The sequence below is a fragment of the Pteronotus mesoamericanus genome, unplaced genomic scaffold, assembly GCF_021234165.1.
Source record: "Pteronotus mesoamericanus isolate MK-2021 breed Mesoamerican mustached bat unplaced genomic scaffold, CSHL_Meso_final scaffold_533, whole genome shotgun sequence".
Classification (NCBI taxonomy): domain Eukaryota; kingdom Metazoa; phylum Chordata; class Mammalia; order Chiroptera; family Mormoopidae; genus Pteronotus; species Pteronotus mesoamericanus.
This window is the reverse complement of record NW_026555320.1, coordinates 9,111,531-9,250,937: the sequence shown is the minus strand read 5'-3', so window position 1 is coordinate 9,250,937 and position 139,407 is coordinate 9,111,531. Positions and strand designations below refer to the sequence as shown.

Here is a 139,407-nt window from a genome sequence, read left to right as displayed (position 1 = left end):
CTGTGTGACCGTTACTCTGGTCCCAGAGAGGCAGGGTCCCGCCCCCCCCCACCCCCGTCCGCTTTGTCGTTCCTGGGCCCCAGGATAGTCCGTCTTCCGCTGCCCTGCCCACCGAGAGCAGCGAGCCCGCACGGCCAGGTGCCGGCAGGCTGAAACGCGAGGCCAAGCGCCCCGGTCGGAGGGCGCACCCGCGGCCTGTGTGCCGGCTGCGGGCCCAGCTGAAGGCCGGCCCGAGGGGCGGGGGGTCGGGGCGCTGCTCCTCTTTCCAAAGTACGATGGTTGCACAGGACACGAGGGAAAGTCGGTGTGAGGACCTGTTTTTGATTTTATCGGGGAAGAAAGTTAACGTGGCTGAAGGCCGCAGTCACGGCACAGCTCCCTCCAGGGCCCCAGCGGCGGCCGCCCCACCCGGGAGGCCGGCGCCGGAGGAAGGGCTCCTGTTCTGCCTGCAAGTGGGGTTCTTTCCCTGCGAGGAGATTCTAAGCAAGAGGTGAGGTGTTTCTGGTGGGATTGCTTGGCAAATAGGAGCCCTCATGTGCCAGCTTGTCCTGAGCAGCTCCTCCCGGGGCTCGGGGGCTCCCCGGCTTCAGCAAGGAGGCCGGGGCGGGGGGCGCAGCAGCCGGGGGCCGTCCTCCCGCGTCACGCGGCCCCGTGTCCCACGTCTCCCATGGGACGCTCGCCCGCCCCGGTCCCCGGGGCTCAGCTCAGCCTCGCGGCTGCAGCGCCCACACCAGACGGGAGCCCCGGTGCGGCAGGCACTGCGCCCACGCCGCGGCCTCGGAGCAGGGCGGCCTGGCCTCCCCCGACACGCCAGTCCTGCCGCGTTCGGGCCGCCTGTGGCCCTGACCTCAGAGGGGCTCCCGCGTGGGGAGGTCAGAGGCGAGGTGGCCCAGAGGGAGAGACGGGGACCACGGCCTGAGCGCTGGATCCCTGCGGCTGTTGAGATTTTCAGTGGAGATGAATAAACCAGGCGCCTGGCTCCGGGGCCCCACCCAGCCCCAGGCCCTGCGGCCCAGGGAGCTCCTCCACGCGCCCTGAGGAAGCGTCTCAGTGGCCTCGCCCCTGTGTGAGGGAAGTTCTCCTCGAGAACCGAGACCCGCCTGCCGCCGCCTCGCAGGGTGCCGCTCCAGGACCGCATCTGAGCTCAGAACTCGGTGACCCGCACAGCCCTGCCTTCTCCCCAGGCAGACCCCGCCCACGGACGGCCCCTCCTTGCTGAGGCCGCCCCTGGGTCTGCTCCTTTCCCCCTGGGCCCGCTGACCACTCTCCCAGCAACTCCGAGTCGCCCAGCGCATGCCACCCGCTGTCCCGGCTTGTGCTCTCGGAGCAGGGCCGTGTCCCAGGCTGCTGACCACGTCCCTCCCCGGACCCCAGGACACAGGCTCGCATCGGCCCCTCAGGACCAGCGCCGGACTCTCCTGCGATGTCTCAGATTGCAGCCCTCAGCTCGTCACTTTATTTGAAAGTCCTTTATTTCTCCCTGCATGTCCTAAAACACTGAGGCTGCCCCAGCGAAAGCCCGCGGCCTGGGCACAGGCGGCATCTCTGCGGTGGGACCCACCAGCCTCTTTGGACTCAGAGCACAGCAAGAGAACCAGACGCGCTTGGACGGTTCTCCGGGTCCCGTTTTCCAACTCCACTCCCCTGGCTCCCTAGGGTGCCCCCCCCCCCCGCGCCTAATATGCCTTCACGGAGCCTGGACCACACGCTTTATTGTCTCAGAGTGAATACTGTTATGAACGTGCCTTCCGCTGGCTTTTCCTAGATAACTTGAGGGCACGTCTTCTTTGCAAGCAATAAAAATAGCCTGTCCTGGGATGTTATCGAGATGAAAGTAATTACAAAGTCCGAACAGCCTGGGAGGACCCGCGTCCCTTATTATTGTTTAATTCTTTGAACGAGGTGGACCTCGCCTTCTGGAACCTCAGTCTCAGGCCCCATTTCAGAGACCACGAGGAATCACGTTTGTTTGTTTTAGCAGCTCCCCGCCGCCCCCCCCCCCGCCCCCCGGGCTGCGTCCGCCCCGAGGGCAGTCCTTGTGCGGGAGGCCGGAGGGAGGCCAGCGGAGGAGGGCCGTGCGGAGGGTCCCTGCACCCGGCCCGGGGCGCGGGGTCCGCGCGGGTTCACACACATCCGCGCAGACCGGCATGGGGGCCGGCGTGGGGGGCGCCGTGGGGGGCGGGGCGGGGGCGTTCCTTTGCCTTCTGAGCTGCTGTGGGTCCCCTCTCCCCACCCCACCCCCCGACATGCCTTTTTGTGTGAAAACAAGGAAGCTTCCTGCGCAGCGTAGACCCGATGGGTTGGAGGGGGGCCCGCGGCCGAGCACTCGGGGGCGGCAGCCCGTCGGCATGTGTGCGGGTGCGAGGGCCTTTGGGGCGAGAAACCGGGGCATCTTTGTGCAGAAATGAGCAACGGCCACTTCTGGGCCCAAGCGCTAGCTCATTTTCACAGCTGTCTGTACTAATGAGAATATTTCCTTTTTCTTCAAAAAAAAGTTCTTGAGATTTTGGCACACATGGAACGAAAATATAGTGGATGGTTGTCTTTTTTTGATGGTGATATCGTGGAAACTTCTCTTTTTCTCTTTTATGTTTTTCTATAATTAATGCAGGTAGCCTTTAAACTAAAATATATACACTTAAACTAAATATGGTTGCTCTGCACCTTTAGTTATAGTCTGAAATAAGTAGGATGATAAACAGTTACATTTAAAAAACGCTTGTAGGTGAAAAGGGGCATTTGCCGGTTCTCTCTGTCCCACCCGCCAGCCGACGCCAGCGCGCGAGAGGACCCCCACGCCGCACGGTGAGCAGGGCGCGGGCCTCGCTGTGGGATAGGGCGCAGGACACCCTGCGGCGGGTTCCCAGGGGTGCGTGGGCCCGGCTTCCGCTTGGCCTGCCCGGGAGGCAACTGTCTCCTTTACAGGTTCTCTTTATTCCCTGTGCTCCCGGCTGCGCTGTGCGCGGATGTTTTCAGAGCTGGACAGAGCGGTGCACGGACAGGCACACACATGCATGCACACACCCACATACACACATGCGCACACATGCCAGAATGAAGAAATAAAACCAGGTATAAAATACGGATCATACTCTCCAGACTGTGAGGCTGAGAGAAGACGAGGACTCGTACCCAGCCGTCTAGCTCTGCCGTGTTAGAGTAATTTACCTGGGCGTTTCACGGCACGCTTTGCATTGCTACGGCTCCCTATGGGTGCGGGCGATGATTTGCTTGGTCATCGAGTCCCAGGCGCAGGCCTTCTGTGACCCAGTGAGGACGGTGCTGTTGCATCCAGCTTGGCCACGCTCGCATCGCTCTCATTTCTTCTTTCTAATTTAAATTCTCCTGCCGGTTTATGTTCACCTGAGACCATTTCTAAGTCATCTGTTTATGCAAGTGTTTTCTTCTTCCTTCCCTGCAGTTAGTGCTGCGGGCAGAGTTTCAGAACCGCGGCCGGACCCTCCTGGGTTGAAGGGCGTGGACACTGCGCTGTCCCCATTTCCACACTCCGGGGCCTCCAGAACGTCCCCAACGCCTTGTTCCGTGGGCATCACAGCAGTTCCAGTTTCTTAGGCTGAACACACGAGCGCTCCTTGCAGCGTCCTCAGCAGCGACTGTAACCAGCCTCCGTCCTGGGTGCCCAGCGGCGACCGGGAGGTCACGGGAAAACTCGGTGGGACCTTCAGAAGCAGCTTGGACCTTTGGGAGCGACGGCCCCGAACTTCGCTGGGCGTCGGCTCCGCGGAGGATGCAGGGGGGTGTGCGCCCTCCCTACGGCTCGCAGGTGGCAAACTTGGCTGATTTCCAGGAGCCCACGCCGGCTGTAACTCAGCTTCGGAATCCCGTCTCGGGAGCATGGTCTTGGCCAGGGGCCAGCCCATTTGGAGACTCGAGGGTTCCCACAGCGGCAGGCTGGGTGCTCCTGGGATCTAGGGGACAGGACAAGCAAGGTGCTGGCCCTCCTGCCAGCCCAGGACGGTCCCCACCTCGAGGAGGGGTCTGGCCCAGGACGCCGGCTGGCTCAGGGCCGGGGCCCCTGCTCCCAAGAGCGCGCCAAACATGCCCTCACCCGGCGGGGAGCCCTGCGCGTGGGAGCCTCGCCCAGGAAGGGCGGATGCAAGGTCCCGCCTCCACCTGGGACTCACTCGCCCGCCAATCAAACGCTTACGGACCCTGCGCTGCCGGAGCCCCGCGGCCGCGCTGGGAGGCGGGGCGGCGCGACGCTGCGAGGCCACTGGCGGGACCGGGAGTCGGTCGCAGGGACGGCGCACGGGAAGCGGGGTTCCCGCCAGCACCGAGTTCAGCTGCTCCTGACACTTCAGTCGAAGGCGGATTTGACGGAAACAGCCGATTTCATAGAAAAAGAAACCCAAGCGCGGGCAGCCCCAGCCAGACAAGGCGGGCCCTGCCGTGACGAGGCCCCGGACGCCTTCCCGCTGCCCGCTCTGCCTGCCCGACCCGCGGCCTCAGCCCCGTCCACCAGGTGTCGGCTGCCCCGAGGCGGAAATCCTGACTCCCAAACGGCCAGTTCTCAGCCTCCCTTTTACATGGAAATGGTCCGGAAACGCTCTTCCCCCCCCCGCCCCCCAGCTCCTGAACTGTCGCGGACACAGCCGCAAGGGGCAACAAGCCGTCTCCCTCAAAATGGCGGGGAGACGCCGTTCCCGGGATCCCACCAGCGCTGGGAAACCGCGTGCAGGGCGCACAGACCCTGCGGCTCCTCGCGACCCCGCCGCGGCCGCGGTGTGGGCACCGCAGCGAGGAGGGCCCGGGGCTCACAGACAGCACGTCCCCCCGCGCCCGCTGAGTCCTGCAGGAAAGAGAAACACAGCGAACCAAACACAGCTGCCGTGCGGCTCCCCGGCAGCAGGCAGAGAGGCGGACGGACAGACGGACAGACCACAGCCCCCGCAGCGACAGACAGGCAGGCGGACAGATGGACAGACCGCAGCCTCTGTCGTGGACGAAGGCATGGTGCCGGCAGCCCTCGGGGATTCCTGGGGTACATGCCCCTCCCCCGCGGGGCCATCGGGGAGGTACCGCGTCTGGGCTCCAACGTCGGGAAAGGTATTGATTGGTCCTTATTAACTGCCCACGCGCTTCTGGCAATGGACAAAAGATCCAGTTCCACTCTCAAAAGGAGTTCCATCCCAAGAGCATAAATACCAAGTGACAGTCCCAAGACGGCCCTTAGCAGCCACATCGGAGGAGGGCCCTGACGCTTCCGCAGGCCAGCAGCTGCCGGCCCGTCCCCTCCCGACTCGCGGTCCGGCGGCTGCCCGGGCGGCTCCCCGAGGACACTGGGCACAAAAGCGCTGAGATGTCCCCTGCGCGTCCCCTTCATTCTGTAAGACTCAGCAGCAAGCGGTAGTTGGCTTCTGTCCCACCAGGTAGGGGCCATCTTCCTCGGCAGCTGATCGGGGACAACGTGCCATTGTGGGTCCCAGACGACGCACCCTGGCGGCCCCCAGCAGCCCCTCCCGGCAGGACGCTGCACCCAAGACCCGGCAGCGGGACTGCGGTCTCCCTCGGAGGCTGCCTCTCCAGGCAGGACCGCGCTCCCCCCGTTCTAAGTTCTCCCCAAGTTGGCCGTTGCCGCTCGGGCGCAGATGGTGATGACTTTATCGTTCATTCCAGGAGCCAGTGGCCAAACATGACAACACGCCCAGCGCCCCGAAACACGCGGGGGCGAGCTCCCTTGGCGTCTCAGGAGGGGTCCCTGTGGAATGATGCTGGCCTTTAACTGGGAGAGCTGATCGGCCCGTTCGGCCCCCAGCCGGCGCTGGAGGCGGAGCTGGCGCGCGGCCCTCGAGATGCCCCGCAGGAGCCTGGAGCCAGAGGCCCCGTCCTGAGCCTCGGCCCCGCCCACCGTCGTGTGCGGGAGGGTCAGGCGCGGGTCTGGCCCTGGCGGTGGGGCCGGCCTTCTCCCTCTCCCGCCGCCGGTCTGCTCAGAGGCATGTCGGGCGGGAGCAAAGTCGTTATGCGCCTCAGGAGCCCTGTGGCTCACCGCTGCCCCCGCTCTGCAGGCAGCTCCCGCCCCCCACGGCAGAGCCCGAAACACCAGCTCCTGACGTCCCCTCGTCGGGGGGCCGGGGGGCGTGACCCACGCACGGCTGGGGGCTCGCAGGGGCACCCGCAGGGCAGGGGCAGGATGTGAACTCGGAGTGGCCGTGGCCCTGCGCCCTGCAGGTGGGTCAGGCAACCCTGCCTGGGGCGGGGGGCAGTGGGGGGGTGCCCGGCCGAGCCAGCCTGGGGGCCCAGCCCCGCGATGCCCTCTCTGTGACAGGAGAAGATCCGCCCAGGGGACGAGCCCCTTTCAGGGCCACTTCCTTCCTTGCAAAGGAAGACCCTGGGCTTCTGGTTCTAGGGCGTGTCTGCCCGTTTTACAAAAGTGTCGGCACAACGTTACGAATGAGGGGAGTCTGCTGGAAGATTTTTTTAAAATTTTGACCCTTCCCACTCCAGACCCCAGATTTGCAAAGACCGTTGGAGGGAACTGAACTTCCCAGTTCACTGCCGGAGCTCGGAGGTCCTGCCTCTCACCGGCCGATTGCTCCTCTAGAAGCCGAGCCGGCAGGCGTGGCAAGGGAAGAAGCCCCCGGAGTGGCAGGGGCCCGGGCCCGCAGTGGCCTGACCCCGGCGGCCCTCCGGTGCGATTGGTTTCAGCGCTGGGGACCGTTGGAGCTGGATTTATGTCACCAGGTCCTGTCTGAGCCCCGCACCACAGCTGTGGAGGCTCACGGCAAATATCACTATGACAACCGTTTATGTGGCTAAAATGGAAAAGCGAGGTTTGATGGGAGAAAACATGCACCTGTAACTAAAATATATGGCGGGTTTGATGTTTGTGTTCGTGGGGCTCGTCAGAACCCGTCCCCCTGCCCGCCGCCCGGGTGTGTGTGTGAATAAAAAGGGGCTTTGATGAAGCCATGAATAATAAGCGAAGCTTCGAGACACAGCCACCGAGCCCCCAAATATTCTGATTTACATCCGCGAGCAGCACACGTGTCCTCGCCAGCCGTCCTTCACAGGCAACGCACTCCGGCCCCCCTTCCCAGGCCCTGCCAAAGCCTCCTCTCTCAGCAAAGTATTCCCAGTGTCTCGGGGCTGCTTCCTAAAAATAAGGGCGGAGCAAGTCACGAGCTCTTTCAACATGTGTGGGCCACGCCTGCGCAGACAGACCCCAAACTGCCCCGGGAGCAGGGGCCGGGAGCCCCAGCCCCAGCTGCGCACTCTGGCGCCCCGCGAAGGCGTCCCCACAAAGGCCTGTGGGCCCCTGGCTTCTCTGTCCCTGCTTTGGCCGGAGTGTCAAGTGCCTGAGTCTTTGGGGGAGGGCGAGGGGGGAGATCCTGCCATGCGCTGGCGGTTGCAATAACAATGCTGTTTTTAAATAACAGTTTGCCCAACTTTTACTGTCAGCCGAGCGATCCGAACCTTGTTGAGCGAAGCCCCCAGACAACACCCCAGCTTCACAAGCCTCGGTGTTTAGCCAGCTCCCCCCGAGGTAGCTTGGTGCCCCAGCGTCCTGGCTGGCGGCCCTACGGGGAGGGGTCCCGCGTGCCCCCGCCTGTGCGCCCGCTCGGGAGCGCACGTCCCGCTGTGTCCTGGCAGCTGCTGTCGCAGCCAAGAGCAGGGCCCCCACGGACCTCGTCATCACAGTGCCCCGGAGCCGCGACGGCCGGCCGGGCATCGTCCCCCACGACCAGGCGCTGCGCTCACGCCGAGGCCTGGGGAACGCCCGGCCTGACCCATCCTGCGCTCAGTTCCGAGGGCGGAGCCTGGCGCGGGGTCTGGGCAGGAGGTAGAAACCATCCCAGGGAGTTTCCGTAGCCGAGGGAATTTAATAACAGCGTGTCCTGGAGGGATGAGACCGGTAACTGCAGGTGCGGGAGACGCTGCGGAGCCATCTGGCCCGGGCGGGAGCAGGTTCGCTGCCGGGCAGGCAACAGGCCGGGGCAGGGGCGGGGGGGGCGTGCACAGGGCGTCCGAGGACGGTCCCCACGGGGCTGCCCCTGAGCTGCCGCTGGGGACCGGCCAGTGAGACCCCAGCCACCGGGAGCCGGAGCCGCTGGGGGGCACCTGCGTGACCTGCCCCCGCGTGCCCCGCAGGCTGCACGTCAACGGTGCGTGGTCGTTTGTGCGGAAAATAACACAAGTGTTAATAATAATAATAATGGAAGAATAAGCTCTGTCCCGCGTAGCCACGACTGTTCGCCTACCTTCGCCCCACTGTTTCTGTGGGGTTCAGGCCCCAGATGCCTCCCGCCATCCAGTCACGAGGGAAAACACATCGACTCAGGTCTTTTTATACAACAGCCGAGTGGTTCCCTTCAACAGTGCCAAGGTCCCAGAGACAAGACAGGATGGAGGACCCGCCCTGGTCGGAGGGGACCGAGGAGGCATAGCCACCCCCGCAGCCGGGGCGCCCAGGGGACCTGGGCAGAAACCACCAGGAACCTCTAACAGCTGGTGCCTCGGTTTCTCACCGAGTCCGCATTGTTTCTAATCGGGCTGCGGTTGCATACGATGTTATATTGGCGCCAGAGGAGTAAAAGATGTAGGAAACTTCTTTATTATTTTTGCACTTTTTCAGTAAATCTAAAGTAAGTTCAAAGCAAGTGCTGTTTTCAAGCCCCAGATTGACGTGCCCAGGGCGCCAGCCCCTGGGATCTCTAGCCACGCATCGCGATGCCCGACGGCGCACAGGTGGCTCCAGAGGGCGAGGGCGGGCAGCTGGCAGTGGGGACCCGCCCGACGGGAGGCCCCTGGGAAGACGGTGCCCAGGGGAGGAGCTTCACAAGAGGCACAGTGACAGACGGGCGAGGGGCCGTCGAAGGCCAGCGTCGGCTGCCTGCTCCTGCGGCCGGGCCGGCCGCGTGGACGCTGTGGAACAAGGAGCCGCCTTCCACGCCCTGCCCTCGGAACCTGCTGGCAGGACCCGCCCGCAGCCACCCCGCCCCCGCCCCACAGCCCCGTCCACCCGTCCTCGGGGTCTGCGGCTCTGGGTCGACGTCCGACCCTCCGCCACGCTCCCAGCCAGGGCTTCCCTCAGCACCCGTGCGGCGATTGCTCTTGTTGTAAGACGGCCGAAGCCGCCGGACATCAGTGGCCGCCAAGCCCCTGCCCTGAACCCGGGGACCTCCAGGCCTCCAGATGGCTGAGGGCCCCCTTCCAACCCAGGGGGCCGGCTGGTTGGGCGAGTCTCAGGCTGAGTTCCTCGTGTGCAGGCGCTTGTGGGCAGCAGGTCCCCGGAGAGGCAAACGAGCTGGGCCCACACCGGCCAAGGCCCCCTTCCCTGGCGCTTTGCGTGGAAGACTCTCCCTGAGGTCACACGCCTCTGTCACGGACAGCCCCTGGCACCCCTGCCCCAGGGGTTGCTGCTGAGACCAAAACGAGAGGCACGAGGAAGGAGGCGAGGCCCCTCCCTGCAGACGTGGCAGCCAAGCGACGTGGCTGCCGAGGGTCCCGGAGCTGCACACGCTGCCCCCCGTCCTCCTCAGGCCTCGGTCTCTCTTTAGAAAATGGTGACAATAAAGACACCCTCGAAGACTCCTGGGAGGAGTAACGTGAACTAATACGTAAGATTCCAGTGCCTGTGTGCAGTAAGCACTCAGTGAAATTTAGGCTATGGTTAGGCTGTATTTATTTTTTATTCCGTTTGGGGATAATCCTGACAAAAACCTTGGCACACAATGAACTGCTCTGCCCCCTACAGACGTCTAGAACAACAGCATCGGACCAAGCAGAGGCGGCGGATGCCGGTTCCCAGGCTGGGAAGGCTCCAGCGGCCCTAAGGCCCCGGCGCGGAGGTGGGGGGTGGTTCTGGGGCTGTGAGCTGGCGTGGGCGACGGGGCCCACTGGACGCCTGGGAGCCTGTCCTCTGATGCTCCGTGGGAGGTGGTGGTTTCCCCACTGGAGACGCGGGCGCTGGGTCATCTTCGGCTCTCGCCAAGGTCCACGCACCCTTCCCCTACCCGGCTGGCTGTCGGTCGCACCTCCGCCTGCTGGTAGGAGCCGCCTGCCTCCACCGCCTCCCCGGCAGCCGCACGCTCCCCCGACACAAGTGTGCCCCCTTCGACAAGGAGCCGCCAACGCAGAGGCAGGCCTTGCCCGCCCGGCTCCCTCCCGCAAAACCCAACAGCGAAGGCAGTGAACGTCTCGGGGGTCCAGGCCTGATTTTCAACACCGTGGCTGCCGGCGGCACTACGGGCATCGGGAGCAGCCTGGAGCCGGCACGGCGGGAAATGCAGACCGCGCCTGCCGCCCGCAGTGCTTCGTGCGCGGGAAGGAGGGCGAACAGCACATTGATGCACGAAATAACCCATCGTGACAGCTTTCAAAACAAACATCTGGCATAAAATTTGACCCCCACGGCCTTCCTGGCAGACATTTCCCGCAACCGTTGCCGTGTGAATGTCGCAAAGGATGTGTCACCTTAAGTCAGAACCAGGCCCAGCTCAGCCAGGAAGAGGGCAAAGCCCAGCCAAGCAGGTGCCCATAAAATTGTCTGAGTGTCCGGATTTTGATAACTTTATGCATCTAGAAAGAGAGGGAAGTGACAAATGGGTACAATTAAGACTCTCTACACGCCTCTTATTAAAGACCATGTGTCATGCAACGCTATGGATTTCTGCCCCAGCCAATCACGGATTTAATCAGAACATTGAACACTTGGTCTTGATGGTGCTTTGGAGAATTCAACTATTGATTAAGACACGGTTATGCGTCCTTTCACAACAATCCATTTTAAGAGACTTTGATTTTTTTCAAAGAGAAACAACAACAAAAAAAGGGTGTTTACTTGCGGCCTCAGCGTCCTGATGAGACCCACGCGCTCGGAGCCACAGCTCTCATCCAGGCCACCGAGGCGGACGTGTGGCCGAGAAGAGTGAGTCACAGCGGCCAGGACATGGGTGACAGACACTCCTGTGTGACCAGATAGCAACGCGATTTACTCAGCTGACTCTACATGTTGGAAAGGAAACTGTCCGTGTAGACTTGCCACTGAAGGTAAACACTCGGATTTACTCAAAAATAAAAATAACAACGGCGGCGACGGCTCATTGGGCGCCAACAGGGGCAGACGCCGTGACCATTGATGTGCAGGCACTGCGGTCGATGGGGCCATTGCCGCTTCCCCCGCCTCCCGCGTGACAGAGCACGTACACAGCTCTGCTGCGGGACGCAGGCGTGGCGGGTGCCTGGCTGGGCCAGCGGGACGCGGTCACAGAGGCAGGCCGGGACGCCTGGGCCAACTGCACCCACGCACAGGCCCATGAGCGGGAAAGAAAGCGTCCCCTTCTGCACGGCGCCGAGCGTGGGTTTTTTCCCACGTGGCATCGCTGTGTCTTTAACCGATTCAGGGCCCTCGTGGGCCACGGCCACAGGAGTAAAGCGCCAGGCGGGCCCTGAACGACGACATTGATCAGCTCGCGGCTCCGGGGGGGGGGCGCACCCCACGGGGGCAGGGTTGGTCCCCCGGGGGTGGCGGGGCCCCTCCGTCCTCTCTCCCTGGCTGGAGTCTCTTCAGCCTCCCTCCCCGCGGGCATGTTCCCACGCCCAAACGTCCCCTTCTCATGAGGGTTCCGTCACGTGTGGCCCACCCGAGCCATCCCACTTAGACGTGTTGTGTCTGTAGAGACCCCAGCTCAGAGGCTCGGGGGTTAGGACTTCAGCATACTTCCCACAGCGACAGTGTCACCTCGCGCACGCAGGCACTGTTATTAACATTCAGGTTACAGAGAAGGGGTGTTTCAGAAGAAGCAACTTTCCAAGATGACAGAGCAGACACGGAATGAGCTGAGTTGAACTTAAACTTCTAAGCGTTCGCTCTTAGCTCTTGTCGTTCATTACATACCCGCCACTCTGCACAAAATGCCCAGAGCGAATTTCTCAAAGCTGGTACGTTTATCGGTCACTGTAACGCAAACACACATACACACGGCTACCTATGTGGTTTCCCATTCCATTACTGTATCAGAAATACAGGGACTCTCACAAAAGCCCTAACGTTTAAGAGCTGCTATAACGTCCGCCCCTCCATGTGCTCAGTACTTCTGAGCACCAACTGCAAGCCCGGCTCCCAGGGTCCAACGGTGAGCGCAACGCCGGTTCCCGCCCACACGCAGCTCGCAGTCAAACGACAGGGGCGTCACCCCCCGCAGGCCTCCCTCCGCACTCACAGCTGCCCTGGGTGCGGGGCCTGGCAGGGGTCGCGAAGTGTCGGTCAACAAGCATGACCGCGTGGGAGGCGCCAAGAGCAGCCAAGAAAACAAGCCACGACCCGAGGTCTCCAGCACGAGGAGGACCCCCGAGGGCGAGGCCTGGGAGGAGAACATTCTGGAGAAAAGAGCTCTGCGGGGGCGCGGCGGCCGGGGAGCCCGGCGAGGACGGCGCTGCGGACGGACGGCGACCACGTCAGCGGCCCTCGGGGGAGGCCCCTCGGCGGCCTCCGTTTCGGGGAAGCTGGGCCTGGACCCTCGGGCCGCCAGCGGGCGAGCGGAGGCCCCGCCCCGGACACCTGCGCCCAGGGGCCGGGTCTGAGCGGAAGGAAGTGCGGCCCTGGTTTCGCGGAACCGCGCCCCCTCCCCCCGCCCCCCGCGAACGCCGCCGCTGCCGGTTTCAGAAACGCCGCCCCGGACTCTGCACGCGTCTCGTAACTACCGAGGTATTGGGCGGTGCTTACGTGCCTTATTTTATGGTTTCCTTGTAGAAAATGCATGTTATTGAACCTTACGAAATAGCCACTTTTATAAGCTGAAAACGAGCATCAGCCATTCGTGTTTTAATTCCCGCACTAACGCAGGTGAAACGTTCATCAAAGGAACAGACGTGGCACCGCCCGCAGACGAAGACGCAGGGTGTCCCCTCGCCCCGGACCTGCGACGTCCGCCAGCGACCACGCGTGTCCGGGGCGCGGAGGGCGCCGGGGATGGGCGTCCCCCCGCCCGGAGCGGACAGAAGGGGGCGGGCCTTTCCTCTGACACGGGCCCCTGCAGACGCGCCCGGCGCCCCGAAAGCCCAGGCCCGGCGGCGGCGACGCGCGGGCCGGCAGGTCGTTAGGCGCGGTCCCTGGCGGCGCTCCCACGAGTCGGCGCTGAGACCCGAGGGCCGCGTGAGCCCTGCTGCCTCGCGCCCCGCCTGCTTCGCGGAAAAAAGTCCCACAGCGAGTCGCCTGACATCCACCGTCCCAGAGCCCGTGGCGCCTGTGCGGGGCCGGCCCTGGCTTGGCCTCTCCACGCCACAAGCCGCAGGCCCCTGGGCCCCTGCAGCCGGGCGGGCTTGCGAGCCGAAGGCGCCGGAGGCTGGTTTCCACCCCGTGGGCGCCCGGGCGGCCTCTCTCTGCGCCACTGTCCCCAAGGCCCTGGGATCCGATACCATCGGCTGCGAGGGAGGAAGTCTGTGGGGAAACTGGCCGGCTAGTGCGGAACGCGGTGTCCTAAGCCTAAGGGAAAGGACTGTCATTAAAGACCCGACAATTCTTCCGGGAAATGTTTCCCGAACCATCCTGCCAAACAAAGCCGCTTTAAACAAACCCTGGCGGCTCGGAACCGTCTGCGCCCAAGACTTCCTTTCTCTTCCGAGTCTGTTCTGCTTTTTGGTTATTTGGTCATTAGGAAAATCAGAAGTGTCTTGGAACCAAGAAATCCAATTTAAGTAAGCTCATTCCTCATTTATAAATATGAGCAAATGACATTTAAAACAGACACACCAACAGGGACAGGTCTAAGTGTGAAATTGGTGTTCAGCGTGAAGGATTAGCATACAGATGGGGAGGCGCTGTTTGTGGACCGACTAACAGGCCCAGCGCGCTCCGCGCAATCTGTGCGGAGGCTGACCGCCGCCGCGCCATTTGTAAGTGAGAGGCAATGCAATTCTCCGACGCTCCCGTGTAATAAAACCGCTAGTTAGTGTCATGATGTGATGGCGGCAATTGCAAAGGAATGGAAAAGACAGAAATCAAAACGGAAGACCCACAGCGAATGGAGCAATAAAACTGGGTTTTCAAGTATTAGTGGAGAAGAGGAGCGACTGCTGAGGAGCGAGGACACGGCGGCGTGAATCCCTCACGCTGCAGGAGCCCGCGGGCGGACAAACTCAGAGCCGACCCGCTGGCCATGGGAACGCGGGGGTGGGACCTGTCCCAAGGGGGCCTGCAGGACAGAGAACAAGGGTGAGTAATGTGCGCTTTCCTCAAAAATGCCAACAAGACATGCAAAGAAACAGAGTCACGGTTCTGTGAGTGTGGCGATTAAGCCGGTGCTGGACCTTTCCACCCCCACTGTTCTCATTCCCAGCAAATGCCCTTGCTCCTAAGTTGCACGAGAGAGAGGGTCCTCTCGGGGCACCGTCCCCGGGAGACCTCGGCCAGGCCTGCCCAGTGACGGGAGCAAACTGTCTTCCCCGAGGTCAGCTCCAGCCACCCCCTCCCACAGGCTGTTTGCACGGAGACCCGGCCCTGCCCCCCCGGCGGCTGGGGGGGGGGCTTATTTCCACATCCCTTGATCCTGGGCAAGCCCAGGAACGCCGCGACCAGAGCCACACAGCGGAAGTGACACTGTGCCTGTTACGCTTGTAGCCCTTAAATGGTTCGGTGACCCCCGTCCCTGCCCTTGAAGGTCAACTGCCATGAAGAAGTGCGGGCACAGGCCGAAGACAAGCAGACGCGCGCCCGTCAGGCCGCTGAGCGGGGTCGCAGCTCCGGCTGTGAGGTCTGCAGGTGCGGAAGGGGCGGCACACGCCGCCGGCTGGAGCGGGAGGTGGGGGCGGGCGGTCACAGCGTCAGGGTCCGCTGGGCGTCGCCTGGCCGGTGCGCATAGCTCAGCAAAGGCTTTCGGTCTTTCCCTCTCCCCCTCAGTGGGGCACAATGTTGACTGAGCAAGTGTTTTACATTTTTAGAAGTCAAGACTGGGGAGGTCAAGGGACTTGTCCAAAAGCACACGATGATGGCAGCTAGAAAGCCGGATCCCAGGTGTTGACAGTCCCCTGCTCTGTCCCAAGAATTCAAGAGTCACCGCTGCGCTGGGAGCAAACACCAGCAGCCCCTCGCGTGGCTGGGGGTCGGTTGGTGCTGACCGACGGAGAGGCGCTAGACACACTGGACTCCGGCCGCCGGGACCCAGGCCCAGACCCGCCCCTCCCAGGGCGACGCTGCGGAGCCCTCGTCTCCCAGCCTCGGCTTCTCACCTGGAGAGTCCGCCGGCCGCACCAGGATCAGCGACCGGACAGAGAGGTTCTGAGAAGTTGGTTTCTACGTTTTTCTTCTCCTGGAAGAGAGACAGTCTCTTCTTAAACTGCTTCGGGGACTTTTTGCAGGGGACAGAGCAGAGGCAGAGGCTGCGGCCACCACTTCCCTTTGTTTGGCAGAAGCCCAGCTCCACGGAAGCCACAGTGAGCAGAGGAACCGGGCACAGGAGAGAAGGGAGGGCCCCCCAGACTGGAGGGGCGGGGACAGGGTCTGTGGGTGTTAGGAACAGTCACCTTCTGCATCCCGGACAGTAGACCCTGCCCCCGGCCGTCCTGGGGTTGCCATCGGCGTTTCGCTAACTACTAACAAGGAAAGGGGGGCGAAGGCGGTTGGACCTGGAGCTTAGGGACCCGGGCAGCAGGGGCTGGCAGCTTCGCGCCGCCACGGGGACCCCCACTCCTCCTCCCCTCCGGTGCCAGACTGTGGGGGCGGCACAGGGGCAGGGGCGGGACCACGGGGGCCTGTCGGTCTAGCCGGGGCGGCATCAAAGCCTGAGAGAGTGTGGGCAGTGGTTTGTTCTTTTTGAAAAGCCCCGGGTCCACCCTAAACCCAAGCTCATATAACCCCAGGGGGACGATGAAGCGCTTGCTCGTTCTCTCTCGCCCTCGCCCGCACCCGCGCGCCCCCTCCCTGTGGCCCGTGGCCGTGTCGACTCTGACCAGGCCCCAGGCGGAGCCTAAAGACCTCAGCACAGCGACGGGTTCGAACACAAGCGAAACCAGCCGGAGGCTGGACCGGACGGGCCCAGGGTCTCTGGATAGGCACTCCATTTGGGCCCTGATTTTCCACGGGGGGACGGCCAGAGACGGGGCCTCGGAACCCCGGGGGCAGCTCCTATTGAGTCCATCCAGCCACACCACACTCCCACGCGCGTCCCCGGGACGGTCTCCTGCCGGTCCCGCGAAGGAGCCTGGCTTCCACCGACAGCACCCGGGGGTGGCCGACCTCAGAAGGGACGGCTGCGCAGAGGGCGGTCTGGTGGCTTGGCCACCCCTCCAGTGGCAGGGACGTGGGGAGCCCCCACAGCCCAGGGTTCTGGCACCGACCCTGGGACAGAGGAGGGTGTCGCGTGGACCAACGCGATGCCCCGTCACCCACAGGCTCTGCGGTCTGTGCCGTCGGGCGCACGGGACACGACCCCAAGAGTCGCCAGGAGCCCAGCTCACAGCTGCCGCGTGTGACTCACTAAGTCCCTGACGATGAGTGTTCTTGTGCGTGAAGCGGGCGGCTTCCTGCTGAGCCCCAGGAGAAAGAGCCCCCTTGCAGTAGGGGCCACAGTAGAGAAAAGAAAAGGCAATGTGTTCGGCTCGCTGAGGGGACGGTGGGCCCTGCCCCCCTTCTCCTGCTCGCTCTGGGGCACCTGCTCTTCCACCACAATGACAAAGCCAGCCCCTCGGTGGCGGAGGCGCCACGAACGCACGTCACCACGGAGTCGACTCCTGCTCCAGTGCAGCAGAGCTGAGTGGCGCCGGCCTCGCTGCCTGACGTTTCTTCGGACCACGATCAGCACGGGCCACCGCACACCCGGTTGCAGCCCAGTGTTGAGGGGGGAGAGCAGGGGCGACCCTGCCTCATCAGGACCCCCGGAGAGTTTTTATTAGCAGCTCCCTCGCATCTAACCAGCTCCTACAGCAACATAAAGAAAACCTGCGTCGGAAACGCGACGGCCTGGGGGATGTCTTCCCTCTCGGAGCATTGTCACGGCCCCTCCTGTGGCCGTGGCGGGGGCGGGGGGCAGCAGGCTCGTTAGCCGCGCCCCACACTGTCCCCGCAGTCGTGCTGCCGCTGAGCACCAGGGCCCGGGGACCGTGCTGGGGAGAAGACCCCCGCGCGTCCCTGCTGCGGTCTGTGCTGTCAGGAAGGGCTGAGGGAGGGCGCTTGGCGACTTGGCCTGCCAGGTCCCCGCGTCTTGTTCCGTCTCGAATGGCTGGATTCGGTTTTAATTGGTCGCCAGAGAGGCTCGCCGATCAGGGCCCAGAAAGGCACACATGTTGGCCTGCGCCTTGATTCTAAGGTCGCACAGTCTGGATGTTAAAGCAACATGTTGTCCTTGGGAAAATCGGGAGGATGCGTGTGTTTAAAAGGCTATAAATGTGACCCACAGCCTCTGTGTCAGCCTGTGTTTTCTAAAGGTGGCCGTGCACACACACCACCACACACAGAGAGATGCACAAGACATATGCACATATAACACAGACATATACATGGCACAGACACACAGCGCACACAACACAGACACACAGCCACACACTGTGACACAGGCCTCGGCACCGGCCGAGCGAGTCCGTTTTCTCGCTCCAGGCGAGAAGCCTGCTGGGTGTCTGACGCCTGTTCGTCCCTGAGGGCTCTGGGAACAGCCGCTCCGTCGTTTCCAAGGACGGACCATCAACGGCGACGTGGCTTCCTCGCCCCACTCCCACCCCCGCCTCTGCTCTGGGAGCCCTGAGCGGACGGGGAGGAGGCCCCCCGCCTGGGGAGAGGCCACAGCCAGAGCCGCGCGGAGACAGAGGCACCTGCGAGTGTGGCAGGGCAGCCCCCAGCGGCCGGTGACCGCCCCCCCCAGCTCAGGAGCCGGCCCCGCGCGGCCCTTCCGATGACCGCAGCCCGGTGTCCTCCCCACCGACACCACACAGGACAGAGACGAGCTGTCCCCGTGGAAGCCGCCGGGCCGCACTCTCGTGGGTGAGGTGAATGGCTGTGTCTCCGCGCCCGAGGCTGGGGGCGGCTGTCCCAGAGCGGGGCAGCCTCCCGCGCGGCAGAGAAGCCGGGTGCCGCGTCAGCTTAGGTCACCGCCGGGTGGCAAACGCACTGCTTGCCTGTCTCACGCAGGGAAGAAACTTCTTCAGCCGTGACTGGCTTCCTGATGTGTCCGCATGTGCCGTCGAACCGACCTCCCGCCGCCAGATGGGGTGCAGCCACGGGCCAGACCCGGGAGCCCCCACGCGGCCCCGAACGCGGGCGCCGACGTTCTCTCCCCCCGGCTTCGCGGGGGCGGGCGCTGCCTCCAGGGCTCAGGAACAGTGGGGTCGCCTCACGCGGTGCAGGTGCGGGTGTCCAGCGAGCGGCAGCCCAGGCCGCTGTGGGCAGTGGCTGTGGGGGCTTGCGCGCACCCCGAGGGCACGGGCTCAGGGCCAGAGGCTGCCGGGGACAGCGCGGAGGCCGCCTGGCCTCCCTCCCTGCCCACGTCGTTGTCCCTGCAGGGGCCGCACTGAGGTCACCCAGCCCCTGCTCAGCGGGGGTCGCGCCCGCCGCCGCCTCCCCTGCGAGCCTGTTGGAAGTGCGGGCGCTCAGCCCGGCCCGGAGCCCGGGGGTCGGCGTTCACGCTTTCGAAGGTCTGGGGAACTCGCTTGTGCCTCAGTCTGAGACGCGCTGTCCTACACGTGCGTGCCCTCTGCTCGCAGTCCATGTGGCCCTGGGGCCGGCCCTCGGGGACCCGGGCGTGTGGCTTGGGCCTGCCCCGTGGGGGTGAGACGGGCTTTGCCGGAGTCTTCGGTGCCGCTTCAGCAGCCATCTCATGGTTGAGAGGACAAACTGTCAAGGGGTGAAGACATGTGCAGAGGAGAGAGGAGACTCACCCTGCGGGGAGGCAGCCGGCGTTCCTTCCCGGGAGGTGACTAAGCGGCAGGGCGGGGCTGCGGGGACACCTTGGCGGAGGCGCGGGAGGCCAGCATGTCCCGGCATCGGCGAGGGCACGGCGGCAGAGGCAGGGGCCGGCTCTGGTTCGGTCTCTGTCACCGCCACCCCCGTGCGTAACGGCCCGCGCTGGGGTCAGAAGGCACTCGCCTGTTGTCTCCCGTTTCAAGGGAAGGCCCTGCCCCTTCACGCGCAGGCTGAGCTTGCCACCCCCCCACCCCCGCTTCCCCGCGACCCAGCGCTAAGGCAACGCCATCTGAACATTTCCCCTCACCCACGGTCTGCGCCGTCAACTCAAGCAGTGCTTTCAAGTCACTGTAATTGTGCGCAAAACATGTGGTTTTGAGTCCCCACAGCTCCTATAAGCATTTAGATGTCTGAGTTTTGAAGAAAAATAGAGAAAGTATCTGGTGAACAGAATGGCTGGAAATTCTACTTAAAAATCTATTATTTCAATGACAAGTGATCACGTGGATATACGTATGCATTTTAGGTTTTTATTTACTGCAACAAAGTCTTTAGTTAATGTTGTTATAATGCAATAGATTAAAAGCAAAAATTAGTGCACTGAGGTGGAAAAACAAAGAAAAACCTTGAAAATCAAATTGTATCCGAAATTAAACAAATATGCCTACTCTTATGCCTGATACTGAAGAAGGAAAATTTCTATATATTGATGAATAATTAAACTTCTCAAAATCAAGCCAGTGGGGGAAAAGGCTGCTTTAAGAACAGTCCAGAGACGTAGAGGCATAAATCATGATTTATCACCCATCCCAACTTTGACCTCATAGAAAGCACGAAAGATCAAAGGTGCTGCTTCATTATGTATTTATTGCTCTGCCAAACCATTATTCATTGTCTTCCTTTTGAAAGATACATATGGAGGATGTTAAAATTCTCAGAGACAGAGCCGTTGCAGGGAATCGTTTATGCACAGAGTTTACCCTGAAATCTGCAGCTAATAGCACAGCACGCGGGACTTGTAGTTCGCCCGCCTCCTTCCACATTTACAGCATCGCCGCGTTACGGCCAGAAGACGTGGGCTGCGTGTGTCCCGGGAAGCCCCCCGGCCGCTGTGGAGGTCGGCGCCCGGAGCTGCTCCCTCCCCGCCACACGCTCGGGTGCAGAGGACCTCAGCTCAGGCAGCAGCCGCCTCCCCTGGGGACGCCCCATCTGGGGGTCACCCGCGGGGGGCAGGCTGGAGGTCATCCGCGACGGTGGCAGCAGGAACATTCTCACAACCGGGGGCCTCCTGGGCTTCCTGCCTGATCCGTGCCCTGGGCACCAGCACCCAGCGACCTCACTGAGCCCCCGAACCCGCCCCCCAGGTACCTTGCTGAGCACGAGACCCATGTCCCTCTGAGCAGGGTCTGCACCGGGCCGAGTCCTCGAGGGGCCCAGGGAAGAAGACAGGAGGGGCTGGGACATAGTGAACAACCACCACGCGCCACCTCCTGACTGGTTCCCACGGGACCGCGGGGGAAACCAGAACCGTAAGTGGTGAGGCGCTGGGCCCGGGGGAGCTGGAAGCACCGACGACGCCCGAGGCCACACAGAGCAGCCGCAGCTGCTGCCAGAGGCTCCGGGTGGGAGGGAGGACAGCCTGGCCCGCCCGGCGCAGGCGCCCCCACAGAGCGGCTCCCAGGCACCGCACCCTGCAGGCCTGCCTCCTCAGCCCCTGGGGCACCTCCGGGACTCACCACGTGTCATCCTTCACCAGGACAAGGCACTTCCAGCCCCACCTCCGACAACCGCACGAAAACGGTGGAACGTTTTCTCGGAGCCCCTGCAGGGGCCCCCGGCCCCACGGGTCCCAAAGGCTCCCCGTGGCTCACCTTTCACTCAGCGCCTCGCCTCCCACTGAAGGCCGGGGGCCACCTCACGGGACCCATCGCTTCTGCTGTAAAAATCAAGCCTCTGAGAAGCAAGTACCGGCAAGATAAGGATGAAAGAAGTTTTCTTTCTCCAGTCCAGGGATACGTTTCAAAGAGGGTGCGTTACATGGAAATGGAATGAGGGGTCCCTCAGCCACATCTAATACGGATTTTTTTCTCCAGGGGAATTTCTGATAAGAGGGCCCTGAAAAGGACATCTGCTAATGGGATCAGCTGGTCACCAGCGTGGCTCTGGGGCCTGGAAGGAAACGCCTGGGGCGGAACAACCGCAGCAGCAGCAGCAGTGGGAGGCACCGGGCCCCCAGCGGGCCCCCAGCGAGCGCTAGGCTGCCTCCCCACCGCCTCCGGTGCAGGAGACGCCGGGGCAGCAGCCCGCCCCGCCCTAAGGAGCCCGAACGAGAGGGACGGGAAGCGCTGGCACCGGCCGCACACCTCCTCTCCGCTCCCCGGCCCAGGGCGATCCGGGGGTGGCGGCCCCCCTGGGGGCTCCCTGGGGCCGCACCAGCCCCTGCTCCTCGGGTGCGGCCGGGCCTGCGTCGCAGGCAGACCCGGGCGTCCTCCACCAAGAACCCGGATCCCGGCCCAGACTGGCTCCAGGGGAGAGAACTGGTGAGGGAAGAGGCGTGAAACGGATTGGAAATACCCCGAACCACAGCCACCCCTTCAGTGAGGCCCCCGGGGCAGGGGTCCCCGGGTCCCGGAGGAGAGGCAGGGTGCTGTGCAGGGGGGTTAGAACAGCGGCGGCGCGGCCGGCCCCTGCGTGGGCAGCACCCCGAGCCGGCACCGCCCAGGAGCGCTGGCCGAACAGTCCGTCCTCGGACTCGGGAAGGGCTGCTCCCGCGGTCCGAGCACCGGACGGTCGCGACGGCGGTGCGTGTTCTCCCCCTAGGGAGCACTGCGTCTCGTGAGCGTCTGTGTGGGAGTCGCCGGGCTGCGCCGGGCCCTGTGGGTTTGTGCGCCAGTCCCCAGAGCTTTGCGCCCTGGGCGCGCGGTTCCCGCCGCGACACCTGCGCTGGGGCAGGAGGCTGAGACCGAGAAACAGGGCCGGGGTGACTCCGCTTGCGTCATTTGGTGCGACCATGGAGGGGGGGTGTTTAAATGTTTTCAGCTGCAAAGACACTGGGAAGCCACACAAGCTCCCCCCAGAAAACGCAGGCACAGGCCGTGTGGGCCGCGAGCCCTCGGCTGGGGGTGCCACGGGGTCTTCACGGGTGCCTGTCACTTTGGCCTCATGTTTAAGACCTTTCCCGAACACTTGCACTTCTGCCACTTTATGTGAAAGAAACACGTACAAGTTCCATAGAAAAACACTTTTCAACCAACCATGAGCAAACACAGACTCGCAGGACTGGGCCTGACCGTCCACTGGACCTGAAAGTGCTGGGCTTCGGGGGGTAGTGGACCGGTTCGCAGACGCCATGGAAGCGAAAACTGCCTATGACTGCAAAATACGATGAAAAACGGATTCTCTCCCCTTTGTCCAAAAAACCCCCATTAATACAGTTTAAAGTTTCAATTCATTACTTTTTTCCTTTCTGACACAGTAGTATCTCTGTTCTTTTTGTATCCTAAGCGCGTGTCTTTGGACAGTTCCCATCCATCCTGACGGGGCGGCGGTGGGGAGGCCCCCGGGGCTGCTCGCTTCCGGAGGGGCAGCCGGTCGGCCTGGCTTGCCCGGCTTCGCACCGACGCCCGGCGGGGCGGCCGGTCTGCACACGCACCCGCTGCCTGTGCGGGGCGGGGGGTGGCGGCGACCTCGCTGCGTCCAGGCACCTCCCGCCCGTGGCGGGAGGGGGGCGCCTCTTGCTGTGTGTCCCCGTCCGCTCCGCTGCACAGGGTGAGGGGTCCTCGGCGGGAGGCGTGGTGCGTGGGGGCTCGGCGGATGGGTCTGGCCTGCGTGTGCTCGTTTCCTCTCACGACCGGGGCTGATGCTAACTGTCCGCGGCGGGGGGGGGGGGGGGTGGGGCGGGGGGGCTGCGGCCACAGGAGGTCGGGAGGGGGGGCCCTTCCGTCGATGCCACCGGCAGCCTCCTAACAGCCTGAGCGGGACCTTGGGTTCTTGGTTATTTTTTTTCTCCTGAAACTAAATGACTAAAAGCACACCCGGGTCTGACGGTTCCGAGGGCTCCGTAATGGGGCGTCTTCCGGGACCTCCGCCTCCCTCCAGCGTGGACGTCCCACGCGGCAGCCGAGTCTCCTCCTTCCGTGCCCTGAAGACCTGCCCCCTCCAGGTGAACGGGGCCGGGCCTCCAGGGGCCCCGTCCTCGGGCTGACAGGTGTCTCACCGCCGCCCCGTCTCGCCCGCGTCCTGACCGGCCACTCAGGCGACAAGCAGCCTTTCACTGTTCAAGTCGCCAAACGGGCCCCAGGCAGCACAGCCTGCAGGGCGTCTCGGGCGGACGGTCCCGGGCAGGGTCGGGTTCGGAGCAGCTCTGGGGAGCCGAGCCGGTGACTGCCTTTCCCTGGCACCGACCCTCCGGGCCGGACAGACGCCAGCGCTGCGGGGTCGCTCCTCGGGCAGACGCCTCGATGCCGTCTCAGGACGTTCCCCACTTTCTGGGGGACCGTTTCGCTCGGCGTCGGCATCCGAGAACCCAGGGCTGGAGCCCCGGCCCTGCCCGTCAAGACAGAGGCCTTCCCCCTGTGGGCCTCCCTCATCAGATCGCTGGGCCCGCGAGCACCCGGCACCTGAGGGCTCGGCAGCAGGGGGGTCTCAGCGACGGTGTGGCCAGCAGACGGAGAGGAGACAAGCAGGCTGCGCGAGGTGAGATCGGGCGTGGGGCAGGGGGTGTCGAATAAACGTCATTTGACTCAAGGAGGACGTGTGCTCGCTGTTGGCACAGCGAGTATCGAATTCCAGCTGTCGCAGCGGAGGACTGACCCCTGGGAGGGCTTGTTGCCACCCGGACAAGAGACAGCTGAGGAGAGAAGTGGGGGCCGGGGCGGGGGGGGGGGAGCAGGCAGAGAGGGAGGGAGGCTGCTTCCGCCCTGCGGACGGGCCGGAAGCGACGCTGCTGCCGGCGGCCGGGGAGGCGCCTCGGGAAGGGCCCGGGCGTGGCCACGTGGACCGGGCGTTTCTAACAGACCCCTGAGAGCACACTGTACAATGTAAACTCTTTCAGCCGAATCTGGATTGGAAAGGTTCTACGTCAACCATGAGAAAATATCAACCCAGTGACATCGGTGGGGTAGAACGGGACTATTTTCATTTTCCTCTTTGTATGTTTTGAATATTTTAAGAATTGGAAAGATGTTCTATTGGAATCACTGTTGAGCCTCCGTTTGTGAGCTGATAAGCAAAATCTGAGACTTACGTAGGACTGAGCGGTCCTCCCGGGCTACATATTTCAATGGAAAAAGTGGGACCGTTTTATGGAGCCTGGAACTTAAGTGAAGAAGAAAATGTTTCAGTTTTGTAACTACTTCATTTGAAAACAAATACAATAAACCTACTGTGGAAGAACCTAGGAAGCCGGCAAAGACGGACAGAGTGTAGCCCAAAGAATTTAAATGCTACATCCAATCACGGGGTAAACCCCAGGGCCTTCCGCCTGAGGAGCTCGGTGTCTCCGCACCCGCCCAGCGAGCCACCGTCTCCCTGCTGCCGGGACGCACACTTCGCCTCGGTCACGGCCGAGAAGCCAGGGAGCGCAGCTCTGCGGGGACCGGCCCGCCCGGCGGGGGCTGCCCTTCGCCGCGTTCGCTTTTTCTTCACTGAATTATCAAGTGAAAATCCAATTGTCCCTAAAGGCACGCGGTGTGTTTCCCACCCCCATATATGAGAAAGGCTTTATTATCCATTTGTAGTAATTAAGACACTGATGTTATATGGGCCCATAAAAATCCTTCATTAAGCCAGTAAAGAGCTTTTCATCAAAATCACTGTGGCTAAGTATTTATTTAAAAATAAAAACGACATTAAAATGAAGAACTCCCCTGACCAGGAAGAGAACAAGGAAAAGCTTTGAGAGATCTCAGAAAGCGGCGGCGGGCGCCGGGGGCAGGTCTCCTCGCAGAACTGCTCTCTGACCGGGCACAGGTGCCCAACTGGCCACCAATCCTGGCGGGACTTAAAGAAGTGAAGAAATGAAGCTAGGGAGATAACTCAGCAAAATGCTAACAGTTTGATAATATTTAAGCATTTGCATTTAGGCGTTGCTGTGTTTGAATGGTTTCCTAATTGTCTGAGATTCACAAAAGGTGCCCACGCGCGCAGCCGGGCTGGTGGCTGCCGAGGCCGCGCCGCATCGCCGGGACGGTGCGTCGCTCTGGGTGGGACTGAGGGGCCGCGCTTTGCAGAGCGGGTCTGCCCAGCGCCAACTGCACAGCCCGCCGGCTGCCCCACGCCCCCAGCTGGGAGGGAGGGGGCCACCCGCAGCCCCCACGGAGGGAACACCCTCAGGTGCTGCGGTCACACCAGCAGGGTCGGCCGCCGCCTGCCGAGGCGCGAGCGTTTCTTGGAGGGCCTTTCTCCCCTTCGGGGTCTGGGGAAAGGGCCGTGAGGAAGGCAGGGGACGGCCGTGAGCCGAGCCCGCTGCCCCAGGGCAGCGTCCTGTGTCTCCGTCTCGAGCCCGCGCAAGGACCCGGGTCCACTGCCGCTTTCCACGGCGACCGGACGGTGCTTCTCGCCGGAGCCTGAGGCCCAGGGTCCCACGCGTCCTCTGGAAACACTTTGCTAGTCTCCCTAGAATTGTTTGAAATCTTTAAAAACATCGGAAGGACCACGTGCTGCCTCAGGGCTTCCTACACTATCGTGTTCACGAGCAATCGGCGTGGCCGCGACGGACGCAGGGCAACGCGAGAAATGACGGTTGTAGACTTTAGATGAAGACGACGCTGGTGCCCAATAAAGGCCCACACAGGCCGCGGGGCGCCCTGGGAGCGGAGCCTCCCGTCCGGGCAGAGCCGGACTCGGGGCCGGGAGGCACCACGCACGCGCCTGTGAGCCCCAGTTTCGTGTCAGCTGAACAAAGGCACGCTTAACGTCCCATAACTGCTCACTTGAATTTCATCAGTGGTCTAGTTTTATTTGTATGTGGTTGGTAAGTTTGCATCGACTCAATGGTCAGCTGTGAGCAGACGTGCGCGTTCACGCCCAGAGCGGGACTCTCGGTGGTGCTCTTGCCGTCGCGGCCCCCAGCGTGAGGCTGTTCTGGGCATTGCAGGGGGGGGCGGGCGGAGCGGCGTCTCTGGACTCTGCCCGCCAGATGCCAATAGTACCCCCAATTTCTGGCAGCCAAAAATGCCTCCAGACCGTCCCGAACGTCCCCTGCAGGACACAGAGGTCCCCAGCTGAGAGCTGCTGGCCTGGAGGACCGGCTGGGTGCAGGCAGCACAGAGAGGACACGGCAGTGGTGGGGACTCCTGGGGCAGCTCCGCGTGGAGGCTGCTGATGAAGGCGGGGAGGGGGCGGGCGCGGCGGTGGTCGCAGGTCGGGGGGCGCTCACGCGCTCTGCAGGCCCCACCGTTGCCGCAGCATCTCGCCGGCCTCGCGTTATCACACGTCTGTCTGCTGCTCTACTCGTCCGTCCCTCTTATTTATATTTTTGTATTTCAGAGTAAATTGCAGACCCACATATACTTCTCCTAAATATTTCCATATGCACAGCATGCAAACTGCGTTTGAGCACGTGGAAAGCTTTCACACAGCAGAACAGACCACACACGTCATGCTAGATGGAGGAAGGGGGGCAGAGGAGGGAAGGGGGTGTGGGGGGACTTCAAAAGGCCTAATTAGATCCTGTTCGCCACCTTGGACCAGGCCTCACCGAGGAAGAGCAGGGAAGCGCCCACGCTCACAGCCAAACACCAGTGCATTTGTCATGGGTCCAAACTGCAGCTTAAAGAAATCAAAGTGAAGGCAGGACCCGACACACGTGTTGCTGTGCGTGGCTTCGAAGGGGGGCCGGGAGGGCGGCCGCTGGCTCTGAGCCTGGAGCTCCCGGGAGGGTAGCGCCAGCCGGGCACCCTTTCAAGTCTCTGAGAGTCTGTTGCTGTTTCCCTACAAATATTTGTATGTTGATATCATTGAACGTTCTCAGTTTTTTCACGGGTTGTTTTAGCTACACAAGCGCCTTTCCCCGGGCAGCCCAAGAGGGCTTTCATGGAGCTCACAGTGGGTCAGCTGTGCCGCCTGACCCGAGAGGCCGCCCCACTCATTTTCAAGGCAGCCCCAGGCTTAAGGTGTCCGACCGGCAGGTGGCCCCGCAGGACCGCAGCGCCTGCCAGCCGCCTTCCTTGGGACAGGTGGGCCCTGCCTGGTGTGCGGGAAGCAGCGCACTTTTCTCCTAAACCAGACGGCACGGGTGATCCTGCTTTGAGGACGGCATCCGCGTCACACGCAAGAGCCCGAGGCACTGACCCGCCCTGGGACTCGGCCCGATCCGCGTCCCCACCGGAACCACAGCGGCCAGGCTCTGTCCTCCCCAGGGACCGTGAGGCTCACACGGGCATCCGCAGAGCTCTCGCTCCGTGACCGTGGGGACATCTGAAGTCCCGACGCTTACGGCGGCCCCAAAATTCTGGAATGAATGACTGTGGAGTCCAGTGAAAAAGCCATTAGCACATCTGACACAAAGATCAGAAGTCGCTGGGTTTAGTCACGCCCCCACCTGCCGGGGCTGTCCCGCCCCCAACGGCAGACCATGGAGGGTGCGTTTCTGGGAAGCGACGCACGACCGCGGGCGTCTGCGCGTCGTGCGTGGTTAGGAAAACAGAATCAAAGCGGGAAGGCAGTGTCTGTGTCTTTCTGAGCATATCCACTCAGACTGTTGTGCCCATGTTTTCCTACTTAAAATGCGACGCAGGCAGACACGGCTCGCCTCCTCGCACAGCCACCTCACGGTCACATCTAAAACACAGAACAGCCATCACCGAGAACCGTCAGAAATCGAGCTGAATGCAAGTCTGACAACCACGGAATTAAAGAAACCACCTCGGCCTAGGCTGGTAGGAGGGGTGCAGCCGCGGAACGGCTGGCCCCTCACACTCGTGCAGGGCATAAAAATTTGGGAGGGACATCCCAGGAGCGAGCAGTGAGCAGTGAGCAGTCCCAGCCCCGCACCAGGCCCCAGCCCGGGGTTCCGGGGCCAGGAAGACAAGTCCCCACAGCTTCTGGCTGCAAAAGCCAGCGGGGACTGCGTCAGTGGAGGAGGCTGCGGGAGCCCCAGGCAGTTCCTCTTGGGGAACCTGCTCACGGACTCACCTACTCAGACGCGCTCCCTCTGAGCTCCAGCACCGGGGTGGCAGCTCGTACGGCACCCGTGGTAAACAGGGAGAGACTGGAGTGTCTGGCATCGGGGCGAGCAGAGGCCATTGTCCCTTTGCTGGGCCTTCCCCCGCAGCGCCGGGAGGCTGGTGCCGTATCTGAGACTCCATCAGCCTGGCCAACACTGTGTGACCCGCCGTGGAGACCCCCAGAGGCCCCGTCCCACCCAACTCACTCGCCCACCCAGGCTTCTCTTCCTTAAGAAAGGCTGGCCTCGGCTCCCAAATCCTTTCAAACAAGCAGCAGCTGGCCTCCCAGAGCCCCAGGCCCCGCACGAGCAGCAGCAGCCTGGATTCGCAGCTTGGCTTCACCTGGGAACCCCCAAGCCCAGCACAAGCAGCAGCCACCTCAGGGTGCTTTACAGCTCAGGCGGGGTGCCCCGGGCAGAACACAGGCGGGGGCTGACCCTGGCCTGCACCCCCCGGAAACCCCAGGGCCAGCGCACCCAGTGGGCAGCCACGGACCACGTCGGAGCACCGCCACCTGCCCCTGCACAGCGGGTCCTCCGCGGAGGGCGCGGGGTGGTGGTCAGTGGTCACAGCCGGTCCGTGCAGCTGACTGGCCTGAGCAAATCCCTCCCACTGACCTGCCAACAGCAACCAAGGCTCAACTGCAAGAGAGGGGTGTACTCAGCCCACATGAAGGGCCACCCTTAAGTCCCCAGCTTCGGTGATAGGGAAGGCTGTGCCACTGGACCCTACAGGACACCTACTAGGTTAGGCCACACGACCAAGACACAGAGTCAAAGCAGCTCTACCTCATACACAGAAACACACACAGGGAGGCTGCCAAAATGAGGAGACAAAGAAACATGGCCCCAATGAAAGAACAGATCAAAACCCCAGAACAAGAGCTAAATGAAATGGAGATAAGCAATCCATCAGATGCAGAGTTCAAAACACTGGTTATAAGGATGCTCAAGGAATTAAGTGAGGACCTCAGTAGCATCAAAAGATCTAATCACAAACAAAGGCTACGCTAACTGAAATAAAGAACAATTTACAGGGAAACAACAGTCGAGTGGATGAAGCCAAGAATCCAATCAATGATTTGGAACAAAAGGAAGCAAAAAACCACCAGTCAGGACAACAAGAAGAAAAAAGAATCTAAAATAATGAGGAGAGTGTAAGCAGCCGCTGAGGTAACTTCAAGAGATCCAACATTCACCTCATAGGGGGGCCAGAAGGGGAAGAGAAAGTACAGGAAATTGGAAATCTATTTGAAAAATAATGAAAGAAAACTTCCCTAATTTGGTGAAGGAAATAGACATGCAAGTCCAGGGAGCACAGAGAGTCCCAAACAAGATGGATTCAAAGAGGTCCACACCAAGACACATCAGAATTAAAATGCCAAAGGTTAAAGACAAAGAGAGAATCTTAAAAGCAGTGAGAGAAAAAAAGACAGTTACCTACAAAGGAATTCCCATAAGACTGTCAGCTGATTCCTCAAAAGAAACTTTGCAGGCCAGCAGGAATTGGCAAGAAATATTCAAAGTCAAGAAAAGCAGGGACCTACAGCCAAGACTGCTCCATCCAGCAAAGCTCTCATTTCACATCAAATGTCAGATAAAGTGCTTCCCAGACAAGAAAACACTAAAGGAGTTCATCATCAGCAAACCATTATTATATGAAATGTAAAGGCACTTATTTAGAAAAAGAAGATCAAAACTGTGAACAATAAAGTGGCAATAAATACAAATCTATCAACAATTGAATCTAAAACAGAAACTAAGGAAACAAGAAGAACAGAGACAGAATCCTGGATACGGAGAGTGATTTGAGAGCTGCCAGACGGGAGCGGGAGGGGGGACGCGTGAGGAGGTGGGGTGAGGGGCACAAATAGGCCGTCGCAGAGCAGCCACGGGGGTGGGGAGCGCAGCACGGGAAACGGAGCGGCCAACTACCTCACATGCACGGCCCGTGGCCATGGACAACGGCGGGGGTTGCCGGAGGGAGTGCGGGGTGCTGGGTGGCGGGGGCCACGGGGGAAGAATTGGGACAACTCTAATAGCATAAGCAATAAAACGTAATTTAAGAAAATAGAATTCAAGAGTAAGTTAAAAGCTAAAGCCACTAACACGTTAAATGACTTTCATGGCGAGGAATGAATGACATCACATTTATCTGTTGAGAACATCAATGGAAAACTAATTTGAGGAAGAAAAGACTAATTAATAAGAGCAAAAATGACTGCTTAACTTCCTTTGATCTCAGAAGTTATTAAACAGTAAAACAACCTCTCCAGTTTACTGGGCACATAAACGCAGGCGGGAAGCCCCCACCCCCAGCGTCCCGAGCAGCGCGGCGCTCTGCGGGCTTTGCCCAGCGCAGGGCAACCCTCGGGTCCCCCTCGTGGGCCCCCGAGACCGTGCTGTCCCCGGGCTCGTCCCGCGCCGCCCAGGAGCGGAGCATGTCCGCAGTGGCCACAGCCCTGACCTCGCGCTCCTTCCATCGGGTGGGAAGGCTGGAGAGACCCGCCTGGAGACCAAAGCAGCCAGCTGGGAAGGGGGCTGCAGGGCAGGGGGCGGGGAGACGCCACGAGGGGGGAGGCGCAGGGGGAGGGACGCGTCCAGGGCCTCCTGGAGCCTGAGGAGGCGCGCGGGTCCAGCGCAGGCGGAGCCTCAGGGGCGGCAGCTGTTCTCTGCCTGGAAAGCAGGTCCCACGGCCCCGCTGCTTGGAGTTCGCTCGCGCGAGACCGGGTGCAGCCTCGGCACCAGAATCTCCAAACTTCCATCCCCAAAGGACAGGTCATCACAAATCACAAAATTGCTTTGTAAACAGAAAGGCACGGACAGAACCTGCTAGGAGTTCTGCTGTGTCTCGGCCGTTTTCCCCAGGACTCGGAGAAGTGCTGGGTGCTCGGTCGGCGCCAAGTTAAGGCGGTAAAAGCACACTCTCTACACGTGAACTTAAAAACCACATAAAGGAACTAATGATTTTATATGCTTTAGCTACATATATTTCTGGGGCTGCTAGATTTCATTGGTTTCTAAAAGAAAAGAAAACACACGAGATATTTAACTGAACTGAAATTGTTGTTTACGGGAGCGGGACGTGGAGCGGCTTCCGTGCGCTCTCAGGCCTGATGGCCCAGAGGCCCGAGTGGAGGACGCAGGAGCCGGGCTCTGCAGCGGCAGGCCCCCGGCCGCGCTTGCACGGGGCGGTCACGCCGCAGAGAGCCCCCAACTCCCCGCCCGCACTCGCCACAGTCACACGGAGACGACTTTACCCAAAACCTGGAACAAATGTGCCTTCACCTGCAGCCCGAACCACAGCCTTGAAAAGGTCCTTTCTAAGAACTCTTGGGTTGGCCAAAAAGTCTGTTATTTTTTCCCCATACTCTAAAAGGCGTATTTTTCATTTTTGCCAATAACTGTATTGATTTGGACATTGTGAGTGTGTCGGCCGCCTCCCACTGTTGGCTCCTAGTGGGCAGAGGCCAGGGCGCTGCTAAACCTCTCCCCACGCATAAGGCAGCCCCAGGACAAACAATTATTTGGCCAAAATGCCAACAGTACCAGGAAACTTCGCAAACCACTTCTGGCACATTGATCACTCGCTGCCCCTTCTCCACGCGTGGCACAGATCTTTTTTGCATTTGAGTTGCGTTTTTTCCTTTCTTGACATAATAAAGCACAATACGCCAAAAGATGTCGTGTATTTTCTTCCACTTTCAATATCAAAATGGCTGCACAGAAATTCACCGATTTTGACAAGTTTTTTAAAAAATGCACACTGATAGGACGGCTGTCACAACACAATTGTTTCTAAGGAAGTTAAAGACAGCTAAGTGCTACCAGAGCCACAGACGGAGAAAAACGTGCTGCGCTTTTGGGCCAACCCGAGACAGGTCCCCTGGTCTTGTAGAGGGAGCAGCTCAGCCCACAAGCAAATCCAAAAATACCCGAGGGGCGGAGGAGCAATGAAAGTCACACAGGAGTGGTCATTGTCCCTTTCTAAATTCTGCTCCAGAAAAGAAGACAGTCACAGAGTAAGAACCTACGGGAAACAGCGTGTTCAGGTCACTACAGGCGCACACACGTCCGCGAGGCGCCGAGGCCCGCCCGGGAGGCCGTCCCCGACGACCCGCTGCGCTTTCAGGGTTCGCCCGCGGCCGCGCCTCCCGCGTCCCTCCGTTTTCAGGTCAAAGGCTGCGGGGCGCGCAGCTCGGAGGCCGCCGCACTCGGGGCCTCGGCCTCCCCGGCGCCCAGCCCGTCCTCACCGTCCGCTGGCGCAGGGCCCGGCTTCCCAAGCGCAGGGCCGTGGTCGCGGTGGGCCCGCTGGAGGGCGGCACACGAGGCAGCGCCCACGCCGCGGCAGCCCCGCAGGGCCAGGCACATGCCTCGGAGCGGGGGCGCCAGCGGCCTCCCCACGTCATTCTCCTCCCGGGTGGAACTTCCCCCCCAGCCCCGTTTTAAGGAACCGTAGCAGGAATTCTTAGTCCGAGATCGTAAAAGGCAGAGCAGTTCCGGCAACCAGGCCGGCTGACAGACAGACGGACAGACAGACGGACGGACGGACGGACGGACAGGACGATGCGCGCTGCCCTGAGGAGCCTCCCCGGGAGCCCAGCCCCGGTGCCCCGCCGCGCGCTCAGTCTGTGGCCCCGGCCCTGCCAGGCCTGCTCCTGCGGGCAGCGCGGGGGTCGCCCGGCGCCGCGGGGGGCGGGGGGGCGCGCAGCGGGGGAGGCGGTTACAGCCCCGCCTCGCTCGTCTGACCTCCGCGGACGGAGTGGACCTTCCGCGGCACCGCCGCGCGACCCCCAACAGCAGCCGTGCTGGGTGGACGCGTTCGTCGGTCTGTGGCCATCGTGGGCGAGATACACGACAACCAGTCCTCGTGTTGTTCTCCTTGAATATACACGGTTTTTACCTGTCAAGTGCTCCTCAATAACGCTGGGGGAAAATAAAGAAAAGGAGATGTTCAGAAGGTAACCATGCAGGTAGAGAATGCATAACCCCTTCAGAGAGCGCTTTGGTGGGGCTGGGGTGACGCGTGAAACAAAAATTTCCCAAGGAGTTTTATGCTGTTTGTTTGAAACTTGTTTCCTCCTAGAAATCGGCAGCTGGGCGTCCAGTGCAGACCGCGCGGCGACCGCAGCAGGTGCCGAAACGCCCCTTCGAGGGGCGGCTGCCTTCTCCCCCTGGGTCCCCCTCCTCTGGGAACCGAGCCCGACCTCGGTGTGAACGTTCAAAAGAGTCTGAGTTGTTTGTTGCTCTTTCACGTGAACAGCTGAAACTGTCTGCGTTCCCGATGTGGGACTGGGAGTGTAAACCTCCTATCGCCTCGCACCGACCTGAGGCCCTGACAGACGCGTGTGTCCGTGTGTCCGTGTGTCCGTGTGTCCGTGTGTCCTTGATTCCAGCATCACCTCTCCTGACTGAAACCCCCTTCTCTGCGCCAGAAGGTTCTTGCCCAACTTTTCGTCTCCCGAGTGAAGATCTATCCACGTGAAATTCCTTTTATGTCGGTATTTTAATTGAACACTAAAAAAATCATACTTGGTGGAATACAAGATTTAGTGTGGCACATAAAAAAATAAAATGACAATAATAAAAAAAATCTATCTCACATACATTATGGCAAAGCCCTAAAAATTCAACCTCTGGATATCATATATTCTGCAGTTGATTTTCCATTTTCAGCCCCCACAATGCAATAAATTACAGAGTATTAGCATGCAGCGCAGTGCTGATCGGACACGTTAATTCTCCCCTAAAACGTCGCGGCCATTTCTCACCGTGTTTGTCTTTCCAAATCTTTATTAACTCCACCAGGAGAGCTTATTGAAGGCCCACCTCCACTGTGCCCTCAGGGGCCCCTGCCAGTGCAGACAGAGCGAGTGAGAACTCTGGTATTCGCATGCACACGGGGAAATCAATAGTTTTAATTTTCACATGGAGGCCCACAATTTTCAGCTGACGGCCTCGGCAGGTTTTAATGGACACAAACAATTTACTTTTACTGTTTTAATTGTTTTTAGTCAATCGCTTTTTATTGCCCTCCACATCTGACTAAACAAATTAATTGAGCTGTATTCATAAACGATGACTTTGTAAAATGGACGGTTATGTATATTTTACCACTTGAGTCTCGGTTAGGAAGCGCCGGCCAGGGTCCCGCTGGCCCTCGCGGCAGAAGCCGGAGCCGTGGGGGGAGTGGCCAGCCGGGCCCGGGGCGGGGCCTGTGCGGCGGCAGCCTGGGCGCCTGAGTCCCCGCTGAACGCCCAGCGCCCGGGACCCCAGGGAGGGGAAGCGAGGCCTCAGGAGCCGGGAGGGGGGTGAGGGCTGACGGCCCTTGTTGACTCAGGGACTCGGCGCCGCTCAGACGGGCCTCCGGGGTCGGGCGCGCAGGCTGCGGGGACAGAGCGCACGGTCAGGGGCCCCCGCCCTGCCAAGCCTGTGGTGTCGGGGCTGAGCGGGCCCTTGCGGTGCCTCCGGGCCTCGCAGGCAGCCGTGACCCCACATCTGCCAGCAAAGCGCCTTCGAACTGTGGAAGCCCCAGCTTCTCGCTCTCTCCCCAGAGCTCGGCACTGTCCTGGTGGGTCTGACTTGTGCAAATTCAATTCTATGCACTTGTAACAAAAAGAAGAAAAGAAAAACGAAGGATGGCGCAGAAAATGGAGAAGCAGCTCAGACAGGCAAGCCTGTGCCACCCCGGGGACTCGGGAGGGGGCTCGGCGTCCCCGTGGGGGCCCGGAGCCCCGCACGACACTGAGCCGGCCCGCGGCTCGGCCGCGGCCGCCCCTGGAGCGGCACCGCCCGGCGGCAGCAGGAGCTCCCACGCTGGGTTCACTGAGAGACGGAACTGCGGTTTCTGAAACGGGCCCCCGCAGGCGGGCAAGGGCGATGCGGCCCCCGGGGGTCTCTGCGCCCCGACCGCCCAGCGCAGGGGTCCACTCCCCTGGACCTGCCACCTCCGACCATGAGGATCGGCGGCAGCAAACCTGCAGCCAGGAAGACTCCCCCGTGGCTTGATTTATTTACACGCCACAGCGGCCAAACCCCGACCTCCCCGACTGGGCCCGGAGGGCGAGTAAGGAGACGCTTCCCTGTGACTGACGGGCAGGCCAGCCTCTGGTTCTCAGCCGCCGCCCCCCCGCGCCCCCCAGCGACAGCCCCACGGGGCCTTCCCCTGTCCTGCCACAGCCGGCCGCGGCGGGGTCCGAGGGACGGGTGGCCGCCCCCTGAGGGGCTGTGTGTGCGGAGGGCCCTGGGCACTGTGAGCCGAGGAACGCAGTGCTCCACGCTGGCACTTTGATCTGTCGGCGAGAGCGGAGGCCACGCGCTGCCAGGGAAGAGGCCATGGCCGGTCGGCGCTGCCCCCTGCTGCCTGTCCCCCCCGTCCCCGTGACGGCCCCCGTGGGCCAGCGGGGCGCTGGCAGAGCGCCCGCAGGCGGCAGCCCTCACAGGCTGTGCGGCGGGGCCCAGGCAGCAGGGAGGCGCCGCCTCCGTCAGCTCGCCTGCAGACGGGAAGAGCCGTAGCACCTGCTTCTCCGAGCGGCCGCTGGAGTCTACGGACGCGTCTGTCGCGGGAATGAATGAATGGGTGCTGGTGCCGCTTTCACTGGTCATACCAGTACCACCTTCGTTATTGTGGAAACTTAAAATGCAGAGAATAAGACAACAATAAAGAGACGCCCAGAGCCTCCATGTGCCTGGCCCAGGGACGACACGGCTTACGTTCCACACCTGCAACCGTGTGCAGGCGCAGCCCTCCCGGGGGGGTCCCCGTGTGCCCCCTCTCCTCCGCCCCGCTCTGTGCGCCGGCCCGCGAGCTGCGAGGTCCCCGCGAGGGCTCCGGGAGGGCAGATGGGCCACGTGGTCCTCTTTGCTCTGGGCCGGCGACCGAGGGCACGGAAGAGCTCCGTGCGCACCAGCCGGCTTCCCGGAGTCACGGGCTCTCACCGGGCAGCCGGCACTGGCGCTTTCCTAACAGAAGCTCCGCCTTATGGCAGGTCACCGCAGGCACTGCCTGGCCGCAGAAACAGGCCGCGGGGGTTCCGGGCCACAGCTCAGGCTCGGAGACGCCGGGGAGGAGACCTGCAGGGAAGCAGAGCACACGCAGCCCGCTCGGGCGCCGGTCGCCCCGACACGTCGCCCCGGCAGCGATGGCGGGGGCCGCGCTGTGGTGCTGCTCAGCGAGCTCTGCTGCGTGGACCCCAGCGCGGCGGCAGCCACAGGCGGGGGGCGGGGGGGGCGGGGGGCAAGGTCCCGGCAACGCCCATGAGCCAGCAGCGCCGGGCTGACCCGCGTTTCCTCAACGGTCGAACACAAACCTGCCTCCTCATCGCGAGCCTTTGCCCACAAGCAGGAGGAACCAACTCTCACGGGAAAGAAGGCTCGTTCGAGGGCAGCCGAGGCAGTTAGGCAGGGCGGCTGCAGGCCCGCCCGCGAACTCCACTCCGGGCCGGTCGCTCTGCGGCAGCGCCTGCCCAGCAGGCCAGGAGGCTTCGTCCCCCGCTGTGACACCAGGCTCAAGGGAGCGACCCGCTTGGGGATCGGCTGCCGGCAGGCGGGACATGAGCAGAGACTGGAAACAGCCGGGTCGCAGGACGGGGGGGCCCCACGGCCCCCCACACTTGTCCTCGGGTCGCAGTGGGTGCCCACCCACCGTGGGCCGGAGGAGGGACAAGGACCGAAGCTGCCGCGAGCTCCCTGGGTTCCCTTCCTCCACCCCCGCCCCCGCCCCCCGCGCGGGCAGGGCCCCGGGAGCCACACACCGAGCGGCGACGGCCAGCGAGCCCTGCTCCGGCCAGTCCCCGTCAGGGTTCAGGGGCATCCGCCGACCAGGCTGATCGGCCGGCAGCCTCAGGAAACAGCCCCTCCTGGCTTCCCACGGCAGCGCCAGCCTGGAAGCCTGCGCTGGGTCCCTGCCGCACGGTGGGCTGCATGGCGGAGGAGGCATCTCCGGGCACTCGACACGGAAGGCAACCCAGGCCTGCGCCCTCGCCCCCACCCAGCAGGCGCGGGGCCCCGATCCCTCCACCTGACCCCCTGACACTCGGCCCTGGAGGCGGAAGGAGGCCTCTCCAGCTGCGGAGGCCCAGGCAGCACCGTCCCCTGGCGCTCGCGGGTGAGACGCCGGCCGGCCCCAGGTGGCCGAAAGCCTCGTCAGGAGGAGCACTGTCTGCCCTGCGGGTCCGGCGCCGCCCCCGACCAGGTGGCACAGGACTGTGCCCTTGTGACGCTTCCCCGAACCCCGGGCCGGACCAGGACGGAACAAAGCAGAGATCTGCGTGGCGAGGGCCCGAAAACCAGAATTGTCGTTGGAACTTCGGCTCACGAAAGAAGCCAGAACCCAGACGCTAAACCAAAGTCACTTTCTGATCAAATTGAGAAAATTTAAATAGGATCAAGAACCAAGAAAATGTCACCTTGTTTGAGAGAAAGATAATCAGCTGACACCCATCCTGAGAGGAGCCCGATGGCGGGCTGCCCGGCAGAGGTCGCTAAGCAGCGGCCTGAAGCTGCTGAAACGCATGCTGACGAATCCTCTCAAACTAAAACGTGTTCACGGACTGTCGGACTCCACACGCTGCAGATGTGAGTTCTCCCGGGACACGTCTGCGGGGTCACGTCGCTCGGTCCAACCCTTGGACAGAAAGACGTCAGGAGAAAAATAGCCACAATAATCTCGAAAAAGGAGAACGAGGTTGGGGGGGCGACTGTAGGTGACGCGAGGCTCACTGCTCGGCGACGGCGAGCCAGGCGGCGCGGTGTTGGTGGGGGGAGGGACCCCCTGCCCAACGGAACAGCACAAGGGACCCAGAAACAGGCACACGAATGTGTCCAACGTGTTTTTCAGCAAGTTTCCAAAGGCCCCCGGGGAGGGCGGCCTCTCGGCACCTGGTGCTGGGCCGACGGCAGCCGCAGGGAGAAGTGACCGCGGCTCCGGCTCACGCGCCGGCGACACCCACTCCAGGTGGGCCCCGGGCACACGTGCGGAGCCAGAACGGTGAGACACTTAGAACACACACAGGAGAAAGTGGGGCCCCGGGCTCGGCCAAGAGTTGCCAGACTTAACCCCAGAAGTGCCGCCCATGCGAGGAAAGCTGGCGGTGGCCCGTCCCGTCATCCAGAGCGACACGCCTGCTCTTCAGAACACGCCGGGAAGGACGCAGAAAGCCAAGCGGAGACTAGGGTACAACAGAGCCAACCGCAGGCGCCGAGAGCACGTGCAGAACCTTCCCACGCGGCCTCCAGGAGGCCCTCCCTGCGAGGGTGCGGGGGCGGATAGAAAGCAAAGGACCCTCCTCGAAGGTGGGCCGGAGGGGCGGACGGATGTCGCCTCCAACATTACACGCAGGTGGCAACTAAGGGCATCAGAATATTTCCCCCGAGCGAGCCATGAGGCAAATGCAAATTACACCACCAAGAGTTATCAGAGCAACCTATTAAAACTGCTGGAACAAACAACAGCGACCAGCCACGGCTGGCGAGGACGCGGAGAGACCAGAAGTGCGCGCGCTGCGTCCCCAGGGAGTACGAACGTCCAGCCTCTCCGCACCTGGCCGTTTCCTGGGCCGCGCCCCCGGGGAGCAAACACACAGACACACAAAAAACGCAGCGAAACAGGCATTCATCACACGCCCCAGGGACTGTGTTCTTCCGCACCCCCCTAAAAATAACAGCTTTGTGTGCACACAGGAGCCTGTACACAACGAAGAGCAACTGTTCAAAGCATCTGTGTGTGTAACAGCCGAAAACTAAGAAATACACAGATTTTGTTTTAGTGGGTGTTTAAACAAACAGTGGTACATCCATGCCCTGGAATACTACCCAGAAATAAAAAGCGACAAAGCGTTGATATGTCCGACAATTTGTTTTTATTTATCTATTCATTTTATTTAATACATTTTTATTTATTTACTTATTTATATTTAATAAGATATGTTTGACAATTTGGGTGACTATCCAGAGAATTATAACGTGAAAAGCCACGCTCAAAAGATTGCATGCTGTGTGACTACATTTATGTAACACTCCTCAGGGGACACAACGCCCAGAGACGGAGCAGAGGTCGAGCTTCCGGGGAGCAGGCCCCGGGGCGGGCGCGGGGGAGGGAAGCGGGACCCGCCGCCGCCGGAGCGGCCGGGTCGGTGCAGCCGCGCAGCGTCCTGCGGCAGAGGAAACGGAAACGTACGTTGTGGTAAAACCCCAGGCCCCAAACACGCAGGTGCGCGAGTGCGGTGACCCGGGAACCCCCGGACCAGGCGGGCGGGGCGCGTCGCGGTCAACATCCTGGAGGTGAGACCGAGGTTTTGGGAGGCATCATCCCGGAGGGAAACCCCACAAAGGGTGCCCTGGATCTCGCTGTGTTTCTCACAACTTCATGTGACTCTGCAGTCACCTCAAAATATTTTTTAAAGGGAAAGAGGTGGATTCCCTTCTCTCGCGCGTGGCCTGTGCACCGGGGTTTCCCGCTGCGCCTCTGCCATCGCCACCAGACGGGCCGGGCAGCCTGCTGGTGGGTGAAGGCGCCGGAGCCACCCGGCCCCGCGAGGGACCCGGGCCAACCGGCAGGGCGCCCGGCCGGCCTGCCCCGCACGCGCACACGCAGCTGGGCTTGCGGTGGACGCCCCCGCGGGCCGGGCTGCTCGTCGGGCAGCAGCGCCGTGGCACCTGGCGACGGAGACGCCCCCGCCGCCCAGGACGGAGGCCACCAAGGCGGCCGCAGAACCCAGGCCGCCCGCCGCCTCGGCGACTCCCGCCAGGGACAGAGCTGCTGTTGCCATGGGCCTGCCCTGCGTTCTTTGGCTCAAGTGGACAAGACGCACATTCCTAGGGGCTTGGCTGGGCCCCCGGGTGGACCCCTGCACAGGCAGGACACGTCCGAACGGCGCGTGGCGAGAGCGGGTGGGCCCGCGGGCCACGTGGGGCCGGATGGTGTGGGGGCGGGGGTGGGCGCGGCAGCTGCTGCGCTGCCGGGACGAGCGGGTCGTGTCTCCAGCCTGTTATCCCAGAGCCGATTTAGAACCTCAGATTCCCATTTTTTATCATTCTAGCGAAAAAATAGCGTTCGGAAGTAGGCCACGGTGACGATGGTTATTGAGCATTTGGACCCTGGAGCCAGGCTGTGTGGGTTTACGTTCAGCTCTTCTGCAAAATGACAAACTTCCTGACTTTAGGCCATTGATTAATTCTGACAATGCCAAAACCTATATCCGGATATTGAAGGCTCATCCTTCCTATTTCTGCATTAAGAGCTTGAGGGTCTTGCAGTAGGAAGCCTGTTGCCGTGGGATTAATCCAGGACGTGCTGCGGAGTGACGTGCGGTCATCTCCTGCCTTTCCACTCATTTCCTGTGTGACCCTGCGTAAGCCCCGTGACCTCTCTGCGCCTCCGTCTGCTTGTGTCCCGGACGAGACTAATGAAGGGCCGTGGGGTTGCTGTGCCGACTCAGCAAACGCATCTGTGAAGCATTCGGAGCCGCGCCTGTTCTACGTAACCCGGCAGCCCTGGCCGCGCCGCCCAGTGGGCTGGGCCTCGTCCCCCAGCGCGAAAGGCCACCAGGTCAGCTCCCACCAGGGCACAGGCTGGGTTGCGAGTTCAGTCCCAGTCCGGGCACCTAGGAGAGGCAACCGATCGCTGGTTCTCTCCCCTCGTTCTCCTTCGCCTTCTCCCTCTTGAAAAATAAATAAATAAAACCTTTAAAAAAATAACTTCCCAATAAGCACTGCATGGGACAGACTCTTCACTCAGACAGGGAAGCCCGTTCCTTGGTCCTTCCTGTCGGCGGAGGAGCCGCCCTTGGCCGGACAGACCTGGGAGCTGCGGCCCTGGGAGAGGCCAGCGCGAGTCTCGTCCCTCAGCCGCTGGGGGACGTGACCGCAGAGCTGCCATCAGCCCCTCGGCCCTATTTCAACCCACGCAGCTGCTGCTCCTCGGGCCCCCCGTCCCTCCGGGGTCTCATGAGGGCGCTGTGTGGCCGCTCCTTCCCGGGGCACACGGCTCACAGACCCCCGGAGTCTCCTCAGAAGCTCCCTCCGTCTGTGGGCACCTGATGGACAGCGGTGGCCTTGACGCCGTGTGGCCAGCCCACATCAGGCCACGGCAGAATGAGATGAAGGGAAAGGCACCGATGTCGCGGGTTAAAGAAGTGATTTCTCATCCCTGGAGACCCGGGCTCACGCGCCACTGAGGCCGCGAGAGGAAACGGGTTCTGTGGCTTCCGTCTGTTCCACAATTTGTCAGCATCCGGCAGGAACCAAGTCCGTCCTAAGGCCATCAGTCAGGGAGAGCGGGGTCCCCACAGCCGGGACGCTGGGCTGGGGGAAGCGGCAGGGCAGGGCGGGGCGGCCCCCCGTCGGGTCCCGTGTGCTCACGGACCCACCACGGTCCTGTGTCTCCTGGAGTCCCCTGCCTGTTGACAAGAGGATGGCTGCCAAGGTCTCTTCTCATTTCTTTCAGGAGTTGATTTGCTAAATGAGATTTGGGAGACCTCGCATTACATTGCAAATCATGACCAAGCGTGTGTACATGATATAGTGATTTAAAAAGTCGTCATGGAAAGATCTGGCCTCGGATGGACATGCACGCTAGTTGTCATCTCTGCCACTTTGCTGTGAGTGGCACAGGCAACCCCCAAATCCAGAGGTGCACTCCACAGGGCTCTGCGGCTGCCTGGCCAGTAGGTGGCACCCGCCCCACCCCCAACCTGTAGAGAGGACGCACGCGGGAACAAAGCTATTTCCCCAAAGACACGGATGCAGAGATGTGCCTCACAGCACTTATAATTTATGGGCCTTGTCTGTCTTCCAGAGGACGGGCCGGGGGTCCGGGGCCGGGGTGGGGACCGCCTCCTGGGAGTCCAAGCTGCCAGAGGCTCAGCGGAGAACCCAGCAGCCCGCCTCGTGCTGGCTCCCCGGGGAGGCGGGACCAGTGGCCGGACGTTGTTCCCTCCCTCGTAACCTCCGGGTGCCGAGCTCTACTGGGGGCAGTGGGCGGGCATCTCGCCGTGAGGCACAAGCTTTCGTGTCTTATTCTCGTTATGTGGTTGTCGTGACTACTAGTTAGCAGTCAAGGGTGACTGCTAACTAGTCTCAAGAGTTTGGCCCCAAAGAGGGGATTTTGGTTGGAAAAGGTTCTGTGGGAGGAACCCACGTCTGATGCTTGGCCTTGTGGCAAACGATACCCTTCCTCAGCCAACCTTCAGCCTTGGCCTTTTCGGGAGGTATCGCAGCTGGACTGTAGTGAGCACTGTAACCAGGGAACAGTTCAGAGCAAACGCCTCCCTTGGGGTCCTGGGGCTGCTGGAGCCCCAGAGCTGCCCGCTGTGCAGCCCGGTCATGCTGTGGAAGCACCGCAAGACTCTCAGGTGCACCTGGGGGCCGGCGGGGGGGTGGGCCTCGTGGCCGGGGGTGGCGACGTGATGGCCAGGCCGCGACGGCCACCGGGGCCCACAGAGCGCTTGTGGCCCACGCGCCCCGACTGGCACGCTCGCTCACAGCTGTTCTTGCGCGCAGGGCCCTGGGCCAGGCGGAGCCTTTCTGCGAGACGGGCCCTCGGGGCGCGGCCCACGCGGCGCCTGACCGCCGCTCCAGGCCCCTCTTTGGGTTCTAGGCAGAACGAAGGGGTGGAGACCTCAGGAGCAGCAGGTCACACAGTGAAGGGAGATCACACACTGTAAAAGCTTTATTTTAGAGGCGCCATTCAAAAAGGAGCCATCACTTCAGAACATATCAAATAGAAAATAATTTATTTTAACTTCATTTACTTAGTGTTTGTAAGTAACCACGACTTCCTGAACTTGCCGGTGAGGAGCCTGTCCCTTCACACCCACACGGCCCAGGTCCGGCCACGCCGCACGCAGTGTCCCCACCGGCGGCCACTCGCCAACGCGCTGTGACCTCCCATGGGCTGCGTGGCACTTTGCTACTTTCTGTTACACTTCTACACTCCCTTGGGGACTTCAATCCAGAAAAACGTTTAGAGCTGGAACACATATTTGAACACGGCTGGTTTGGTTACGTGTATTCACTCGTTAACTGGTCGGTGGTTTTGAGTTGAAGCCCAGACCTAAATAATAGATTAACGGCCACGCATATGAAACACATTCAGCAAAGTAACATCATAAACTAGGGTTCCATTAAAAATACACACAGGCAGTTGTATTTGTGCTTTCAGCAGAAAAACAAAGCGTGTTTAACTTTTTCTTTTATATGAATACAATTTAAACAAGTTATTCTGTGAAAGTATGCTTAATAAAAAGGTCTTTTTGAAATTTAAACACTTTATGTAAAAGGTAACACGTAAAAAAAGTACCATCGCTATTTGAAAAAGGCCTGTTTCCGAACACCGCCTGCCAAGACAGTTCACGGTGGTTTTCCTCGCTTGAAACGGAGCTGCGGCGCCGCGCGGCACAGCGGGACCGTGAGCACCACCGCGCGCCGCCCTGCGCTTACACAGTCGTCACGGAGAGGAAGGAATTGTACACCCTGGTGCCGTCCGGGGACTTGGTGCCGTGGGTCAGGAGCTCCTGGATCGTCATCCAGTTGTCCAGTATCTTTTTGTTCCTCCTCTTCATCATCTTCTTGTGGCTCAGCTCCAGGATGCTCACCTCCCTCCTGTCCTCCTCCGCCGGCTGCTCCCGGGGGCCCTCCAGCCGGCTCTGCAGCACGAGTGCACGCCGCCGCCGCTGCTCTCGGGCGCGCGCCACGTGCTGCTTGCGCTCCTCGCGGCTCCAGTAGCGGCCCAGCTTCATGTCGCTGGCCGCGTCGTCGTCCGTGGTCACGCCGCTGCGCTCCTCGCGAATCCGCAGCGCGCGCTCCCGCAACAGGCGATCACGCACGGGACGCTTGGTGATGTAGCGGGAGCCGTCGCTGCGCACCTTCACCTTCCACTCGGTGCGGGGCTCAGGCGGGCCGGCGGGGCCCAGGTCCTTGCACACGCCGAGCAGGCTCACCTGGCTGTGCGCGTACTCCACGGCCGACTTCTGCTGCACCAGCTGCATGTAGCTGCGGTAGCGCCGCGCATGCGCCGGGATGTGGGCCAGCTTGTGGGGCGCATGCGCCGGGGGCGCGGGGCTGGGACCGTCGCCCGGGCTGTGCCCTGGGCTCTGCGGGACCTCGCGCACATCTGCGTCCTCCGTGATGCACAGCGGAATCTCGAGGGACGGCCCGCAGGCCCCCGTGGTCCCCTCTGCCCCTCTCCTCAGGGAGCTGTCGGGGGACATGTCCAGGGCGAGCGGGGTGCTGCGGCAGCTCTCGCCGGTGTTGTAGGCGCTCGAGCTGTCCTTGTCTGACTTCTCGGGGAGCTCGGTGATGTCCGAGAGCTCACGCCGGCGGCTGTCAGCCTCCGTGTCGCAGCCACGGAAGCCACTGGGGTGCAACGTCCAGGCCTCGCGCAGCTGCCGTGCCCGGTGAGCGCGCACAACGCTCAGACACTCGAGCTCAATGCTGCGCAGCTCGGCGTTGAGCAGCTCCAGCTCCCGGTCCACACTCTCGGGGGCACCCCTGCCCGCACCCGCGTCTTGCCCCGGGCACTTGAGCTCCAACAGTTCGGCGTCCAGCAGCCCCAGATCCCCGTCCAAGCTCTCGGGGGCGCCGCGCTCCGGGCACTTGAGCTCCAGCAGCCGGCGGAAGCTCTCGCACTCGGCAGCGTCTGCGCAGTCGGCCCAAAGCAAGGACTCGCCGCCGAAAAGCAGGTCGCCGCTGCCCAGCGTGTCCTGGCTGCACGTGCGCGTCCTCGGCCCGGCCAGCGGCGCGGCGGACGTGGGTGCCTCCTCGCCGTTGTTCTCAGGCTCCGAGCTCTCGTCGTTGCGCGTGCTCTCGTCGGTGCGGCCCACACCGCTGTCCTTCTCGTGCTGGTTGGACAGGATGGTGGCCGTGTCTGTGGTCCCCCCGTCTTCCTCGTGCTTCTTCTGCACAACGGACAAGAGACAGCGGTCACGGCGAGGGCGGCCAGGGCACACTTACCGGATGAGATCTCCGGCACAGGGGGGCGGGGCGCACGCGCGGCGCGCCTCCGCTGTCAGCGCAGACGGGGGCTGGGACGGGCCCAGCGCGGCCCCTGGCGCCAGGGGACAAGCGTGGGGCTAGTCGCCTGCCCGCGAGGCTGGACCATCTCTCATGCAGGGACAGAAGCCGGGTGGGACGATGGCGGGTGGCACAGCCGCACCCGGAGCAGCTCAGGTTACACAGCGGGAAGGACCCCGCCCCGCGGGCAGGCCCGGGAGGTCCGCGGTCGGCTCGCACTTCTCTCCTCAGGGCGCGATACCCGTTCGCTGTGGGCCCAGGAACCACCTCCTGCTCCAGTCCCTGCGCCTGGGCGGGGCCCCGCCGGCCGACGGGCACGGGGGGGACAGCCGGTCTCACCTGCCGCAGCGCGCGCTCCGTGAACTGCATGGCCCGGTGGTGCTGCTCCTCCAGCATGTCCGCGTGCAGGTCGTCCAGGAAGTCGTTCCTGTCGTCGTCCATCCAGCCCTCGTCCAGCTGGGGAAAGCGGCAGCCAACATGCCTCAGTCCCTTCGCTTTCGTTTAACTGATGTACATTTTTTTAACAACAGACACTTCCTTGGGGAGAACCATCTCCAGGGCCTGGAACCCTGCCCAGCCCCGCCCCGCCCCGCCCCGCCCCTGGGGGCCCCCGTTACCTCCCGAGGCGCAGGCCACGGTTCAGGCCAGGACAGCGAGCCCCCACCCGGCGCCGGCCTCGCCCAGCGCAGGCCCCCTCCCTCGCTTGTCCCTGAAAGAGCTGGCTAGTCCGGGCCCTTGATCCACAGCCCAAGGGCCAAATCTGGCCTTTATTTCTGTTTTAGTAAAAAGTGTGTTGACCAATGTTTCTTTTTTCTTTTTTTGTAACATGTAGGCTAGGAAAGGGAAGGGAAGGCAAGGACAGGAAATTCTGCATCATCTTCTCCCCCTGCAAACCTGACCTTCTTCCAAGTTTCTACTTTCCTGAAGAAGGGGCACTATTAGGCCCCTTGGAGAGGAACTCACCTTAACTTCTTTCATTAAAAAAAAATTGTTCTACGTTCAAGGTGTACACTGTACCCTGACAGAGTGAAATCATCACTGTGGTCCCGCTAACTAACGTCACCGCTGTTTCTCTCTCTGTGATCAGAGCACCTGAAGCGCGCTCTTGGCAAACCTCCAGAGGCCGGGACGGTGTCATTAGGTCTGGTTGCCAGGCCGCGACCTGCGCTCTGCAGCCGGACACAGGAGCAGGGCCAGGCTGCGGCACCGGCCGGACCATGGACCAAGGGTCCTGGGGTCCAGGGCCCCGGGGCTCTCTCGCCGCGGTTTCCCTTCCCCTCACCAGCCCCGCCGGGACGCCCCTTCTGGGGCACTGAGCCGCCGGGTCCAGGCCCGACGCCAGGTTGGGCTCCGCCAGGGCAGGACCTCGGGTTTTTGGGTTAGAAACACGGGCCCGGCTTATTGCTCAAGAAATGGACTCACCTGGAGCTCGGGTCTTGCAATCAGCAAGGAAAAGTTCTTATTTTCTTCACTGGTCAGAAGAGCCACGGCCTCTTCCCGGTTCCGAACCTCTATCCCGTTAATCTTAAAAATAAAAGGTGGGAGGGGGGACAAAGGCAGGGTCGGAGGACACAGCACAGCCGGTGCCACTTCACGCTCCACCCACCCGCCGGCTGCCGCGGGCCCTGGAAAGGGTGCCGAGTGTCGGGGTGGCAGCGTATGGCCCCGGACAGAGCCCTCGACCCCCCGTGGCCAAGGCCCCTGTCAAGTGGGAGCCATGTGAGCCGAACGCACGAGCCGCTTGTTCCATCAGACACGACACTCGGGCGGTGGCTTTGACGTGAAGTGTGCAGGCGCCGCAGCTGCCGGTCTGCACGGAACATCGTGGTGGCGGAGGGCGGCGCGGAGGGCGGTGCGGGGCGACCCTCGGCAGCCCGTGTGCCCGGCCTGGCACTTGAATTTGTTCAGGCTGGACAGACGGATGGGCAGTGGGGGGACCTTCTCGCCTCCAACCCAACAATTGCCGCGCAGGGTTTTTGCTGCTTGTCCTGGGGATTTCGGGCTCTGCTGCTCTGGAGCCTCAGTCCCAGGCAGGTGCCTCCCCCAGGGAACACAGGGATGGTCCCCCTGAGCTGGGGGGTGAGCCTGCCACCAAGTCCTTCTGCCACTGACGCAAGAGGCATGCAAAGGGGTGCCTCTACTGGCTGGGGGGCTGGGTATCGGTTACTGAGGAGACAAGGGGCCCCGTCCAGCGGCAGGCGCTGGTGGCAGCCCGCAGCGGCCCCGGGGGAGCCGGCAGCACTGACGGAGCGGAGGCTGGGGTGGTCCTGCAGCTGGGGACCCCGAGCTGCGGAGGACTGGGTAGAAGCTTGAGGAAAAGTGGGGTGAGCAGTGGGAAAAGCCGCAGCCCCCACAGTGAGGAAGGCATGACAGAGGCACACACAGTGGTTTAGAAGAGGCGGAGCCACGCGTGTGGGCTGAGCGCCAAGGAACCTTGGTTTCTGTGAGGTCAGGAAAGACCGGGAAAACGTCTCCTGATTCAAGAGAGCAGCAGGCCAGGGCCAAGAACGACCTTAGGAGCCGGCCCAGTAAATGTGGAGCGGTTCCCATTGTAAACACAAAGCCAAAGTTGAAACACGTGTTCGAAAATGACTTCATAGGAATCTACAACGAGAACTGTTCTGGTTCACGAGTTATAAACTGCGGGCGGTGTCTGACCCCTCCCGCGGCGTCTCTGGCCGAAGGGGAACTGCGGCCGATGCGGGCGCCCCCCACGCCGGCACCGACGGCCCAGCGTGCTGCGCCCACGCCTGTAGCGCGCCTGGCGGGCTCACTGCGCGCCCACTCTGTGCGCCGCATCCCCCGGCCCACGAGCCTGCTCTTCGAGCACGGCAGGCGGCGCTGGCCTACCTGGATGATGCGGTCCCCCTCCCGGATGCGCCCATCCTTGGCCGCGATGCTGTTGGGGTCGATCTGCAACACAGAGCGCCAGTCTCACCGCCTGGCGGGTGAGCCCACGCACGTGGCCCCGCCCCGGCTCTGCGCCGTATCTGCCGGAAAGGTGGGAGCCACGCCCGCCTGCGGACTGGGGAGCACGGGGAACTCACACCGACGCCGCAGCCCACGCGGCAGCGGAAGGGAAAAGTGAGACCGAGGCGCCCCTACGAGCGTCAGCGGCTCCCCCGGCGGACCGGCCGGCAAGCGCGGGGCTGGCCCCGCGAGGGAACAGCGCCCCCGCCCGCACCTCGCTGACGTAGATCCCGATGTCATCCTCGTCGTCCGTCCGGTAGCACACGGTGAGGCCCAGCTTGTCCTGGCTGCTCACGCGGTACAGGTCCACTTCCTGGCAAAGGAGAGCGTCCTGTGAGACGCTGGCCCGCGGGGGCCTCGGGGGCTGTACACACAGTTCCTTCAAACGATGAACTGAATGTCCTTGCAGCCAACCATGCAGAGGGGTTAACTTACTAAACAAGAGGTGATCAGGGACAAGGCGTCCACGCCCAGGGCGTTCCGGACCTTTCGAAGTGAAGTCATTTTGGAAACAGTCACTTTACGGACCCCCACCCCATCACCTATATTTCACTCAGCAGCGAGACCCTGGGGACAGGCCCTTTGAAAAGCACCCGGCAGCGTCTGCCACGGCAAGGGCGGCACCCGCCCCTGAACCACGCAGCCGTTCCCCTGCGGGTTTCCAGCGCGTCTGCTCAGATCGCTTCACGCGGTGCTGCCTCAACATTCGCAGTAACAGAACCTGCAGATCACACACAAATCGACCGGGAGGAGGGTCACGCGGAAGCAGCGATTCACGTACCCCACGACAGGCTGTGAAATCGTCAGCCGCTATCACTGCCAATCAAGGAAGAGGGGAGCAGGGGCCGCAGACAGTGAGGCCGTGAGCGCAGGGGACCCCGCAGGGTCTGCCCGGCGCCGCCAGAGCCCTGAAAGCGGCCGGGGACAGGGGAGCTAGGCCCCCAAGAGCCCCGCCCCGGCCGCACGGCCAGCCCTGGGCACGGTCCCAAAGCTGTGGCTGCCGCCCGCGCCGAGAGCCGTGCAGTGGAAACTCTCCCTCCAGCAGACCCTGTGGTCTGGCAGATCCCTGACCGGGGAGCTGGGGGGGGCGACTGGGCTCTGAGACGGGGTCCCCGAACCACTGACCTCGGGGACCACTGCCTGTCAGGCGCTCTGTAGAGGGCGGCAGGGACACACGGCAGTGCTCCCCCAAACCCCCCATGTGAGGCAGGGGCCCAACACCACGGCCACCGTGTGGGCAGAACAGGGGGTTCAAAGGTCCTGGGCCCCGGGGCCCCATGGGAGGATTCAAACTGTACTTCAGCGTCGTGGGAAACCCACTCTGGCGCCGCCACGACCCAGGGCTGTCCCCCCGACCTCCCTGCGGCCTCCGGAGGGTAACGCGGGCTGCAGAGCAGGAGCTGGAAGCCCCAGGTCCCAACTCGGCCCCATCCCAGCAGCTCTGTCCTGCCTGGGGCCACTCCTGAGCCTGTGTCCTCACCACAGCGCCGGCCGGAGCGACGCGGGCGCCGTGCGTGTCCGGGGGCAGCTGCCGTGCAGTTCATGACCAGACACGGCACTTGGGGCTCCACAGAAATCACAGCCCTCGACTCTGCGGGGAGTTCCGCCCACTCAGCATTTCCTTCTGATCAGGGGGTAGAGCCTCACGTGGCCGAGCCAGGCGCGCGGCTGGGACCACGGGTCACACTGGTGTGCGTGCCGTGGGCCGCGCCCGGGGTTTCCACACCTCCCCCCGCCGGGTCCTGTTGCTTATCGGTCTGAATGGACTGCAGGATAAAAATGAGCCGTTAGGCCTGACATTTCAGAGGCGGCCAAAACGGCAGCACATTAAGAGAATGAAGAGGCCCCTCCACTGAGGTGAGCGGAGCTTGTTTCGGCACCAGCCGCCGGCCACCGGCGTCCCCGAGCCTGGCCCGACGCTGCCCGACCTGCAGGGGTGGGCCCCCGAGGCCGAGCTGGGCGGCCTGTCGGCCCAGCCCCGCTGTGCGCAGCGCAGGTCGGGTGGGGACACACGCCCGGAACAGGACCCGCTGCCTTCCTCCGAGCCCCTCATGTAAAAAAGGACCCTACGAATGAACGTCACTCCAGTAAATGTAATTCAAAAAACTGGAAGAAATCTCGTCGATTCCTGCTCCGGGGTCTGGACCTCAGACTCCGCGGCGGAGGGAGCAGCGCACGTGCCTCTGAGCAGCTGGCAGTCGCCCTGGCTGGGCTCAGAGAGAACCCACTGGTCATCGTGCGGCCCTGAAACGGGACAAGGTCGCCTCACCTCCAGCTCCAGCTCCTCCCGGTCCACGTCCTGGTGGTAGTCGCTGGGGTCGTAGTACTCGTGGGCCGCGGGGTGCCTGCACACGGTGGGGGGGGGGGCGGGCGTGAGGTGGGCACAGCAGCCAGGGCCCGGTCCCCGACCCCTGCTCTCGCGTTCCCCGCTCGCCGGCCGCTCCGTCACAGCGTCTCCGCCCGCACGTGGAGGCACACACACGCACGCCACACACAGGCAGGAGCGCCAGCCCGTTGGCCTCGGGCGGCTCCTGGGACTCGGCTTGCAGGGCCCCGCCTGTCCCCGCGAACTCGCGCTCAGGCAGCGGCTCCGAAGGTGCCAGATGGGGATGCACGGCGTCAGCCCTGAACCACCTGCTCTCCAGGGGCAGTGCCACAGCCAATGGGCTCTGGTCTCACTGCCCTAGCATGTGGTGGTCTTTTTTTTAAAGGTAAGATTTCCTTCTTTTTTTAAAAGACTTTATTTCTTTGTTTTTAGAGAGAGGGGAAGAGATGGAGAAAGAAGAGGGAAAGAAACATCCGCGTGTGGTTCTCTCTCGTGTGCCCCCTGGGGACCCGGCCCACAGCCCAGGCCTGTGCCCAGACCGGGAACCACACCTGCGACCCTTGGCTCACAGGCCAGCGCTCAGCCCCTTGAGCTGCACCTGCCACGGCCCGGCTCGTGGTTTTGGAAGGACAGACGCAGGGGTCGCTTGGCGCCAGGGAGGCTGCGGGGGGCCGGGCTAGAAAGCGCTGCGTCAGCACACCCGGTTCTGCTGACCTCTGACCTTGCACCCCGGACTGTGGAGGGCTGACCTCCCAAAGCTCCTGACATTTCCCAAGCTGACCCTTGGGGGTGAGTCATGTCACTCGAGACTCCAGAGGAGATCGGGGTTCGCTCTGAGGCGGCCGCCACGGGGACCGTGCAGCGTCTGGGCGCCCGGCCCAGCCCAACAGGCCTTGGAAGCCACACAGGGTACCCGACCGCTCCCTCAGGAGCTGCCCCGCAGGACTCAGTGCAGCGGTGCCCGGCGGCACCTCACGAGGTGGCCGCTGAGGACAGGCAGACCCGCCAGCTGCCCACGTCCACGGGGCAGGCGGGGCGAGAACGGGACGGCTCTCTGCACACGCCCTGCTCCGCCCTCTCACGCGGGAGCCGGCAACGGCCCCGGTCCGGTGACGCCAGGCGCAGAGGAGCGCCGGCGCATGACGGAGCCCCGAGGCACCTGTCCTGCTCCGGCTGCAGAGTGAGAATGCAGGTCCCACAGGATTCCCTCGGGTGTCCCCAGAGGAGGGGAAAATGTCCCTGGAGATCACGCACGCAAGCCAGGGGCAACGAGGGAGGGGACAAGAGGGACGGGCCTCCGCCGGACACGGGCCCGCGGTGGACGTCTCGCTGCCGATGTGTAAAATCGCACGTGAGAAGCGGCCCTGAACATCCTTTAGGCCGGTGGCCACACCTAGAAAATTTTCGCTTTCCATTTTGTTCCCAAATATTTAACATCAATCACTCAGCAAGGACGATGGCTCTGCAGACCCCACAGCACCGACCCTGCGCCCGTGCGGCCGGCGCCGCCTCGACGCCCTCTCAACGCAGGGCGGGCGGGGCCGGGGAGACGGCAAGTCAGCGGCTGCAGGGCCGGCCCCAGGGGCGCGGGGCTTGAGGCTGTGAGCGCCGGGGGACGGGCGTCCGGGCGGGTGACGAACGTGGTGCGCGGAGCTCACGCGAGGCCGCAGTGGGCTTGCTGCTCGAACCCAGGTTGGCAGCGAGGCGGGGGGCGGGGGGGGGGGCGGAGCGCGAGCCACCAGCGCCCTGTCTGGTGCGAAGAGCCGTCCGCAACCCCTCCTGCGGCACCTTTCCCACCACCGTTTGCGGTGATCAAATTTTATTCGGAAACAACTTTTACGACGTGAGTAATTTGGTTCTTAGAATATAATTTGAATAACTCTGCTCCAGGGTTTAATAAAGTAATTAACGTGTCAGAGTGGTTTTGAGCAGCGTTCGATTTACTGCCTCCACAAACAACAGCGTAAAGGGCGGGCGGCGAGGAGGGGAGGGCGCAATGGGCCGGCGTCTCCCCGCGCGGCGGCGCCCGTGGCCCAGGGCCTGCTACTTACTCCTCCGGCGAGAGGTAGGGCTCCAACGTGGGCAGCGCGGCCGGGGGCACCCGGGAGAGGGCCCCAATGTGCTCGAAGGTGATGTCGGTCTGGGTGCCCGCGTCCACCAGCTGCGTGGCGGCCGGGGCCGGCGGCGTCCGGGCGCGGGGTGCCCGCCGCAGCACCTGCACCACGATGGGCTCCTTGGCCGTCCTGAAGGCCTCCACGGCCTGCTCGTGCGTCGCCCGGGATAAGTCCTTGCCGTTGACCTGTCAAGAGAGTTCAGGAGGGATGAGAGTCTAATTAAGAGGAATCTGGAAAGACTGTTTTTGTGTGTAAGCGGTTGAAAGGAAGAACTGCTTGGGGAGCTCAGAGAACCGCGATTTTCCAAGTTTCAGAAACGGGGGGCCGGTGCGTGGGGAGGTGCATGGCCCTGGCAGGAGCTGCGAACCTCCCGGGGGCCGGGGCTTCCTGCTGGGCGTCCACAGCCGCAGGCAGAATGCTCTCCCAGCTAACTAGGAACCAGCTACATTGTTATGTTTTGGGGGCAGTGTCTTGCCAGTTTGTGTCAGGTGACATCATTGTTGCTTTTATGGAACTGATAGGAAGCTTGCTCTTTAAATGGATTCCTTTGCTTTTGTTTAAAAAGCCGACGGAACACAAAGTGAACGGAAGCCAGGCCACAGGTGGGTACTGGGGGTTTGGCCAACATCCGGGAAGCAAGAGCTGGGTTAATCGTGATGTGGCTTCCCAGCTGCCCTCACGCCCCGCCGCTGGCGGCGTCATGGGAACGGCACAAGGCCACCTTGGTGGCCGTGGCGGCCGAGAATTCCGGAGCCTGCGTCCGGGATGCTCTCCCATGGCGCCACCAGCGCTCACTCGACTCGGCCGGCTTCACAGCGACGCACACGGGGAAACAGAGGCCAGGACCCCGTTTCTAGAAAAGGACGTCATTCCCAACAACACGAACAGCCACCAACTTTGTTTGCCCTCCCGCGCCCACCCCCGCAGCTGGGAAAACGACGCCCCATTCCCACAGCTTGGCAACGTCTAGTGACTGCACCCCACGCACGCCATCGGGCTCCGCAACCCAGGGTGCGGCAGGAGTCACACCACCGAGCGCGGCTGGGAGGGTGCGTGTCTCGCACGAGACAGACAGCAATTTGAACATTTCACCTAAAACGTCGTGTGGTGTCTTGAGTGTGATGCTGTTATGTTACAGAATTCCATGCTCATGATTTTGTTAATAGGAGATGTCTGTGATGAGAGAGGGCTGTTGTTTGTGCCGGACCCTGTGTTTCGATACCAATCCGAGTGGGTTTGCTCCTTAAAGGCAAATGTACAATCACGGTATAGGGACCTCAGCCTGCAGAACATACGAGGTCTGTCCAGAGGTGCCCAGCCGTGGAATATGAAAAACAGAGACGTTTACTGAAGATGACACGAGAAACAGGACAAGGACGCCCCCGTCCCCTTCCGAGCAGGCCCCTTGGGCCCTCGCTCCGGTCCCCCCCCCGCCATCCGCTGCCGCACTGTGTTTTCCCGAATCTCATCCAGGGTCTGAAATCTCCTTTTCACAGGTGATTGTAGTTTTGGGAAGAGCGCGAAGGCACAGGGCGCACAATCCGGGCTGCAGGGGGGCGGAGTCACCTGGGGGACTGGATGTTTCACCAAAAACCCCTGCAGGAGACCTGACGCAGGAGGAGACACACTGTCGCGATGAAGCTGCCAGTCACCAGCTGCCCAGAGCTGCAGCCTCTGAGCCGTCCAGACAGTGTCCGTGGAGGAACGTTCAAGCTTAAGACAAAATTCAATGCGGACGCGTTGCTCTTCTCGCACGGTCATTTCGAATGTGACAGCCACACAGTGCATGTGCTCACTCAATGGCGTCTACCGGCCCCACTGACTAGGGCAGGGAAGCCGTCATGGTTCACACGTGCGCACTCCAGGCCACGCTCCTTGGCCGCCAGGTGACATCGTGTCACGCAAACCGTTCTCGTTACATTGAGAATGGCTGGGCTTTTCCCAGACAGACCTCATATTCCTTCAGAAGTTCCTCACCTCCCCACATCTTTGGAGAGAAACCACCGACAACTTCATGTTGCTTAACATGGCACCTGAATCCTGAATTTAAATCCCTTCCACTAGTGTTACACCCCTTCAACAGGCATGACCTCAGTGTTTCCTTGCAAATGCCATGCCAAACGCTGACCCTGCCCTCTGGCACGTGCGTGTCCCCTTAGCGCCTTCCACCCCGAAGCCCACCAACGGCGGTCCGTCCTCCGCGGGGCAGAGCGCGTGGTCTCTCTCGGCCCGAGCAGGGCCCGACTGCTGCTTCCGCAGCCCATTTCCGGCGTTTTCCTGAGAACCTGTCACCAGGCCTGCGGGGCCAGCGCCGGGTGAACCGCTGCTGGGCTGAGGGACAAACATCGTGTCCTGTCCTCCTTATGGAGCCCAGACGGCTCGCACAGCAGGGTCACTGGTGGTCTGGGGTCAGTCCGATTAAGTGAGTCAGTTACGTCCCAAGCGAGTGTCGTGGGACAAGGGCTCTGGGCCAGAAAGTGACTCAGGTGCATCGACGAGCGAGTGGCCAAACCACCAAGGCTGACACCCTCCACCCGGACGGCTGGCAATGCCAGGGTTTACTCTTCCTTCTTCGAGAAAGAATAAAAGGACACAAAGGAATTCCTTCTCGTTTCCAAACCAGCTGACCACCTTGACCCCGTCCCTGCTCAGAGCCCAGACGCGCAGCCTCGGACGACAGGAGGCAGTGAGTTTGGCCGGGGGGAGGGGCGTTCGGAGAGCCACCTGGAGGCCTGCGAAGTCCCCGTGAGGCAGAACTCTCCAGGCCACGCGCTCGGTGGACCCGTGCCGCCCGGGGCCAGGTGCCCGGGGCAGCTGCAGTGCAGCTGGTGGTGACCCTGCGCCCCAGGAGCTGTGGCCGTGGCCGCCGACAGCCCACGCGCTGGTCACAGCGGCGCCCACACAGCACGCAGACGTCAGGGCCTGGGGACAGCTCCCACGTCGTTCTTTACGCCCAAACGCCAGGCCTCTTCCACAGGGGACGACCTGGGGCCCCCGCCCCCGCGACGCCGGCCGCGTCCACACAGGAGGCCACCCTGGGGTCGTCCGTTCTGCACGGCGTCGGGGCCGGACACAGCACTGGTCGCCGGGCAGCCCTGTGTCCCCACTGCTGGGAGGGATCGGGTTTCGAAGTGCCCACAGCCCGGGTAGCACTGCCCCCGGAGCCCGGGGTGGGCGGCCGGCCGGCTCCGCCGGCCCAGGCGGGGGCGGGGCGTGCACTCCAGGCCCACAGACTGGAGCGGGAGACTGCCAGGGAGGGCGGCCCTCCCCGTGGGGGGCACGGCCCCTGCTTCTGTGGCCTGGACTCCCGGGGGCGTCTCCAGATCGTGTGGGGGGCCCACCTCTGAGGCTAAAGGAGCGCACTGCAGGGTGCAGAGCAGGACACAGAGGAAGTGGCGACTCCAGCCATATCACTGAGCAGATGAACTAATCTTAGGACCTCTTAACCCCCAAATTCCTGACATAATCGTTATTCTATTCCTTACACTTCAGGCCATTTTTACTTGGAGTTTAACTACCTGCTGCCCAAAATATCCAACAGGTCTCAACACAACACACATACGTGGTCACGTGAGGCAGGAACGTGTCCTCACCGGTTCACTAAGAAACACTGAAAATTCTTTTGTGATTCGGGAGTGTGGCCCCATCAGCTCTTTCCAGACAAAAGTGATGGTCGCCGCGCTGCCCTGGAGCACAGGCCGCACCCACTGAGTGGGCGCTGCACTGGCGCCCCGAAAACGAACGCAAGGCCTCTAGACGGGGCTCGGGGCGGCAGGCGCAGGGCACGGAGCTGCGCCTGTGGGCGCATGCCAAAGCAGCCAGTGCAGCGACCCCCCAGCGCCCCCGCCAGGCCGCAGAGGAAAGAGCAGCGCACTGCCGGTGAGGGGCGGGGGTGGGGGTAGGCCCGGAGCCCAGCTGACCGTCAGGCCCCCCCAGCCGGCAGTGGACGGTCCCCACCCCCAGGGCCCGATCCTCAGGCCGTGTTTCCCACCGCTGTGCCCGGGGCGCGATTTCTGCAGGCCAGTGGCACGCTGACCACACACAGTTCACACCAGGCCCTCCACACACCACGTGGCCTCCCCCTTCATCGCAGCCGGGGTGCCCAGGGACCCCGACTCCGGGACCAGGCCTTGGCTGCAACCCTGACCCTGGGCAGTTTAACTGCTGGAGTCCCTTTTCTGCATCTACAACATGGTGTAGTGGATGTGCTGGGCATTAGCAAGTTTAATGAGATCATCTGCATACAAGGCTTAACGTGCAAATGACAAAGATTCACTCAGAAACCAGGGCTAATGGGGCCCCTACACCAGGATCACCCCGTTTTCCCAGGAGACACAATCTATAAATCAAGGACGCAGGAGGCAGCCCAGCTGGTGGCCTGAAGATGCACTTGTGCAAGGGCCCCGCCCCCCGCCCCGCCCCCAGCGCACACGGAAGTCTTTCCAGGCCTTGGGTTTCTAGGGGTCCTTCGGGGCTGCGGCTGATAAAGTTCACAGGGCTGCATACTTGCACACAAGCTCTTGACAAGGTATTTTAGGGATCATTATGTTCTCGTAACAGACGATGAGACGAGGCGGGAGCTGCTACCCCAGACGAGCCATCACTGCAGCCAAATCTGTTTCGAATTAAGTGCACATAACACTTACCACACTGCCATCATGCGATCACCTCGCCGAGAGACTGGGGCGGCGATGGCTCACCCACCAGCCACCCCGAACCGCAACACGACGCTGGGATCGCACCCCTGCGCGCCCCGCTCTGGGGCGCGGTGACGCCGCGGTCACGGGCGGAATGCTCACCTGGGGACGTTCAGCCAGTCAAATTAAACACCATTAACTCGCCCAATTGAGCAGATTGCTTTTACAACAGTTTACGCTGCTGTAAAACCGAGCAACTGGAATGTCTTGGAACAGGAAGTGCTGATTGCAAACTTTATCTTTATTATAAACTAAATGCCTACGCTACTCACCTAAGGCTCCGGCTGCTCCCGGGGACGCTAGCGCCATTAGGGAGAAAACCCCATCAGTTCGTCTCCAGGCAAACACCACGCGGCAGGGAGGACGGGCTACGGGCTGTGAGGGGGCCTCTGCCGGCTCTGGGGGGAAGGTCTCCGCCAAGGGCGAGGGGCCAGCCCTCCCCGGTGCCCCTGCAGCTGCCGCACAGAGCACACGGCTGCCTTCCCGAGCTGGCGGCGAGTTCGCTGACAGCCCGCTGGTCCCCCGCCAGCACTCGGCGGCTGCTGTGGCTCCTCGGACTTGCTCCCTTCCGGCTGGCGGCCACGGGGAACAGCCTCCCGGGCACAATCAAGGCCGCTGGGCTGTGGGCAACAGCTGGCTGTGGGGCCGGAAGGGCTGGGCTCTCAGGCCACGCTGCACGCGCACGTGCGAGCCCAGGGCCAGGAGCACGGTGACTCGGCTGTCCTGGGGCTCCTCTGTCACCTTTTGCAACAGAGCCCAGAACCCTGCAAAGTTCCCTGTTCTCCAGTGCAAGCAGTTCGGGGTATCTTTTAATGTCCTATTTGGAAAAGACAGCCCATACTCTCTCCAAATACAAAAATAAGTATCTTTTTAGGGGAAGCCTTTTGGCCTCTGAGGATCAGCGCCTGTGGTCACCTCTACCTCTTCACACACACGAGGGGCCCAATACAAAGCGCTGATGCCACTTAAAGGTCAGCCTGGGGTAAAAGATGCCCTTGGGAAACCCAACTTTTAAGGTTCATTTAATTAAATATGGGGCAGCGATCTCATTCTGTAAAATATCACACCTACGTTTTCAGACAAATTGGAAGCTGGATTCCATTGGCAGCAAGAGAGGACAATAAGGCGTGTGTGAAATTAAAGAAATCTCAGCGTGACATCAGCAAGATGGGGACGTAGGCGGCTCCCGCCTTCACTCCCTGACGCCCCAGGAAGAGCTGCGAGCAGCTCCTCTGGACAGGACCCCGGGCGTGGGGGGCAGGGGCACCGCGCACACAGCCAGCGGCCCTGACCTGCGCCCCCCCCACGGCCGCTGCGCTACAGGGGCACGTGTCCCCTGAGCCTCTGGTCCCTCCTTTGGGGACAGAGGACCCGAGGGGACAACCAGCACCCCCTACATTGAGGGTCACTTTGGGGGAGCCCCTGCTCTGATTTCAAACCAAGGGACTGCGGCGGAGCCTGGGGTCAGTCACCGGGAGCCCGACCGTGACGAGGAAGGTGGGGGCGGGGGCACTTGCGTGACCGACACACGCGCCCGGCACACACAGCTCACGCCCGCAGCACCAGGCCGCCTTCCCAGCCCAGGCTTCGCTCACCACAGCACCAGTCGGGCGACCTCGGACCAGGGCACTCGGCCCTGCCTGGGTCCCACGCTCCAACAAGCCGATCTGCCGGCCCAGGGCCGGGGCTGAGGCACGGCCCCTCCAGGGGGGCACCCTGTGGCCCCCGGTGAACAGCTCGCGGCCCAGAGGCGGCCACGGCAGGCAGACCCGAGCCAGGGGCCGTGCCCGGTGAGGAACGCGGGCCTGAGCCCAACAACAAACACAGAGGTTCGCTGGCTCAGGGCTCCTTCCTCCTCTGTGCCGGGGCCAGACTCCGACTGCCTGCCTGCGGCCGCCGCTGTGCAGGCCCCTCCGGCCAGGGAGCCTCGCTGAGCTCACGGGCCATGCGGCCCCTTGGCAGCGCCGGAGCGGAGGCCGCAGCCAGGCGGGCTCACCCGCGAGCTGTGGCCTCCGCTCGCTCTGCCCTGCCTCAGGGCCATGACGAGGCGCCGTGCGGGCCCTGGGGCCAGGGGCGCTGCCCTGCCGGCCAGGGCGGGAGCCGATCGGGCCCGTCCACCAGGGAGTCCTGTTCCCAGCGTGGCCTTCTAGTAACGCCACCCAGAGCCCCTCCTGTGCCTCACTTGGGAGGGGGGGCGGCCAGGCCAGCGGTCCCACCCAGCGGCGCTCAGCCTGGGCCACGCCACCCCGTCCCCACCCCCGACCGCAGGCGACAGCGGCAGGCCCGCCTGCCCAAGGACCGGCCAGCAGGCACCACCCAGAGACCCGGACCGAGCACACGGGCGCCTGAATGCCCACAGCCAAGCCTGCAAAGTGGGGAAGGCCCTCGAGCAGGGAAAGAATGGCCCGACCTCTCGACTTCAAGGTGCTTAAGGGGCTTTAAACTATGACCATGTTATAATAATTGATCCTCGCACGCTTGGCGATTAAGTTCTGGGAAATAAAAATGGCAGAATAATTCCCTATTTCCGCATATTGAACTGAACAGAAACACAGCATAAAGGATGTCTGTGGGGAGTAGGGGCTGCAAGGCCCGCGTGGACGGGGTTTAACCGCACACGCTGGGAGCCAGGGGGACAGCGACAAAGCGCCATGCTCTTGTCCAGAGAGACTTCCGGGCCTCCGTTCCCCCATCTGTAGGCGGGGGGAGCACTCTGCGAGATGGCGGTGATGATTTTTAACGCAGGAATGCCACTGCCCTGGCTCCTGGGACCCCCCTGGACTGTTTCAGACCCCCCCAAACCCACCTTCCAGCCCCACCAGACACCCGTCCAGAACCTCCTGCTCCGACAGCTCTGTCGCGTCCGGGGGCGAGCGCTGCGCCCCCAAACCCTTTCACGCCCAGTGGATACTCAGCTTAAAACTGCTCGACTCCTCGCTCTCACTGTAGTGGCATCAGGGTTGTGAGCCCCGTGGACGCCCCGGGGTCGCAGGTCCAGTAGGGGACAGAGGAGGTGGCCCCTCGCCTGGAGCCCCGGGAGACGCTCTGTTTAGATCAGGAGTTGACCGCAAGTACATCCCAGCAAAACGAGCGCCCGGACGGAGGGCCGCCCCGCGCAGCGGTCGCCAGAGGCCTGGGGCCGGAGCTGCCACGCCGCCGCTGTCCCCGGGGCGGAGGAGAAATGGCAGCGTTTTCTAAGATGAGTCATTAGACATGGGTAGAATTTGCTAGAAACCCACCAGAAACAAATCATCTGGGGAGGAATTAATGGCCCAGACACTTGCTAATGCGACTAGAATATGAGAAAACGTAGGATTTCTCAGCAAGGGGGAGGGAGGGAGCGCAGCGTCTGTATGACTTCAATTATGTCAAACTTAAGGCTGCGACAGCGGCAGTTTAAGACAAACTTAAATCGCCAAGCGTGCGAGGATCACATAGGACACAATTTCTAAAGACTGAAGTCTTCAGAGGGGGCGGGAGGCGGCCACGGAGCCGTGGTTCTGAGGCGCCAGCCCGTGCTGGCCTCAGACAAGCTCCCTCCCTTCACTGTGGCAGCACAGGCCCTGCTCGCTCCCAGGCCCTGGGACAGAAACTGAACTGGGCAGGAAGGGGCTAGAAAAACTACGCCGAAAGTTCCCAAGTTCCTAGTCCTACACCACAGTCTCAGGTTGGACAGTGGCCGGAGAAAACCAAAGAGGAAAACACGCCGGACCAGGGACACGGACGCACCCCCGTTTAGGAACCATTCCCACGAGACACGTCTGTGTGCGCAGGTGAGCACACAGGTGTGTGGCGGGCGCCGCCAAGCAGGCGCAGGCGCAGGGCGCAGGGCGCACAGCGCCAGTTACCAGGACAGGGACTTCGAAGTGGATGGAAGGACGGCGCCCCAGAGGTCGGGCGCCACGGCCATTCTGGGGGGCGCCTCTGCTGCCTTCACGGAAACGTTGCCTGGAAGGTGGTGACCTCTGGGCTTCTCAGACTCCCCAAATAGCAAATGGCTGCTGGATAAGGAACACTGGCTCATATGCTTTACAATTTTTGAAGTTAGTTAAATTGCACGTCACCCCTAATGTTAGGTGCCACAAGCACGGACACCTTGGACAGGGGAAGAGAGAGACTGTCACAAAAAATATGAAAAACCCAATGGAGAACCAGGCAAAGTCTGGGCAGGTACTTCATACACAAGAAGAAACTCAAATATGGTCAATAAACATTAAACAATAAACTACTCAACCTCATTAACAGAATAAAGCAGGTTTACATGAACGTGAGCTACCTCCTCACGTCCGGGGCATTGGACAAGCGAAGAGCCAGGCGATGCCACGCGCGGGCAGGGACGCGAGGCACCGAGAACCTCTCAACGGCCTCGGTGAGCGAGGCGGCGCTGGTCAGACCAAGGGCGTGCGCTCTAAATGGAGTGCCCCGCGGGGATCCCTCCCGTCCTCCGCCCCCACCAGGGGCCCAGCGCAGTGTCTCTGTAACGCCGAGAGCAGCGCTTCTCAGAGGGGGGTCGCCGACCCGCACCACCGAGTGCGCAGTGGGTGGGGGAGCAGAGGACTCGGCACTAACCAGCCCTCCGGTGACAGTGACGCGCGGCCAAGTTTGAGAGCCGTGGCGCAAGAGGAGCTTCTGTGCCTCGAGACTGGTGCGTATAAGATGCAAGTTATAAATGAGATTCCCCCACTCGCTTTCGCTATGAAATAGGGAAAGAAGGGAGAACACCGCTAACGCGGTGACCAAGGGAGTGGAGGGCGGGGCGAGGGGAAACGGAAACGCCTGCGCCGGTGGGTGCGCAGGGCATTGTGGGAGAGCTCGGCGCTGGCACAGCGGCGCGCGGGGCATCCTGGGAGGGCTCAGTGCCGGCACGGCCGGCACGCAGGACGTGATGGGCGAACTCAGTGCGGAGCGTGTGAGAGGCGCAGGGCATCATGGGAGGGCTCGGTGCAGGCTACAGCGGCGGGGGCCCAGGGCATCACGAGAGGGCTCAGCACTGGCACAGCGGCGCGCGGGGCATCCTGGGAACCCTCAGAAAGGCGGCTGCGCCCCGAGGGAGAGGCCGAGGAGGCCCCCCTGGCCCCCGGAGGTCTCTCTACCTACAGGAGAGACAGGCGGAAGGAGGCAGCAAACCCTGGCGCAGCCCACGCCGTCCCTCTTCATGGCTTCATGAGCGTGAACGTGGTTTACCTTCCACTGTTAACTTTAGAGCCAGCGATAGGGCGTGACATTCGAGGAAAGCGTCGTTCTCGGCGCAGGCGGGCGCGCATTCGGGACCGCGGGCCTGGGGCGTGTCAAGGCCGCAGGAACTAGGCCTTTCCCTGCGCCTGCCCGCCCTCCACTCACTCAGGACGTGGAGCCGCTTCTAAAACAGAGCTTTCCGAGCCGGTAGGAGGTTCAAACAAACAAGCTCCTACTTGCAAGACAATTCAACCAGACCAGCCCGGCTGGACAGGGGTCAGGTTCACGTTCGTCCACCCACCCACCCACCCGCGACCTGTCGCCGCCGAGCTCAGCAGACGCTCAGGCAGTAAACTCATCCGAGTATTGCACAGAGCTAATTAAACATGAAAATAGGATTGTACGCAGTCAAGTTTCCAGAGTGTTCCTTACACTTGATTCCTATTAGCATTTACTATAGACATCCGAAGCTTTCCGACCAACTGGCTAATTGATGTAGAAAGGGTCACAAATGGTGTAGAAAGGGTCACAAAAAAGGGTCCAGTTTTCTGGCCAGTCACAGTTACGCGGCCAAGTTCTTGCCTTTCAAGCCGACATTAAGTGGCACAAAAAGACACACGTTTCTCTTAGATTACGCTTTCTGTCACCATCAATCGGCGTAAGAACATGAGCTGTCTGAAACCACACCTTCTCAAAACTGCCTGGAGGCTCGTGGGAACCACGGCGCTCCCAGAGCGCATCGGTGTTCGCCCACCACCGTGTCCTGGGGCCGAGGGCCCACGCGGCTCCACGGGAACCGCCTCACGGCCGGAGGTCGGCCCCCAGCACCCCGAGAAGGGTGGTCGCGCCCCGCAGACACGCTCCGTTTGAAAGTGTGCGGTTTCCATGTCGGCCCCAGAGCAGGAGCAACTTTAAAAAATTAACCTGTGTTTCACGTAAGGTCGGCGATCTGTTCCCTGACCGATGAAGACGATTGGTACAAGAACTCTCAGCGTTTGGGGTCACAGCACAGGCCCACCTCCCCGCCCCCTTTGTAACGCCTTTGTGTTTCAGTTTCGTCAGGTCTGGAATGAGGACGTCACCGCTCTCTTGGCACTAACTGGGAGGGGAAAAGAATGGCAGGCACTTCGCACAGAGCGACGCGTCCCGGGTGCTCAGTAAGTCCTATTCTGGTTGCTCGCCGGGCGCCCCGGAGTGGAATCCGGAGGCGCTCCTGGCCGTCGGGACACCCGCGGGCGGGCTTGAGGGGGCGCATTACCATAGTCCTGAGCCTGAAGCCCAAATCCCAACCGGAGTTGTTTCCCTGTCGCCTAATCAAACGCTGTCACTGTTCCCCAGGAGTCTCCGGTGACCTCAGCGGAGCGGAGTGAATGAATGGCACGGACTAGTGTGTCGCTCCCCTCCCCCGCCGACCCGCCTCGAGGCCTCCACAGACGGCTGTCCCCTTGTGGGGAGAGGCTGCAGCGGGGTGCAGGGCTGAGGCGGCCGCCTCGAGCTGCCGGCATGAGCCAGCGGAGCCACAGACACCCCGTCCCTGCAAACATGCCGCCCCCACCCCAGGCCAGGCGACCAGCTATGCTGGACCCCGCCCACCCCGCTGCCCCGGAGTTCTCATTACTGCCGGAGCGGGAGCTTTCCGGGCCGGGCAATTTGTGCGCAAGTCTGCACCCCTGACGGTCGTAAAGCCTGTTCCTTCCTACTTCCTTGTCCTTTTGCCTTAATGGTGCTGAGCGAAGTCAGGAGACAGGCCAGGACTCCAAAGCATGAAGCAACTGCTAACTTAGAATTTAAATAGCTGGTGGGCACCGGTGCTGTCTCAACGCTCAGGGACACTGAGCAACAGACCATAAAAGCACAAAGAGCTGCTGTGACTCGACTGACCTTCCAACCCCAGGGCAGGCAGGAGGCGGGGCTTGTGCTCCCCCTGGAAGCGCCCCGAATACCCCCAAATGGCTCCGCGCATTGTTCGGCCCCTGCAGATCCCTGATACTGGGAACCCTTTACAGGCCAGGCGACTTCGTGTGCTGTTGTTTTTCTAATGTGATTAAAGGTACAATGAGGTATGTGTGCAGCAGAGGCGAAGCCATTGTTCGGCATCATTAAGCTCACAGCAGCTCCAAAAAGAAACCGCAGGCAGCTTGCCAAAGGCCCTAACGAAGAGCATCTCTTTGAATTATCTCTGGATGCGGGGAGGGTAAAGTCTGAGCCCTGGAAGACGCGATCCTCTTTGTGCTGCTGTTCAGAGGGCTTGCTGGAGCCGGGCACAGCGGACCTTCCACAACTATAATTTATGGAATCCCGGGTTTCTCTGCTCTCATAAGGCTTTGCATAATAAGAGTAGAAATGCGATTATTAAGTCCTGCAAGTGTTCTGTGGATTCCTTTATGCTACGGTTCAGGACCCCCAAACAATAGGAGAAGGGGATTCTACTTAGTGGGCTCAAGGTTAATGGGTCCAAAAAGTAGCTTGAGTTTCCTGAAAATAAATCTGCATGGCTCCCTAAATTGCTGACAAAGTGTGTTCCAGATGGAAGTCATTCATCAGCAATTTACTGTACGAGGCTTGGGCCAGATATATTTCCACATAAATTCACCTAGTGAAAAACAAACAAACAGAATCCAGACATCCTCTGTTGGGGGCAGGGGAGGCGCCCACGGGGCAGGAATAAACCGTGGGTTCGCTCGGATGGGGGGGCGGTGCTCGGGCCCCCTTCGGGGGCTACCAGTGTAACTAACACATCCGCAGCGACGGCTGGTGAAGAATATTTCTGTGCACGGACGGTTAAAAGGAAAAAGCTGAGTTATTAAAACTACACGCTATGCACTATTTTGTACTTCACCCACGGGGGCGAAGTCGGTAACACAACTTTGTTCTTGCTCCACTCCTGAGCGGCCGGCTCGCTGAGAGTGGGGCCCGCCACCCGCTGCACCTGGCACCGCAGCGCCTCGGGGGTCACACGCGGGGTGAGGCCGGCCCCCCATGCGCCCCAGGCCGCTGGGAAGGGCGGGTCCAGCAGAGTCTGTGCTTCCCAACGTGTTAAGATGCTCGTGTTGTGTCAGATACGCGCCCTGCACACAGGGTGGGGAGCACAGCAGCGAGTGGTTTGTTCTGTCTAGTCCTTGGTGCAGAAAGGCACCCCGCCCCCACCCCAGGTCCCGGTCTCATTAGAGAGAGGCCGCCAGCTGGGTCTCGGCCTGTTCAGTGCTGCACGCCCTCTGGTGGCCTGTGCACTCATGACACCCAATGGGCGCTAATCAAATTCTTTTGACTGAAATGTGGCCCTTGAAGAATATGTTACTGTACTATTTACTGTGATAAATTAAAAAACAAGCAGCTTTTTCCTCACTACAACAACCTTGTTCTAGTATTCTCATTAAAAAACCCTCTGATTCTTTAACATGAGATTTTTTAATATGATGATTTCTTTAATACTGCAGAAAAAACGGAAGGTGTTAGAACAATTTAAGGGGAAAACGCTTATCTGCCCAGTTAAGTTACCGACAGCGGTGTGAACACCCCTGGGCTCGGGACAAGACTTGAATATTTAAAAACACCCACGCAAGGTAAATGGTGACGTGGGGGGGCGGTTTGCCGGGCGGTGAGTGCACAATGCGCTGCACAGAGGCCACAGGCGGCAATGAAGTGGACACCTGCCACCCACACACGGCTGTCAACCAAGTCACCCAACGAATTCAGTACAAATTTAAAAAAGACAAGAGAACAACACAAGCGTCGGAAGTAAGTTATCTGGGTTACACTCTAAATATCTTACTCAAGGCTCAACTGAAATTTCGTGCTGCTTAGTAAGGACACCGGAGGCAGGGACGTCGCCTGCTGTGACGGCAGCCCCCAAGATCAAGCCACTCACCCCGAAGTTGCCAAAACTCTCCCAGACCGGGACGCAGCTGCGCGGAGCATGAGGGGACCCGCAGGTCCCACTGAGAGAGGACGCGCGGCGAGCGCCCTCGGCCCTTGTGAACCGGCACAGGTGGGTGAGCGCCACTCAGCACCCGCGGCGCGCGCTGAGTGGCCTGGCCACGCTCTGAGCCGCCCCCACCCAAGACCCCCGCCCGAGACCCCGCGCGAGACCCCGGAGCTGTGTGGCCTGGCGCCGTGACATCGGCTCAAACGCCCAAATACAGACGTGCCGCCAGGAATGGGAAGTGCGCGGCTTAACAGCAAAGACGCAGAGTCGGCCAGGTGGCCTCGTCCCGAACACAAACGTGCGCCAAAGCCTCCAGCGCCTCCCCGCAGGCGGCCCCTGCTGGCGCGCGCCTTTCACCGCCCGGAGCGCAAGGCGACGGGTACCTGGCAAACTTCGTAGAGCAGCCGGTACTGCTCCTCTGGCTTCTGCAAGCGGCACGCGCGGCATCCCATGTTTCGCAGCGTCAGCGCGGCTTGGACGCGCCGGCGCGGCCACGGGGAAGCAGGTTCCCCGCGTCCCGGGGCGCAGGTGCCTCCGGCGGCTGCGCTCGGCAGGGGCGGCGCTCGCTTGCTCGCTCGCTCGCTGGGCGAGGCTGCGGACTGCTGGCCTCGCTCCCGCCCTCGCATCCGGCGCACCGCTCCCTCCTCCAACCGCGCAGCCTGCTGCTCTGCTGCGCACGTGTATATACCGCCGCTCATGCATATTAATCAGCTCTCATTGCCTATTCATAACAGGCAGCGGCACCGGAGGTATAATTGCCAACGAGGACGGTCGGAATTTCTCTAATTAACAAGCAAGGGCTCCAGCGGTGGGGAAAAATAAAAGGCACTAACAGTTACTCCGCAAGTCATTTCCGGGCGGTTACAAATAACCAGGGCCGCCTTCTGAGAAGGCGTCTCCGCAAAACCCCCCGACGCAGGTCCGCGGAGTGGAAGCCCCTCTTAAACGCGCCCTAAGATTTCTGAGGGTACAAAGTGCACTCAAAGGTACAGCTAAGGACAGCACGTGAACACGCTTTGTGCAATGCGCATGTGTCGAATAGCGTTCGTACAACGCTTACTGTTCCACTAACTTGCCAGAAAAACACTGCATGTGAACAAAATGGAAACATTCAAATTGTGAGCTGCACTTGTGCCTCTGCACAGGAGGGCGGGGCTGTTAAGGAGGGGCCGCCCTGAGGGCATCACCGAAGTGCACCTTCAGCTCTGGAAGCAGAAAGCGGTTTGTCTGGGCCGCAGAGACCAGCTTCACCTGTCCCCACGGCTCTGCAGGGGCTGCCGGACCTCGGGGCCCCGCACCTGCATGTGGCCGTTGTGCCGGGGCCCGGAGGGCAGGAGACGCCCCTGCTCGCAGATGGGGCACCGGCCCCGTCCTGCCAGCCTCTGTCCACTGAGGGCGAAGGGTTAAAAAACACTTTTTTTGAGCTCAGAGGGATGGCTTTTGTTCTCCATGAAGAGAGTTGGCACTAAAAGTAAAATAAAAACAAAAACAAAAGCCCTTTTTATGAGCGGTCACCCCACGCCCTGTAGGGAACACGCACAGGCGCCTCTTCCCCAGGCAGATGCCGAGGGATCTTTACAGGCTCACAGTGGCTGCCACAGCCCTCGCCCCTCACGTCAGAAAGGGCCCGCGGTCTCAGGAGGCCTCCCACGTCCCCCACGGGCGTCGCGGGGCCTGAGGCATAAAGCCACCTTTCAACGGAGGCAGACGCCCTGCTACAGGACCCAACCAGTCTCAACAAAACCCCGCGTGGGCGGGCGGGCAGCCGGCAGACACATCTGGTCCCCTTTCCCAGGCAGCCTGGAGGCGCGGGGGCTGGTCTGGGTCAGCGGGAGGGGAGCAAGAGCACCCCGAGCTGCCCCTTGCTGTCACCCGGGCAGCCGCCGAGGGTGCGGCTGTGCAGGGGGGCCCCGGGGCTCCAAGCACGTAGTGGGCTCACAGTGCCCTGGTCTCCGCGGAGAGCCGCAGCTGCCGGCAAGCAGAGCTGGGAGGACGGGAGCCGCCGTGGCTCACGCCATCCCCAGCCTCACCTGGTCCCCGCCCTGGTCCGCTGTCGGCGCAGCCCCCTGACATATATCAGACCTGCCCTGTCACCTGAGGGCATGGCTGCCGCCCCGTGGACCAGGTGCAAACTTCACGTGAGAGGAAACTGCAAAGGAGCGAAGCCGCGGCAGGAAAACCCCTAAACACCTGGAACAGAATTACTCAAGACTCTGGGGGCGTCAGGAGCCCCGAGCTGGGGGCTGAGGTTGTGGGTGCCCCTGGAGAGGGGACTGTCAGTCGGCCCGAGCCCTGGTTGTCCTACCGAGGCCGGTGGGTCGGCGTGAGCACCCTGGTGAGGACAGCGGGTGTCGCGACGGCGTCAGCCCTGCGGGCCCCTGTCCCTTCCCAGCGGTGGCCTGTGGCCGGGGCTGCACGCGTGCCCCTGGATTCGGTGGGAAAGAGCTACACTTTGCCAACGTCCTGGTTTAGCAATCAGTCTCCTGCGCCGACGGCTTCCCCCACCACGTGGCCTCTCCTTCAGCGCTGCCAGGGAGACCCGCGGGCCCCCCCGGCAGCTGCCCCCTCGGGTGGGGCAGCCTTGGAAACACCAGGCAGGAGTGCCCACACCGCGGTCTGCGCAGCGGGTGCCTCCTCGTGCAAACCCAGCCGCCAGACCGCCCGCCCCCTGCTACGGAGAACCCTCCCTGCCTGGCCTCAGCGCAGGGCGTGGGGCGCTGGGTCCGAAGGCAGATTTTCAGGGGCCCCGGCCCCTCCAGCTCCGTGCGTCTCTTTGATTGGCATCACAAGCCCGGTCTTTGAGGAGCCGAGAGAACGAGAGAACGTCCCCAGGACGTCGAGCTCGCCCGCTTTCACATCACGGGGCGGGGGGTGGGGGGTGCCTAACAAGCGAAACTGCAAGTAACAATGTCATCGACTTGTCAAAAAGGGACAGGAGGAGCAGGGACAGAAGGCAGGCCGGAGCCCTGGGGCCCGGTGGGCCGTGTCCTCCTCTAATTAACTAACCGAGCCTTCCTGCTGTCAGCCTCCCGGCCGCAGCGCCACGGCCGCGCTCTGATTAAAATTCACATCTGGGCGCAGGGCACCCTGACTGGGGCCGCCGTGGCTGCCGTTGACCATCAGTCTTTAAAACACGGGGAGAAGCCACGCCCCAGCTGGCAGCCAGGTCCTGTCCTGCACCCGACGTGCCCCGGTTGGCGAGCCCCCGCCCCTGCCCCGGCAGGCCCTCCGCGGGTGCACGCTGACCTCCGCACCCTGAGACGGACTCGCCCGCCGGGCACACAGTTATCCGCCCCCCGCCCCCGCACCGGCGGCCACAGGGGCCCTCGCCTCCGGCCTCCGTGTGCAGGGGCCGCGTGCACAGCCACACAGCGCTCGGCCGCAGCGTCGCGTTTCGGTCCCAGGCAGCAGCAAGTGGACGTGCAGCTCGACGAGAGCCAGCCCAGACCCTCGCTCGGCCGGCTCCCGCAGGCGGCCCCTGACCGCCACCCCCCGGCCGGCCACGGCAGACGTCTCCCGCTGACCCCGCTCGCTCCACGGGCGGGGAGGGGGCGCCGGGTTGGCCAGGTGCCCGCTGTGTGCGTTTTGTGGAAAAGGCAGCTGCTTAGAAAACCCAAAGCCGGCCCCACCCCCGATGTGTGAGCTCCGTTCACGCCCGAGCAAGCCAACCGTGCCGGGCGCCCCTCAGGGACCAGGAGGCAAGGCAGGGTCCTTCGGAGGCACCGATGGGACCGGCCTTCTCTTTTGCTCTGGTTCACATTCTATCCATTTCAGACCTTCAAGGAGGAGGGTCCTGAGCCCGGTTCCACCTCGAGTCTGAATGGCTTTGGCTTTCAGGAAGTACCCACGGACGGTCCGTGAGCCTTGCCCCCACAGTGGACATCTGGACGCCTGCCCCACAAGATCCCTCCCTGGACCGAGGCGCCTGCAGCCCACAGGCTCCCGCACGGCACTTTCCCCTCACGCCCTCGCGAGCCTCCCACCTAACCCACTTCAGCTTCCATCGAAAACGGGGGTCGGCTCTGACGGCACAGGCTTTGGGGGCACCGTTCCCACGCAAGCTGACAGCAATCGGCGGGGCAGCCCCCGGAGCCGGTCGGCCGACCAGCAGGTGTGCGGCCCCCACGGAGCCGAGGCAAGGACCCGGCTCCCCTTCCTCTTCCGTGGGGGACAGGGCGAGCAGCGGGCGTGGCACAGGCAGTCAGCGCGCCTTCCCCACAGGACAGGCCCCCTGCCGGGCGCCCGGGTGCCTTCCAAGGGGCTGGTGGGGCTTCCAGGCTGGAAACGAGCTCACAGCCACGCCGGCTCGGGGAACCAGTTTGCATTCCAGGAGGCACTTCGTATTTCTGCTAATGGGAGAGTGAAAACTCTCCAGAGGCGCCAGGATCACTCCGTTGAGGCCACGCCCACCCGTGAAAGGTGGGGACCCACGGGGCAAGAGGACAGTGGCGGGGGCGCCTGTCAGCTTTCACTCCTTCAGCCCCGGGTGGGGCCACCGACACAATCGGCCAACGCGGCCCCCACCCGTCTCATGCTCCTTGAGAAAAGCCGGCAGGCTCCACGTGCACTCCGCCCCGCCGCTGAGGCGGAGCCCGCGGGGGAGGCCACCGGCCACGCCCCGCCCGGCCACTCCAAGTCCAAGGCCGGGGGAGGCCGGACGCCTCACTGCAGACGCCCCCAGGGCCACACGTACTTCTTCAGGCTCTGGGGTCCCCGAAACTGGCGGCGAGCCACCGGCCATCAAGTCATTAATGGTGTCTTCACTGCGAGCACAGTAAAAACTTAATTGCTCTCAAAATTTTTACAGGTGATGAATGATGGGTGCAGTGGATTTCTGTGCTGGCGGGCGGGGGGGAGAGAGAGAGAGAGAGTGTGTATGTGTGTGTGTGTGTGTGTGAGCGAGAGAGAGAGAGAGAGAGAGAGAGAGAGGGGGAGGGAGAGAGAGAGAGGGAGGGAGGGAGAGAGAGAGAGAGAGAGTGTGTGTGTGTGTGTGTGAGCGAGAGAGAGAGGGAGAGAGAGAGAGAGAGGGAGAGAGAGAGAGATGCAAACACCCAAACTCGCCCATCAGCCCAGTTAACGACTGCGGCCCAGCGACCACAGACGCTCGGAGTGGGGACTTGGCGTGTCTGTGGGGAGCCTGTGTCACGGATCAAAGGCCGCACTGATTAATCCCACAGAGACCAGAGCCTGTCACTTTGCTCCTGGTGCGAAGATGCGCCAAACAAGGTCACTAGACAGAGCAAATAAATGGGAAGAAAATACCCCAAAAAGTGGCTTCAGATAGGGGCTGAGCAGCCAACGCCCTGTCCACACGTGACTTGTTAGGAAAATAAGTCACAACCTCCTCCACAAGCACCCGCGGGCTGACGCCAGCTAATCACAGATGTGGCGTGAGGTCACCGCCCCCCACGCAGTCCCACAGACGCCCGGCTCCTGGTCACAGGGCCCTGCGACCGTGGCCGGGGAGCTCAGCCCCTCGCTGGGGGGGGCGGCGCTGGGGAGCCGGGTCTCCCATCAGCCTCAGGACCCCTCGCTGTGGGACCAGCACGCAGAGCGCGCCAGGAGGGCGAGCCACGGGGGAGCCCCGGGGCGGGGGTGGGTGCCCGCAGGGAGCGCACAGCGGGGCCGCACGGTGCGGGGCGGGGGGCGCGGCCGGCGCGGCCCACAGGGCAGGCGGGAGGCGAGTCGCGCCAGCGCCAGTCGTGGGTCTCAAGGGGATGGATGTGTGAGTGGGGGGTGAGCTTCCACTTGAGCAACACTTTCCTCTGCCACCAACGTGACCACAATCCCTTGTTATTTCCCCCAAGAAACCCCGGGACTACCTGCCACCCAGAGCGCTGCACCCGGGGACACACCCGGGGGGACGCGAGGGGACTCTGTTTCCCCCCTCTTGCTGCTCGGCAGGCAGAGCCTGCGCCGGGAGCTCCTGCCCCCAGGGACGCGACACCAGGCCCGGTCTTTCCAGTCCGCCCCCGCGGCCGGCGCGCCGCTCGCCCACGAGCCTCGCCTCCCGGAGCAGCGCCCGCCCCTCGGCTCCCGCAGGGGACCAGGTCGGCTGCAGGCGAGTGACTCCCACGCCGCCCCGACACGCTAAGGCTTCCCTGAGACCAGGAGCTGAGTGATGCTGTAAGTTACTCGTCAGGAGACGGGGCGCTGACCCCACGAGCCTCCTCAGAAACGCCCGACTGGCCGCCCGCGCCCCCGAAGGTGCGGGCATCCGGGTTCTTCCCCCCGATGGGTGGCACAGACATCGCCTGCACAGGTCCCCCGACTCACACGGGACACTCGTGCAGCAAGAAGTGACACCGGACACAGGCTGTGACTAAGTGGACGCCCAGCGGAGGGAGTGGGGGGCAGGGGGCCCCCGACCCGTGGGCTCGGCGGCAGAGTCTGCAGGAACGGCTCCTCCACGTGACGCCTCACGCCGCGACCCTGCCCCACGTTCAGAACAGCACAGACGTCAGGCCGCCACCAGCATTCCCTTCGTGCGTGAAGCGTGTATAAATGCATGTGCAATCGTATACGTCCTACAGTGACTTTACAACCTCGACCATGTTTCTATCATAATCAAAGCCATACTTTGAAAAACTCCTCAGACTTCCCCGAAGAGAACGCCCCGTTGCTGCACGTGGGCCGAGCCTCGCCGTCCAGCAGTCCCTGGCGGCAGCGGGTCCCCGGCGGCCTTCCCCTCGGACCTCCCGCCGCAGCGCCTCTCATCCTCGGCCGAGTCGGCAGGCCGGTCCCGGCGGGTCCTCGCGGCCCAAGTCAGCATCCCTTCTAAAGCCTCCAGCGCGTTTTAGGTCAACACCCCAAGCGGCCGACATAGCGACAGCGCCAGTTCCACACGGTTTCGGGGCAGAGGCAGCCGAGGCCTGCGCACGGCTCGGGCGCGTGTCACCATCCAATGCCCGGACCCCGCAAGCCGCCCGGCGCCCGGCTCTCCACTCCCAGGCGGGCACGCAGACCAGACGGCGGTGCCCACGCGGCGAGGCAGGGGCCTGGGCCCTGCGCGACCACCGGCAGCTGCGTTTCAGGAAAGGTCCACGCACGCCGCTGCCACCAGCACCAAGGACGCAAACCAGGGGACGCGGCAGCCAGGGGACCAGGCGGAGGGGCTGCGCGGGCAGAGGCGGCAGCCTCTCACCTCCAGCGGCGGCTCCGCCCGCCCCAGGCCCGTGCACCATGGCCCGACCCTCACCTGAGCCCGGAGGCGCCGCGCCACGTCTCCCTGTCTCCCAACAAACATTCCCAGGCAAGAGGTCACGGGAGGGGCCGGCGTGGACGGTCCGGGAGGGGCTGATACCGAGCTCGGACAAGGGCTCCACGGATCCTGGCTCCAGGCTCACCTCTTCTGTTGGCTTTGCCCGGGTTGTTACTTGAATTAATCTGCATTAATTAGGAGCGCTGTCATTAGGCTGGGTGGGGCGGTATCTATCCATAAACGCCGAGGCCTGGCAGGCCAAGAACAACACCGCGCCTGGGACTGCCTTGAGGATGTGCAGTCACCGCCGAGGGAGGCGGCCGGGCGTGGGGCCGCTGAGGGACGGGGCTCTGGGACAGGCGCCCCAGGCCGCCGCTCCGGCGGGCAGTGCACGCGCACGGAGCACGCAGGGGCTGTCTGCTCGGCCCTCGCCGCGGGGACGCCAGCCGCCGGCCGCCGGCCGCCTTCGGGTCTCCTTGTTATTGCTAAGTGCCCCTGATGCTGCTGCTGCTGTTTTCGGGGTCGATGCTTTGGCCTGACGGACTCGTCCCCCGTAGAAAGCAAGTCTGCGGTTCCTGCTCCCAGGGAGCCCTGGCTGCCCCGTCCAGGTTGGCGCCCCCTGCCTGCCCCGCAGACCAACAGCCCCCTTTTCCCAGCGACCTGAACCCTCGCCGCGCGGCAGCACCGCTCCGCCTTCCCAGCATTAAGCTAGGAGAGGCGCTGTTTTCACGTTGGAGACGAGTCGCCCTGGGTGACGACCGAGCTCACGCACGGGCCCCCTCTCCACGTGGGTTACGGGCACCCTGACCCCAGGGCACAGCGTCCCCTCCTGCAGCGGCTCCGGGAGGTGCCGCCGGCTGCCCAGAGCCACCTGTCCAGCGTCTGGACCGGAAAGGTGGGGCGGCCTCCCGAGACTCACAGGGCAAGGGCTGGGCCAGGGTTCAGCCTCGGCTCCCGGTGGGGCACGGGCACGAGGGGACGGCCGTGCTCGCAGAGGCCGCCAGGCCGGGTGCCGGGCGCCACGGGGAACCTGCTCAGCGGCCGCCCAGCCCGCTGGCCTGCGCCCTCCCGCCTGCGGAGCAGACTCTCGAGGCGCCTCAGAGGTGCAAGTTCCCCGAGGGGCTGGGGCGCAACAAGCCAGTGCCCAGGAAGAGGCCATTTCTCTCTACGCAAATGAAAAGCATAAAACTGTATCCAGGTTTTCCAACAAAGACTCAGAGAAGTTAAAACGTGTGTTTCCCTCACTGCCTTCGCGGTCAACCGTCCGCTCTGACCCCCTGCAACCTCCCTGATGCTGTTTGCGCAGCTCCCGGGCTGCGCTCTGAAACCACCGCTGCATCGGTGCGGAGTGGGGAGCAGGCCCGTGAGCGGACGGCGGAGCCGGGGAGGCCGCACACCGCAGAGTGAAGGACAGAGGCAGCGTCAGGAGAGACGTCCACGCCTGGGCACTGTCCGCACGGCCTGGGTGTGGGCCCCGGGGCGCTGGGCGCACGCACGTGCCTGTACGTGTGCTGCCCCTGGTGTCGCGGGGAGACCCCCCCTTCGGCGGGGGTGACTCTGCGCAGAGGCACCACCCGCCCAGAGCAGGTGCGTGTTTCCTGTCCACCCGGCACCTGGGCAGCTGTCGCTTCCGCTCCGTCCACCCCGCCGGGCCCAGGGCCCAGGCCGCCCGCGCTGGTCGAAGACGCCACAGAGGTTCACGTTTAGGACGAATGAGGACCTGACACAAGGAAAACAACTAAACTACTCGTGAAAAACAAAACGTTTTCCTACTCTCTGCCTTAATTACGGCAAACATTTTAAATGGTCGTTTTTTCCAGTCTGAAGCAGGGCACGTTCAGCACTTTTTACGGAGAAATAAATGACCAACAGACAGACAAGAGGCACCGCTGCGCGCTGACCTCGCCCGAACCCACACCAGCACGGCTGCCTCCGGGACCGGCCGCCCAGCGTGGCTGCTCCTGCTGCTTCCGGAAAGATCCACCGCGTTTGTCTGAACAGGTCCTTCTCCTCAGTGCACACGTTTTCCCATCTATTTTACACTTAACGTGATTTCCTCCAAATCCGGTGCTCATCTGAGGTTTCGGCGGCCACTGGGATTCACCAGGCTCGCAGCACATGCCAGCCAGAAGCTGCCCTATGGCCCTCGCCCGGGCCTCCGCGTCACGGCGCACGTTAGACACACGCGTGTGCTCCCGTTCACTCACAGCAGCACGTGGCCCACCCACGGGGAGGCGCCAGCCCGTGGGCATCGGGGCCGCACCACGGCCTGGCTGCAGATGTGCCCGCGGCCGCCGCCCGGCTCGCACAGCCTCTCCCGCTGCCGGGGACTAAGGCAGGCGGCCCTGCGGACCTGCTGACGGAAGACGCGGCGTCTTGGCGTTGCAGTGCTCACACGCACCCTGGGGGCTGTTCTGTGCAACTGCAGGCTTGTGGGTTCAGACAACAAACAGCAAAGGAAAACGAGGAAGAGGATCTGTCACTGAAAGAACGGCAACTGGGGAGAGAAGCCGGCTGCGGGAACCGCGCTCGAGGGGCCTTCCCGCCGGGTCCTGGGGGCGGGCATCCCGAGAACTGCCCGTCCGCGGCCGGCCCTCACCTGCGCGTGGAGAAGGCCCGCGCGAGCAGGGCCCGCGGGCCAAGGCAGGGCGCCCGCACCACCCACGGGGGCCGCCGGCCCCTTGTGAACGGAGAGATTCTCCCAGTGCCTGGCAGGCGTGGCCCAGCCTCTCCTCTGTTGGGACCCACCGTTCTCTACACGAAACGCTCAGCGTTGAACGGGACGGGGGCTTCCCAGCACACGCTCTCACATGGCAAAGAACGAGGCAGCAAACGAACAGCGTGTCTTCACCCAGTAAATGAGCTTGGCCCAGCATGCGTGGATCGGGCACGAACACTGAGAATCACGGGGCGTCTGCCATCACTCACTGCAATGTGGGTCGATCCGTCTCAGAGTGGACGAACCGGCAAGGACCAGCTGGGTCCCGCCTGGCCGTGTCAGGAAGGTGCTGGAAACGCAACCCCTGTAACTGGCTTCCGTGAAAACGGCCAGGCGTGACAAGGGCTGGCACTGCACTCTCGGGCCTGGGCTCCGCGGACGGGTTTTAATCTTCAGCCTCTCAGTCGCGCCCCGCCAAGTCTGCCGCTACCTCAGGGAGCTGTGTCACGTCGGGCAGGTAGCGTGAATTTGGAGGCCCCAGAAACCGTCAAGGAATCCTTGGGCACCGCCCCCGCTTCGCAGAATAAACCCCAGAAAGACCCGTGTCCGGGGGTGTTGGCGGCGTCGGCCACCACAGAGGCGCCGCTGCCAGAAGCAGCCGGCCGCGGCCTCCTCCGCGGGGGCTCGGTGCCCCGCCCACACCCCAGCGCGGAGCCTCCGGGTAACGTGGAGGAAGGCCCAAACGTTTTACGGGGACGATGGGTTTGCATTTTCTGGTGACAATATCGTGGCCTGAATGGCTCCGTGGCCTGTGGACGGATTGTGTCACAGACACGTCACACGTGCCTGAAAAGGCCGCCCAGTCACTCCGGCAGGGCCCGGGCTGCGCGGAGTTGTCTTTAATTGCCTGGTGGCCGCTTGTCACCTCTGAGACTCTGTCGGCAACACTCGGCCGGGGTGACGAAGAGATTAGGCACACGGAGCCCTGTCTGCTCTTGGACCCTGAAACGCCCCACTTACTCGCTCAACGTTTATTAATGAGGAATAAACTCAGCCCATCTTTCACGCTTTGTGTCGACCCCATGAATCACGTTTGCTGGAGCGCGAGCTGGGACGCATGTCTCTCAATCACGTAAAAGGTGAGGCGCCAAGCAGGTGACGCATCTGCACGGACGCTGTCTGTCTGCTCGTGCCTGCCGGGGTCAGCAGAGGTCACTCAGCTCCGTGCGTCGACCCTGCTTCCTCCCCGAAGTCACCGGAGAGCTCGTAGGCCTACAAAAAGGACCTGGATTCCACTCGCGGTCCAGCAGCGCCTCCCAGTTGCAGAAAGAAGCAGAAGTCTCCGACGCGTGGTCTGGGTGTCCGCGAAGGCCGAGGCTGCGGGAGGCCTCCTGGCCCCGCCCTCCGACGCAGAGGCGCCGCCCGGCCCGCGTTAGGCGCCGCGGGCAGCCAGGCTCCAGGGAGCGCCCCGCGCTGGTAGCCGCGGTTCCCTTCCCAGTGCCCTCTGCATTGGGGGTCACGTTGTACGACGGAGGAGCACGCGCTGGGAGGGACTAAGCATTGTGTCCACAGTCAGGGTTCACACCCAGGTCTCCTGCTCTGACGGCCGAATGTGCCACCTTTGCTGCTCTGCTGGTTTTGGGGGCGCTCGCTGGGGGGTCCCCACTGGGCAAGGAGACGGCAAAGAATAGGAGGGTGGGGTCGTGGCCCTGCAGGGGGTGGGAGTCCCTGGAGACGCGGCTTCACCTCACCAGCAGCGTGACCCCGGCAGGGCCCGCCCCACGCTGCCGGCTGTGGGAAGGAAGGTTCTGGCGACATCAGGGAGCAGGGGCCGCCGCGGCGCTCAGGCTCTCAGGCGCAGGGGCTGGCTCCCGCGGCCCCGGGTCCTCGGGCAACGCCAGCGGGAGGGGCCGGGACCACTCGGCGGCCGCTCGTGTGGCAGGTCCTCCTGTCGCAGGGACACTCGCTGAGAGGGGCCGTACACACAGGGAAGGCTACGCTGTCTTTCCTTCCTTCCCTAAAGGGCATCCGGGTTCCCCTCGGCCAGGGTGCGGGCGCCCAGGCTGGGTGCGTTCTGGGGGTTGGGTACGCGCACAGGCACGTCGTCCTGCAGGGCGCAGGCCCACGGCGGCGGGGGCCGGGCACACGGGGGCTCTCCCGCCTTCCCGACGAGTGGCGGACGCGTGTCTTCGGGTTTTGCAGGGTGTCCCTCTCTCGTTTGTAGGGGAAAATCTCCCAAGGGACCCGGAGTTGAGGGTCCACAGAGGACACGGGGCTGGAACTGGCTGCTGGGACCTCGCAGTTGTCGCACATTGTGTGTGTTCAGGGACAGAGACACGGTTTTCCTTTTGCAACATCTCTGTCCTGATAACATGAAGGACTCAGTGTAGGATCCAACCTCCCCCCACAGGAGCCAGCTTAAAACACGTGGCAGCTGTACGGCCACTGGGACGCGCGGCGGCTGCCCGCGGCCCCGGGCTGGGGCCCCGGGGCTTCCGTGGCCGCCCGGCCAATTCCCTCCGGGCCTTCCCCGGCTGAACGTCGCGTCAGGCAAAGAACCGCCGAACGGTTCGGAGTCAGTCTCCAGAACGAGGCGACTTTGAAATAAAACACAGGCTGAAGACTGTATTTCCCTGGCTGTCAGTCAACCTAATTGCGCTTTGCTGCTGTCAGGCAGGAGGACAGCCCGCCCGCGCCCGCCGCGGCGCCCGCTGCCAGCGGGAGGCCCTGCAATCGGCCGCTCCGTCCTCCCCACGCGAGGGCCGTTCCCCAGGAAGAAAACACAACGTTAACGAGATCCCACAGAGCTGACATGCGGCGTCCTCTCTGGAATGACCAACAAAATTCCTCCTCTCCCCCAGCGCGCGTCACCGGGAAGGACTGCAGGGGAGTCAGATAAGCTCAGGCAACAGCCCCAAGTTCTTCAGGGAACAGTGAGTCTGTGACCGAAAGGAAAAGCCAGTGAATACCAACAGAGGGTCAGACGCTCCACGTGGCTGTGCCTCAGCGACCGAACAAATGACAACAGAAACCTCACCCGCTAGGGACGCTGATCAGGCCCGGAACGGGGCGAAGCGGCGGACCCCGGACGGGTTCCCCCGAGGCCCTGTTGGGGACGGGGCTGGTCCCGGGGGCAAGTGACCGGACTAGAAACGGGCTGGGCTCTCAGCGCACAAGCTCCAGAGTGAATTTCTAGGGTGTCATGTTGCTTTGATGTGAATCCAAAAACTTAATCACAACACGATTCTTGTTCACAACCAGACACCTCCCCCCCACCGCCCCCTGCCCCATGGGATCTCGGGGTTCTGTGTTAACTCACAAAGGGATGGAAGGCAGCATGTTCTGGGGCAGAAAGGGGCGCAGACTCTGCAGGAGAAGTGGCACCGGATCTCGCCGCCTCCTGGCACATGAGGGACCTGTCACGCCTTCCTCCCGTGCGGCGCTGCGCAGGCAGACTCGGCGGGGGACGGGGCTCCGCGGGGACCTGCCCTGGACTCGCCGAGACACCCCGGTTCACCGCCGGCCACCGCGACCCGGGACTGTCCTCACCTCTGACCCCAGCTGTGGAATCAGGCGTGGCCAGAGGTCCCTTGAAGGCTGTGATCGGGTCCTGGCTGGTGTGGCTGACCGGCCTGCGAACCGAAGGGTCGCGGGTTCGACTCCCAGTCAGGGCATGTGCCTGGGCTGCGGGCCAGGTCCCCAGCAGGGGGCGTGTGGGAGGCAACCACACAGGGATGTTTCTCTCCCTCTCTCCCTCCCTTCTCCTCTCTAAAAATAAATAAATAAAATCTTAAAAGAAGATAAAGAGCAGTGACCGGGGCAGCGTGAGCAGCTCCTGGAGGCCAGGCGCCGGCAGCGGAGGCAGACGCTGGTCCCACCCCTGCGCGCACAGAGTTCAGCGGCCTTCGGCTGCCCCCGGCGGCGGGTCCGAAAGGCCCCCTGGGGCCCGCGAGCACCGGCGAGGCGCCGAGGGGGGCCTCTCGCTGCCCTGGACTCGGGGGCACAGACGCTCCAGCTTTTCCCTGTTCGGGAGCAGCACCTCCGGCCCCTTCGGGACACGTGCCCCCAGGGTCCCCTGGGCTGTGACGTAGGACTGTGGCCACGCCCCGGACGGCCGGGAAAGACGGGCCACCGTCACGGGGCTGCCGGGAGACAAGCAGCAACCCTCCCGAGAATTTTCAAACTGCTGTGTCACTCCGGTCCGTGCTCAGGATGCTGCTGTGCAGAGAAGCCTGTGACAAGTTGAAACGCTCACACGGGCCGTTGGCGGAGCAGGAAACCGCAGGGCCCCCGCCCCCCGCAGGGGCCGGCTCTCGCGAGCGACCCGTCCTGGCCGGCGTGCCCACGGGGTCCTTTCCTCAGCCCGCCCGCCTGCCAGGGGCTGCGCGACCACGGCCGCGAGTGGGCCTTCACTCACGGCCCCGCGGCCTCCGCTAAGCAGGCCCCGGGGCGCCCCCGGCCCCCCGGGGGCGGGGCCTCGAGCCCGCGTCCCTCCCGCTCTCCGCACGGCTGGCTGTCACCCGCACTGCCCTCGCGCCGCGGCTGCCGTGACCTCTCCCTGGCCCTGCGCACGTGTGGCCGAGGCCGTGCCAGCACCGTTCGGAAGATGAGCAAATCCAATAACTCGATCGCAGCTGCGCTGCGGGGCCGTTCATCAGCCCTCGGCCAGGCATCGCGGGGCCGCCGGTAATCAGCTTAGGGTGATTAAAGTGGAGTTTGTAACACTTCCCATTATTAAACCTTCCATCTTCATTACGGCAACTTAACGATTACATCACGGCCGGGAAAAACAAATGACGGGTCACAGGCATCGTTTGGAAAGCTGCAGCCACAACTGTCAAAACCACCGACAGCCTCGCGGGTGTGTCCGAAGGACAGAGCTAGGCGGACGGAGGGGCAGGGAGCCGCCGTCCCTGCGGGTGAGAACGCACCGTGAGGCTCGGCTCGGCTCGCTCCCCTTCCGTGCAGACGGCGGCGCGTGAGCGGCCGGCAGCCGGGACCTGCCGTGCCTCTGTGCACATGCAGGGCGCTGGTCCGGGCGGCAGGCCCCGCGGCTCGCCGGCCCTTCGGCGGGCGGGGGGCGGCTGGGGCGGGGCCGGGCTCCAGCAGGAGGATGTTCTGGGCCTCCCACATCCCCGGTCCCTTTCTGGCTGCCCCTGTCCTCTCTCTGAGACAAAACCTCGCCAGCAGAAACCTTTCTTCACGTCCGCCCCAGCCGTCCCCCCACCGCCGCGACGTCCTGCGTCCTCGCAGCTGGGAGTCGGGCCGAGGGCCGTCGCGGCGGTCAGTTCGTATCTCACGGCTGGCAACGAGCGCCAGCAAACCAGGCGCAGCCTCCGGGCCTCCCCGTCTGAAAACCGGGGCGGCGAGGGGGGTGCGGGGGGCGGGTAGTTCCGCAGGGAGGGACAAGAAACAGACTCTGTTCCCAGGAGCAGGAGCTTCCGCTCCCTTTTGTTTAGATGCGAAGGCCCCGCAGGCCCCGCAGGCCCCGCAGACCCTGGCGCCCCACGGAGAGCTCGCACACACCTGCCCGCCCTGTGTGGCACGCAGGCCCGCCGGGCGGCCTGGGGGGCAGGCTGCTCACGCCGCCCCTGTTCTCAGGGCTCCCCGCCTGAACCTGGTGCATAAAAACCCATCTCATAAAATGAACTCAAAATTGTAAGTTAAAAAATGAATGTGCTTGAGAAAATATCAAATGCAGCCCTGAGAGAAAGGCCAAGAAACCCGTGTAAGGGACATTGTGCTGAGTGCACCCCTGGAAAATGGGGGAAACACTCAGGCTGCAGAGAGAGTGCAGACCCCGTGCTTCCCGGGTCTGCGAGAAGTCGAGCCTCCGCCAAGGGCTGCTGGCGCGTCCCATGGCGGCGGGAGGGGCCGCGTCCACGGTGCTGGGCAGGCACGCACGAGCGCCCAGATGCCAAGAGCAGGAATGAGGAGGAAGCGCCAGCATTTGCTCCCTCCTGGGGACGCCGACGAAGTCACAGAAATGCCCCCGCCCCCGCGCATCCCCGCTGCAGGGAGGCCTTCCTGGGGAGCAAGCAGCGGGCGTCCCCCTCGCCCGCGGGGCCGGCCTCCCGAGACCCCAGTGAACGCCTGCGTCCTCAGTTCCCCCGTCGCCGAACATTCACACCTGGGGAGAAGTTTAGTGTATACATGGGGCACCATGATTTATTAACAACAATAACTAATTGTAAACTTGGAAACGTTATAACAATATACTGTAATTAAAGGTACGTGGAAGCTCTCTAAGTATCTGGAATTTTCCATCCAGCATTTTTGGCCCACGGCTGCCTGAAACCGCAGGAAGGGGGCGCTGTCTCCGGGCAGCTGTGGCCGCAGGGGTCCCCGCGTCCGGGTGCCCCGGCCCCGGGACGTTCCCCCAGGTTCCGCCGGAGCTGTTCTGCGTGCCCGACAGAAGCAGGGGAGCAGGGCTGGGGCAGTCCCTGGACAAGGGGACAGGGGACACCGCCGGCTCCCCTCCCCGTCTGAGCAGTGCCCTGCTGAGGCGGGTGCCGTGTCCTGGGGGCCCCCGGAGGGCCCACACGGGAAAGGCCCGAGGAACCCTGGCCCAGCCCTGTGAGGGCACCTGCGCCGGCCTCGCCGACCCCGCCCATGGCGGGGCGGAGCTCGCCGTCCCTGGAGAAACGTCTGCGACACGCGTCCCGTGGCCGCCGGCCACGCCACACTGTCCCCAAACACTCACGCTGACGGGCGCAGGTGCCGCCGCTCACCCAGAACAGACCAGGGTCGTCTGTGCTGGAAGCCATCCGGAATGTGAGCGGCGTTTGGGGTGCGGTCAGGCCCCCAGCACCGCGCCAGCCGCGTCCTGAGCTGGAGCCCAGGCCGCAGCGTGGCTTCCGCGTCCAGTTCAGTGTCCGAGCAGTGCCCCGAACTCAGGCTGCACAGAAGAGTCAGCTCCCGACAACTGTGCGGTGCCCACGCCTGGCAGCTTCAAGGTCAAGTGTGTTTGCCTGGTCGCTAACAGTGAGCTCCAGGTCTAGGGTGCTGGGCCGTACCTTCCTCTTCCAGCCACTTCCAGAGACCTGAGACCCCAAGGCCAAACTTACTGGGAGCAGAAATGTTCGTTTAAAACTAAGAGACCATGAAAAATGGCGTTTGTTTTTTAAATGCAGACACTCAAAGATATGTAGCTGGCGTGCAAAGGATGACAAATAAAGTTAATTTCAGGAAAATTGGCAGGTAACCTGATTGATGTGTGTTAACCTGTCTCCCTCGCAATGTTCAGAAGGAAATGTGGAAAAACTGACGGGCTGGGCGAGGACGATAAAGACCTGTAATCCCGACCGAAAGCCGACCCTGGCATCCCTATGAAGCAATCGACAGCGTGTCTGGCAGGGCCGCCCGTGACTCACTGTTTCCAATCTCTTTGAGTGAACGTCAGGGCCATTACCGAGGTCCGTGCCCACACGCAGCCGGGCCGGGGCCGCGCAGCCCCCCGTCAGAGCTTCATCTTCATCGCGGGGGTCCCTGGGTGGGCGACGGCCGCGCGTCCAGAGGTGCGGGGGGCCGGAGCTGTCAGCAGCGGGAATCGACTCCTCCGGGCAAGAACCCCGAGCTCTGTGGCCTGTCTGGGGCCGCGACGCGACGGCTGGGGTGACCGCTAGGCATGAGGACGCGGCGGCACCCGTACGGCAGAGGGGTGCCCGGCGGAGGGAGAACAGGGGTTCCATCCAACAGCCCCTGACGCCCACCCACCACACGCCTGCTTACGGAGCTCCCGTCGGCGCGGCGAGAGGCTCGGAAAGTAGGCTGCACAGCAGTGAGACTGTGAGGTCATCATTCTGCCACAGGAAAACTAAGAAAGAGAGAGAGAGAGAAGGCAGCTGCCGCCGCGTGGCCGGTCCGGGCCTGCCCTGCCCTGCCCTGCCCGCGCGCTGCTCGGGACGGTCGGGGGGCTGCCGGCAGAGGCTGCAGCTTACCAGCCGACGTGCCAAAGGTCAGGACCTATATTTCATTTCAGGCAAACCAAACATTTTGAAAATATGGGAGAAATATGAATAAGTCATAACTCAAGAAATAGCCCTAAATTAAACCCACAGTCTCGTAGAAGGCGGGGTGTCTACTTTGTCTCCTGCTCCAAAGCTGACGCCCGCTCTGTTTTATACTCTCCCCTTCCCCTCAAACACATTCACGCTCCCAACGTCCCCGCACAGGGGACCCTGCTGCCGAAGCTCTCAGTTTACAGATGTTTCCTGAGTGGCAGCCTCAGGCTTTGAAATTGTAGGCATTTTCTAAAAAAAAAATTTTTTTTATGTTATTAAAGTAGCACTTAATTCTGTATCTTATTAGAACATTGTGTTTTTCGAAAATAAAACAAACGATATTTTTTAACCACTGGGAAAAGGCCAGCCGCACAGTAAGCGCGTCAGAGACCAGCGAGCCAAGGCGACCGGCGTGCTCCCCGCGGGCCGCCCGCCACCCCACCCTCGTCCACGGTCGCCAAGGGGGCTCCGCGCCGCAGACAGGAACGACTCGATCGCCTGGCCCCGCTGGGCCGCCCCTTAAACCACCCACGCGCAGGCCAGGCACGTCTCCTCTGCCCCCCAGAGCTGCCCACTGTCTCTGCATCGGTCGTCTCCGGGCTTTGGCCTCTTCGGGGCACCCGGCCTGCCCTGCGAGCCCCCTCGCCCCGCCCCCGGCCCCGCTCTGCCCGTGCTGAGCCGCGCGGCCCCGGCTTGCCCCGTGGGCGGCCTGGGTTTGGCCTCCCGGGGCAGCCCTAGCTCCGGAGACCAACCCCGGGGGCCGGCGTGGCTGCGCCCTCGCCCTGCCCCTCACCTCCCTCCTCTTCCCCCAGGACGCTGCGGCAGGCGATCCGGGAACCGGGTCCCCCGGAAGCACCTGGAGAGGCGACCACCACACACTTCCCGACACGTTGCTATGACTTCACGGGCCTGACCCAAGCCGCAGACTCCAAACACAAACCACGGCGGCCTGGCTGTGGGCCCGCGGCCCGCGACCCCACTGCCTTCCCTGATTCCGCGCCCGATTACGATCCTGAGTCCCGAGCCCAGGACGACGGCGTCATCCTTGTCTTTTCCACCCGCCGCTGGGACGTGGACTTCGGGGACGGCACCTCCACCCGCAGGCCCGTCTGCGCTGAATCACCACCTTCCCGTCGTGGGCTCCTGGGATCCCTCCGCCTGCGCCGCTCACCTGCGGCCGCAGAAGACACCCTCTCCCCGCCCCTTGCCGGGCGGCGCCTGTTCCCAGGCGCCGCGGTTCCCCTGTGCGGGAAAGGCACGGGCGGCACGGCGAAGCGGGGCGGGCGCGGCCGCAGCTCTCAGGTGCCCAGGGGAGGCCTTGCTGAGTGTGAGCCTCCGGCTCCACACTTGGGAGCGGGTGGGCGACTGTCACCTCAATGCTGAGACCAGCCACCAGAACCAGGCTCCTTAAACTGGCTCCGCTTGTACCTAAAGGAGGCCCGTTCCTGTGGGCTGGTTACTGAGCGGAGAGGACCCCCGACGAGGAGAAGCCCGGGGCCCACGGACGCACCGGGACGCAGGTGGCCCGCGGCGCAGCCATGGGCGAGCCTCTGCCGGCCGCGGCGATCGGCCTTCGGCCGGTTCTAACTGGGCTGCAGCCCCGCTGACGGGTTTCCATGGAGCAGGGCCCTTTCCACAAGGGTGTCTTCTGGCGCCTAAATAAAAGGCTTCCCACCACAGGGACCAAGAGGTGGATCTGGAAAGGCCAGCCAGACACTCGGCTTTCCGATTTTCTCCGGATCTGTTGGTTCTACTTGACGTTCGGCTTTATTAGAGCCCCGCCCCCAACACGCGCGGGCGGGGCGGGGGCAGAGCAGGGCTCCAGGTCACCGCTCTGCTCGGTGCCCGACCGGCCTAGGATCCGGGAGCACAGCCTGGGGCGACGGGCACGCGCGGCGCCACCTGCTGGCCGAGCTCGTGCTACGCGCGACGCGCCTCCGTCGGGCGCCACCGAAACAAGGACGTCCCGGGGCCAGGCTCGGCCTGCGGTGGCTTTGGCAAAGGCAATTTCATCTCCACGCTTTCATGACCTCAATGTTAAAACTGTAACATTTTGTACACAAAATTTTCACAAAGAAGTTTGGTGCTTCAGTCTTTTCAGAAGGAACCCACCGCTTTAGACAGTGGCGCCTCCCTCACCGGCTAAATCCAGAGATATGCATAGGGCCCCCTCGGAAGCTTTCCTAGCAGGTGCTACTTCTAAAAGCAACAGCGGAGGCCACCCTTTATTCACCCAGAAGATTCTGCCGAGGCCGCAGATCTGGAGGAGGTCCAGTCACAAGCGACAGGCGGGTCAGCCACCTGGTGACGCACAACCACGTCTGCACCCTGCGCACCAACAGCCCTTTATCTTTAAGCCTCAAGGACGTGCTCTCACAGCTTAAACACAGGCTTCAGGAAGCAATTTCTTCATTTTAAATCGACTCTTTATCCATTATGCTCTGTTCCAAATATCATTCCCATTGCCATCTACTCGGCCTCAGCTAACAAACCATCAAAAAACCCTCTTTTGCTTAGTCTGGTAGTTTTTTATTATAGACGACGACATCTAATGCTTTTCCCCATGCACTTTGTTTGCAAAGTCTTAAATGACAGAGGACAAATACATTTCCGAAAACATAACAAAACGTGTGTTGTGTCTGAACTCAGCTGCCTCAATGAAACCGTGAATGTGTCTCAGGAAACTCAGGAGAAGCTTTGAACTTCTTTGGGGCAGAAAGGCACCACAGACTGAAATTAAAAACCTGCAATTAGAGCTTTTATACAAAACTTATACACAGACCAAGTTCTGCTCTGACACACAGGCCAGCACAGGGGGCAGGGAGCGAACGCGGGCAGACAGGGTCTGCACACAGGCCACACCCCTAGCGGCACACGGCCCCGTGGGATGGCAGTTCCCAGGCGACTGGGGGCCGGGAACGTGGTGTCCCCACACGGCAGCGCACGGCAGCTCCCCACCCTGCCCGCTGCCCTGGGTGCGAAGCCAGTCACCTGCTCTGCCGTGTGCACACGGCTGCTCTCCCCAGACGACCACCCGGCGCAACGGGCACAGTCTGCGGTTAGACACACAGGAATGTAGGGCTAGTTAGCGAGTGTTGTGTAACAGATGATTCACACACAATTTGCATGTGGTTTAATTGGCTGATAATGGGTCGTTAACTGAGGGACTGGAGAAAGGAAACGTGTTCTTTTGTGCACACAAAGGCGCCACTCAGGAGGAGTGGGTTTGTTTGGACTCAGCCCTTCCTGGCTGGAGCCACCTGTACAAACACCGTGCACGTTCGGCGATGGGCAGGGGTTCGCAGGACCAGGAAGGCTTCTGTCTCCATGACGACCTTCCTAGTTCCAAACAGAGAGGCCATTTTTCTGCCTGCAGCCTCTCAGCCTCCTAACAGGCTGACTTCACGCCTGGGAGCGTCTGAACAGGTGCGCTCGCCTGCTTCTCCTCAGCCACCAGCATCTGCGGCTTACAGGCCTGACCTGCGTCCTAATGCGCCCGGCCCGGAGCGCGGCCCCTTCTAGGAAACACTCTGACGCAACAGCCCGGGGAGCCGCAAGCACACCCCCGCCTCCACCCCCACCCCCGCGTATGCCGCTGCCTTTCACCCCTCAAGAGCACCATTTCAGAGTGGCTTATGGGCGTGCATATACTTTAAGTTTTCAGACAGTAACAAAGTGACTGATTCCTAGGTGAGGAAATACACCAAAAGGTTTTTTGGGACCTTCTCTCAAAATAAAAAAGGAACAAACAAAGCAGCGGCGTTTGCGAAAACGTCCAAGTGCTCCTGGCCCTTGGACACAGGCTGCCAGGTTTGCTGTGTGGCCAATCGGAGAGGGCACCACGCCCAGGGTGGGACTGAGGGGGTGAGACCCAGATCGGAAGGCCCAGATCTGGTTCTGTTCATTACGGATGAGACTCTGCTTCCACACACAGTGTGTCGCTTTATGTAGCGGGTTCCCCATGAACAACACTTTGGGGACAAACTTTCGACGCAAAGCCCCCACCCCTGACAAAACCCTTCGAACACACACAAGGTTCTTAAAGTTGTAGACTCTGAGTGAGGATTCACGGCAAAGAACGCGATTCCGGATTGTAAGTCGGAGAGCGTCACTCACGCACCTTTGTTCATGGCGGGTGATATATCGGGAAGATCGTGCACTGGACAGAAATAATATCACACTGAAAACATGGGACAAAATTTACAGACCATCCATTAACTAAATCAGAAAGAACGTAGTTTACTGGACAAACGAGTAGGCCTATCGGCCTGAAAATCAGAGTTTTTAAACCCCCCTGTCTTGTGAAAGATGCTTTATGAAGTTGATCGACTCGCTGAAGCTTGAAATCTCATGTATTATTTACTTAATGTAAGTAAATGGCTTGTTAAAGATGGTTTATTTGTATCTATAACATCTCAGAAAAAGGCAAACAAAATGGGAATAAATGTTCACAACAAAGATGAAAATGTTGCTACGTCTAAAGTAAGTGAAACTTTTCCAGCCAAACATACCAACCAAAACAGGGAAAGGTAACAAGCCTTGTCCCGAAGAGGAAGCGCAATTAGCTGACGAGTTAAAGACACAAGGCCCGGCTCGCCCAGAGGTAAGACAAGTACGGCTTTAATAACGGGCGCCGCTGGTCAGTACCCAGGACTCGCAAGGGAAGACACCTGCTTCATGGCCCCGGTGGGAACCGCTGCCCCACCCGTGCCCCACCGTGGACCCCCAATCCCAGGCACTAATGGGAAAGCGCTCAGGAGGACGGGAAGGTCTCCACACAAGGGTCTCCCAAAAGCATTGCGTGTGGAGATAAAACGACCGTAATGACAGGTGAGGGGCCCGGCAGCCACAGGCCAGGCCATGCTTCCACTGGCCTGTGAAGCCAGGAAGCCGAAACCTGTCGCACCTCGCAGTGGACCTCGGCCGTAAGCGCCGCGCTGCCCCTCAGACCGCGCATGGGAACTGCCCAGGCCATAGCGCGCAGCCAGGAGGGGCTGTCAGCATCAGAGCCGCGTGCGCCAAACCAGAGACACGGAGAAAAAGGACAGGAAACCGGTAACTCCCACCGCCCCGCGTCCCTGGTTCCAGGGGCCAGGCTAGGAGCCTTGATGCCCGCGGCGCCGAGGACGCGGTTCCCCGCGCTGCCACCAGGGGGCGATGTAGGCCAGGGCGTTTCCACCTGAGCCGTGTGAGACCCGATTATTCCAACCTCGGACACGGGGGCGAGGCGGCTCCCAGGGAGTCCGGGAGGACCCTGCAATCCCAGGCGTTACTCCACTGGACATGGAGGCGTTAAGGGCTCTGCTGGGGGCTGCGGAGGGGGGCCACAGGACCAAAGAGCTGGAAAAGGGGTGTCTTCTCTGCCCTGCCATCCCCGCCCATTGCCAGGACTCCCTGCCCCAAACGCAACACAAACCAACCAACCCGGGGTGACAGAGGCTCCAGGACACGCTGGCACTGAGGTTCGCAGACTTCAGACTCTGCAGTCCCCAGGGTTCTTGCTCGGGGCCTCGTCCCTGAGCCACCCCACATCCTTTGCGCGAGGAGGCAGGATGGAAATAATTTCGAAAACACAAGGCGCACCCTGCTGTTTACAGTTTCACATGTCTGACTTCGCTTCCTCTTTCCCGAGACCCGGTGAGGAGGTGACCCCCTTCCACAGCCACCTTGGCAGCTGGCCACATGCGCGGCTTGTCACTCTCCGTGGGACAGGCACCCTCCGGAGACCCGCACACAGCGGCGCCGGGCCGGTGATGTTTTGTCTCTGCTCTTGAGGCGTAGAGTGACCGCCACCTCTTGCCTGTCCCTGTCCCCCCGCCCCCGTGTGTGGCCAGGCCGACCACCCCGTCCCCCCAGCCTCTGCTTCCTCGTGGATAAAAACGAGAGGCTGAGGGGGACGCTGGCTCCTATCCCCTCCGAGTCCTCCGGGACCGTGGCTGTGTGCCGGGGGGAGGGGGGCGGTTCGTCCACCTTTATTGACTGGCCACGCTGGGCCTTGAGAGGTCCCATCGGGAAAGCCGCACGGAGGTTTCACTTGAACTGGGGCCTAAGACTCTTCCCTCAGGGCCCGGAGCACCTCGGACTGAACGGTCAGGTCCGGACGCAGCCGCCCGCGCGGACGCCAAACAGGGGGGCCCGGCCGGGCTCCTCTCTGCCTCCCGGAAAACTGCGACCGATCCGGGAGCAGGGCCAGGCCTCCTGCCACCTTTCCTGGAAAGCAGGAGTTGCCTGTGTTTTGAAAACAACAGATTATCTTTGAAGCTGCAGCAACAACAAAGAGCTGTTTGTCTCTTTCCTCGAGGGGGCTGGGTGGGCGGGGACGGCCCTGGGACAAACGGCTCCCACCCTGGGTGGGCGGGCGCTGTGAAAACCCGGAAACCCCGGCCCTGCAAGCCGCTCTGGGCCTATTGGGGGCGGGTGGGGGGCGCCCTCCTCCACGCCCGCCTCCCTAGTCCCCTCCCCCAGCGATCGCCCCTGGGCTGGAGTCGTCATCACACACCGACTGTCGACTGTGGCAGGCGGGGTGGGTGCCCCGCCACAGCCCAGGAACGCCCCACCCCTCCGCCGGTATCTCCTGGAGAACAAATGCTGCCCAGATGCCCAAGGAAAAACGTGCAGGGCGCTCCCGGCGGCGCCGTTTGGAAAAGCAGAACTTCGAACAGCCGCACTGTGTAGTGACAGGGCGCTGGGCGCGTGTGCCCCACGCCAGGGAGGAGGCCTGGACCTGAGGGCCGCCCAAGGGCCCCAGAGGGAAATACGGACCGAGCCCGGCTGCGGGGCTCCCGCCTGGGGGCAGGGAGATGGGCCCAAGTGGAGCTGCTTCAGTCATGCAGGCCCTGCCGATGAGCGGCCTAACCGGAAGGGTGCCCCACGCCCCCTGGGCTCAACTCAAAGAGCAGACCTGGTGGCCGGCGGCGCCCAAGGCCTCTCAGCACAGGGCACCAGCCGCCCGCCCGCCGGCCGCCCCGGCTCCCGCCCTCTGAGCGGCCCCCACACCGGAGCCCCGGGATCCGACTTCAACCGACAGAACGGAGACTTCCCAGTCCAGTCCGAGTTGAGCTGCTCTAGCCCTAACGTCTTCACCAATCAGTGCAGTTCCATTCCCACCTATCAGGACAGTGCCTCTTTGGACCAATCAAAGTTTGACGACTTGAAGTCCTCATTTGCATAAGAGCAGACCAATCAGGGACCAGGGGCGGGGACTTGTCCTTATAACCTGGGCTTCCGCCGGCTCAGGAAGCACATGATCCCCTTCCCGCCCAGAGTGGGTTGTGCTTCCCGGCTGGTGCTGAGACACCGGAGGCCGTGCCGCTGGACCGGAGCGCAGAAGGGCCGGGCATGGGCAGCACAGAGCAGAGCTGTCTCCCCAGAGAGGGACCCTTCCCAGGGCCGCCTCACAGCGGAATCAAGTGTTTGTCCTCACTGCACCTTGAATCAGGAGTTCCTGTTGGCATGGGGCGGGCAACAATCCTCAGTTAACAGTTAGGAATGTGACGCTCCACAACTCTGACGTTAGGCGTGACTTTTCGGTACATGAGTTCAGACGCGCATGGCTGCTGTCAGGCGGCAGGCGAATGAGCGACCTACTCTTCCATCTGCTTTTCCTCTCTGGTGCCATCCCACAGCCCCTGTGAGGAAACAAGCCAGCCCTTCCCCGTGTGGTCTCCCGGACACCCGTCTTAGGGGAGAAGGCCACCTGAAGAAGCTCCGGCCAATGTGAGAAAGGAAGGGCGCAAGCGGGAAGCAGGTGTGATGCTGGCTGGCTGCCCCAAGCCCTGGGTCCTCGGCCCTTCCACAGCTAGGCCCGGGGGCAAGGGCGGTGGCCGTGCTGGAAGCTTTGGACATCCTCGTGGACAGGCTTACCCCTCCTCATCTGCAGCAGCTCCTCCAGGAGACAGCCTTGCTGCACATCTTGCTCTGAAACCACCCCCCCGTGGCGGGGGTCTAGGGTGGACCGGGGCTGGTGGAGGGAACGGCAGACTCCTCCTGGCCCTGCGGTCTGTTCGCAGCCTCGGCAGACAAAGCAGGGCGTGTTGTAAGGAGCGGCGCCGCTGGCAACCAGAAAACAAGCCTGTGTTTGGACCCGGGCTCCGGGGCCACATCTGAACAGACATCTCATTGTGCTCGGTCGGAAAGAAGCCGCCCAAAGCAGGCCTTTCGAGCCGACGGCTAAATCACAGGGCCAAGTACACACGGACAGCTTCTGGCCGTCTGCACGGACAACGCTGTTTCTGTCTCACAGAACTGGGGACAGTGACAACACAGAGGCCAGGAGGCAGAGGGGGAGCTCGGTGCATGGTGGTGGCTTTAGTAGTGGCAGGAGTTAACACAGGCGTCCTGTAAGCAAGCCTGGTTTTGTAAATTTACCGACAGTGTAACCAGGCAGAACACAGCATCTAGTTAGGTGGGGAGCGACTCCGCACCCATTAAAGCTGGCCGGGGACTGCTTGATTTAGACGCCCTGAGCATTTGAAGCAGGGGATCCTCAGTTGTTTGCAAACATGTGTCGTGTTTCAATAGAATGGCCTGACCGGTTCCATAACCCTCGGTTCAGGAGGCAGCACATGCCACCCATCACCCATGTCCTGGTAACACGTGTGTATTTACGTGGACGTCTGGAGACGTTCAGCAGCGTTATAGGAATTTCTGCTTTGTTGGGGACGACGCTCTTCCTCCACAAATAAAGCCCGCAGCTTGCTTGTCTTCTAAAAACATTTTTAAAAAACTGAAGTGAAGTGTAAAGCTCAAGACCCCCTAACTGGGCTCATGCAGCAACTAGGACACAGACAAGCATTCCCGGGACTCGCTGCTGGCCCTGGAGCCACAAGGTTGCGCGAGACCAGGGCCTCGCAGCCAAGCATTCCGACCCGGACCCTCCCGAGCGTGTTGAGGCCTAGAGATGTTCTGAAACACTGTTTAGGTACTGACATGAAAATTAGCTCAGCTTGCCCACTGCAAAATAGATTTTTAAAAGCTACCCCTCCTCCCTGTTTATAGACTCTCCCCGGTCTCCCACTGCGGACACTCCTGCCCTGTTCACTGCAGCGCACCCTGAGGCGCATGGAAACGGGAGGGGTCGCCTCCGGAACGGCAGCGGGTCAGGGCGCTGAAGGCAGCAGCCCAGGCGGGCTCCAGCCCGGCCACCCACCTGCGCCCTGACTCCCCGCAGCCCGGTCCTCCTGGGTCGGGGAGAGAGAGACTTAAGGTCACCCAGAGTCAAGGGGCTCCTGGGTCGTGAGAACATGACCGTCTAAGCCCGTCCAACGACTGCAGTAAGTAGGCTGCTGGTCTGTCTGTCCTTTAAGCAGCTGTGCCTAAAAGTTCTCCAATGGACCATCAAGTGCTTACTTGGGTCCAGCTGAAAAATGGCAGCTCGCCTGCCCGCAGGTGATGGAGACCAGGCTGGGCAGGGATGCGAGGTCTGCCGGGAGCTCCGCGGAACTGAGACAGCAGTAGTCAGAGGTCACAGTGGACGAATCCTGGACACAGGCAGCGGACGCTTAGCCCCTGGTTAATGATCAATGTGCTGGGCTCCGGCCAGTTAGGCAGCTGTTTGCCCAGACCTCTGAAAAGCAAACCTGTGAACCCCCACGTGCCCCAGAGCATGGCTGTGGCATTTCCCTGACATCCACAGAGAAATGACCTTTAAGGGAGCGTCCATCGTTTCCCATTCCCTGCCCCAAAGCAGGACACCGGACTAAGGCCTGGGACGGCTGCATTTCTGGGCCTGTATTGAAGCAACCCGCTAACACATACTGGTCGCCCCCAAACATTCTGACCCACAGTTAAATGGCAGCTGGTTTGCTGTTCTTGAATGGGGTATCTTTACTGCTCTTGAACGTGGACACCCACAAACTAGGCCGGCTGATGACACCCTGTTTAAAATGAAGGATTGGAGAGGAAATCCCGCCTGATTTCGGCCTACACACCTGTGACCCGGCTGGCACAGGCAGAAAGGCCGAGGGCATTCAAGGGGCAGGCTGCCACTGTCAAACAGGCGGAGCCGTTCAGGGACAGTTCATCTAATTTTAGGATCAGTGCTTCCGCAGAGGGTGGTCGGTGATGCAAATGAGAGATCTCCTCTGGTTGGGATTAGCAGGACGAATAAAGGGCTCTTAGAGGAGCCAGAGGCCTCAGGGGTGGGGAAAACTTTGATCACCTTGGAAGGCGGATTAAGGGAGACTGAAAAGCTTAGTTCAAGTTGGATTCAGTGAAAGGCTTGGGATGATCCTACACTCCCCTTCCCTGGGGCAGGCCTGGCAAACAGCTGATTTAGACCAATGGACTATCCCTCTGTGGTTTTATCAAGATTTTGGTGGAAAAAAGAATTCACAACAGGGGTGGGTGGGAAATAGGTGGGGGGGGGGCGGGACTTCTGAGTTCACTGGGGCCTTTTCACTGGCCTCTGAGGGCCAGGAGCAGGCAGGTACTTCTGCTCCTATGCACCCTGCAAACAATGAAGCTCCAGCCACTGGGTCGGAGCCTGGTGTTTGTGGCCTCTTTGGGGAGGGAGCCAACAGTCCTGAGTTCTGATCTTCCAACCTGCCTCAGGGACGGATCAGTGCTGGTTCTGAAACCTGATTAACGAATCCTCCAAATCCCAAGCAGTGACCTACCTGAGCTGACTGGGTTGCAGGCAGAAGTGCCTACACACTAAGCTAAGGTGGCTCAGTTGTGGTTCAACAACAATGGCGGGGGCCAACCACAGCTTCCCCAGCTCCAGGCATAAGGACAAGCGTGTCACCGCACTGTCTCATTTAACCTGCACGCCAGCTATGGCTCCTCAACCCATTTTCCAGGAGCCAGAACAAGCCGCACTCAATACAAAGGGAGAAGGTGGAGGAAGCTGTATTTACTCCAATGTCTCTGAGTGCAAAGCAAACCGCCCCCTCTTCCTGGCCTGGAAGGCCACCGCCTTCGGAGACAGCCCATCCTCCTACGCTCATCAGTGGCTGGGCAGGGAAGGCTCCAGAGACCCAAAGGCCTGGGCATTCCTTCCTGGCTATGGGGGAGCCCAGCCCCCATCCACCCAGCCAGCCCTGCTAAACACCTGGAACCAAACGGGCCCCACCCCACAAAGTTCCCGTAGGAAGGGCCTGGCCTCACTCCACCCAAGACTCTAAAAGGTGGACTATCACAGATAGCAGAGCCCCGGGAAGATGTGGTCGGCTCCCTCCAGACAGCAGCTCTCAGCCTCAGCACAGAGCCCTGCGTCCTTCCTTCCGAAGATCGGCTCTGGGCGACTCTGCCGTGCCTGCAAGCACAGGACCAGGAGCTAAAAAGTTCGCCCTCAGCTGTCAGACCCCTTCCAAGTGCATTTCAACCAAACATGATTTTAAACAAAAAGGATGCCTGGGGGAAACATGGTTTTTAAAGAGTATACAGTTTAAAAAACCCCAAAGCTCCTCCATACCTCTAACCACTACTCCCCAAACTTGAACCCCAGCAGCAAATGCCGGGGGACCCTCCAGAGGAGAGCACGTCCCAGGGCGGAGTGGCTGAGCAACCTGCAGGAGCGCTAGCTGTTGACAGGGCACGAAGCCCGCGATCTGACCCACGGGCACGTGCAGCCGACCTCGGGCCTTCTGGCACGCCTGCGCCTGCACCTTGTGTCCCCCTGGGGACAGAGCCCTGTTGCTGTGGCTCCCGGGGCGCCAGCCAAACGCAGCGCTGGCTGCCCTGTGCACACGCTCCTCGGCAGCCACACTGCAGAGGCCCAAATATGGAATTCACAAGCCAGGCAGATGCCCAGCTCACTCTTAACAGGTGACTGCCCGAAACTCTGCCGACAGCAGCCCCCACCAGCGGTTTATGAGGGCGCACGGCAGAGCACGATCCTCGGGGCTGCGCTGTCAGGCGGCCGGCACCCCTTCGCCGGCATCGCCCTGTGGCGTAGTCTCTTAATGACGGATCACGCCGAGCTCTTGCCCTGCTTCTGCGGACGGTGCTCTTGGCTGGCTTTCCACTGGGGGGTTGGCCTTCCCACCGCCGTGTGGGAGCGCATTCCGAAAGCAGGAGATCAGCCCTCCGTCCGCTCTTGCCGGTTTGTTTTTACATTTGATCATATTTGTGCCTCCATATTAAGTTCTGAGTTTCACAAAGACTGTCTGCCCTTTTCTTTATGGCTTCTGGGAAGCCTGGGTGAACACACACAGGCAGCGTCAGGCCTATAAATAGGTGCCCATGAAAGTGTGAGCCTGGCCCGGGCCCCACGTCCCGTGCTCTGACGTTTACAACGGCTCTGGGGAGAGGCCCATGCTCGCTCCAGCACACGGTGTCCTGGCAGGTGGCCTGGACCCTCCTCCGGCCAGAGCTGCAGGCCTTGTGGGGCTGTGCGCAGCAGGGCCTGCGGTCTCTCTCAGGCTGAGATCCCCTCCGGCCAAAGCAAACTCTGCAAACCAGGGATCCCAGTTCCCACTGCTGAGCTGAGCTGAGCCGAGCCGTCACCACGGCCACGTGAGTTCTGGTGGGGCTCCTGTCCTCGCTGGTCCCCCAGTCCCACCACCACCAGAAACGAAAGTGCCCGTTTCATCTAATATGTGAGGGCGTGCACACTGGCCACCACAGAAGCAGCTGGACGCCTGCAGGGCGGGGCGTGTGTGCCCAGCACTGGGGCTCCACCTGGGGCTAGGGAAAGCGGGAAACCAGAGCTCCGCCCTCCCTCCAACTGCCGCTCCCGACCCGGGGTAACTGCACCTCTCCGGACTTCCATTCTGCATCTGGCAAACGATGACGCTTTCGTTCTCTGTCAGAATTATGGAAGTAACAGGGTCCCACACGTAGATATAATCGCCAAGTGCTTGGGCTGCAGTAAGTACTTCATAAATGTTCCTTGTCATTGTTTGTTACGTTATATAATTCACACGTGACTGACTATGAGAAAAGGTATAATACAATTCCAAACAAATCATAGCTTCTTTTAAATTTATAATCCTGGACTTTCCAAACAGGTCATCTTCCTACATGAAAAGAACCCTCATTTCAACTGCTGTGTTAACTTGCTGTTGTTTCAGGCACCTAAAATTCAGTCACAGAAGAAAAGACGTTATTAAACAACCCAAACCCTGCAAACTCCGTATCACAGGCTGGTTTAGGCCCAACAGGGTGCTCAGGGACCCTGTGAAGGTGGGTAACTGCAGTGCGTACAGGATCCACTCCCAGGATGATAAGAGGAAGCTCAGAGTGTATTTGGGAGCCTGTAGCCATGGTAACCAAACATGCAGGGTGCCACCTGATCTAAGGAGGTGCAGTGCAAACCCACACACACCGCACAGTGGTGGGACCCACAGAGGGAAGACACTGTCCGTCAGCGCCTAGGCAGATGCCACTGGCAGCAGGGCCACCGAGGACAGACGGACACACAGGGAGCCCCACCCCGGCTTCTCCAGGAGTCAAGGAAAAGCCAGCAGAACACAGCCAGAGAACTGCTAGCTTGGAAGCCTCTAGAACTTAGTTCCAGAGAGATGTGTCCACAAGAAAAGGTCACAGCCAGTCTGGGAGAGCATGGCCCACGTGCTCTGTCCCCAGAGCTTCTGCTGCCGGTGGCCCAAGCTGGCGGGGGGAGGGACGGGGGGAGGCAGGCCGCCGCAGAGGCCCTCGCCCACTCAGCGTGAGTGGGCGCCGCGCTTCCCATGCCTCTGCTGGCCGGCGTGCGACCCGCCCCTGCTGGTGCTCCTTTCCGAGCGGCTGCCCCAGCAAGGCCGCTGCCCACCTTCAGTGGCCCCGGGTGTGCGCAGTGGGGACAGACGGCACCGGTCACAGGGCTCTGCGCGCGCCGGATGCTCCGTGGTCTCGGAAGCACCTCCAGCACTGCAGTGTGTGGTCGGCAGCTCCACTGCCTGACCCAAAAGCATGAGGGTCTGTCCAAGAAGACTTCACCCCCAAAGGCCCCGGGAGAGGCGGGCGGCCCCGAGGGTCTGAGGCTGGTGATGGTGCCTGTGCACGGCCCCCCCCCCCCGCCCGTGTCACAGCCGTCTGTCCCTCCACCACGTCCAGGCCCCTCCCCAGCCAGACACACACGGCACACACACGCCCTCTTCCTCGCGGCTGTGACCTCCCTCAGTGCCCACGCAGCACTGCCAGGCCCTCGTCACCCCAGCTGGGGACTGAACACGCAAGCCAGGCACACGCCTTGACCGGAACTGAACTGGCAGGCTTATGGCTACGGGCGACGCTCCAACCCACGGAGCCACACCAGCCAGGGCTGGGGTTTTTATGTTTAATGGTAAAATCTGAATTCTCACTCCAGGACCTAACTGCTAACTCCACACTAACTCAGACTCCAGGGGTGGGTGTCTCTATAAAAAGTCCCACAATCAAAGGAGACATTCCAGCCAACGAGATGTGACAAGAAGGCGGCAACAGAACCCGAGAGAGATTTGAATGAGAGAAGCGTGTATGTTTGCTCCATGGGTCCCCTCAGCAAGCGTCTAGATTGGGGGCCGCAGACACTCCAGGTGCCCTCAGGCCACAGGCAGGGACAGGAAGGTCAGGAGACGCCGCTGCCTCCCTGCCAACAGCGGGTCCTGCACCGGGAGTGAGACCGACCGCCTTGCTGTTGAAACAGAACCAGAGTCCACCCTCCTTGGTAAAAAGCTCCAACAAATCCCGAACATCTTTAAACACACTGGTGTGCGAGCAAGCACCTGTGAGAGTGCACCTGCCCACAGGCCTGGGCAGGACATGTGGGCACCAGCTTCTGTCCCTGCCCGGTTTTCATGGGACCGGCCCCCAGTGGGCGCCGGCCGTGTGCCAGGCACTGCCTGCGTCCCGCGAGGCCTCTCACTTTGAGCCTCATGACACACCGACTGCGCCCGGGGGGCCTGGGCTGCGGAGGTGGAAGGCTCCGAACGAGGTGGCGGCCGGGCTGCCTTTCTGGCAGCCAGGCAGGAGCAGGATGTGAACTTGAGTCCGCACAACCTTGAATTCAAGGTCCTGGGAGAGGACAGAGGCGGCCTGTGGGTCTGTGTGTGGCTCCCACACGGCCCAGCCTCCGGGTGGCCAGCCTGTCCGTTCCCGAGTCCGTCCCTCTGAGTGACTGCAGCCCAGGGCTCGGAAGAGGCAGAAACCGGCCACCGAGTCCGCAGGGTGGGGCAAGGCCGGGTTTGTTCCTGTGTTTATTATCGTCCGGAGGAACGACTGCACACCTACTTTTGCCCCACCTTTGCTCTAGAAGCGAAACTGCCAACTGTAATCATAACAAGGTTTTACACAGTAAAACCAGAAACATTCTTCAACGCCTTTACTCCAGGAATTATCCCGAGGTCTGTGGGCTTCACATTCAACATGTTGATTTTAATCTTGTTTCAACATCAAAGAGAGAAAAGGTACAATAGCAAATGCAGTAATTTTTTTACAAAAGAAGTCCAACAGCCTCATCCAGCTCCTTCTTTATAAACTTAATCAAGTTTCCATATCCCTTTGTGCTTGTTTTTGGCAACAATGCAGAAGCACCTGAACCCCCATTTGGCGCCAGGCCAGCGGCGACGGGGACTTTTGGGGAATTTCACGGGACAAGGGCGCCCCCGTGACAGGCACAACTTCCCCATCAAACGCCCGCCTCTGCGCTCGGACTGTTCCGAGAACAAACTCCGAGGCGCTTCTGCAGCTGGAGGGCCCCGGGAGTTTTTAATTTTGCATATCGATCCATCCTCTAGTTTCAACTCCAGGTGCAAAAAAAAAAAAAAAAAAAAAAAAAAATTGAGAAAATACATTATAAACTGAAAAGACAGTATTTTATTTTAAAAACTGGCCTGGGACGATGTTGGCAGAGGGAGGCTGCGGTTCAGACTCCACGCCTGTCTCCCGGCGCGCAGGGCAGGTCCGAGGGGGTGGGGGAGGGGTTCCGTGTGCGCCCCTGCCCCAGGAGGGTGGGGTCCAGCCCACCCACGCGGCGCAGGGACAGGAGGATGCGCCCCGCCGGCCACGCCCACTGACGCAGCAGCGCAGCCACACATCTGGAACCTCCGCCCTCCCCACGGCTCCAGCTGCTTCTAATCCTGCGCACTGGGAACTCGTTTTAGGACAAAGGTTTCTTTATTTAAACCAACACCCGTGGCTCAGAGACTGAGGGAGGGTTCTTGTCTAGAATGCCCCACGTGCTCCCCAGCTGTCCCTGTGCTCCAGTCTCCCGTGGTGGTGTCTTCCGCGCTGGCTGCACCAGAAACAAGCGAGAAAATGGGCCCGGGGGGACAGGAACTGCGTGTGTCCGCCTCTGCTGGGGGGGCGCAGGCTGCACTTCAGGCTCACGGAGACCTGTGGCTGGTGCCCGGTCCGTGGGGCATGTCTGAGGCGGGGCGACCGCCTGCCCTGAGGTCTGGCCCTGCGCTCGGCTGGCCTGGCCTGCGGTCAGCGGGGCCGTGGGGGCCTCCTCCGCGCCGGACCCCCGAGAGCGCCGTGGACCAGGGCGGGTTCCTGAGTCCCCCTCGCCCAGGACACACTGGCCAACCTGCTGCTTCGTAACAAAGCATCTTCCCAAAGGAACGTCACGTTTATGCACCCGTCCCGCCAGGGCTCTTCCCGGCCCTGCCCCCAGCGCTTCTCCCAGGGCTCCTGGGTCGGGAAGATGAGCCCGCAGGTAGTAATGCCCCAGGCTGGGCCCCTCCCCGCCTGCGAGTCCTCCAACAGCCGGGCGTCACACGGGCCGCTCTCTTAGCGGCCTGGGCGCGAACCCAAGCCCTTGTAGAGAAGCCGCGTCAGCGCCAGTCTTCTCGGACCTCAGGACCTCGGGGAGGCACACAGATGCCACTGCAGGACACCAGCTAAAAACGGGGCTGTGGGGGCCAAGACGCGGCCCCAGGTCCCTGCGGATCCCCATCAAGCAGTGGGACCCGGCTGCTCCCTGGAATGCGGGCTGGCCTTGGCACTATGGGGGGGGGAGGGGGCGACCCTGTGACTCCTGAGCCCGCCCCCGCTCCAGCCTTCTGGGGCAGGGGAGCCACGGGGACAGAGAAGCCCCACCGGCACCCAGGCCACCTCGAGGAATGGGGCGCTCGACCCACAGAACCGGGAGAGCCCCTGTCACTGCTGCTTTGACCAGCGTGCTGGAGGCGGCCTGGCTCGCAGCCAAGCCCCCGGGACCCAGCGGAGGCGGCGCTGGCGGGGAGCAGCCCTGCAGGGAGCAGCTCTGAGAGCGGCCAGGGAGGGGCTCCCTGTGGCAGCAGAAGCGCAGCGTGTTGGACGAATGGTGGACGTGGGGTCCCGCCACCGGGGTGACGGCGGGTGGCCCGGGGCGAGGCTGCCCCTGAGGCACAGGATGCGAGAGCCTGGACGGAAGCGGGCAGCCTGAGCGCACGGGCGGATGGAGCAGCAGCTCCGAGGGCGGGCAGACGCGCGAGCGAGATTTCCAAGGGAAGTCTCCATGGAACTGTTTCATGGGACAGGACAGTGGAAGGGCACTGCTTCTAATTCAGCCTGTTATCTTATAAGGGGTTTATCTGCGAACGTGAAGAGGTGCGGCCAAAACCTGTTCCATGACCTGAGCACATCTGACGACCGCACCTGCGCCTGTCGAAGCGTCAGGCTGAGCATGCCCGCTCCCCCCGCCCGCCCCGAGCTCCTCGCTGCAGCGCGGCTCTGCCCTGTGCCGGGCCTCGATGGTGTCTCCCCAAGTGGTAAAGCTCCGGGCTGTCACCAATGGCTGGGGACGCCAGTCTGGCAACGCAACTCTCAGGGGTGCAGGCGCTGTCCCGGCCCCGGAAAGGCCGCAGGGGGCGGTCACCCGCCCGCGCGTTCAGTCGTCACAGCGGACGGGTCCACTGCACGCGCTCAGGGCACAGGCGGGCCGCGCTGGCGCTCGGGACAGCCCGTGACACGCCAGGCGGCCCCGGGCGCCTGCAGGAACCCTGGGACGCCGGCCAGGGAGGCTCATGAGGAAGCTGAGCTGAACGTCCATCACGGGGAAACCTCGCCTCCCCACCTGAGAATCTGCTCTGAACGGCTTTCCAGGGACCTAAGTGTGACTCACCTGTGCTGTCAATTTACTTAAAACTCTACTAAGGGACGCTGTTTAAAAGTACTTTTCTTCTACCAAATCAGGCATGTTCATTATAGAAAATACGGACACATGTAAGACTCTGAAAAACAAAGTATCACCTCTGTAACCTCATCATGCAAACAGCCCCGTTCCGCTGCATTTATGGGGCACCCACTGCAGGCCACCGGACAAGGGCCTGAATTCCTCGCAGGTGCTACTTCACTTAGTCCACCCAAGCCTGTAACTTAATGAACCAGAATTCTCTCTTTTACAAATGAGCAAACGGAGGCAGGGAGGCTGAACCGGAGCGCAGACCCATGAGCACGGCAGACTCGGCCCGTGTAGGCGTTATCACCAAACACACGCGCGTTCACACGCAGACTGAGGCGCGCCTCACGGCCCGGGCCCTGCCCACCCTGCCCCACGGGTGTAACTGTCTCACGTGTGCGGAAGACGCACACAGCACGTGACGCTTTCACGCCTGCTCCTCCGCTCAGACGAGCCCGCGGCGCGCACTGGAACCTGAACGGCGTGTTTTTCCCACAACCTCGAACTCACCATGCGGAATTTTTCCAGGAACGTCCGAGTCAAGGAGTTGCCTTGGCATTTAGAAAAAGCGCAAGAAAGTGCCACAAAACCAGGCGCCCTATTTTGGAAGAAAGGAACCACCGTTCCTGTCGCCGTTCCCCGTGTTTCTCGGACTCGCGCCGAGCGCTGGCCCGGGAAATGCAGCTGCGCAGGTGCGGGACGTGCGTGAGACCCGACGGAGACGGAGCCCCGCGCGCAGCCGTGTCCCCGCCCACAAACACACGCATGCGCACGAAGAACGACGACGCCGCAGGACGTGTCCGGAGAAAAACGGGTAAAGCACAGACTCGACTCGCAGGGGTTCTGGTGCCCACCTGCGCCGGCACCAAACAGCAATGATAGAAACCACCGCCCACCCCCACTGGGCGCCAAGCCGGGCCTCTCACGCCGGGGCCGCGGGCGGGTGGGCGCCTGCGCTGCCTCCTGAGCATCCAGCTCTGTTTCGTTAACCCGCACGGGGGGATGATAATGGCAGCTTCTTTCTCAGACCGTCACACCTGAGGCTCCGAGGGAGCCCGAAACGGAACCACCGTGTCAGCTGCCACTGTGAAGGCTGTGAACATACTCTCCAGGTTTTCATAAAATGCTGCAAGTTTAGCCCCACGCAACATGAATGCAAAACGGGCGGACGCTGCTGACGGCTCAGGAACGCCCGCTGCCTGGGGTGGGCAGAGCGATTGCGTCCGTTCGTGGAGCACTTACTACACACCAGGCGCCAAGGGGAAGGGGTCCATCAGGCCGGGGGGCAAGAACGGCCACATCGGCCACGCTGCCCTGCCACGAGGGGGCGTTGCTCTGGCAGCTCCCGAGGCGGCTGCCCTGGAGACGGCGCGTCCGCAGACCTTGTCAGCAAAAGCCACGTCCTGGCAGACACGCTTTTTCTTCCCACCGCAGACCCCAGCGTGGGGTTTCTGGCTGCTCGCATGCGTGTGTACCGCGCTGCATGCCAGGGCTGTTGTGGCGGAGTCACCAGTTTCTGAGCAAAACCGAAGGCCCTGCTGGTTCACCTCCACTGTGACCAGGAGACCGTGTGTCCCCCGACCCGAGTGGGCATCCTGTGAGGGCCGAGCGGCTTCTGTCCCGGACCCACCTTCGGGCACTGGGCGAGGTCGCATCTGCTGGACACGTGGTGAGTCCGTGAGGGGGTCATGCTGCAGGGACTCGGCTCCATGCCTCCCCGGCGAGGACACCGGGGAACGCGGGGTCGCACAGGCAGTGGCTGGCGCTCGGCTGTTGGCCAACCCCGGGGCAGGAATTCCTGCGCAGCAGGGCCGACGCGGGTGCATCCGCTGCCTCGCGGCTCCTGGCCCCCACTGCCCGCCAGGCTCTCCTGCCACCCCCGCCGCCAGGAGCGGGGACCTTTGGGACGGACTGACCTGTCTGTCCTCAGGCTGTGGACAAGCCGGCCTTTCACGCGGAGGAACAAGCCCGCGCCCTTCGCCAGGCCCCGCCTGCGCGCAGCGGTCTGGGCGGCGGTCTCCTGCGGGACTCCAGGCAGGCGCGGGGCCAAGGTCGCCGCGGTGTCCTGCGCAGCTGCTCTCCCGGCGGCCGGCGGCGTTTTCCAGCTGCTGCACCGTGGGAAGTGTTGGGAGGGGCCGCGCTCACACCCCGGGGGTCTGCGTGGGAGCCGCCGCACCGCCCTCACCCAGACGGAGCAAGGCCTGGCCAGACTCGAGTTGGAACGTGCCCACAGATGGGCCGCTGGTCAGTGGCTGCTGTGGGTGGGCAGGCGTGGGTGTGGCCACAGGAAGAGAAAGAGGTTCGCCCGGGGACAGCCTGCAGGCCCACGGGTGGGGCGGGGCAGACGTCCAGGCCCCTGCATTTCCCTGGAAGGCCCGCGCCGCCCCGACCGAGGGACACCGGCCGGGACACACAGACAGAGACAGGCGCTGTCCCGCTGACCAGGAGCCCGGGGGCAGGGAGTGGTTCCGGAGCCTCCCCAGGCCTTTCTGGATTCACAGTCTCAGGGCCTAGGAGGAAGTGCCCCGCGGGCTCTCAGCACCCTGTCGCCCTGGAAACAGGATGACTCCCTTCGTCTCTGTGGCGTCACACAGCGAATGCTGGGCGTCCACGTGGCAGCGGCTGGTCCTCCCTCAAAGCGCAAAGCCTCTCTGGATGCACAGACTAAACTCTCTGCAAAGTCATTAAATGATGGCAAAGCCTGGTCCTTTGCTGTGGGTGCCACTGCCACCGTCCCAGCAGGAAGACAGACGTCACTGGTGCCCAGGGAGCCCTGGGAGGGGGCTGGGGTCAGGAAAGTCCCAGTGACAGACGGCGAAGGGGCAGGGCACAGGGGAGGAACCCCTCACGGCCTGAGGGGGCGGCGTGGGCAGCAGCGGCCGAGGTGGACCAGTGCCGCTGCCCCGGCCGCTGGAGGGCAGCGCAGGGCGTCTCCGCTGCAGCCGGGGCGCGGGGGGCAGGCAGTGGCCCCGAGCTCGATGTCATTTTCTCTTGGCAAGTCCTCGCTTCCTGTTCTGGGGGCGTTAAAAGTCTCATAAAAAGGCTCCAAACGATCCTTGGATGCAAGTGCTCTGACAAAACTGCATTTTGATGAGCTGCATGTAAATGAATCAGAAACACATGGCCCTCACTTCCTGCACGACACCCGGGGCTGGAAACGCGGAGGCGGCGCTGGCCAGGGCGAGCCGTGGCCGGGCTGGGCCTGCGGCCCGGGCGCCTCAGACGCGCGGCCCCTCCGGGTCTGCGCATCCAGCCCCACCCCCAGGTGCCAGTGAGAGAGGGAGTTTTACCCCAAACGGACAACCGAGGCCTGCGGTTTCTCTGATGTTTGGGGACTTGGGAATTTTCTGTAACCAGCCAAAAAATTGGGTATTTGCAGGCTGGCAGGAATCATGAAACACAGTCTATAAAAATGTCACATCCCTAGGATCCCAACGAGGGCGTACGGGCGGCATCTCTGTTAGAGGTGGGTCCGCAGTGGCCTCAGCCCAGGAGGGTCGGCCCTGCGGCCAGTCTCGGCCAGATGTCCGGTCAGGAGCCGGGCCTGCCCTCAGCCTGAGGCCGGGGGTGCAGGGCAGCAGAGAGCCCCCACCCTGCGCGGCGACTTCACACGTGCGTCTCGTTAAGCCAATAAATTAGGAGCGTCGTAGAGCAGCTGGGAGTACACCGGGCCTGACTGAGCCCCCTGACTGGACCCATCACTCAGCACCTGTCGTGGCTAAAGCTTAAGCAGACGTCAGTCTTCACGGTACCAGTCACAGCCAGTGTGTCCAAGTCGGGAAAGTGATTCTCACGCCAGGGGGAAGGAAGCAAAGCCCTAAAGCGGGAAGTAGATGCTGGTGGAGGGACAGCACTGCAGAGAAGACACCAGGGACAGAGACCCTGCGGGAGAGGCCCCGCCTGGCAGCCAGGCCCACTCCGCGCCGGGGACACACCCTCAGGACTCGGTCCTCTGCCTGTCAGAGGCCCAGTGGTGCTGCTGTCCCCCGGCACATGCGCGGTCACGTCTGTGGACCATGACGGTCAGCAGAGTCACACGGACGCTGCCCTTGGACACTTCCCTCCTTAACGCTCAGGGGACGTCATCGTCTTTCGTTTTTTTGCAGAATAAGGGGCCCTGTGTCCGCGCGGCCCGGGCCTGCTGCTGACCAGACAGCAGTGCACCCCTGGTGTGCGCGACGGCCGTTTTCCTGATGGCAACCAACGCAGGGTCTGTTGGTGGACGGAACGGGCCCCTCGCCTCTGCCCGCAGCACCGGCACGTCTCCCGAGAGACATCGCACGGCAGGAGAGGGGGCTGCTTTGCGCGGACGCAGAGCTGAGCCCCGACGACCAGGAAACAGGCCAGGGCAGCGGCCAGTCCAGGTCCACGCTGCCCTGGAGGCCAGGAGAGCAGCAGCAGTGGCCGGGCGCTCCGGACAGGGCATGGGCCGCGCCCCACGACGCCAAACCCCTCAGGGGGGCTTCGCAGACAGAGGGCGGGACCGGGAGGAGTTTGGAGAGCTGGGCGCCCAGGCGTGAGGCGTCCCCAACAGCCGTGCCAAGCGCACCCGGCCACGGGCGGAAACGCTGCCGCTGGGCTGCCCTCTCCAGGCGGCTCTGTGCTTTTGCTCCTGTTGGCACGTGTGGGCCGGGCAGTCCCGGGGCCTCCTGTCTGCCCCGCCCAGGGCTGCGCGTCTCCAGGACGCTGCTGGCACCTGGCCACTGTTGGGCCCAAGGGACGATGCCCCAGAACCTCACGCTGTTTCTTAAAACGACATCCCACCTGCTTAAAACCCAACTCCTCTCCGACCCCGGGTCTCAGCTGCCTGGCAGAGAGGACTCAGGTTTGGGGCACAGGTGAGGTGACAATACCGGCGCCTCCGCAGGCACTGCTTCCTCCTGCACGGGCGTGGAGCTTCCAGGAGGGGCCCTCTCGCCCTCTGGGCCAGTGGTTCTCACAGAGTGGGTTCCCAGCACGCACAGTGCGTGCATCGCCCAGGAACCTGTGGGAAATGGGGGCCTGGGGCCCCCTGACACTGGCCACACCTGAAACCAGGTGCAGCGGCCCTGCGCGGTCGAGCCCCTCGGGAGACCCCGTGGTAGCTCCCCCTCGGAGAGGCGCCCACCCCCCAACCCCGAGCTCCGGCCCGGCCCAGCGACACTTTTAGGCACCGGGGCCTCAGCCCAGTCTGACCCACCAGAAACTGGGACGGGGCCCCGGCTGCAGCCTCATGTCCACATGTCCCAGTGGGGTGACCGCCCAGTTGGCCAGAGAACCGAGCTGGGGACGAGCACGCAGCCCGCGTGGCGTCACGCCAGCCTCAAAGCAGCTTGAACACACACGGAGGGAAAACACACCCCAGCTCTGGAGCCGTCCCTACACATCTGGGGGGCGGCGCTACAGCCGGGGTGACTGCGTCCCCACCGCATTTATGCCACAGACACCTGCAACGGCCGCGGGGACGGGCCCCTTCCAGAGTGCGCCCGCGTCCACGCTTCAGCCCCGATCGCTGGGCCTGGGGATGCCGCAGCCGCCGGCAGGAGCCGCTGCGAGGGAGGCGAGCCCGGCGGGAAAGCCCACGCCGGACCTTCGGGCTTGGCCCTCGGCGAAAAAGCCATAAAGTACATGGAAGTCTGCCTGTGGCTGTTTTCCAAAGTCATGGTCCCGCAATGGCCAGTCGAGGGTTAATATTGCCAGGTGAGGAGCTGTTCCTGCTCCTCCATAGAGTAAGGGGAACCAGGCGGGGCGGGGGCAGGGCCGCTGTGGGCTGCGGCCCAGGCTCCTTTGGCCACATCTGACCAGATCGGGCGCCTTCAGGGTGGTAGCGCCGTAGATGCCTTTGGCCACATTTGAAAGGCGCATCATTGTTTCCCTGACCTTGACATTAGGAGACCCCAGAGAAAATCCCAAGAGGGGTCAAGGGATATTTTGGGGGCACTGCAACCTCGAAACAGCAAAGAAATAACCTCCTGTCATCCGTTATTTTACTGATTCTTCACAGCAACAGGCGCTGTTGTCTCCTGCGCGTCGGTGGGCCCGAGCGGAGCCCGGGGCGGGGCGGGCCAGCGGCTCCCGGAGGCCACGCAGCAGCGGAGCCCAACGCCCCTGCCGGCCCCGGCGACCCCGACGCCGGCCCCTCCAGGCCCCTCCGCCTCCCTGTGAGTTCAGGGTCAGTCCCACGAGGGGACATCATCTTCGCCCGGTCCCCCGGCCCCAGGCACACGCCTGGCTCCCGCCCAAGCCCCGCTCTGGGACCTGCTGTCACGGCGGGGGGGTTGGGGGGGAGGAGGTGACGGACACTCACCGACCCCAGCACTGTGCCTGGACAGCGTCACTGCCACACGGATGGCGGTCCTCGCTCTTCCCCCCTCGTCCCGTCTCACAGCTCAGACGCCCCCTTGGAAAGCGCCTGGGCGACCGGCTGGCCCTGGGCCACCCCTGGGCCCGAGCCACAGGCTCCTGAGCAGTTCACGCAAGCCTCTCGCCACGGCTCAGGACGCTGTGAAATCGGGGCACCGTCCAGCCTGGCCACGGTGCAACCGCAGAGAGCGGATGTTTGTGGGGGTGCCTGAGGATCTGCGCATGCGGTGTGTGCGCGTGTCTCCGTGTGTATGTTTGCATGTGCATGTGTGCGTGGGTGTCCCTGCAGCAGTTTTCAAAAGGACAGTTTCTCTCTGTCGGCCGGAGCCCGAGCTAACTCGAGGGAGACTGTGTCAGACGGGCCTGCTCAGACATCAGCGCCCACCTTGTTCAGCAGACCCTGCTGCGCTGGCCTGGAGGGCGGCCCCCGGGCACCCACCCGGGACGCCCCCCCCCCCCGGGACGCTGGTGCCGTCACACGAGAGCGGAGGGTAATAGACGGCGTGGGTGTGAAGACGCTCGCCTGCGAGGTTTGGAACTGAGGTGGCTGTGTCCAGGTGAGGAGGATGGGGACAGGTGGGTGGGACCGGTGCTGAAACGCGCAGGGACATCCTGGCAGAGCTGCGGGGCAGGAGGGACACCCGATGAGAAAGAACGGGGGCTGGGGAGCAAGGCACCCCCGACCCCGACTGACGCCTCCCGGGCAGCCGGCGACGGGGTCGCCGCGGGCTGGGCGCCAAGGCCCGAGGCCCAGACACGGCCCCCCTGGGGCCTCAGGGAGAGCCGGGAGGAGGAAGTGGGTTTTCACAGTCTTCCGCGCGCCTGCAAGGTCCCCCTGGACTCCGGTCCCAGCTGAGGTGCTTGCCAGCCCTGTGGCTGCGTCACGTGGCAGAGCTGCTCTGGCCCTGCTGCCTCACGGATGAAGTGAGGCCAGGAGGCGTGTCCCGTGGGGCCGCTGTGCAGGCGCTCACACTCAGACGTACTCACAGGTGTCACACAGACACACGGGTGTAGGGATACCGCTGGGTCGGACTGCGGTCACCGCTGGCCGCAGGGCACCGCCGGCAGCAGGGTGTGGCAGCGAAGACTAGAGAGGCCCTGACTGTACCTGCCCAGAGGGATTCCAGGCAGCGCTTCGCAGGCTGGGGGAGGGTCTGTGCGTCCCGCCCTGGGGAACCCTCAAGGCTAAAGACAAACAAATGAGCCCGGTCCCAGGGCTGTCCCCACGGGCGCTCCCCGTGCCAGGGTGGTGACCGGGCCAAGTCCCTGCCAGGCCCCAGCAAAGCCCGTGGCGGCTGGAGCCAGGTGCCGGCACGCTGGCCAGCAGCCACCTGCTGCGGTCGCCAGACGAAGCAGACACGTCGTGCAGGGGGGAGAAAAATTAAAACAGGTCTTTGCATTTCAGAAGCAATTGCGGATTTATAACCAGAGCGTCCCTTTCTCGATGGGAGCCAGGATTCTTCAACGGCTCTGCCACCGTTGCCGCTCCCTCTAAGGGACACCTGAAGCCCCACCTCACCCCGAGAGGCTCAGGAGCCACTAAAACTGGGCATGACACCCGGACAGGAGAAGTGCACGTGTGAGCCTGCAGGACCTCGGGAAGGACGGAGCCACGGGCCACACAGCCCGGCCCCGCGTCCGCGACCCCAGACAGCCCAGACCCGCAGACACCCTCTCCGTGCAGGGAGTTCAGAAAAGCCCGGTCCTCGCAAGGCCTCAACCCTCCCCGCTGACGTTTGAAGCAGACGGCCGTTCTCCCTCGACGGCAGCCTCTCCCCCTAGGAACAGCCAGGGCCGTCTCCGGGGATGGGCCGCGGAGCAACGACCTCCAGCTCCTGAGACACGGGCCGGGGTCAGGGCCGCGCCCCACGTCCTGACCTCGGCAGAGACGGGAACGCACGGGGCAGGAGAGGGAAACTGTGGAAACCCACGTCCAGGACACCGAGAAACGACGGGGACCTGTGGGGACCTGGGGTCTCTGTTTCCGAATTTCAAGCCACTCTCGTTTAAAGTGTGTAAAAGTAAAAACAGGTTTAAACACGGGGCTGTTTACAGCTAGACTTACATCTTCCCTCCATGTCTTTTGTCGTAACTACTTACGTAAGTTCAAACACGTGTGCAACATTGAACGCGTGTGCGTCACAGAAGCCGCAAAGTGATGCAGAAAAGGCAGAAAGTACAAAAATGCTGAAGGGCTGATCAGAAAACACTCCGCACGTGCCCGCCCCCCCATATACCCCAGATCCACCACGGAGGGAGAAGTCCTCTCAGCTTGCGCATCCTTGCCTTCAACGTGAGCGTAACAGCCACAAACGCACTTTCATCTTCGAAATTGTGAGAGTGGCTTAAACACCAGGGAAATAACTCCTATAAGCAATAATCATCCTTAACTGATGAACGTTCTTCGTTTAAGGAAAAAAATTTGAATAAAAAGTTAAGACTTTGCCAAAAATGGTTTCAGACGTTAATGCTATAAAGCTTACATAAAATAACTTATTTTATAATATAAACATTTATGTAACAGTAGAAAATCACAAGTAGCCAACATAAAGAACAATGTAATTTGCCTTTTTTCCCTTCTGGCAGATGTAATGGTCTCAACGTCGACGTGAGTGTTTTCACCCAGAGCCGTCAGACCGAGGAAGCCGAGAGGTGACAGAGCAGCCAGCGGTCGGTCGGCAACGCCCCACGGAGCAAGGGCTCTGTGGGCAGACACGCCCTGTTCACCCTTAGACGCAAGACAAGGCACTGAGACGCTAAGTGGAGAGAAACAGCTTGTGAGAGTAATTGGGTAAAAACATCGTGATTACTATTATTTGCAACCACTAGTGTGATTACATAGCTTTTGGTATGAGGCCTTGGATTTGCAATGTACCATTATTAACCCAAGTTAGCAATAAAGAATAGCCACACGCTCCTTTTTTGTAACCACCACAAGAACGATTCGCCATCCGATGAGAAGCAGCCTCAGAAATCCAACCTCTTCACTTAAAACTAGTGGTCGGGTTCCCAGCAAAGACCAACTCTTTTTATGGAGTTGGAGCAGCTGTTGCCTGTAACGCGGTGCTTTCTTCCCCGGAAATGGAAACGGCCTAGTAAAGAATACGCGTGTTGTTTCTCTCTGAAAGCAGCTGGCTCCCCGGAGCGGCCGGGGTCAGACACCAGCTCTGGAGGCTTTCCCTGCGCAGGAGCCGAAGGGGGGGCGGCCCACCCTGGGCAGGGCCAGCCCTTGGGCCTGGGGCGGGAGGGCCAGACGCCTGGCCGCAGCCCTGCCTGTGCAGCAGCCGAGGGTGGGGGCGGGCGGCCGAGGGAGGCGGAGGCTGGGGCGGCTGGGGCAGGGCCGCCTCCTCCCGGGTTCGGCGGGATTCCACACAGGCACGGGGGTCATGGAGCTCTCAGCATGGACGTGTTTTTACCCAGAGCTGCCGGACCCCTAAACAACGCCAGAGAGGTGACGGCTGTCAGGGGCCAGTGAGTATGTCCTGAGTGAGGGCTCTGTGAGCAGGTGGGTGCCTGGTGCTGGGGACAGACAGGGAGGGACAGGCCCTCATCACGTGATCGACTGTCACTACCAGCCAAGGTGAGAGATGCCCCGGGGGACAGGGCTCCGCCCCAGCATCAGAAGAGCCCCCGAAGGGCCGGGTCTCCCAGCGAGCCTGAGAGCAGGCCCAGGGTGCTCCCGTCCCCACACGGCGTTACCCGGGGCCAGTACTAGACTCCCAGCACGCAGGCGCGCTGGCAGCCCGGCTACGCCGCCGTCACGCGCAAGGAGCGCACCTGCCCGCGGTCCCTGACCGGGCCCCCTTCCCGGGGCCGACACTTCCCTCTGCGGGGACATGTCCCTAGGTCTGCACCAGGCAGTGCCTGCTCTCAGACAAATGTGACTTCAGCCCAACAGGACGGGAAGCCCTGCTCCCCTAACCCAACAGTGTTCCCCTGAAAACCTCGGAGTGCAGCTGGTCCTCGCGACAATCCCCCGACCCACGGCACGGGCGTCCCGTTCACGGACAGAACGCAGAGCCTGGGAGAAGGAGCAGCTGGCACTGTCCCTTGAGGCCCAGCGCCCCTGGCCCCACCCCCACACCGTGTGCCTGGAAATCCCGTCCCCGAAGCCCGACTTCATCCACTGACCGAGACGCGGCATCCCGCCAGAAGGCGCAGGCCGCTGTCCGCGTGGCTGGGGGGCGGGGACGCCATTCCCCCTCCTGCTCAATGACACGTGGGGGCCGCCGGCCTCAGCAGCTGCGCCGCTCCGCGCCCCCTTCCCCGCGGCGGCCGCCGGGCCCTGGGCAGAGGGTTACAGGCTGCGCAGGGGCGGCGGCTGCAGCACCAGGGATCCCCCGCCAGAGCAGCCACACAGAACAGGAACGTGGTGGCGGCGCTGTCCCCCGGCTCCTGTGTGTGGCGCTGGAACCTGTTTGCTCAGCCTGGTCACAGTGACAGGGGAGGCAGGGGACAGAGAGGACGCACAGTCATGGAAACCGCTCATCTGGGGGAAACCTCTGAAACATAAGCAAATCCGTCTATTTACCGACTCTCTACAACGACTTTCCTATGTCTGGTGAGAAACGCGACTTCTCACTGGTCGACGTGAAAGAAACGAGTGTTTTGTGCGAGACGGGGCTGGTCTGCGAGGACGAGGCGGCGTTCGGTGCGCACCCCTACAGGGCTGCTACCCTGCACCCGCCTTTAGGAAAACGCTGGGGCCCCGCAGCCAGTGTTACTGGAAACGAGCCGCGGCTTCCAGAGTCCCTTTGAAACGCAGATGAACGGAGAGGCCCCGCTCCGACCTCACTTTGCAACGGGGGAACCGCCTCACCAGCCCCCCTCCACTGGAGACCAGAGCCTGTGAAGGCCCCGCGCCGAACCGGCCCAGGCCCCGCCCCCGTGCTCCAGGCCCCGCCCCCTACCACAGGCGCCCAGGCCCCGCCCCCCTGGCCCCAGGCCCTGCCATAGGCCCGCCCAGGCCGCTCCTCCCACCCCAGACCCCGCCCCCACCAGCCTTAGGGCACAGTGGATGGCTATGAGCTTCTCCCCCAATCGCAGCTGGAATGGTGTCTGTTCTGCACTTTCCGTCTCTTTCATTTGGGGAGAGGGGGAAAGGACTCCGCTGAAAAGTCCCGACACGCCTCTCCACGGCCTCTCACTTACGGGCGGAGCTCGCGGCCTTCGGGCGGCAGCGTCCCCACGCAGCTCTCCCGGGAGCTGGACCCTCGCGCCCACAAATGGAAGCCACACTTCCAGACTTGTTAATGCAACCACGGGCTGCAACTTGGCGAACTATATTTTCTATTTTTTTAAAAAAAAAGGGTACAGGAGCTGGATACACCGAAAGCAGCGTTTGGGAGAAAGCTGAGCAGAAAGAACATGCTCTTACAGTCACATTTACGCAGACCAAACCCTGCATTTAAAAATGTTACCTGGTCTTTGCTTTTCAAGTGTGTTCTCAAGTTTAGCTACCATTTTGTGCAATTTCATTTAAAGCCATGGGCCACTCATCTACTTGAGGTTTTCTGCAAATTTTCTACGACAAATACTCATTTTCAAATGCCTCAATTTTCCACCAAGGTAACAGCAGAGTGGTACAGACTGAACAAAGACCACGTGGCCTCAAAAGCCAAAACCAAGCACCGTGTGGCCCTGGAAAGAAAAGGTTAGCTGGCTGGCTCCCCGTATTGGCTGACCCCACTACCGCGTCCCACGAGGTGCGGCTCTCATCCCACCTGCACAGAGAAGGCAGGGCGGTCCGGAGCAGGAAGACAGCCTGCTGGGGCCAGCGCCGCAGGCAGATGCCGGGGCGAGGGCCCGAGGCGGCCGGGCTGCTGGCCCGGCCCAGAGCCGCGTGCGTCCCTGTCACGCAGCCGCGACCACGCACGCAGGGGCCTCCGGGCCTGGAGCTGCCCGTCCCCGCTCCTCTGCCCCCGTCCCCGCAGCTGTGCCCTCAGGCTGCACGGCCGCCGTCTCAGCTCCGGGCGAGCCCGCCTGCCTGGAGGCTGTGGACACGGCTGTCACCACCCCCCCCCCGCACCAGCCCTGGGCCCACCTGCCCGCTGGCTGCTGTGCAGTCAGCTGTCGCCCCTCCCCGCCGTCAGCCCCCCTGGTCAGTCCCCAGGCCGGCCCGCGTTTCACGCACACATCCTGATTTCCTCACCAGCAGCCGCCTGGCCTCGATGCGGGGCGCAGCCCCGGAGGCTGGGGTGCCCCCCACAGCACCAGCCCCCCGTCCTCTTCTTGGTGGGAAGAGGGGTCTAGTTTCTCCCTGGCGGGCTCTCACCCTTCGCCCACCGGGTGCTGCCTCCTCCAGGCGGAGAGCCTTCCTTCTCAGCATGGCCACCGCCCCTCCCCAGCGGTCAGAGCGGAGCCTCGTCCTCGTGCCCGGGCTGCGGCTCCGCCGAACGAGCGCCACCAGCACCTGCACCCCGGCTGGCTGTCACGACCCTCCTCCGCAAAGAGGCGACCAGTTGTTCGCTTCACCCACCGCAGCTGTTCTGCCTCCGGCACGTGGCAGGCACAGCCCTCCCTGAAGAGGGTGCTCCTCCTGGCTCCCCTGGGCTGCGGACACCCCCACATCCTGCCCTCCAGCCGGACCCCCCATCTGGAAAATGGGGAATGGGGAGTGAGCCGTCGGAACCTCACACGGACGTGCTCCAGATCAAAGCAGTCAGTCCCTACACAACCTATAAACCAAGAAATGAAAGTTCAAAATCCAGGCCTGGGTCTCCAAAGTTTAAAATGTCCTCAGGGGGTTAAAGCAAAACTGATGATTAACAGATTTTATCAAATCTGCTCAAGTAGAACAAGCATTGAAATTGCTTCATTCAAAGTCCATTGATTTATTAAAAAAAAAAAATTCCCTGAGGCGAGTCTTATGTATCAGGCCAGAGTTATTCAGAAAACGATACATATTAAAGTATAAATCTGGTTCCTTTCTGAAAAATGAAAGTTCCATACAAACTTTCACACCTCAGCCGCCTTCCTCCACTCTGCTTCCGCCTCTGACCGCGAACGTTCAATGACCAGCTCACCTGTCCAACGCCCGCACCGGCGGTCCTCGCGTACACAGGGACAACGAGGGGCCTCAGGCGTGTCGGGGACCGCCCATGGCGGGGCGGGGACCTGGCCTCCATGGGCAGGGGGGTTCTGACAGCAGACACAGGCGAGGAAGTGAAATTAAAGGGTAAACACCACTGAAAAGTCTAATAAGATAAACTGTAAGAGGTAAAGCTTGTGACTGATGCTAATATGAGGATATTAATACAAGGCAAAAGGGCACAACCGGGAGGACAACCAGGCACGGCCTCACTGACAGGTGACACCGCTGAGATCTCAGGGACACGGCCAAGCCCGCCAGGCAAGGGCCACCCGCAGGCGGGGCACACGCCGCACCCACCTCGGGGACCCAGGCCGCACGGTGGCGCAGCCTTTGCAAACCCACCCGTCTGCCAGGAGCTGCTTACGATCCAGGGAGACAAGTCCTCTTCTTTCTAAGTTCAAGGTTAAAAGCCCCACAAACGGTCAAGTGCCCTTGTTATTAAGCTCCCCTGGGAAAAGCACGAGGCGTCCCTGGCTCCCAAAGTAAACGCCTGCCGTGTCAGGGTTCGCGCCGCTTCGCCGAGGCATGGAGGACGCGCGTCGCTGACGTGGGACGTGTCGCGGCCTCGGACGCCCCGAGCGCCGACCGGAGCCGGGCACCACTGTCCTCCCGGGTCCTGGTAAATGGGTACCATTGCTGGATCAACCACACTGCATTAGAAGCTGCCTTTTGGACGTCACTCAGGAGGGCGCAGCCCCTCGGTGGCAAGCCGTCCCCGGGGCAGCCGGGAGCCCGGTGGCTGGCCACCGAGCCCTGCCGGTGACACACTTCGTCGTCCCCCTCCTAAGACATGACCTTTGCCACAGGACCTCACAAAAGTTAAAGAAGAAGCCACAGCCCCTGGGAAAAACGCCCGTCCTGTGACCCCGACCAGCGACAGGCCCCTGGACAGAGCAGGGGCGAGGCCGGCTCCGCCCCATGAGGGTGGAGCCGACCTGCCGCTTTCAGGGGTCGGCCGTGGCGCCGGCGTTGCAGAAGCTCCTGTTTGGCGTCCGGCCCTCGGAGGTGGCTTCGTCGTTCCCATTTCCAAGTGAATGCCGCGGTTCTTCGAAGAAAACAACATGGCCTTTGCCCAGAACAGGCAGCAGCGGAAACCTGAACAGACTGGCGCCCCCTGGCCACAAGGGGGCGCCGAGCGGCTGCGGGGGCAGGGCCTCAGGGCGGCGCGACCTGCACCCTGGGCGCCAGGGCCCTTTCTGAAACAGTGGGCCTCGTGTCTCCAGCAGACACAGGGCTGTGGCCAGGGTGACCGGCAGGGCCGTGAGGACGCCCAGACAGCCTGTCAGCCCGGCCACGCCCTGCCCCCGACAGCCGCTCTCCCCTCCCGGCACTTGCTCTCCGGGCGACAGGAAACACGGCTCTCGCTCACTGCGGGGCCCTGCCGCCCGGGGGACCGGGACGGAGCCCGCAGGACGGGACGGCTGCCCGCGCTGCTGCGGTCTGGCGCGGGGGGCTCGGGCACCTCCCGGACGGATGAGCGAGCGAGCACGGGACTGCCGACGGCCAGCCCAGGGGCAGACCGCCCAGCGGACGCGAGATGGACGTTACGAGACGGGGAGACTGAGTTCTACTGGCCCACAGCGATGGCGGGGACACTGCGTTGTTTACGGAGTCGCGAAGGAAAGGCTGCACCTCAGCCACATTCTTGGGGCGGGAGGCCGGCTGCTCTCCCTTGGGCACGGCAACCCCCCGCCCTGCCCCCATCAGCCCCGGGCCCCCCACTCGGAGTTCGTTGCGCACACGCTGGCGAGGGTGCATGCACCGAGCACTGGGAGGGGTGAGTCCCCTGTGCAGGAGGTCACTGCTGCCCAGAGCCCGGCCAGTCCTGGCTGGACCAGAGCCCTGAGCCAGGAGCTGCGGCCCAGGGCACACGGGGGTGCCAGGAGCGAGGGCTCCCCGCTCCCACGTGCTCCCTAAGTCCCTCCAGGTGCGTGTTTCCCTCTCGCCCTTCACAGCCTGGAAGTGACCCTGCGCGCGTGTTCTCCTGACTTACCTGGCTGTGGGCAAGAACACCTGTGCTGTGTTCACGCAGAGGCCCTGGTTTCTGTTATCCATCCTGGTCGCCTGTCTCGTCTTGCAAGAAACCCTTCAGGGAAAAGCATCGTTTACGCCATCCTGTGCACAGACTGAGTCTTTGAGGTTCCGCTTCGTAAAAGTAAACCTGAGCCGGACCAACGCGACTGCTCGCAGGCCGCCCCCAACGCCCGGGGTTCACGGCTGAGGACGCGCTCCCGGTGCTTCTGCTCTCCCGGTTTTCGGAGGCCTCTGCGCCCCTTCTGAGCACCCAGTGGCAGGCCAGCGGCCTGTGGCCGCCGGGCACAGCTCCTCCCAGCACACGCCCAGCCTCTGCTGCAGGCCCGGGGCTGGAGAAAGAGTGTTGTCCATCCCTGCTTCTTGTCACCGCCCTTTTGTGTTCCTGGCAAACCTTAAACGCCGCAGCAGAAGAGACCGGTCCACAAAGAAGACACGGGTCCACAGACACCTTCCTGGGGCCGGCCCACCCCTCCCCCGAGGGCGGAATTCCTGGGGAAACCAGTCTGGGCCCAAGGCTGCTTCCAAGGCCACGGCCACTTGGGGAAGTCAGCTCCGGGCCACATACTGTTTTGGTCACAGCCACCGCTGCCTGAGGCCCCGCCCCGACCCCTGAGGTGTCCCTGCGTTATCCTTGGGGAGGGGGGTCCAGCGCAGCGGCCCTGAGGCTGCTGTCCAGATGCACCCCGCGCCGGGCGGGGCTTCCCAGGATGGGACAGGCAGGACAGAGACCCAGATGGGCTCACATTTGGGGAAAATGTCTCAGGCAATTTCATACTTAATTTGAGCAAAGACATCATGATAATTTTCCAAAAATTAATGAGGCTGTGTCAACAGAATGTGACACGTACAAAAAACAATGTTAAAAATCAGTAGTTTTAGCATCGCCCTTCGGCCGATGAGCAAGCCGGGGTGAGCAGCTAGCGTTCAAGTCTCTAAAGCCACTCTCTTTTTCCCAACCTGAATAATAAAAAAACAAAAACAAAAACAAAAACAAAAACCCTCAACTCTGTTGCTTACAGCTGGGCACCTTCCCAGTCTGACCCATTTGACGTACGTTCCCATCCTTCAAAGCTCCTACTAAGCGTTTCCACTGCGTCGACAGCCATGTGCCTCGCTGCGGCGGTGGCCGGTTGGACGAAATCAAGTGCTAAGTTCTGTCCGAGCAAACAGAAGAGAGAGGTTCGGACGGGTCATCCCCTGGGAACAGACACTGCTGGACACGCCATCGGCTCCTCCTCTGCGGCCTCCCGGCTGCCGCCCCGTAGGATGCCCGGCCTGAGGCCCTGTGTGCACACCCGAAACTCGCGCTGCACCTTCCGGCTGACGGCCAAGAGCCCCCGTCCCGACTGCCTGACAGGAGACGCAGGGGCCTCCCTGCACCTGGAGGCCTTGCGTTTCAACGGTTTAACCGGGAACCTGCACAAGCCACAGGCTCACCCGTGAAGGGAGGCCGTCAGCGCTGCGCCCGGCGGGTCCCGGGGCCAGGCTCACGTCTGGGCCCACAGCAGGGCCGCTGGCAGCCGGCGCAGGAAACGCTGGCGAGTCCGCAGCCCGCTGCAGCCGGGCCCCGCGGGGAGGCTGGGCGTGGCCTCCCGTTGCCAGGAAGGACAATGTATACAATGTGCCAGGATCAATCGTTTTTATGATGGGGTGCGGCAGGAGGCTGTCTTGAAAGTTGGCGTCATGAGACAACGTGAGGGACCAACAGGCTGGAAGGTGGAACCAGACACAGAACCAGAGCTGCGTGGGAACCGGCGCCTTCCAGCGGACGCCAGCCAACTGCAGCCTGGGGCCGACGTGGCCCCCTGCCCGGTTCTTTACAACGACGCTGTACTGGGGCACGGCCAAGCTCATGTGTCCACAGAGTGTGTGTTCCTCCCGCGGAGGGCAGGGCCGAGTGGCTGCCACAGAGACGACGCAACCCCAAAGCCGAGGGCGCTCCCACCTCGCCCACCACCAAGACTGAACGCTGTTCAGCGACCAACGTCGGTGGGAGGGGCCGTTCCCTTCTTCCAAACGCACACACGCCCCCGTCACCCCAAAGACGCCTTCTGACACCTCCTGACAGCCGGAAAATAGACCTGAACTGGTGGCCCCCAGCCCACCCTTGCGGGCCATGACCACACTGGGCCCCACAATCAACTCACGTTGTGACACTATAAAAAGTCCCAGCACACACCGAAGGTGGCTGCCAGCCACCGAGTACAGGCGGGTCACGCCTTGGGCATGGCGCTTGTTTTCTGGCGCCGGAGCCTGTGAGCTCACCCTTGGGACACGTGAGGTGAGGGACAGGCAGGCGGGATGGCCGGGCAGGCAAAGGACAGGTCCCCTTTATCCTGACACCACGGAGAAGTGACAGTCCTCAGGCCGAGCCCTCTGAGGTCTGATGCTCCGCCTCTGCAGGAAAGATGCCCAGTGCCCCGTACCCCAGGCTGCAGCTGCGCGCTGAGCACGCACTCAACCCTCCCCGGGACCCCGGACCCCACTCCCCACAGCGGCAGGAGGACCCGCGCGGACGGGGCGCCGTCCCCGCCCAGGCCGGGAAAGCCCCACGCCAGGCTGAGCGCTGACCGCACTCGCAGGCCACGGGGCCTGCACAGCCTCCCCGCCACGTCTTTAGAAACAGATGAAGTCAGCGAGTTCAATCAAACAAGCGCATTTTTTCCTTCAAAAGAGCCAAAGGCCGCAGCCAACACTGACTCAACCTAAAAGACATGAAGGTGATTTTTTTTAACCGAATCCATGTTTCCCCCCCATTCTCACCCACTTCTGAGCCCGGCAGCCCAGTCCTGGGCTAAACCATCAAGTTCACTACGACGGAATCCTACTGCACCGTGGGGTGGCACAGGGCTGGTCTGCACCTCCCGGCTCCCCCGGGGCTGCAAGGAGGGGCCACTCCCCTGGAGCGTGGTCCCCAAAGGCCACTGTGTCAGAGACAGAGCCAGGCTCTGAAGCGTCCGTCCTTCCTGCAAAGCCAGGGCTTTTGCAACTCGGTGCAACTGCCTTAAAAACAGCGGACACGTTTGCTTGCTTTTCTTTCGCTTCCCTTGTGGGAGGAGGGGTATCGACAAGAACATTACTAAGAGAAAAGTCAGCGTTTACAGCCTGTGTTTTCTCCTAGGAGTCCTACGGGACCACATCGTGCCGAGAAAAGCGTGCAAAGGAAGCCGTCAACAAAGTGACAAGGCAACCCACTGAGTGGGGGGATGGATTCGCCAAGAATGTGTCCCGTAAGGGCTTCATATCCAAAATTTATGAAGAACCCATACAATTCAACAGCAAAACACAAACAATTCAGTTCAAAAACAAGCAAAGGACCTGGATAGACACTCCTCCAAAGAGGACACACGGATGCTGAAGAAACAGCTAAAAAGATGCTGAACGTCACTAATCATCAGAGAAATGCCAACAGAAGCCACCGGGAGGGGTCACCTCGTACCTGTCGGCATGTCTGTCGTCAATGAACCAACAAACAGCAAGTGCAGGCGAGGACGCGGAGAAAGGGGGCCCTCGTGCCCGGTCGGCGGGACTGCAGGTGGGGCAGCCGCTGTGGAGGGCAGTGCGGAGGGTCCTCAAAACTTAAAAGCGGAGCTGCTTTATCCCCCACCGACTCCACTTCTAGATACATCTCCAAAGACACCAGAAACACTAATTTGAAATAACATATCCACCCCCACGGTCCCTGCAGCATTGTTTACAGTCGCCAAGACCTGGAGCAGCCCAAGTGCCATCAGGAGACGAGGGGATAAAACAGCGGTGGCCCATGCGCACAGTGGAACACTGCTCAGCCGTGAAAAAGCCGGGGCTCCCACCCTTCGCGACAGCAGGGAGGGACCTGGAGAGCATTCTACCAAGTGAAATAAGCCCGTCAGAGAAAGACAAGCACCATATGATTTCACTCAAGTGTGGAATCTAAAGAACAATAAATAAAACAGAAACAGACCCGTGGACACAGAGGACGAGCTGATGGCCTCCAGACGGGAGGGGCGCGGGGGCTGGGGCAGGATGGAGGGGCGGAGAGGGCAGACGGGGGTCCCAGAGCAGGCCCGTGACGGCGAGCCCAGCACGGCGAGCACAGCCGGGGACACTGGGCCCCCTCCGCGCGGGGCCAGGTGGGCGCTGGCCCACGGGCCGGGGGTCGCTTCTGAGGTCGTTATACGAACGCCTAAGTACTAGGCCGTGCCCCCGCAGTTAATGTAAAATAACGCTGGGTGTCAAATGCAACTGAAAGCGCGAGCGCACGCAGCGTGACACCTGAAGGACCCCCAGGCTAACCCTGGACGCGCCTCACCGAGGACTTCGGGGCCGACCAACGTGCGGCTGCTCTTGGCCACAGAGGGGGCGGCGCGGTCCGCAAAGGCGGGACCACTCGGCTGTGACACCTCCTGTCTCTGAGCCGCCTGCAGAGCCCCGCGGCCCAGCCGACCCGCCCCCCCCCGCCCCCCGCCCGCCCCCGTGCCGGCCTGAGGCCCAGGACCAGCTCGCGAGGCTCAGCAGGCAAACGCGGCCCCCAGGGCACTCGGCTGGGCACTTCCTTTGCGGAAACGGGGGCGAAGGCGAACGGACACCCGCGAACCGGGGATCAGACTCGATGCCGCCCGCCGCCGGCCAGGCGGGGGCGTGTCTGTCCAACGCAGCGCTGGCAGGGCCCACGGACCTCACACGCCAGGTCCGGGCGAGGAGCGGGAGCGCCGAAGCCAGGCAGGCGCCCGGCCACCGGGGCCCCGGGGCCCGCCCCGGCCCCGCCCCCGGCCCCGCCCCCGCCCGGGCGCGAGCGCCGGGGGCGTCCTCGCGCCCGTGACCTGGTCGCCTGCGCCCGAGCTCAGAGGGCCGGTGGCCGCTCATAGGACCTGCCCTGTGGTGGCCAAAGTCGACTTTTGTGGGATAACGCATCAGTCACCCCCTAAACAAACGCAGGCCGACTGCCAAAAGCCCTTCAAGAGCCGTGGACTCTGAACGCTGGGGAGAAGCGCTGCCGGAAGAGCCGGCGCACGGCAGGACGGAGGGGGCGGGGCAGGGAAGCCCTGCCGCGTCCCGGGAGCGAGGCGCCCTTTGGAAGCCTCCGTGCGGGCTGCGCACGCGGGGCCGGCGGCCGCCGACCTTCTGCCCAGAGCCCCCCACCCCAACACCCAAACCGGGGACACGCACTTCATCGGGTGTCAACGACGGAGAACACAGGAAACAGGCTGATTAAAAGAACGCAGCGAGCACACGCGAAAAGACCGGCAATGCAGCGGCCGGGAAAGGGCGCCCACCTGCCCAGCTGCAACGAGGCCGGAGCTGCCCCTCCGCAGGGACGGCCACGCCGCCCTGCCCGGCGGCCGGCTCCCAGCAGTGGGGCTTCCGCGGACCTTGTCCGAACACACCGCGAGCGCACAAGGGTCCAAACTGCACAAACGCGGGGAAGCCAGTTCCAGCGACGCAGGCAGGATCGTAGGCCCCAGCACCGAGGAACGGGTCTCTCCGCGGCAATTTACTTGTCAGAATCCAGCGCCGGCTCCCCAAGGCACCTGCTGAAATCATCCGTCTTTACTCTTTTCACTCCGCCGGGCTGCACTTGCCGGCTAAACACTCGTTGACAGACGGGGCCTGCCGGTGAGGCAGTTGGCCGATTCTGTGCCTCTCTGGTGTGGGGTACGCGGCGTTGAGTGACAGCTTTAGAGCTACCGAGAAAGCATCCAAGCTCTAGAGGAGGACAATTTCTGGAAAATGGAGTTATAAAGAGTAAAATTCGGAACAGACCAAGCACCACTCGCGCTCTGGAGACACTCCCGTGGGCGAGTGGGCTGCGAGGTCCCCGCGGCACCACCGTGCGATGGCTGTGACGTTTGGGGACGTGACGCAATCAACGCGTCCCTCGGGGCGGGGGTCACTCGCTCGGGCCCGGGCCCCGAACCAGCCCGTGAAAGGTCCATTTCCGCTCACTCTTCCTCCCCGCCTTCCGGCCCCAGTCCCGAGCTGGGTGCGCGGCCCTTCCCCGCGGAGCCGCGCACACAGGGTCCTCCGAGGAGCCCGCCCGCCGGCCTGGGCAGCCGCGCCTACACTGCTCAGGCTGCGCGGAGGCGGAGGCGCGACGCCGCGTGCAGACACGGATGTGCCACGAGAGAAACGGCGCAGCGCCCTGGGCCCCGGGCACCACTCTGGGCCGGCTCCCTAACGCGCCCCCAGGGGCCTCCCCGCGCACCTGCTCTGTGTTCCCAGGACTCCCGGCGCCGGTCGGCGCGCTCCTGGGCTCGGCCAGCTTCGGGCGCCTCCACCCACGGCGCCGGGGAGAAGGGAGCAGAGAGGACCAGTCCGCACCCCGGCCCCTCCTCGTGGGGTGGCCCCTGGACGGTGTCCACCCCCATCCAGGCAGCCCGCTCCACAGGGCCCTCCTCTGGGCTTGGGGTTCCTCCCCACCCTGCCTTCCGGCCGCTGGGTCACAGCATGGCCCCCAGCCCAGACTCGCTTCCCTGCGGGGCCACAAACCAGGCCCAGGAGCCAGACCAGCTCCAGCGGCTTTGCGGAGTTTCAGGAGAAGCCGGGGCTGCTCCCTCCTACGTGGGCACCAGAGTGAAGCGGGGGGAACGGTGGGCATGTGCCGCCCCCACCCCCACCCCCCACCCTCTGAAAACGGTCCTGTTGCCGACAGCTCCCCTGGCTTCTCCGATCTCAGGTGGGCTCTCGGTGAAGGCCGGGCCCTGCACGATACAGCCCCAGCCGCTGTCACTAATGCCACTTCACAGAGAACAAGGGCATTCGGATTCCTCGGGAAAATCCTCAGGAGAGAGAGGGCGTTACAGCGAGAGAGGGTGGACTTAGGGGGCGGAAGCCTGTGCTTGCAGGAAGGATCAGAGCCCCCGCCGCCGCCCCCGCAGGAAGCTGCCGCGGCGACCTCCTCCTTCAGCCCCAAAGAAGCATCCACACTGAGTGAATGAACTGGGAAGCTTTCGCCGCAGAACCGGCCGGAGCTGCGAATGAGGCAGAACAAGGGGGAGGCTCCCGGCTGCCGCGCAGAGCGCGCGCTCCCTGGTTACGCATGGTTCCTCCCCGCGGCCCCCACGCCAGGTTTGAAGATTAACTCAGGGGTATCGGAGTCCTGCCTGGAGACAAAAACCTCCGGAAGCACGCCGCTCTGGGGGGCCCCAGCCTGGGGGGCCAAGACCAATGGCAGCTACACGCGGAGAGAGACGCTTTCACAGGGAGCCCCGGCCGCCTGCCCTGCGAGGGAGCCCGTCTCTGTCCGAGCGGCTGGCAGGTAAACACACGAGCCAACGCCCCCGTCCAGGGAATTCCAGCCTCCGTTCTTGGCTCAGGCGTTCAAAGGGAAAATCGAGACGGCGGCGCTGCCTCAGTCTGACCGTCCGAAGCTCGGGGCTCCAGGTTCGCGTGTTCTGTGAACGGCGCTCCTAGAAAACAGGCCAGGAGCTGTCTGCCAAGGAATTCCTGGTTTCTGCATTGACGTTGACACCCACAGGGTCCTCAGCCTCCTGTTAATGCGACGGGGGGACTCGCCCTGTCGGTTTGTCACTTTCCCCACTCGTTCAGCACAGGAGACAAGTCGCGAACACGCTGGCAGGAAGGCAACCGGCAGGAGATGCAATCAGCCCTGGCCGACGTGGCTCAGTAGGCCGGGCGCCGTCCCGCAAAGCGCCAGGCTGCCGGGCTGGGCGCCGTCGGGGCACAGGCCAGGGCTGCGGGCCAGTCCCCGTCGGGGGCACGTGAGAGGCAACCGGTCGGCGTTTCACCCCCTTTCTCCCTCCCTCCTCCTCTCTCTAAGGACAGATGAATAAAATTGTTTTAAAAAGGTGAAATCTATGTCTTCGCTGCAACAGGCTTCAAGTGTGTGGCCCCGGGTGTCCCCACATCCGCCTGCGGCCAGAGGCTCTTCAAAGCCCTCCCAGCGTTCCCTCCAGAGGGGCCTCCCGAAGTGCCCTGGGGACCCCACTTCCTGGCCACCTGGTCTAATGAAGCCACTAGGCAGAGTCCTCATTTCCGGGGAGATGTGTGAGACCTCACAGCAGATACTGGGACACTCAAAACAGAAGGGAGCGGAGGAACCTTCCAGAGCCCTGCAGCGCTGATTCCACGTGGCTGAACGGTCCCACAGGAGGACCGGACCCAACCGCTGAGGCAGCAGAGGGCTGGTGGCCAATGCTAAAATCTCCCGAATCTGCCAGCAAAGCCTCCGCCGCAGGAGCTGAAACACCAGCTGCTGGAGACGTGCAGGCAAAGCGGGCGCGACTCCGGTGCCTGCTGCCGCGCAGGGGAGACCCGCCTCTACGTGAGACATGCCCTGGGTGTCAGCGAGGCAGCGGGAATTCCGTGCAGTGCAGGGCCCCAGCGGGGCACACCCTTAAAATCTGGCCTCCCGGCTGTCTTCAGACGCCTTCACGTGCGTCTTAAAAAACGCAAAACTAGGGCTCCCTCACTGATTCCCTGTGGCAGACACGCTTACTCACTCGCTTCCAAATAAAGCAGCCCCCTCTCCTGAGTACCCCGCACCGGGAGGCGCTATTTAAAGCCGCTGCCATTCCTGTGTGGACAGCTGGCGGCTCCACCTGTCTACTGCCCTCGTGTCCGATGTCCCGAGACCCCGGGACACACTGTCACCTGCCTCTCGTGCTTCTCATGTCTGACCTCTGCAGTCTGGCCCTCAGAACTTGGCTGCGTGACCCGAAAATCTATTTCCGAGCAGACAGCAGATATTTACTGGGAGAACCCTCATCCCAGGCAGGATGCCAGGGCCTGGGGACGTGGCAAACCCGGAGCTGGAGTGCCCACCCCAAGGGCCTGCCAACCTCACGGGGACACCCCCTCCCCGCGGAGCCCGGGGGCTGGGCGCCGACGCCGGGTCACGTTCGACGCCTGCGCTGACTCCGCCGCCGCCGGGCAACAGGCCGGGGCCCTGGACGAGCCAGCGGCAGACGGGCGAGTGCCGACGGTGTCTGAAAGGGCGCCCGCTGTGCGCCCGGGGGCGCGGCGACGCCCCCGCAGCAGGAGGAGCCCACACGGGCGGCCGCGGCCCTTCGGTGACCGGGAAAGCAGCGCAGCGGTGAGACATCAGCATTAGGAAGGGTAAAGCGGACCCGCAGCCGGTTCTGCACGCGGAAAGGAGGCGCGCCTCGTGACCACGGGCCAGCACCCCACGCGTCTGCGAGCGGGCCATCCCAACCGCTTTCCTCCCCGAGGTCGGCCCGGGGCCCCCGGAGGCCCGCAAAGACGGCAGCAGTTTCCCGAGGCTTTACGGAACCACAGGAAGCTTCGCCAGAGACGGACTCCCCGGCTCCCGGCCTGTGGCCCCGGTGTCTACCCCTGTGCGTCTGCCTACGGGCTGAGCCCCCTCTGCGGGGAGGGCCTGGCCTCTAGGAGCTGCGCGCCCCTCGCGGGACCAAACTACTGCGGCCGGGGCAGGGCAAGGCCAGGAGCCCTGGCACCGGGTGCTTGGCTCTGGGTGACGCGTCCGAGGCCAGTGACAAGATGAGCAAGTCGTTCCATGTCCCCACCTCCCACGTCGGAGGCGTCCGGGGACAGAGCCCACGGGACGCACACGCCTGCTACGCCACCTTGTACGTGAACTTGATCTACAGGCAGGCGGGTGGGCAGGTCAGGGCTGGTTCGGTTCACAGCACCAGAACCTTCACTAACCACCACCCAGGCCCGGAACCGGGCGGCACCCACGCTGGGAGGCTGGGACGTGTCCCAGCCCTGAGGTCGAACCCACGGGAGTTCTCTCTCGAACCCCGAGAAAGCAGGGCTCGGGGTCAGTCCTCAAGGGGCGGAATCCAGAGAAAGCCGCCGGCCCCAGCTCTCGCTGTGTTTGTTTCCCTGACGCCTCTGCAGCCCTGAACGTGGCTTCCACGTACACACCCGACACACAGTTCCCTTTAGTTCTGGTCAAAGTCAAGCACGTCGCCGTAGGAGGGACGCCCCCATTTAACAAAGCAGGAGGCGCGCGACCCGCGGCCCGAGAACCGCTCGGTGAGGCTTGCGGCTCGGCGCCCAACGCTCCGCGGCCCCACCCGGACGCCAGGGGACCCCTTCGCCCTCCGGCCCCGGACGGCAGCGCCGCCCCCTCCCGCCCGACCAGGACGCCGGCTGTGGCGGTTCTTATCTGCCACGCTGGCAGTTCCCGCGCCATCCTGCTACCCAAGACGGAACACGCGATTCCGTGTCACACTCTTCTCAAGTCTGTGTGGCCTCACGTTTTAAAAATCACTTAGAACGGGGGTCAACGACAGCAAAAGGCCAGAAACAGTTCCTACCCAGTGCCTTTACTGTTCTAATTATGGCAAAAAACAACAAACGCTTCCATGGACTTAATTTTCCAGCAAAATACAGGAGAAAAGAAAAGCTCATCCCTCATTCTTTGAGGACAGAATACCCTGTACGTTAAAGCCAGTGACGTCAGCAGACGCGCCTGTAAGATTTACTTAAACTACCAAGCAAATGAACCCAGGCTCCCGGGGACCAGGCTTCACACGCCGTTTCGTCCCTGGTCAGACAGTCCCCTGCCCCTCGCGGCCCAGGGACCGCGCCCCAGGCTTCCGCTTTTGTCTCTTACGGAGAGAAACGAGGTTATTCCACACCGCACTCAACACCGCGGGCAGCTTCCTGGATCGGCCCTGGGCCTCGGGGGGTGATGACGTCCCGGGGTGCCCTGGGGCGTCCCCACAGACACGCGCTCAGACGTGCGCGAGCCCACTTTCCCCGAGACGCGCAAATGTGCCCCCTTTTTTTTTTAACCAGCTCTTCGCTGAGCAACCTGGGAAGTCTCCTCCGCCCACACGCGGCACGTCGGGGGCCGCGTCCCCTGCGGGCTTCCCTGCGGCTGGGAGGCGGAGTCGGCGCCACCCCAGGCGGAGGCCCTGCTCCGGCGTCGCCGCTGCGGCCTTGGCGCTGCATCCTGCCCGCGCCTGCGGCCCCTGGCTGCTTCCTGCGCCACGGGGACCGCGATGCCGTCGCAGAACCCGTCGCTCTGGCCCGGTCACCGCCGTGCCGCCCTTTGGAAGGAAGGGAACGCGTCCTTTCTCCTCGGTTTCACACTCACCTTTAATCACCGAGGAAAAAGCAGCTCGTGCCCCGTGGACAGTGTTGCACTAAGACATCCCAGACTCTCAACAAAGGAGGGTGAATATTTTTTTCCTGCCTGATTGTCACCACGTCCCCATCACGTGACTGTGGCCTCAGCCAGGTGCAGAGCAGCCAAAATCGTCAAAAACGCCCGAGAAACGTCATTCAGGTCGACCTTGGGCACAAGAGCCCCACAAGGAGACAAGGGTGGCGCGTCCCCCTCGGCCCCGCAGACGTCCCGTGACGCCGTGGCTCTTCCCCAACACCGTGCGGGGCCCGGGTGCCCCGAGCCTCGCAGAGGGCAAGCCCACCCCACAGAGGGCGAGTCAGGGACGACGCGGGAACTCCCGGCCACCAGCCTCGGCCCGCACGTCCCCGACCACCAGCCTGTGCAGCTGCCACAGGCAGCGAAGACAGAAACACCGAGGACAAGGCGCCTGGGGGCCCCGTGGCGAGCGCCCGGAAGCCAGCGTGACACCCACGCCCGCACGGCACGCGCGGCGACCGACGGAGCTGTCGCCACGTGCCCCCGGGGCTGCCCGGCACTCAGCCGACCACGGGCTGCCCACGGAACCGCAGCTGCGGCGCAGGACACGCGCGGCCACGGGCTGTGTCCCACAGTGGACATGCCCCTCGTGCCCGGGCTCCCCCGGAAGTCACCCCCGGAAGTCACCCCCGGCCGCACGGCCAGACGCTGCGCCTGCCCCCGGCCCCCACGGGGTGCCCCCCCGCCCCGCGCCCAGCACGTCGCGGAGCCGACGCAGGCGCCGCTGGCCCACGTCCACGCACCTCGACAATCCTGTCGTGAATCTGCAGGCCCCCGTCCTTGGCTGCGGGCCCGCTGTCCGCGATCCTGGAGACGAAGATGCCTTCGCTGGAGGACCCATCTTGGTTGTCCTTTGGATGAAAAGAAACACGCGTGAGTGCCAGGCCCCACAGGCCCCACGCCTCACGCAGCCCAGAGCGGCAACAATGGGAAAGCTGCTTGTCCCTCCAGCTTCTGTTGGCACGGAGAAAACCCTTCGCCCACTCCGGGGGCACGAGTGGGCCCCGCCACGCCGACCCCGAGCCTCGGTCTGCGTCCACGCGTCCGCCCCGGCCCATGTCGACGGGCCGCCTCCCTACGCCGCGCCTGTCCCTTCCCTGAGCTGCGAAAACCGTGGGTGGCTTCACCCAGCCCCGCTGCCCACCTGGCACCCAGAGGCCGCGCAACACCCGCCTCCCAGGTGTGACCAGGGGGCAAGGCCGTTGCCACACCTCCCTCCCGCGCCCGGGATGCCTCTGCCAGCGCTCACGTGCGGCGAGGCCCTGGCCCGCACGTGCGGCTGGTTCTGCGGAGGGGCCCCGCGGGGCCCGCACGGTGGCTCCCCGACGGCGCGTCCCCCGCGTCCTCCCAGCACGGGCCTTCCGGGACGCTGAGCAGCTCCCAATGCCCACGACAGCGCTTTCACTTAATTCAGTGACACTGAGCAACGCTGCGACACCTAATACTCGGACGTGGACGCAGGGGCCCCCCAGTCTCCTCAGATCCCTGCAGACCTTCCCAAGTCCAGGCGGCTCTTCCTGGGGCAGAGGAGAGCTCGCGGCCTCCGCGCCGGCCTTTTCTCAAAATCGGACGCTCTGACCACCTCCTCGGAAAGCGTCCCCGCGCTCGTTCACGGCCGTCTCTCCTTCCGGGCGGCACCACGGCGCCTTGGTGCCGGCGTGTGGCCCCCACGCACAGCCCCTGCTTCCCAAGCGAGGCACCCGGCAGGCGAGGGCAGGACAGTGCCCGGAAACCCCCACCCCCCGTGTGGGGCTCGCTCGCAGACGCCACTCGATCCACCTCGGTGACACCCGCCCGCTCGCAGAGACTCAGGGGGAACCCCCCTCCCGGGCCCTCTCCGAGGCACCAGGGTGACCGCTGTGATTCACAGACACCAGGTCACAGCCGGAAACGAGCACCGCGCGCTTTCCCGGGGCTGCCCCCGCGGGACGGCGCAGGTCTCCAGCTGCCGCTGCGTTCCATCCGCTTCCATCCGGCCCTTCCGAGAGGGACGGGCCGGGGTGCGGGGCGCGGGGCCGGACCGGCTGTCCTGACCTCCCGACCTCCGGCCCCCGCCCCCGCCCCGCCGGCTGCACAGCCACCTTCGCTCCCTGAACTTCCGCGGGTGCCGGCCCCCTCGCAGCCGCGGTGCCGGCCGCGGGGCCTGCCCTTGGGGGTGCCCTCAGGCACACGTCGAAGCCGCGCGGCCGCCCCTCGTGCGAACACACGCCCCAGCCCGTCACACGCGCACTCACAGCAGCCACAGGGGCCCGTCCTGTTAGTGGTTCGTTCGTGAGTGAAACCCCCGACCCGCCGAGGTTCGGCGACGTGCCCGGCCGGGGTCACACGGCGGAACGCAGCGCGGGGCGGCCTCAAGCTCAGCACAGGCTGCTCCCTCACACACGCCCTGAGCGCAGCTTCCCACTGAGGAAACGCCCGAAACACACAGGGGTTCGGAGGCCAGCATTCCAGGTGGCGGAACATTCCACCGGGGAGGCTGCAAGGCCTCCGCCGACCACAGAGGCTGACGGGCAAGCCCGGGCTCCCCAAGGGGTGACGTCAGCGCCTCGCGTCGAAGAGGCCTGTGTCTGCTCTGGCCTCACGGCTCCGCGGTTCTTGGCTGGAAGGAGAGCGGGATGGGGACGGGGCTCTGGCTTCGGTTCACGTCGCAGAAACTGCATCCAACACCCGTCGTTTTTCTCTGGGCACAACGGAGCGTTCGCGCGAGAACCAGAGAAACGGCAAACGGCACAGTTCAGGGGAAATGGAGGCCACATGGGGCGAGGACAGAGGGACAAAGAAAACCAGTCACGCCCCGGGCAGCTCGGGTTGCCCTGGGCCCTTCCTCATCCCCTCCTTGCGCAGCGACACGCGAACTGAGCTGCTGGCGGTGTGTGGTGTTTCTCCGGCTTGAGAAACATGGGGGGCCCCTGGCAGCAACAGGCACCTACCAGGGGCTAGGGGAGCGGGTGACGCCCAGGCTGGCCGCTGCTTCCTCGGGGCTGTGAGAACGGACGAGGACACCGCGGCTTCGCTAAGTGTGTCCGTACCACACGCAGAGCCCGTCGTGGCCTGGCTCTGCCGCGGCCCACCCAGTGTCTCCTGAGGACTCCTGGGGACACGCGTGTCCCTGGCACATGTTCTACCTGCGGCTCCTGACACCGCTGCCCATCGGCCCCTCGGGGCCCTGCCCCGTTTCCAGGCGGCACCGCAGGATTCATTTAGGTTTTGTTGCGTCCTCTCTGCTCATCAACCCACGTTTTAGAAAATGCCACGGTGAACGCGTGCACACGGCGCCCAGGGTTCCTCGGGGGACGCGCAGGGAGTCCTCGCAGAAAGACCCCGTGAACGGAGAACATTGAGCAACGCCCCCAAATTCAGCCTGGCTCGCACTTACATCTCTAATCTTTTAGAGGAAGAAGAAAATAACCTGAAGCTCATGCCTGGAGAAGCACGAGAAGGAACCAAAGACCCTCGCTCCCGCGAGGCTGGGCGCTGCCACCGCCGGGGAGGCGCCGTCCGGGACCCCAGCGTGCGTCCCGCGTCCCGCGGGCACTCGGCTCCCGCCTGCTGCTGCCGCCGCGCTTCACAGGCACCGCGTCCGGGACAGACTGGAGGCCTGCGGCCGCCGTGCGCCGAGCATGTCCAACAGCACCTGCCTCTCCTGCCCGAGTCACGTTTCGGTGCTTCTCTCAATGTCCCCACAGCGTCACGACGAGCACACACGTGTGGTGATCTGTGATCTGCCATCCTCGATGTTCCCACTGAGGCTGTGAGGGGCGCCAGAAACCACAGGCCAGTAGAAGACCGCGGACTTGACCGGCAGCGGCGCGGGTCCCGCTCTCCGCGCGCAGGACGGCCTCATCTGCAGGTGCCGCCCTCTGGGCTCCCGCAGCCGGAGGGCGGGAGTCCCTGCAGCTTCGCGGCCTTGGGGACCGGCGGGCTCTCCTGGGGGGGCCACGGAGCCGCGACTTGAGGCTGCAGCCAGCGCTCACATACCGTCCGAAAGCCCCAGGGCCCTCGGGGATGGTGCTGCATCCAGCGGCCTTCAATCCGTGAACGGACCACAAAGCTGGGTGGCCACACGCCTGTCCACTGCAAGGCTTCCCGAGCGCCCTGTGCCCACGGCTGAGACCGACCGCCCCCGCCCCCGACGGGGACGGACACGGGCATCGGCGCTGTGCTCGTGCTGGTCACGCAGCGTCCACTCTGCGGCCCAGAGGGGAGGGCAACTGTGACGTTCCAAGGTCTGACCACGTGAGACACACATTTGGTAAAGCTGTCGCTGCCACGGACAGTGGCTTCTCCGGTGGATTTGGGCAAAGTCACCACAGAAGCTTCTGGAAGGATTCACCATCCTCAATGCCACTAAGAACGTTCGTACTTCACGGGCAGAGGTCGAAACAGCAGCCGTAGCGGGGCCTGGCCGACGTCGACCCCGGCCCTCAGGACGGCGGCCGTGACGGCTGGGGAGAGTGCCCCTCGCACCGCGGGACCGTCCGCGAGCCACCGCCCGCCCCCGGACTCGGCCCAGTCGGTCACTCGTGTTCTCTGTGCTTCTTCCCCGACCCCCCCCCCCAGGACAAACTCGCTGACCGCAGGGACGCAAGCTCTGGCTGACAGCAAACAGCCCTGGTCAATGCGCATTCGTTAAACCAACTAGATTTTCTCTTCCTTTGGACTAGTTTCCTGTTAGGCTATTAAATGAGACGGTCAGCAAAAGAAACGAGCGAGAGATGACACACACTCAGGCCGTCCCACCGGGACCTGAGGCCCTGCCCCCCGCCCCCCGCCCGGGCCCCCGGGGGTGGCACAGACCTGTCCTCGCAGAGACAAGCCCTCAGGGGCTCGGCCCCTCCTCCCCGAGGAGGGACTAAGGCGAGTGGGCCGGAGTCGCGGTGGGAGGAGGCCAAGCACACGACCCGCCGGACGGCCGTCCCCAGCTGCGGGCCCCCCGGCCGTGCCAGGCGGCGCCCCTGCCCCACAAGCAGGCGTCACCCCGAATGCGGCAGCGGAACGAGCTGCCGCGTCACCAGGACGATGACACCGTAGGAAACAGCCACACTGAACCCCCCGTGTGGGGACGCGACGTAAACCACCAGGTCTCCCCTCACGGGAGCCACGGCCGGGGCGCAGCCCCCCGCCCCCCGGCAGCGCACGTACCGCGCAGGGGCGCCCGCCGATGATGTTGAAGCCGAGGGAGCCGGCGTCGCGGTGCAGGACCAGGGTCAGGCTCTTGGTCTCTTCGCCCTGCAGGGAATGAACAGGGAGGTCAGGGACACCCGCAAACAGGACGCGGGCGACCCAGGACCGTTGAGGCCCCTGCCTCTCGGAAAGGGCTGGGCCCAGGCCGAGCCCCCCCCTGCCCCGCCCCCGCCCCCGCCCCCGGTTTAGGTGGGGCGCTCAGCACAGTGCTACACAACCCCGGCCCCGGCACATGCCCGAACCCGCCAGCCCCCGGGGAGCAGGGCCGGGGCCCGGAGGGGGACGCTGGGGCGGGGGCGGTGGCCGTCCGCGGGGCAGCACGCCTTCGCGCCTGTGTCGGAGGGAGATCATCAGGATTTATGGGCAGAGGGGGCGGGGGCAGCAGGGCAGAGGGTCACAGACGAGTCCCAGGAAGCTACGCCCACCAGGCTCCCGGACGCCTGTGTTCTGAGGACCAGGGCGGGTGGAAGTGGGGGCAGGACACCGAGGCGGGGACAAAGCTCACGCACGCGCAGCGTCACCGAGCCCGCGCCGCCCTCCTGCGCTTCGCTCCTTGACGCCAACTCCCGGCCCACGTCACTGTCCGGCAGGCGGGGCTCTGGCGCGCGGCCTGCTCTCCCTTCGGGCACTTGGCAAGGGCCGTGGCGACACAGACGCCACGAGGGGGCCTACCCCGCACGTGCCCGTCCGGAGCCCGCCCTCCACGCGCTGAGGGGCCGCGAAGTGCGGCGGGCGGACGGGCCTCCCCTGGAGCCGTCCCAGACACAGGCCGCGCCCCAAGCGGGTCCGAACCTCGGAGCCAGGTGCGGGCGTCCGTGTTAACAATGTCTCCGGGCGGTGCCGACGGAGGGCAGCTGGAGAAGCTGGCTCCAGCTCAGCCTGAGGCCGGCGCCCGCAAACCCTGCGCCACCGGGCAGCTGAGGGACGGGCAGCGATGCCCGGTCGTTCCAGGGGACGAGGCCTGGCCCGCAGGAGCTGGTACCGACAGCCTTCCGAGTGTTTCGTATCCAGCTCAGCCCCTGACGGAGATGTGCGCACCACGGCTTGTGAAAAACAAAACTGTGGCGCGTGGAGTTTCCGAGGGACGCCAGCCCCTCCGGCCTGGGGAAAACACACCGCATCCAGTGCGGCAGAGCCCCCCCGAGGAAGTAAACAAGCCCTTCAGCAGCCTGAGCAGGAGCAGCAAGGGCCGCTGAGGGTTAACCAGGGCCAGAGCGGCTCCGCGGGCCTGGCCGGGGCCCAGGGGCTGAGGCCAAAGGAGGAGCCAGCAGAGCCGGGGCGTTCGCGGGCCTGAGGGGCAGAGCGTCTGTGAGCCCCGAAAGCGACGTCTTGTGCCCGGGCTGAACACCCCCGCTGCTCAGAGCATCAAAAGCATCCAGTTTTGATTCAAGTGCCGTATTTTTGGTTCAGAGAGAATTCACCCAAACACCCCAGAAAGAAAACAGAAAGGCACGAAAAATAACAAACAGGCCTCACAATGAGCGGCCGTCAAACCCGGGGAGTGAAGGGCTTATTTATAAACACGCGTCACTGGAAACTGCGCAGGCGGCCAGGTCACGCCAGGAACGGCCGAAGCGCGGGTCTCCTGCGCCCGGAACCGGCGCCGCTTGCGGGCCGGGCTCTGCCCCGGGGGCGGCTCAGGTCTCCCAGGGCCTCTGCAGCCTGTGCCCCCCGGGGAGCTCGGCGCTGTAAATATTTGCCCTGCGCCCAGCTCGGCCAGCTGCTGGGGCCGCAGCTGACAGTCAGGCGGGGCCGGCAGAGGGGGAAGCCTGCGGCCTGGTGTGGGCCGCGGAGGGGGCTGGGAGACGCGGGGCGGGGGAGGCAGACGCTGGCCTGGGGCCCGCAGGGCAGACACGCTCCCCTTGGCGGAGCCGCAGGACAGGCGACCAGAGAGCGGAGCCCCAGCTCACTGTCCCCGCTACGGAAAGCATGGCCTCCGCCATCAGGAAACCCTGGCTCCCAGGGGGCAACCCCTCCCCCGCCCCCGCCCCTGCCCCCGCCCCCGCAGAGAACCCTGGACAATATCTGGAGACATTTTTGGTTGTCAAAACTCAGAGCGGGGGAGGGGCGATGCTGACAGGGATCCAGCGGGTCGAGGCCAGGGACGCTGCTCAACACCCCACAGCAAAGACCACAGGCCAAAGTGTCCAGGGTCCCAGGACCCGACCCTGCTCTGCCCTGAGCTGCTGGGCGCCTTCGGGCAAGTTCTGCGACCTCTCTGGCCTGCCCGCCCGCCTGACTCAGAGAATCAAACTGATGAGGCACGAACGCGCCATCCTGGGCGGCCGGCGCAGGCCGTCACTCACTGAGGGGCCTGGCGTCCACACCCAGAGGCAGCGGCAGCCGCGAGGAGCGCCGGAGAGGGGCGCGTGCAGGCTCAGAACCCGACTCTGGCACCGACAGGCTAGGACCCGGGCCCAGCACGGCCCCCCCGCAGACCCCGTTTCTTCACCAACAAAACGAGAAGCATCGCAGCTGCCTCATGTGACCAGGACGGCACAGCTGAGCCGGGCGCAGCACAGGACCCAGGCCAGACTTGGGCTCCCGCCGCCTCCAGGCTGCGGGGCGGGCTCAGTGGGCGAAAACCATCGTGGGCCAGGCCTTGAGCCCGGAGCCCCCACCCCCGCCGGGCACAGCGCCAGCCAGGCCCTCCTCTCCTGACGGCCGACAGCAGCTGCTGCACGTTCCGGAAACCTGGAGCACCTGGACCGAGCCACAAGGCCACCCAGCCGGGCAGCACAAAGCCCGGACCCTGAAACAGTTCAGATTCACCGGACTCCGCCCCAGGACGGCTTCAGGCCCGGCGTCGGCCCCTTGCAGGCTTCCTGGACTCCCCGGAGGAGCCGCACAGGGGTGCCGGGCTGGGCTTCATCTCCCGTCCCCGCGCCAGGGGGCACGGATTCCAACTGTAGAGCCGGTCAGCAGCAGCCCAAGGTCAGCCGCGGGCGCCGGCCGGGCCCTGCACAAGCCCAGCCCTCCCTGCCGAGGCCCCTCTCCGGGCCCCCTCCGAGGTGTCTGAGCCGGGACGCAGGTCCTAACTCACCCTGTGCGCCAGTATCGTCCCCTGTGGGTCACGGGTGTAGGGACCACGTTTTCCCACCTCAGAAGAGGTTAGAAGGCTTCCCCCAACGCACCCTGGCTGGTCTAGCAGCCAACCTTGGACCCTGTGCCGGCTCCGCTCCCTGGTTGTGGGCCCCTTCCAGTCCTTCCAGCCTCCTGAAGCCGCTGTACCGTATTTCACCCTACGTGCCTAGTAATCTGGAGGGACCTGAGTTTACAAGCTCAGGCTGACTCAGCGCCCTGTTCCCGGGGACACAGCTGACAAGTGGCGGGAGGAGGGGGAGGCGGGGATGCTTCTGGGAAGCTCGTGGCATCCCAGTGCCCCAGGGACGAGATGGGGAGGTGCCCTGGGTCCCCGGGGCCTGGGACGGGGGTCTGGCACGCGCTTACCTTGCTGCCAGCCGGCGCGGCCACGCAGCGGCTAAGCGAGTCGAGGCGCGCACTGTACTCGGTGAACTTCTTTTGGTAGCGCAGGGCGGTCATTTGCAGCTCCAGCTGCGCCGCGGCCAGCTGCGCCACCAGCGACTTCTCGCGCTTGCCCGCGCGCAGCGCCTCCTTCTTGAGCGCCTTGTGCAAGGCGGCGAGCCGGGCCTGCAGCGCGCCGTTGTGCGCCCGCAGGGCCCGCGCGCAGCAGTGGCCGCCCGCGCGCAGCTCCCCGCGTGTCAGGGGCAGCCCGCAGCCCTCCTGGCAGCGGCCCACGGGTCTCGCGTCGCACGCATCCCGCATGTGCGCCTCCAGATCGCGGCGCAGCAGCACCTGGGCGCACCCCGCGTGGCGGCAGCGCGCGGGGGCGAAGTCGCAACGCTCCAGGTGCTCCGGCAGCTCCTGCAGCTTGACCACTCGGGCGCAGCCCCGCGCGGCGTGCGCGCACTTAATGTCCAGTTTGAGGATGAGGCGCTTCAGAGGCAGCACGTGGTTGAGCTCCTTGGCCGACAGGCGGCCGCGGCAGCGCGCGGGGCAGCTGCCCTCCTGCACCACCCAGGGCAGCACGCAGCCCGCGCAGAAGACGTGGCCGCACGGCGTGGTCAGCGGGTCCTCCAGCACCTTGCGGCACAGCGCGCACTTCAGGTCCGGGTCCACGTCGCCATCGAAGCGGTCCAGCTCGAAGCCCATGGTGGGGCCGGGCCGGGGTCGCCGCCGAGCGGCGCCCTCCCTGCCGCCCGCCCTGCAAGGAGCGCAGACCCGGCCGCGCGCGCGCTCTCCGCGGACTGAGCCCAACTCGGCAGACTTCTCGGAAAAGGCCCCGGGCTCCTCCGCCGTATTTGCGCGAGCGCGAGCGCACGCACATCCCGCCGGCGCCGCCCGCCTGGCCCGCCCGGCCCGCCCGCCGCGCCGGGGAGGCCCCGGGGTCGCCGAGAGGCCGCGCCCCCGCGACGCAGCCGGCAGCCGGCAGCCTCCTCTCCGGGGATGCCTCTCGCTCGCTCGCGCTCTTCGCTTCCGGAGGCAAATTCCAGCGAGAGAGGCTCGCGGATCCCGGAGCCGCGGCTGCCGTCGCCCCGCCCGCCCGGCGTCGCGGAGCCCCTTCCGGGACCACCGCCCGCCCTGTAGTCCGCCTCCCGCCCCGCCCCCGCCCCCTCCCCACCCCCGCCCCGCGGCCGGCGGCGGCCGGGAAACCGCTGGGGCCGCTACGCCCGCACTTACGGTCGCTGCGGAATCCGGCCGGGACAGTTGGGAGCCCTTGGCCCCAGCGCCGGCCCTGCGCCCCGGTCCGCGGCCTGGTCCCCACCTGACGCGACCATGTGGGAAGCTCAGGCTGGGACGAGGCGAAAGGAGCCCTGCGGGGTCGTGTGCGGCAGAGATTCTCAGACTGTAGCGCGGGGGCAGCGGTGACCCGGCGTGTCCGCAGCGTCTCTAGGAGTCGCTGACGCTGCTGGCCCAAATTCGGGCTGGAGCGTCCTCGAACCTGGGCCTTTGCGACCAGGGCGGTGCGCTCCCGGCGCCTGGAGCAACGCCCCTGGGCGTTGAAGGAAGACGGTGGGGGGATTCACCTCCGCGGCCGGGTGACCTAAGTGAGGCGGGAAGTGGACTCCGAGCTCCGCGCAGCTCCGGGCCTGGAAGCAGCATCCGCGCTGCCCCTTTGCTCTGGCTGCGCCCCTTCTGTGGCTGCGCAGCCCCCCGCCTTTGCTGTTTTGCTGTTTGGGGGTCACTTGTTTGGCACTGACTTTTAAGAAGCTGTCACTGGACAGTGCCCCTTAATCCGCGTTGGTGGCCCCTTGCTGTCCATGTGGGGGGGGGGAACTATCTTTTGACCCTCCAACCACCCACTCCTCTGAGGGGGGGGGGTGGGGGGGCGCGTGCGGCGTAACGCACTGGCCCTGGCGCAGCGGGCGCGCTTGGCAGGAGCCCTCCCTGGGTGTGTCTGTGAAGCCACTGGCAGGGTCTGGGCGGGTGGGTAGGAAACACGTCCTTCCAGCAAAGGGGTGTGGACATCAGTGGGCGAGTCTTCAGACCAAGCTGGTTCCAAGCCGCAAGCCCAGCCCC

At 63.0% G+C, this 139,407-nt stretch overlaps 1 protein-coding gene and 1 non-coding gene across 3 annotated transcripts; both read right to left on the bottom strand.

Moving 5' to 3' along the window:
* Positions 1–42,756: 42,756 nt before the first annotated feature.
* On the bottom strand, positions 42,757–138,130 carry PDZRN3 (PDZ domain containing ring finger 3). Of its 2 annotated transcripts, XM_054594839.1 has the most exons (10): positions 137,317–138,130; positions 133,825–133,911; positions 129,426–129,533; positions 52,371–52,618; positions 50,263–50,338; positions 48,208–48,306; positions 47,874–47,936; positions 46,446–46,547; positions 45,363–45,479; positions 42,757–44,908 (listed from the first exon to the last, which is right to left on the bottom strand). In XM_054594839.1, the coding sequence occupies exons 1-10, from the start codon at positions 138,037–138,039 to the stop codon at positions 43,448–43,450; spliced, it is 3,084 nt and encodes a 1,027-aa protein (XP_054450814.1). In that variant the 5' UTR covers positions 138,040–138,130; the 3' UTR covers positions 42,757–43,447. The 2 variants fall into 2 exon arrangements, with proteins under 2 accessions (XP_054450814.1, XP_054450815.1); XM_054594840.1 differs by lacking the exon at positions 133,825–133,911.
* LOC129087818 (small nucleolar RNA SNORA67) lies at positions 45,848–45,993 on the bottom strand. The gene has a single exon (XR_008530941.1). It is a non-coding gene; the product is annotated as a small nucleolar RNA SNORA67 (small nucleolar RNA).
* Positions 138,131–139,407: the final 1,277 nt, after the last annotated feature.

Excerpts from the sequence above, each read along its gene's own strand:
- PDZRN3 (XM_054594839.1), bottom strand. The coding sequence starts at position 138,039 with ATGGGCTTCGAGCTGGACCGCTTCGATGGCGACGTGGACCCGGACCTG. Across the intron at positions 48,307-50,262 it reads GGGAGGAGCTGGAGCTGGAG|GAAGTGGACCTGTACCGCGT; the intron begins GTGAGGCGACCT and ends CTCCTTTGCCAG. Across the intron at positions 45,480-46,445 it reads TTGCAAGACCCGAGCTCCAG|CTGGACGAGGGCTGGATGGA; the intron begins GTGAGTCCATTT and ends CGCTTTCCCCAG.